Consider the following 110,741-nt stretch of genomic DNA (forward strand, 5'->3'; position numbering starts at 1 on the left):
GGCTCACTGCAACCTCTGACTCCCGAGTTCAGGCAGTTCTCATGCCTCAGCCTCCCCAGTAGCTAGAATTACAGGTATGCGCCACCATGCCTGGCTAATTTTTGTATTTTTAGTAGAGACTGGATTTTGCCATGTTGGCCAGCCTGGTCTCAAACTCCTGGCCTCAATAATCCGCCCATGTTGGCCTCCCAAAGTGCTGAGATTACAGGTGTGAGCCACCATGCCCGGCCCGTGGACATACATTTTCATTTCTTTTTTTTTTTTAAGAGACGGGCTGTCACTTTTTGCCTACGCCGGACTGCAGTGATGCTATCGTAGTTGGCTGTAATCTCGAACTCCTAGGCTCAAGCCATCCTCCTACCTCAGCCTCCAAGTGGCTAGGACTACCGGTATGCTCCATCATGCCTGGCTAATTTTTAAATTTTTTTGGCAGAGACAAGGTCTTACTATAATATGTTGCCCAGGCTGGTCTCAAACTCCTGGGCTCAAGCAGTCCTCCTGCCCCTATCTCCCAAAGTGCTGCGATTACAGGCATGAATTTTAATTTCTTTTAATTTAATTTAATTTCTTTTAAATTAAAATTCACATCTGTAATTTTAATTTCTTTTAATTTAATTTCTTTTAAATGAAAATTCACCCCTGTAATCACAACACTTTGAGGGGTAGGGGCAGGAGGACTGCTTCAGCCCAGAAGACCAGCCTGGGCAACATATTATAGTAAGACCAGTTGTCTACCAAAAAAATTTGAAAATTAGCCAGGCATGATGGCACATAACCTGTAGTCCTAGCTACTTGGAGGCTGAGGTTGGAGGATGTTAAACACTCTTTCATGTGCTCATTAGCTGCTTATGTATCTTTTTGTGAAGTTTCTGTTCAAATCTTTATCAACTTGTAAATTAGATTTTAAAAAATATGTAAGCTGGTGAAGTTCTTACATGTTCTAGACATGAGTTCTTGACCATATTTTCCCTTAGAATGTGGCTTTAACAGTGTCTTTGATGAGCAGAATTTTTTATTTTAGTTATCCAATCTATCAGTTTTTTATTTTATTTTATTTTATTTTTGAGATGGAGTCTTGCTCTGTTGCCCAGGCTGGAGTGCAGTGGCATGATCTCAGCTCACTGCAAGCTCCACTTCCCAGGTTCACCCCATTCTCCTGCCTCAGCCTCCCGAGTAGCTGGGATTACAGGCACCCACCACCACACCTGGCTAATTTTTTGTATTTTTAGTAGAGACCACGTTTCACCATGTTGGACAGGCTGGTCTTGAACCCCTAACCTCAAGTGATCCACGAGCCTTGGCCTCCCAAAGTTTTGGGATTACAGGCGTGAGCCACTGTGCCCAGCCAAGGATATTCTTTTTATAACATTTTCAAAAATTAAGGCATATTGTGTATGCAGGAAAAAAAATGAAGCCTATGATTTATATTTACAATTGCTTTGATTTTATACAAATTAAAATATTACTGTTTATGAGAATGAGATTCTAAATGTAAATGGAATTCACAGAATGCATAATTTTTTTCTCGTTTAAAGAAATAGAGTCTCGCTGTATGCCTAGGCTGGTCTCGAACTCCTGGGCTCCAGCCATCCTCCCATTTCAGCCTCCCAGAGTGTTGGGATTACAGGCGTGAGCCACCACGCCTGGCCTTGTACATGTTATATAGTGATCATTTTGCACAAGATTGTTTGCCAAATGAATAATTTAAAAAAATCCATTTAGTGTACTTTCCTTTAAATATTTTCACACCTGGAGTTAAAACATTGTATTTTATAAAATGTTATTAATGTAAAAATACTTGTAAATAAACTTGTGGCTACGTAGAATGTAGTAGAGGACTTTTGCATCAGCCCAGAGCCTAGTTTCTAAAGGTCTTTACAAATATATAATAGACATAGAGGGGAAAGAGTTGGGGGAAATCAGAGGGAGGTATAATTCTGGTCTCTCGTCGTTCACTTCTTTTTCATTCAGTTCTCTCAGGCACGACTCCAGCCACTTAGTTTTATATTTCAACTGGATGTTGACCCAATTAAAACAATTCACAGCTCCTGAAGATGAAATACTATGAGTCCCTGCTTTGGACACATCTGTAGTAGAGTAGGAAAAGATAAATATAACCCAAGTAATTGTTACAGAATCTTCTGAAATATACAAATGGTAAAAGGTTTTGTAGGGCGTGTACTGGGGAAAAAGATAATTTTTCAACATGAACCTTTTAAGAGCTTGTGAGTCTCAAAGTGTCTTTAATTGATAGGTGATATGGATAATACTCCCCTTTGGGAGGAGGTTTATAATACATAAACAACCTCCCCACCCTTCCCTTGCAGCTTTCTGTCCTGTACTACAAGAACAACAAAACTCCAACTAGTCAGAATTGCAAGTGGTTTATGGCCCCCCATATAGATTGAAAACTTGCTAAGAGACTGCACTGGAGAACCTGAAAGGATGAGCATGGAAAAGATGATTATACTTTTCATTTGCAATAGGGCTTTCATTTGATTCTCACATTAATCCCATGTGGTAGTTAATTAAGGTAGCATTACAAGGTTCAGTGAATTGTCTGAGATCTCACAAATACAACCTAGATAAGAACCCAGGTATTATTATTTTCAGTCTTGCAATATTATTTTCCTACTTGCAATATTATCTTCACTCTTCATTAAGTTTGCACAGCAAAGTAATGGAATAAGTTCTGGGCTTTAATCCTTGAGTAGTTTGGAACTGTAATGTGTTACATTTGAGAGAGAGCCCTTCATTTTGAATAAAACCTTGGTACTGATCCTGATCTTCTAACTTGGGTTAATGCTCTTCCCCTTTTCATGATTTTTTTCTTTTGTGAAATGAAGTAGTTGCACTAGATCATTTTCAATTTTCCTTCCCACTTAAATCAATTTTAATTAAAAAAATTGCAGATGCCTTTTCTCAGATTGGAGTACACTTTTTGCTCCACACAATATCTGGTGTGTAAATTAGTATGTTCCGTGGAGTAAATACCTTTCCTGACTAGCCATTAACTTACTTCTGATTCCTGAATCCACTAATTTAACTATTGTTGAAATTACTAAAGGAAATTTTTCTTTAGCAAATGTAAAAACTCATATCAGTTCTCAGGTTTGATGTTGTAAAGCACTCTGACTCTTAGGAAGACTCTTTTTTTCCCCCAACCTCTCATAAACAAATTATTTCATTCATTATAAAATTTCATTCATTACATTTTCATTCTTCAGACTTGCAGTGTTTCCTCTCTGCTAAGTATAGTGTTAAGCACTGGCAAAAGAACTCTGGACACAACATCATGAACTTGCTCTCTGGGATCTTATAATCTAGTTGCAGAAGCAGATTGGTAAATACATAGTATAGCACAAGTACTATAATGGAGGCCTGAACTGAGTGCTGTGGGGGTACACAGATGAAGGCTTCTGGGAGACATCATGGCATAACTAGACCTGGAGGATGAATAAAACTTTGGCCAAGTAAATACAGAGATACACGAAAAGCATGGATAAATGGCACAAGTAGGTTCAGGGATGATAAAAGTGTTAGTATGTGGAGAGTGTACAACTATATTGGGGAATGGGGAAACAGATTAAATTTGGGGCCAGACCCTGAAGGATGTGGGGATCCCATCAAAGTCTTTTAAGCAGGAGAATGATCAGATGCATTTTTTGGTATACTACCGGGGGATAGGAGGAAGTGGACTACAGAAGGGGAGATCAGTAGAAGGAAGACAAGTTAGGAAGCTTTTCAGTCATTTTCATTAAACATGAAGCTTAATACATATTGTTCTAAGATCAGGAATACAGCAATAAAGAAAAAAACTTGCTGTAATGAAACTTACATTTTCTTGGGAGAGACAGAAAATAAACATGAAAAACAGATGTGTTCAATGGTGATAAAGCAGAAAGGGAGATGGGGAGTCAAGTGCACGTAGGGAGGGTGTTTAGGGAAGCACTTATGAAAGAGTAACATTTGAGCAAGACAACAATCCAGACCCAAGACATTTGAGGAAAGAGCATCCATATAAAGGGAGTGGGAGGTAGAGAAAGCCTGGACCAGGAATGAGCCTGGTATGATTGAGGAAAACACAAGGGATGTGGCCAGAGAATAATAAGAGAATAAATTAGAGGGGTAATAGGCAATTGTACAGGGCCTTGTAAGCCATTGTGCGGACCTTGGATTTCACTCTTGAGTGACCGGGGAGCTAATGGGGGATTAAACAGAGGAGGGAAGGATCCTCTATGGTATGTGGATTAAACAGAGGAGGGAAGGATCCTCTATGGTATGTGGTAAATGAGGTAAATGAATAGTAAAAGGAACTGCTGTGGTAATTTAGGTAACAGATGATGATGGTTTAGGTGAAAATGGTTGGATTGTGGATATGGTTTGATTGGTGTTAGAACCAATAGGATTTAGTGGTGGCTGGATGTGGACAATGAGAGAATAGAATGAACCAAAGCTATTGTAAACATCTAGAAATCAGATGAGGACTTGACCAAAGGCATTGGCAATGAGAAAGTAGACAGGCACCATTCATGAGGTATTTCTTAGCATTGATAGAGTTGGATATAAATATCTGGAATTTTTAGCTGATTGAAATGTTAGTTGAAATGAATGATACCACTCAAGGTATGTGTGTCAAGAGGTATGGAGAAGAGCACAGAAGTTTTTGGAAACCAAGGGAGGAGAAAAGAAGGGATAGTCACAGAGCAGTAAAGAAAAATAAAGGTTAAAAATAGGTCACAGGATGTACATTATCCTAAGTTAAAATATTTTAAGGTTTGAATGAAAGGGTGCTGCAGGGTTTGCAAACTGGTGGGCTTCAGGCCTAAAATCTGCCTATACTGTTGTTTTTGCCTGACAGAATATCTTAAAATATCTGTATTTGAAAGCATTTAAGGCTTGACTTGTGCTCTACACTCCACAGTCTTATCATTCATAGTTTCTTGGCAAACTCACCACTCAAGGTGTGCCTCACTTATTTAGGAGATCTGCCTCACTAGGGTAGACATTTTAGGTTTATGACTCTTAAGTTTTCACCTGGACAGATTGGCTAACAAAAAGAACCTCACAGGTGGGTGACCTTGAATTCACCAGGTCATGCCATCAGTTCAGAGCGGCCGGAGAACTCTGTTCTCTTGTGCATTGATGCCCCCGGAGTTGTGAAACACAGTGGCCCTGCTTCAGTTTTTTAGATTTAGAAACTGATCAGTGTCAGAGCGATCAGACACAGGAATGTTAATTCATGTTCAAAAATAATAACCAGGCTAGCATTTGTTTAGCACTTGCTATGTGACAGGTACTGTTTTAAGTGCTTTACATGAATTGTTTAATCCTCACAACAACCCTGGGAAATAGGTCCTATTATTAGGCGCCCTTTCTACAGATGAGGAAACAGACAACAGATTGGTAAATTTCTCAAGATCACAAAATAAGTCAGTAGGAACTCAAAGTAACCTGACTCCAGAGCCCACACTTTTTTTTTTTTTTTAGCTGGTTCACGTCTCTTTAATGAGATCAAAGGCTCCTGTGTATGTCTTGCGGGGGTAAAGCTAGCACAGTCCCCCAATACTGCCCCTCTCCTCAGGGCTCCAGCCCTTTCAGGCACATTCTAGGTAGGCAGGGAGGGGCCAAAAGGAACGCAAGGAGTTGGGACTAGGGCTGTTTCTGGTGGGCAAGTAACCCATCCACCCTCTCAAAACTACTTATGGGATGTCCCCTTCACTGGAAGACAGCCCCATGGGAAAGACCTGCGGTACAGAATCTGGGGGCAGTGCACACGGGGAGTAGTCCTCCAGATCTGGCAGGGTGGCACTAACCCTCACCTCCTTGACTGGCTCACCCTCACCGGAGGCAGGACAAGGGCAGAGCTCAATACCGGAGTCGCCAGTTAAACGGTGATAGCGGCAGGAGGGGGGTGTGGGGGCAGGGGTCACCCCTGCCCCAGGCTCACCCTGCTGATGAGGGGGGGCACTCTGGTGGGAGGAAACACCTTCCACATTTGTTCCTTCAAAATGGGCAGGGCAGCTGGATGAGGAGGAACAGCAGGTTTGTTCACTGGAAGCAGTCAAGGGGCGGCCTGGGGCGACAGTATAAGGCGCGGGGCGGGGGGGTGTGCCTGGGCGGTGAACCGCATCCTCGTAGGCTGGGGGCTTGAAGGTGCTGAGGAGGCGAAGGTCAAGCAGTGAACCGGTAGGGAAAGGACCAGCCCCATGGCATGCCCCATGATAGGCCAACAAGTTGATTTCACGCTGCCGCTGCTGTTGTTGCAGCCTGAGTTTAGCTCGTCGGTGGCGGAAGGCCCAACAGCAGCTAAAGAGGATGAGGACAGTCCAGAGCAGCCAGAACCACCAGAGCTCATAGTAGTAGGTGCAGCAGCCAGTCTCCCCGCAGCAGTGACCACTCTCACAGAGGTAGGGCTGGTTGTTCACTCCTGGGCACAGCTCTCGAAGCTGCTGTTGCGGCGCCCGAAGTGCCCCCCAGGCCTCCTCGCTGCCGTTCCCGCTGCTGGCCCGAGCCATACCTCCACCTACAGCCCCCTGAGGACCACAGCCTCCTCTACTGCCAGCCGCCCCGCCCCTGCCACCTCTGCTGCCGCTGCCATGGTCCCTGCCCGGCCCATCTTCGCTGAGGCCACCATCACTCCGCGGCCGGAGCTTCCATCCCCAGAGCCCACACTCTTATCTGAGCATATACATCCCCATCACAAGAGAACGCCAGTTTATTCAAGTAAAATAAGGACTAGAAATTTACATCAAGGAATGTATTCTTTCACTGTAGAATGCTGAATGGAAAACCAAATTTCAATAGTTGCCTACTGAACAAGATCATGAGATAACAACAAGGGAGTTGATTATAAATGACTAGAAGTTTTAAATGGCATCGACTCTGATAAAGTGATAATCTCAGCTCCATGATATACTTGTCAAGCAGTTACTTACATCAATCTGCCTTATAGGATATCCTTTCTCCTGGTTAATGCTTATGTGATAGTGTTTTGTACCTTTCCTTTTTCACTGCTTCCATTGCTGACCAAACTACTCACCTCCATATTTCTGGTAGATATATTTCTTTTCATTGCATGTTAGTATCTTAAATTTAGTCCTATCTTTTACTTGATCCTCCGTGCTTGACTTCCTAATCTATGTTCTGGTTTATGTTTTAGTTTTACAGTTGAGCTTTCTGAGGACATTCTTATTCCCAGTATCTTTTTTTGGGTGGTTGGGTTCTGGGAGGTGGTATTTGACTGCTGCTGATGTGTACCAACCAAGACAGTAGTCATTAAGTGACTAACAATAATGATTTCAGCAGATTATTATTACTCTTGGCAAAGAGCAAGCTTTCTCTATTATAAATGATTTTATATTTGTTTTGTTTTTCTTTATTTGTAATTTGAGTTCTAGCTTAACATTATTACTTCAGATAACTGTTAATACATTTTCATAAATCATACTCACATTCTTGAATGGCAAATAAATAAATAATCAAGTTCCAAGTAGTTTCTAAAGAGAGTAAACATTAAAAGTAAACATAAAACTACATAAAAATCGATCACAGTCTATTCATGAAGTTGGTATGAAAATAAAGATCCTAGATTTGGAACCCTCATGATACTCAATATTTTACATATATCAGAGTTTGTAATTTCCATAACTTCATTTGGTAGTTAGACATATAGACAGAGAAGATAATAATATATTCATTATATATATATTTATATATAATATTCATTATATATTTATATATAATATTCATTATATATATTTATATATAATATTCATTATATATATTTATATATAATATTCATTATATATATTTATATATAATATTCATTATATATATTTATATATAATATTCATTATATATATTTATATATAATATTCATTATATATATTTATATATAATATTCATTATATATATATATAATATTCATTATATATATTTATATATAATATTCATTATATATATTTATATATAATATTCATTATATATATTTATATATAATATTCATTATATATATTTATATATAATATTCATTATATATATTTATATATAATATTCATTATATATATTTATATATAATATTCATTATATATATTTATATATAATATTCATTATATATATTTATATATAATATTCATTATATATATTTATATATAATATTCATTATATATATTTATATATAATATTCATTATATATATTTATATATAATATTCATTATATATATTTATATATAATATTCATTATATATATTTATATATAATATTCATTATATATATTTATATATAATATTCATTATATATATTTATATATAATATTCATTATATATATTTATATATAATATTCATTATATATATTTATAATATTCATATTATATATATGTCTATAACATATAGACAGAGAAGATAATAATATATTCATTTTATAGTTTAGGAAACAGACTTGGAAGGGCAAATAACTTGTCTAAGATGACTAAGAAGCTGAGTGAGAACCACAGCCTATCTATAGCATTCAGTTTCAGCCATCTTTCCCTTGCTTCATAAGGATAGTTACTCTGGTATCAGTTGCTGGATTGGGATTTTGGGCATTTATAAAAGTTTTTATTTTGGATATTACTGAATCACAGACAATTTCATCTTAGTTAATTAAAAATTCATCTTATGTGACACTTGTCTAAATCTTAAAATATACCTTTTTCTAAATCTTAAAATATTAAAATTTTAATGTATAAGGATGTTAATAATCTTTATATTTTAAGAGACTATGAAGTCAAGTCTAGCTAACTTAGATCTGTAAGTTTTTAGCTATGGAAAGCAATTCTATTGTGTACAAGTTTCAGCCTGTGAAGGGAATTCATTGAAAATGTATAGAGATCAGAAGAACTAACACCTTTCTTGCATGGATTTTTCTTGATTATTGGCAGTTAACAATAAAATGTTATTAGATCACTGGTGCTTCTGTGTGGGGTTGAGTTTTTTATGATATCTTCTGTTGGACCCATAAGGGAGGCTGTGAGTTGTTTTCTACATCCTTGGAATATATAAGATCCTCTTTTAAAATTATATTTTACATAAGCACATGAAAATGGAATGAAATAATGAATTGACATAGGAATTACCTACATATTTTGGCTGTACATTTAGTGCACAAAATATCCCTTTTTTGAATGCCAAATGGCCAAGTGTGAAAACCAATATTTGTTAAAGCTGGAGCAGAAGTCGGTATCATCATCATAGAGTAAACTTCTGGCATATGTGAAGATATGAAATGTTATCCCTGAAGTTATTATAATTTATTCTCAGAAATATTAGTAATCTTATTTTAAGAGTAGGACATTATAGTGCAGTAATGATAATTTTCTCAGTGCTGCCTGTTGCTAGATTGTTCCTATGATGGCTGTCATGCACATACAGACACTAAATTGAGGGTCACTTTCCACTGAAGTTAGTGGAATACAAAATAGGTGGAGGAGCTTTCTTCCTCTAACGTCTTTATATGTGTCTGTGTTTATATATACGTGTATGTACATCAATATGTATACACATATATAATATCTGGAGCAAAAATGATTATGTTGTAAGAACTTTTGGAGGTTTTCCTCCTCATAAAATTCTGAAGTGGTAGAGTTAACATTCTGCTTTTAATTTATCTACAAAAACATGTGAAGAATCCCCAAATAAGATTTTCTCATAGAAGATTCATGGATTTTGAGTCTCAGAAAAAAAAGGAAGAAAAAAACTTCATGGTATAAAACAACTAAAAATTAAATATAGTCTTTAGAAATGATTTTGTTTACTATAATTAATACTGGTATGACAACTGAATGCAATTGAAATTATGATATAAAATTTCTATTCTGCTTTGTATTTTTCATTAAAGTTTTTATAATTGTCATCTGAAAAAGGATTTAATATTCTTAAATTCATTAGCTAACTCTCTCAATATTATTACACTATTATTTGCCTATTTGAAAATTGTTACTTTCTTTCGTACATAAATAGCATTCATAATCATTGTGACATTTTCTTCTTGCATTAATGTACATTTATACTTCATCTAATTGAGAAAATTTTAACATACAAAGTGACACAAAAAGATTTTCATTCCAAGTTTTATGTAAAACACCTAAAATTGGAAAATGAATATTCAGATACTAAGAGTAAATTTTTTTTTTTTTTTTTTTTGAGACGGCATCTAACTCTGTCACCCAGGCTGGAGTGCAGCGGTGGGATCTTGGCTCACTGTAACCTCTGCCTCCCGGGTTCAAATTATTCCCCTGCCTCAGCCTCCTGAGTAGCTGGGACTACAGGCCCACAACGCCACGCCCGGCTAATTTTTGTATTTTTTGGTAGAGACGGGGTCTCACCATGTTGGCCAGGCTGGTCTCAAACTCCCAATCTCAAGGGATCTGCCGGCCTCAGTCTCCCAAAGTGCTGGAATTACAGGCGTGAGCCACTGCACCTAAATGACATACTTGAAAAAATATTCTCGGGCCGGGTGTGGTGGCTCACGCCTGTAATCTCAGCACTGTGGAAGGTCGAGGGTGGATCACCTGAGGTCAGTAGTTCAAGACCAGCCTGGCTAACATGGTGAAACCCCATCTCTACTAAAAATACAAAAATTAGCTGGGTGTGGTCGCATGCGCCTGTAATCCCAGCTACTCGGCAGGCTGAGGCAGGAGAACTGCTTGAATCCAGGAGGCGGAGGCTGCAGTGAGCAGATTGCACCACTGCACTCCAGCCTGGGAGACAGAGCGAGACTCCGTCTCAAAAAAAAAAAAAAAAAAAAAAAAAAAAAATTCTCACTTTCTGTTGTTGTTGTTTGTTTAATGATTAATAGACGATTTATTTAAGCAAGAATACATAGTCATCATTGCCAGACTTAATATGACAGGTTAAATGTTGGACCCAATTTTCCTTCCCAGATAAGTTTTTCTTTCCTATCCCTGTCAGTTTTGAAAACATAATACCAGAAGAAGAGGGGCCCAATTCCACACAGAGCTCCCAAGAGTGAGTTTTTAGGAGTGGGTCTGAAATTAGGAAAGACACTTGCTGATCTTGCATAGGTCCAAGGAATCAAGGCAGGATTTTCGATGAGCCCTCGGCAGTTAGGGTAAGCAGGTTTCAGCCAGGCTCTTAATGGTCAACCACTTGGCTTGCGCCCGCTGGGTTTCCGAAGACATGTCCTATTCGGCTGGTTTGAGGGCATAGTGGCCAGGGGTGAAGGAGTATACTTTGGGAACGACATCTTGGCGACCCAGTGCACAACTCACTTTTTTTTGGAAACGAGGTTGGCTCTGTCGTCCAGACTGGAGTGCAGTGGCGCAATCTCGGCGCACTGCAACCTCCGCCTCCCGAGTTCGGGCGATTGTCCTGCCTCAGCCTCCCAAGTAGCTGGGACTACGGGCGCACACCACCACGCCCGGCTAAATTTTGCATTTTTGGTAGAGACGGGGTTTTGCCATGTTGCCCAGGCTAGTTTTGAGCTCCTGGGCTCAAGCGATCTGCCCGCTTTGGCCTTCCAAAGTGCTGGGCTTACAGGCATGACACTGTGCCTGGCCAGATTTTTGTTACCCTGTTTAGATATGATGGTAACTGAATGATCATGCAATCTCTGACCATGTGACATTCAGGGATACCAAAAATGACTTGAGATGGGCCAAGGCAGAATTGGAGAAGCATACTTTGGCTGAATACTTAGGCCAAAGTATAATTTGGAACATTTCTTTTAAAAAATCTACTCCCCTATGCCTCCCAGTTGCAGTACCTTACAATTACAGTTAATCTAGTAGCAGATACTTGATTGGGATATTAGGTATTTACAGACCAAATGCCCATTGGGATATTACTCGGTAACAGGCAGTTTCACTCTGGTTCATTGTAGATTCATCCAGTAAGCATTTCTAGAGAACTGCTATATGAAAATATTGTGGAAAGTATCAACTTTTTAAACTTTTGATGTCATGACACCTAGAAGATTATTTTCTGATACTCATATTCTAAGGGAATTTTATTTTCTGAGATTTGTTTCTGTGGAATTTCTAGTTCCCCAGTCTGCACTGAAAGCCTAAATCAAGAGGATAATTTGAAAGGTAATGAAAGTAAATCAATTCTAGCTTAGATACCCAAGAGAGTAAATGAAATATAAAAATAATAACTTTTAAAATGTCTCAAAAAAAAGCTATGGTAAGCTAATTCTGTTTGGTTTATTCATGCGATAGTCTGTCTCTGCTTATGACATAAAGTATAATATATTTTAGGAATAGTGTGGTTTTCTTCATGATGTCAAACATACAAGCTTATGGATATATTTAAAAATTCTTAATTTTCTAGATTAATGTTCAGCACTACTTCTTCCATCTTGCATTGGATGGGGGCAGATAATTAATAATTATCAGATATTTTCTTATCAAAAATAAATTTGTTGGAAAAAAATGTTTTTTTTTTTTGAGATGGAGTCTCGTTCTGTCACCCAGGCTGGAGGTGCAGTGGCGCAATCTCGGCTCACTGCAAGCTCCACCTCCCAGGTTCACGCTGTTGTCCTGCCTCAGCCTCCCACGTAGCTGGGACTACAGGCGCATGCCACCATGCCCAGCTAATTTTTTTGTATTTTTAGTAGAGACGGGGTTTCACTGTGTTAGCCAGGATGCTCTAGATCTCCTGACCTCATGATCTGCCTGCCTTGGCCTCCCAAAGTGCGGGGAGTACAGGCGTGAGCCACCGCCCCCGGCCGTTGGAAACATTTTGAAGGAACTCTTTGTAAATAAAATACATGGCATGCCTTTCTGTTTTACTATACAGTTGCTGATTTATCCTTTACTTGGTTACTTTGAATCATCATTAACATCTGTTGTCACCATAATCCCTGTGATCACTAGATGTCATACTCCATTTTATGTTTTATTGTCGCCTTGGGAAGACTTTGAGAGTATGAGAAGTGTTCATGCAGACTGCTGCTGAGTGTTGCATAGAGATGGAATAAAGTACAAATACCTTCAGGAACAGATTCCAAACTTGGTCTATTCCAGCTTCCTTTCATTTTTTTTTTAAACGTATTCCAGATAATTTTTCATTGTTATTCTCTGAAGGAAAATAGAGAAATTTCCTCTTAGAATCCCTTCTCCTTGGATTTGTAACCTTTCCCAGTTCATTTCTGTGGAAGTACTTGTAGTCCAGCATAGTAATTCTATTCAGATATGTATAGTTCAGTTAAGTCACGAAGGGAAAGGAAGCTTTCGTTGAGGGCTATCTACTAGGTGGTACAGTGCTAGGTAATTAACTTTATCTCAATCCTTAAACAACTCTGCAGTGGTAAGAGTGATTAATTCATCCCATTTTGTAGAGAAGGAAACTGAATGTTAGAGGGATGGCATAATTTGTTCATGTTCATATAGGTAGTACATTGGGAAGCAGAATTTGAACACAGATCTTTCTGATTCTAGAGCTTTGTGTTCTTCTACCTTGCTATGATGTTAAGTAATTAGTTTTAACGTGCCACTTAAGTTTAAAGCCTTAAGTAGTCCTTTTAAGAAATCTTTTGTTGCTGGTTATTCTCATTTAACACTCCTATTTTAATTTCCAGCTTCAGGTGACCTCACTTTGCCAGAACCGTGGGTCTTCATGAAATAAGAGATTTCATTTGGTTTTTGTTTTGGTTTGGATCCTCTCTAACTTTAGATAGAAATTGCTGTTACGGCAATCACCTACCTCACTATATTCCACTCTCTCTTCTGGATATTGGTACTCAGCCCTTTTTTGAACTGCAAACCTTATTAATAAAATAGTTTTCATTCTTTGAGCATTCCTCTTCTCACCTCCCCCCCCACCCCCCAACAGCCTACTGACTTTGATGTGGAGCTGAACTGAACCACTCTTTTTTTTTTCTTTTTTTCTGAGACGGAATCTCGCCCTGTTGCCTAGGCTGGAGTGCAGTGGCACAATATCGGCTCACTGCAACCTCTACCTCCCGGATTCCAGCGATTTCCGGCTAATTTTTGTAGTTTTAGTAGAGACGGGGTTTCACCATGTTGGCCAGGCTGGTCTCGAACTCAAGTGATCTGCCCACCTCAGCCTCCCAAAGTGCTAGGGTTACAGGCGTGAGCCACCGTGCCAGGCCCTGAACACTTTTTTTTTCTTTTTTCTTTTTTTTTGAGATGGAGTCTCTTGCTCTTGTCGCCCAGGCTGGAGTGCAGTGGCGCGATCTCGGCTCACTGTAAGCTCCGCCTCCCGGTTTCATGCCATTCTCCTGCCTCAGCTTCCCAAGTAGCTGGGACTACAGGCGCCCACAACCATGCCCAGCTGATTTATTGTATTTTTTAGTAGAGACGGGGTTTCACCGTGTTAGCCAGGCTGGTCTCGACCTCCTGACCTTGTGATCCGCCTGCCTCGGCCTCCCAAAGTGCTGGGATTACAGGCGTGAGCCACCGCGCCGGCCCTGAACCACTCTTTATCAACTTATCTGGGACCCTGAAATGAAATAGGGTGACCCATTTTCTAGCTTTATATGATTTTCTGGCTTCATATGGTTAAGTCTTTTTACCGTTTTTTGTTTGTTTTGTTTTGTTTTGTTTTTGAGACAAGGTCTCTGTCACCCAGGATGAAATGCAGTGGCCCAATGACAGCTTACTCTAGCCTCAACCTCCCAGGCTCAGGTGATTCTCCCACCCCAGCCTCCAGAGTGGCTGGAGCCACAGCCACGTGCCTAACACCTGGTTCATTTTTGTATTTTTTTATAGAGACGGGGTTTTACCGTGTTGCCCAGGCTGGTCTCACGCTCCTGGACTTGACCAGTTCACCCTCCTTGGCCTTCCAAAGTGCTGGGATTATAGGCATGAACCACCGTGCCCAGCTTTTGAAAAACCTGTATAATAAAAAGTTTGGACTAATGTTCTTTGAGCCCTTAAAAAAATGCTATTCAATTAAAAAAAAAAACCTATAGTGTCTTATAACTCCAAATCCCATACTGTCACCCAACTGGTCTGCCCTGGTGACCACCATTTCCTGACAAACATTCAAATAACTCCTGAGGAATTGAAGAAATTCACATTTATGACCCAGTGACACTGGCCTTGTCTCAGTTCCTATAGTGTGCCGAAGGCCAAGTTTTGAGATAAACAGAAAATCACAAAAACTCATGTCAGGTGGTTCTTCCATGGCCCCAGTGTGAGCAGACAGTATTTTCCTTGAGGAGAAATACTAATTTGGTGGGGGTAAGGTAGGGAGTTAGTTTAAGGATTAATCAAGAGAACTATACATATGCTATTTAGGTTGAGGGAAAAGATCAGAGTAGGCATGGGCAACGCCTAGACTCAATCAAGTTACCTATCAAGCAAGCTGACATATTCAGACAAAGCAAGACTCCATCTCAAAATAAATAAATAAATAAATAAAAAGAATTCCTTCATTATTTTGTCATGCTTTAAGGCCCAGGACAGGCCTAGGCAAAAGTTTTGATGGCCTTTTGTTACATCCCAGCCTTTGTATAAGGGCACTGGCTTTTAGTATTTAACTTCATTCAGTCATTACTGAAACAGTTGTTATGGAAGTCTGCATTAGTGAGACCTGGCCTGCCACAGGAGGTTGCAGTGAGCTGAGATCGTGCCACTGTACTCCAGCCTGGGCGGCAGTGTGAGACTCTGTCTCAAAAAAGAAAAATGATGCAGAAAGATTTGTTTGACACAGAGTGGGCATAAACTTTCAATTTGTCAAAAACATAGTATCTGTGAAGTACAATAAAATGTAGTGCAATAAAATGAGGTATGCTTAGATAGCAAAACATCATGTTGTACCTAGTAAAGGTATACAATTTTTATTTGTGAATTATACCTCAGTAAAGCTGGACAAATGAACTGTATTTGCAACATGGTAGGAATATATGACATTGGACATTAATGCAAATGGAATTTTCAGTGCCATGGTGAAAATGTTATACCACTGAACAAAAAAAAAGCAGTGTAAAATGAAGTAAAATGTGAAAATCCCTAATAAATGCAGAAATATGAACTGCTTATCCAAAAGAGAAAAGTCTTTTGAGTTCCTCAAGAAGATTCTCTCTTTGGATGCTGGGCGCGGTGGATGCCGGGCACCTGTATCCGAGCACTTTGGGAGGCTGAGGAAGATGGATCACTGGAGGCCAGGAGTTCAAGACCAGCCTGTCCAACATGGTGAAACCCCGTCTCTACTAAAAATACAACAATTAGCCGGGTGTGATGGCACGTACCTGTAATCCCAGCTACTCGGGAGGCTGAGGCACAAGAATTGCTTGAACCTGGGAGGCAGAGGTTGCAGTTAGCCGAGATTACGCCACTGGAGTCCAGCCTGGACCACAGAGTGAAACTCCGTCTCAAAAAAAAAAAAAAAAAAAAAGAAAGAAAGAAAAAAAAGAAGGTTCTCTCTTTGGGCACTCCTTTTCAACATATTCAGCATAAATGAATTAATGATACCATTTTTACTAGGTGAGTGTGTTTGGGCAAGTTGCTTCAGTGCTCATTCTCTTGGTTTCCTTTTTTTTTTTTTTTTTTTTTTTGAGACAGGGTCTTTCTCTGTCACCTAAGCTGGAGTGCAGTGGAGTGAACATAGCTCACTGCAGCCTCCAACACCTAGCCTCAAGAGATCCTCCTGCTTCAGTCTCCCAAATAGCTGGGACTACTGGCATGTACCACCATGCCTGGCTAGTTTTTAATTTCTCTTTTTTTGTAAGCACAGGGTGTTGCTATGTTGCCCAGGATGGTCTTGAACTACTGGGCTCAAGTGATCCTCCCACCTCAGCCTCCCAAAGTTTTGGATTACAGGCATGAGCCATGGTACCTGGCTGTCTTTTGCTTTCCTTATCTGTAAAAACTGAGGATAATAACAGTACCCTTACAAAGTTGGTGGAAGAATGATATTAGTTAATACTAATGAAGTGCTAACAAAGAGAGCTTTGGAACACAGCAAGTACTTGTTAGGTATGGCTATTGTCATCAACACACTTTTCAAGGCAAACTTGTGGTTTCACCTATCACCTGAGATATATGACTTCTAAGTCCATCAGATCTTCTCTTTTGGTTTTTATTTTTAAATTAATTAAATATTATTATTATTATTATTTGAGACAGAGTCTGCTCTGTCGCCCAGGCTGGAGTGCACTGGCACGATCCCAGCTCACTGCAACCTCCACCTCCCAGGTTCAAGCAATTCTGGTGCCTCAGCCATCCAAAGAAGCTGGGATTACAGGCGTGCACCACCATACCCAGTTAATTTTTGCATTTTTAGTAGAGATAGGGTTTCACCATGTTGGCCAGGCTGGTCTTGAACTCCTGGCCTCAAGCAATCCACCCATCTGGGCCTCCCAGTGTGCTGGGATTACAGGCGTGAGCCATCGTGCCTGGCCCTCTTTTCATTTTAGAGATAGGAATCTCATTCTCTTCCAGAGGCTGGAGTGCAAAGGCATGAAGATAACTCATTGCAGCCTCCATCTCCTGGGCTAAAGGGATGTTTCCCCCTCTGCCTTTGGAGTAGCTGGGCCTCAGAACTGTGCCACAACTACTGGCTTCCATCAAGATCTCTGTCCTACCATTTCATCTTCCTACTAGGCTATCCCCACATGGATAGATAAATGGTACCTCAAGTGAAAGAAATCAACTACCTAAAATAGTATTTTCCACTCCAAACTAGATTTTCTTTACATGTCATTTCTGTTAATGTGGGTCACACACACTGGTAAGCTCAGAATCATCTTTTTCTTTTCTTTTATTCACATCCAATATGCTTGAAATAAAACAAAATGCTGTTTTTCCTTTTTTAGAAAGGTAATACTTGTTCATTATATCAAAATTTAGAAAATATGGAAAAACAAAAAGGATAAAAAAGTATCCACAACCAAAATAGCCCAAATTTCCAGTTAAAAATATCAACGCATTTGATATTTGTCCACATAATTAAGACTGTAATGTTTACACAAATGTGAGCATTTAAAATCTAAAAGGCTCTCACTATTAAAAATGTTTTGTTAAATTTTGTTTTAAAAGTAAGATTTTAATATCCAAATTCCCAAAATAGACATTTTTGAAGATTTGGAAAATACAGACGGCTGAAAATCTTTACATTATTACTGTTAAATTTTGGTATGTTCTGTTATTCTGCTAGTGAAATATATATAGATTTGGGGGGGGCTATTCCTTTTCCTTTTTTTTTTTTTTTTTTTGAGACAAGTGTCTCACTCTGGTGCCCAGGATGGAATGCAGTGGCGCTATCACAGTTCATTGTAACCTGGAACTCTTGGGATCCTCCCGCCTCGACCTCCCAAAGTGCTGGGGCTACCGGCTTGAGCCACTGTGCCAGGCGAATGGCTATTCCTATATACACAGTTGACCCTTGAATAACATGGGTTTGAACTGCCTGGGTCCACTTATAAGCCGACAGAAAATACAGTATTGGAGGGGCCTGCATATAGAGAGGTCTGACTTTTCCTCTAAGTGTTCCACCCGCAGGACTGACTGCGGGATTTGAGAATGCGCTTTTTTTTTTTTTTTTAGGAAGTCTTACTCTCGCCCAGGCTGGAGTGCAGTGGCGCGATCTCAGCTCACTGCAACCCTCGCCTCTCAGTTTCAAGCGATTCTCGTGCCTCAGCCTCCTGAGTAGCTGGGATTCCAGGGGCCCACCTCCACGCCCGGGTAATTTTTTGTATTTTTAGTAGAGATGGGCTTTCGCCATGTTGGCCAGGCTGGTCTCCAACTCATGACCTCAGGTGATCCGCCCGCCTCAGCCTCCCAAAGTGCCGGGATTACAGGCGTGAGCCACCGCGCCCGGCCCCATTTTAGACATTCTGTACTGGCTATTATGCTCCTCCAAAACTGTCCTCAGACACTTTGCTTTGCCCCTCATTGTTTCAGTACTGTTATTGCAGTTTTTGTTTAAATGAATATTTAACATTTATATAAATATAAGGTAAATATTTTGCATTTGAATTGCCCTTGTTGTGCAGTTTTGTTTTTCCTGGACTGAATAATTGCTTTATTTTTTGGTTTGCTTGTATGTTGTGTTACTACTTGCTTACTTAAACTCAGCAACTTAAACCCTCAAATGTGGTCAAACTGGTCACATAATCCGATCAATTTCAGCTTAAACCATTGATTGATTGATTGATTGATTGATTGTCTGTCTACCTGGAATACCCTTACTAACCGACTTCTCCAACCCAGATTGGTTTTTCTTCCTCTTTGCTACACAGCTGTGCTCTTGGGACTTCCCTTTATCACCAGTTTGAGAATTCCCTTCATCTTTTTTCTGAGTTAGACCCTTTGTTTCTTTTATCTCATGTCGTCTTCATTTACTTTCTTTGTTTTGGTGTAGCATAGTCTCACTTGCTTTGAGGAAAAGTGGATGAGAGGTTTTTTTTGTTTGTTTTTGTTTTGGGACAGAGTCTTGCTCTGTTGCCGAGGCTGGAGTGCAGTGGCATGGTCTCAGCTCACCACAACCTCCGCCTCCCGGGTTCAAGCGATTCTCCTGCCTCAGCCTCCCGAGTAGCGGGATTACAGGTGTGCGCCACCATGCCCGGCTAATTTTTTCTATTTTTAGTAGAGATGGGATTTCACCATACTGTTCAGGCTGGTCTGGAAACTAATGGTATGTCTTTAAAACATCTTTACTTAATTTAGTTGATCACTTGGTTATCGAATTCTGAGTTTGAAATAATTTTTTTCGCAATTTTGAAAGCATTGCTCCATTTTCTAGAAGTTCTGTTGTTAGGAGTCTGATGAGAGTCTTGTTCTTGGTAACAAAGGTTTTCTGGAAGTGTCCTTTCAATTGGGAAACTCATTTCTTTCAGTTCTGTAGCATTTCTTGTATTATTTCTTTGACCATTTCTTACCCTTTTTTTTAATGATGTTTACCTGAAAGCTGGAGTTTCTCTAATTTTTCTCTTATTCTCCTCTTTTGTTTGTTCTGCCTTTTGAGAGATTTCCTTACCCTTATGTTCCAGGGGAAGAAGATTGGGGAACTCATGGTTCAGTATCTAGACTTTTCCTCATTGTCCTGTATAATCACGGCCTTCACCCTTGTTGGGACTCCACAGATTTGGAGCTGATCAGATGGGTTTGTTGAGAACAGCAGCTTTTTTGGAGGATTTTAGGGGGAGGGAAATTCATTTGACCGTGCAAGATGGGTGACAGAGCGAGACTCCGTTTGAATTAAAAAAAAAAAAAAGAGAAATTTAGAACTGCATAATGAAAAAGTAGGCCACAAATGTTAAGTTTTGGACAATTACAAATTACATCTCTATCTTACTGTGCAAGATAGCGATGATGTGGCATCTCTTAGGGTCTTACTGTTCCTGTTTTCAGCCCTGCATCAGTTCTTGATATTTGGCAGCTTAAGTGAATTCAGGTATTTGCTTATAGTGACATCTGCTGTCATGTAAAGAAGTACTGCTTGAATCAGATATTGTCCTGTTTACATAACATGGGCTGTGCTCCTTCCTAGCTGTATATCTTTAAACAAGGCATTTGCCTGCTTGAGCTTCAGTTCCCTTGTAAAGTGAGCAGGTTAGAGGCAAAAGATCATACAGAAGAATAATTTGTAAAGTTGTTTAATTATCTTAAGATTGTCTACTTTAATAACATAGTTGGAAGCAAAGAAGGTAATGGAATTATTTTTCTATTATGTTTTGGCATTGTACCTTGAATCTATTTCTTCATTTTGAAAAGGGGGAACTGGCCGGGCTCGGTGGCTGAGGCCTGTAATCCCAGCACCTTCGGAGGCGGAGGAAGTCAGATTACAAGGTCGAGAGAGCGACACCATCTGGCCAACATGGTGAAACCCCATCTCTACTAAAAATACAAAAATTAGCTGGGCATGGTGGCGTGCGCCTGTAGTCCCAGTTTGTACCCGGGACGCAGAGGTTGCAGTGAGCCGAGATCGAGCCACCGCACTCCAGCCTGGCGACAGAGCAAGACTCCATCTCAAAAAAAAAAAGGAAGCGGGGAACAAGCCTTGTTCCTTTATGTGCTGTCCTGACTGTTGTGTATTATTTTTGTTAAGATTGCTATAGTTCTTTTTTTTTTGAGATGGAGTCTTGCTCTGTCGCCAGTGCTGGGATTGCAGGTGTTAGCCTGGCATTGAGCAACGTTTTGTAATTTAAGCATACAAGTCTCTCACCTCCTTGTTTACATTTATTCCCAGGCATTTTTTTCATTTAGATGCGATTGTAAATGGAATTGCTTTCTTAATTTCCTTTTCTGATTGTTCGTTGCTGGTACAGTAGTCCCTTCTTATCTACAGTATTGCCTTACGTGGTTTTACTTACCTGCGTCACCTGTGGTCCAAAAATATTGAATGGAAGATTATATAAATAAACATTTCATGAGTTTTAAATTGCAAACAGTTCTGAATAACATGATAAAAATCTCATGGCCTCCTGCTCCGTCCTACCCAGGACACGAGTCATCCCTTTGTCCAACATATTCATGCTGTATGTGCTCGCCACCCGCTAGTTACATACTAGCCATCTCAGTTATCAGATCAGTTGTTGGAGTATTGCAGTGCTTGTGTTCAAGTAACCCTTATTTTATTTAAAATGGCACCAAAGAGCAAGAATAGCGATGCTGGCAGTTCACATATGCCAGAGAGAAGCCATATAGTGCTTCCTTTAAGTGAAGAGGTGAGTTTTTGACTTAGGAAAGAAAAAAGATCATATACTGGGGTTGCTAAGATCTACGGTAAGAACAAATCTTTTGTCCATGAAATTGTGAAGAAGGAAAAAGAAATTTGTGCTAGTTTTGTTGTGACACCCCAAACTGCAAAAGTTACAGCCACAGTGTGTGATAAGTGCTTAGTTGAGATGGACAAGACATTAAATTTGTGGGTGGAGGACACAAACAGGAAACATGTTTCGATTGATGGCAACCTGGTTTGATACTATTCATCGTTTTGGACATTCACTGGGGTCTTGGAATTTCAAAAATAAGATGTTTGAGTAGCTGTATACTCTTTATCACATGGATGGAACATACTTTGGTTGTATCAGCTTTTTTTTTTTTTTTTTTTTTTTGAGATGGAATCATTCTGTTGCCCAGGCTGGAGTGCAGTGGTGCGGTCTCGGCCCACTGCTGCCTCCCGGGTTCAGGCGATTCTTTGCCTCAGCCTCCCAAGCAGCGGGGATTACAGGCGTGTGCCACCATGCCCAGCTAATTTTTGTATTTTTAGTAGAAAGGAGGTTTCTGCATGTTGGCCAGGCTGGTCTCGAACTCTTGGCTTCAAGTGATCCACCCGCCTCAGTCTCCGAAAGTGCTGGGATTACAGGTGTGAGCCACCGCACCCAGCCTGGTGTGCATCAGCATTTTGGACTTTGGAGTTTACGTAACCAAGGAGCCAGGCTGTGGACCTTGTTTATTACTTGAAGAATTCAATATTTATTTCTGCCTTTTTGACTCCTTGACTGTAAAATACTGATCTGATCTGTAGAGAGAACAGTACATGTACTATTAAGGCACAGGGAATCCTCAGTGCCTTAATAGATCCTAAGTACTTACTTATTCTTTCCCATAGAGGCTTACACATGGTAGGAGAAGAGATTTCTGGAATACCTTTCCTCCCCAAAGAAAGCTGGTTTCTTTTGTTTGTTAAGTGAGAGAGTGGTACCACAGGGTTTCCAAGATTTCCAAGGCTGATGAAAATTCTTAACTTCTGTTGTCTGCTTGTCTTGCTTTCTTGAATTTATTTTTTGTATGTTATGTATTTATTATTTAGAGACAGGATCTCCCTGTGTCACCCAGGCTGGAGTGCAGTGTCACAGTCATAACTCACGGCAGTGTCAACCTCCTGGGCTCAAGTGATTCTCCTTCCTTGGCCTCCTGAGTAGCTAGGAACACAGGCACGCTCCACTATGCCTGGCTATTTTTTTCCCCCTGGAGACAGGATCTTGTTGTGTTGCACAGGCTGGTTTCAAACTCTTGGCCTCAAAGCTAGCCTCCCACCTTGGTCTCTGAAAGTGCTAGAATTAAATAGAATTAAAGGTGTGACCAACTGCACCCAGCTTATTTATGATGACGATGATGATGATGTTTGGGAGATGGAGTCTCTGTCGCCCAGGCTGGAGTGCGATGGCACGATCTCAGCTGACTGCAACCTCTGGCTCACTGCAACCTCCACCTCCTGGGTTCAACTGATTCTCATGCCTTAGCCTCCCGAGTAGCTGGGATTACAGGCACCCGCCATCATGCCTGGCTAATTTTTCTATTTTTGTAGAGACGGAGTTTCACCATGTTATAACGCCAGGCTGGTCTCAAACGCCTGACCTCAGGTGATCCGCCCACTTCGGCCTCCCAAAGTGCTGGGATTACAGGCATGAGCCACTGCATCCAGCTCTATTTTTTGTTTTGTGATAGGAAATTATAAAACATGGAATTATGCATTTGTCAGGCTTTAAAAAAAACTTCTAAGTGAATGAAAATGGCATATTTGAACATAAACTTAGGGCAGATTTTTACTACTTTTGAAAAAATGTTGGAAAATATTTCTGTATGAAACGTAAAACAACTTTTAATTTTTTTTAGAAGTCAACGAGAGGATTCTATTTTGCAAAGCTGTATTATGAAGCTAAAGAATATGATCTTGCTAAAAAGTAAGTACAAACTGTAACATGTATTCTTTTTTTTAAAATCAATGCCTTTTCTCATTTTCTTCTTTGAAATAGGTAAAAATATGTTCTTAGTAGTTCTTCCTAAGTGTATTCTGGAATAAGGGATTTATCACTCAGACTGATGCTAAGGACCAGCCTAGATTCCATTGAGATTGAAACCGTAATTAGTGTTTTCTGCATGCTGCTGCTTTATACCAAGGGCAAGAAATTGTTTGGCTTAAAACACTTTTTCTAAAAATTGTCTTCTGTTGGAGTAAAAGAGGACCATGCCTATATCTTAATTTGTTTTTGGTTAGATATCTGATACCTTAATCAGATGGAAAATAGCAATGAATAAAAAACTGTAATTGTAAGGCAGGAGAATAGCTTGTATAAAAGATCTTTAATTGACACAATATGTGATGCTCTAAGGCTCTATCCTAGGGATAAGAAGCTTGGTGATTCTGATTTCCTGACTGGGAGTGGATTAAAGCAGGAAATTAAGAGGGAGGCAGACTTTTTTTTTTTTTTTTTTTAGGCAGTATCTGTCTCTCTTGCTCAGGCTGGAGGGCAGCAGCTAGCTCCATCTTTGCTCACTGTAACCTCTGCCTTCTGGGCTCAAGAGATCTTCCCACCTCAGCGCCCCAAGTAGCTGGGGATACAGATGAGCACCACCACACCTGGCTAAGGTTTGCATTTTTTGGTAGAGACAGGTGTCACTATGTTGCCCAGGCTAGTCTTGAACTTCTGAGCACAGCAGTCTGCCTGCCTCGGCCTCCCATACTGTTGGGACTACAGGTGTGTGTTACTGCTCCCAGCTGGGAGGCAGGCTTTTAAAGGCATCCAAAGGAAGATGGAAATGCTGGTAAGAAAGGAAAATGGTGATACATAAATTATGTAACTAGCAGCACTTTGACTGTTAACTCTTGTACCTTTTTACTGTGAGACTTTAATCCCTTAGTTTGGGTCTGGCCTAATTTCTCTGATGGTAATACTGTCAAGGAACCTAGAGGATATTTACTTATTTTAGTTGTTACTTGATTTGAGAAATGGAAATTTCCTGTATTTGGTACCGTAATTAGTAATTTGTCTTCTGTTCGATTTTAGCTGGATATAGTACTGTTAGAAATTACTTTCTTGCTTAAAGGGTAAGTGTATTTCCCTTTGTTGTTTGGGAAATTGTTGCTGTTTGGTATTTTGCATTATGATAACTTTAAAAATGTTTACTATAATCACTTCTAATTTATTTGCAAAACTGTTAGTGCTTTATTAAAATGTGATCAGGAAGAAAAAGCAATTTATATGTTCATTTCTTATGCATGGATAACACTGGAGAAAAATTTGGTAAATGTGACATTTAATGGTAAAATGAGTATGTGGTCAACTCTATGTACGTGTTTTTAAGTATTACCCATTTCTTTCTATGAATACTTCTGAGTTATCTGCATAAATAGTGGTAGTTTTGAGTAACAATATAAATGAGTTTAGTGGTTGCTTTGGTTTAAGATGTATTCTTCGGTTAGCATTTAAAAGTACAGTTCTAAGTTTAATTTACTTTTGTATTACTTTTGAAAAACAGATACATATGTACTTACATTAATGTGCAAGAGAGGGATCCCAGAGCTCACAGATTTCTGGGTCTTCTTTATGAATTGGAAGAAAACACAGAGAAAGCCGTTGAATGTTATAGGGTAAGTTATAGGATTCAAATATAGCCTTTGCATAGGCAAACACATGATGCCCAGAGAAATTTATATAAGTAAGTCAAATATATTTTATGAATATCATAAAACAGGCATTGGTATCATAGTACAATTATGTGACACAGCTTGGAACAGATTTAGAATTGTTTAACACCTATAAATTGTAAGTCTAACACGGTCAGAAATGGTGTTCTTTTGTGTTTTTTGCATTCAAATGACACAAATATAATTTTTATTTGATTCGTTTCCAGAAAATTCCAAGACACTTTTATTTTAACACCTTTGATGTAACATGTTTTCTCTAGAAGTAGAATTTTTTAAGGGTTGGAGTGATAATTTTTAACCTTTATATATAAGTATATAAGTATATATACTCCTACATACATACATACAATTTATTTACTAATCTTTAATTTCTTTTCTGATATTAGTGTTCAGTGGAATTAAACCCAACACAAAAAGATCTTGTGTTGAAGATTGCAGAATTGCTTTGTAAAAATGATGTTACTGATGGAAGAGCAAAATATTGGGTTGAAAGGGCAGCTAAACTTTTCCCAGGAAGTCCTGCAATTTATAAACTAAAGGTAAACATACAAAACATAAAGGGAGAAAACTTAAGACATAACCATTTCTAATATTTGGAGTTTAAATTACTTTTCAATAGCAAACCTTAAGCCCAGGTGTTTGTGTTTCCTTTAACATTTTTCTTTTAAAAAGTGTATTAAAATCTTTCTGAGCATCTGCTGTCTTATTAGGCATTGTTATACTTTATAAGTGACATCTCATTTACCCTTCTGGAATAATTAATATTTTAGGGATTTTACAGTTTAGTAGCTGTAAACTAAGTAGAGCTAAGATTTACATTAAGTTCTGTCTGGTATACAATTTTTGCTTCATTAAGTGAAAATTACCTACAGGATGACAATTTAGGGATATTTTAAAGAAGAGTTTTCTAATAACTATTGTCTGAAAGTAGAAGGGATTGTATTTTGAGATAGTAAAGTTTTCAAGCAAAAGATAAAAGGTGGTTTCTCTAGTATGTAAGACGTAATTACTAAAAATGGTAGGAAGTTCTTGCTAGTGTGTTGACTGGTCCTGATATTCTTTATAGAGCAAAATATAGTTTACTAAGTAACTGTTCTGGAGAAAATCTACACAAATATGTTTGGCAAACATTTAAAATGTATATTGTAATGTTTTATATATTAATGTATACTTTATTGTGTATGTACAATATAGAATTATAAATGTATATTTGCCTTTAGCCTCCTCCTACCCCCGTTATATATGTTTCTGATAGAAATTTAAAAATTTTTAATTTTGAAATAATTATAGATTTTTTGGCACAGGAAGTTGCAAAGATTGCACAGAAAGATCCTATATGCTACTTCATTTTTCCCCAGTGCTTATACAGGTTGAGCATTTAAAATCCGAAATCCTAAATGCTCCAAAATCTGAAATTTTTTGAGCACTGACATAATGCTCAAAGAAATGCTCATTGGAAAATTTTGGATTTCAGATTTTCAGATTTGGGATGCTCTGCCTGCTAAGTATCCTGCAAATATTCCAAAGTCTGAAAAAATTCAAAATCTGAAATACTTCTGGTCTCAAGCATTTTGGATAAGGGATACTCAACCTGTTTAACCCGACCAAAGCACAATATCAAAATCAGGAATTTTGACATTGGTACAATGTGTATGTATAGTTTTCTTTCATTTTATCACGTGTAGATTCATACCACCACTGCTGTCAAGATACAGAACTACTCTATTACCACAGAGATCTTCCTCATGCTGCCCCTTTTGTAGTCATGCTATTTACTTCTCTTCACTATGCCTGACCTCTGGCAACCATTAATCTGTTCTCCATCTTTATACTTCGGTGATTTCAAAATGTTATGTAAATGTCATCATGAAATGTGTGACTTTTTTTTTCTTTTTTCATTGTTTTTGAGACGGAGTCTCGCTCCGTTGCCCAGGTTGGAGTTCACTGGCGCAATCTTGGCTCACTGCCACCTGCGCCTCCCAGGTTCAAGCAATTCTCCTGCCTCAGCCTTCCGGGTAGCTGGGACTACAGGCACATGTTACCGCGTCCCGCTTATTTTTGTATTTTTAGCAGAAATGGGGTTTTGCCATGTTGGCCTGGCTGGTCTCGAACTCCTGACCTCATGTGATCTGCCCACCCCAGCCTCCCAAAGTGCTAGGGTTACAGGCGTGAGCCACTGCGCCCAGCCAAGCATGTGACCTTTTGAGGTTGGCTTGTTCAGTCAGCATAATACCATTTGTGATCCATATTAAGTTTTGTATATCCATAGTTGGTTCCTTTACTTCTGAGTAGTATTTCATGGTCCACAATTTAACCATTCACTTTTTTTATTTTTATGTTTTTGAGACAGAGTCTTGCTCTGTCGCCCATGCTGGAGTGCAGCGGTGCTATCTCGGCTCACTGCAACTTCTGCCTCCCGGGTTCTCAGGTGATCCACCCACTTTGGCCTCCCAAAGTGCTGGGATTACAGGTGTGAGCCACTGTGCCCAGCCTTAACCATTCACTTTTGAGGGGCATTTTGGTTATTTCTAGGTTTTGGCTATTGTTCAACTGCTATGAACAATCATGTCCAGATTTTTGAAGCTGAAAAAGCATTGAAGATGCTTCCAAAGATAAATATTACTGATAAGTTTTTCTCCCCAGTAATAAGCAGCTGGATTTTAAATATTAGACTAAAACGTGAGGTCTAATTGTGCAGATTTCTTTACTCTCTTAGGTGTTATGCCTCAAACATAACTCCCATATTGGGCGTGGCAATCCAGTTAATCTGGTGTCAGTAGTGTTAAAGAACATATGTAATGGCAGGAGATTGTTTTCTTGCAGTGTAACAAGTTAGATACTTTGAAGCACTCTTTAAAGATTTTCTTTAATAACTTGAAGGCACTGTTACACCTTTCCTGTATCAGATTTTTTTTTTTTTGGAATTGAAATCCATGAGATTTATAATTGTCATGCAAAGTAATTCCATTTCTCCTAAAATTTAAGGCTTGCTAAGGTAAACAGTTTCTGACATTTGTTTAATGAATGAGAGTATTACTGTTGAGAAGGCTTTTTCTCTCAAGTATGAGATAGAACTTTTTAAAAGCACTCATAGTGGTTTTTAAAAAAATGTTTAACATAGAGTCAAAGACTAGGGCTTTTGCAATAGGGAGAGACCAGGGTATCATCCATCTCATCCAGAAGAGGAGAAATTGATAAAGGAGAGAGGGGAATGAAATACAGAGTACTAATGGGCGGCTTGGTCTTGAGAGCTGGGGAAAGACGAGTTTAAGTAGGTAAGGTAAAATGGAATTTATATGTGATAGCATCAGGTTTCTCAGTGAAGGATGAATCTAGGTTATAAGTTGAAAGTGAGGGTCAAAGGAAGGTATGGGGAAGTTGAGGAAATAGGAGGAGGTGTGAAGTGTCAGGGAGTGGAGAAAGTGAGTCTGTTAGTACTAAAATGGTATTTTGTTTTAGGCAGCACCAGTTTGATGGTTGAGATAATGCAAATGAAATCAGTTAACTTGGGGTTATGATTTCCCAAGTCTAAGCACACAGAAACCAGTTGGGAGGGTTCTGAGGAAAAGAGGGAATTAGTTGAAGGGATCTGTAAGCAAACAGTAATTATGGATATAAGGGATTATAGCATTTTTTGCCTGACAGAAGAAAGTGTGTGTATTTATATGTGTTTACAGGTGTTTAAAACTTAATGATGTTATTGTCTTGAAGGGAACTTGTCATCTGGTGGAGAAGTATATTTCTGAAAGTAAGGGTATGTAGGCCCTCAGTGAGGTGGAAGAATAAGAAGGATGGTATGGTGGTTTCGGTGGTATGACCAAAATGCAGATTTTGAAGACCTGTGTCAGTGGCAAGGGGATGGTTGAGGTTGGAGTAGAGGATAACATCACTGGAGATGAGGTGATTAAGGAACTGAGTAGTCAGCCTGGGCAACACGGCAAGACCCCATCTCTACAGAACGTTAAAAAAAATTAGCCGGGCATGGTGGTGCATGCCTATGGTCCTAGCTTCTTGAGAGGCTGATGGAAGAGCATCGCAAATGAGAAGCGAGTGGCCACAAACCCTACTTCCTCTCCTTGTATGTAAGTTCAGAGAGAAAAAGCCATCATGGTAGTGGGGGTTATCCTGAGATGATACTGTCTTCATTTAAGGTCAGGAAGTGATGACAGTGCTTTGAGATGATGATGAAAGTAACAGAACAGTGGGAGGAGAGGGGATGTGGGATTGAGTCAGATTTAAGGAGATACAGAGCAGTTTGAGCATAAGGACCTTGTTGCTGAGGATTGACTGGGGAGGTCTAGGCTTCTGGTGGTGACTCAGATGGGCAGGGATGTGTGGCAATAGTCCTGGTAGTCTCTGAAGAGAGTATGAGCTACTGCAGTAATCACAGATGCTTTTCTTCACATATAGTTCTTGAGGCTTAGTTTCTGGGTTGTAAGCAACTCTCAGAAGGGACGAATAAGGTATATAGGATGGTGTTTTTGGTGGCATCATCATAAAACTAGACATAGTGGAATGGTGCTTTTTGGGAGCATGACTTGTTTAAAATTGCACAAGTGTTACTCTAATAATTTTTCTTTTTCCCCTCTAAATAGGAACAGCTTCTAGATTGTGAAGGTGAAGAGGGACGGAATAAACTTTTTGACTTGATTCAGTCAGAACTTTATGTAAGACCTGATGATGTCCATGTGAACATCCGGCTAGTGGAGTTGTATCGCTCAACTAAAAGATTGAAGGATGCTGTGGCCCGCTGCCATGAGGCAGAGAGGAACATAGCTTTGCGTTCAAGTTTAGAGTGGAATTCGTGTGTTGTACAGACCCTTAAGGTAGATAAAAGCTATTGGGTCTTTACATTTCTATGTAGGCAATTAGCATACATCTTTTTGTACTAAAGCAGCAGTGCCCCGCAGGACTTAAATTTCTTTTATTTAGGTAGAACAGTTATAAAATGAAATTTTTACCAGGATCAGTTAAATTTATAATGGGAAAATTGGGGAGATAACTATGATAAATGGATATATTTTTGGTGTTTTCATTTATAAGGTTGATGTAAAAATCAATGTAGTTTCACAAACGTGGTTGGAGTGAGAAAAGGAATTTGTAGGCATAAAATGGTTAATTTCTTAACACTTGATTAAGTTTTGTAACTTACTATTCATTCCACAAAATAGGAATATCTGGAGTCTTTACAGTGTTTGGAGTCTGATAAAAGTGACTGGCGAGCAACCAATACAGACTTACTGCTGGCCTATGCTAATCTTATGCTTCTTACACTTTCTACTAGAGATGTGCAGGAAAGTAGAGAATTACTGGAAAGGTGCGTTGACTTTGAGGAGAATGCTTTAGTATAAATTGTAGTTTTTCTTTTTGCAGTAAGTTCATTGCTCTAAATTTCTTTACTGAATCATTATTTCTGTAATGTACCTAGGAGTTATAGTTAATACAGTGAACCACTAGGAGGCAATCTTATTTTTCTTCTTTTACGGGGAAGTTCTAATTGGTTTTATATGACTTTCCTTTTTAGAGAACTCATAGTTCAAGCTTGATTAAAATTAGCCTTATGGTTAAATACTCAGTTTTGTCATAGTCACGCTTAAAATGAATGTTCTAACTGCTATTTCATATTTTATTTTTTATAATAGTATAATCTTGAGTGAAAATTAAAGTTCATCTGTCATCAGATGGCTAGGTTCACATGTACTAGTATAAGCACTTAGCATCACTGGTATTTCAGAAAATACTGTTTTAGCTAAGAAACAAAATAACTCAACTATGTGATTTACCTTTTTTCCTAAATTTTGATTTTGAAAACCAGTGTCTCCATTTTGAAAATAAATTCCATTGAACAAAAACATCACTTGGATTTGTATAAAGATGTTAGTTTAGAGCAGGGGTTGATTAGAACTTGTGGGCCAAATATGGCCCCTGCCTAATTTTGTTAATATTTATTGGAATACAGCATGCCTCTGTTTATGTATTGTCTGTGGCTGCTTACATACTACAAGGTTGGAGTTGAGTGGTTGCAGCAGAGATTGTATGCCTGTAAAGCCAGATTAGTAATCTCCTCCTTTTTGTAGAAAAAGTTTACTGATTGCTAGTTTAGGCTGTCCATTTGTTTGGAAGTTAATTTATTTCCCCATCTGGTATAAGGAAAGAAGTTCATTTCACTGAGTGCAGGGAGTAGGTAATTTTCTTGAAAAAGTACAAAGTGTCCTAAATTGGTAGGGTAAGAGCAGTGTCTAAAAGAACTAACATAACTTTAAGATTATTTTAGAAAACATGTAGGATGTTTTATTTTGTGTTCTTTGTATACTCAAATTTTTTGGTCACAAGTTCCTTTTACATTTTTCTTAAGGACATCAAAGATCTTTGTATGTGGGTTCCTTTTTTTCTTTCTTTCTTTCTTTTTTGTTTTTTGTTTTTTTTTTTGAGATGGAGTCTTGCTCTGTCACCAGGCTGGAGTGCAGTGGCACGACCTTGACTCACTGTAACCTCCGCCTCCTGGGTTCAGGCGATTCTCCTGCCTCAGCCTCCCGAGTAGCTGGGACCACAGGTGCACACCACCACGGCCAACTAATTTTTGTATTTTTAGTAGAGATGGGGTTCAGGATGGTCTCAATCTCTCTTTTTTTTTTTTGAGACTGAGTCTTGCTCTCGCCAGGTTGGCATGCAGTGGTGCAGTCTCGGCTCACTGCAACCTCTGCCTCCTGGGTTCAAGTGATTCTCTTGTCTCTGCCTCCTGAATAGGTGGGACTACAGGTGCCCGACACAACACCTGGCTAATTTTTTTTTTTTTTTTTTTTTTGAGACAGAGTCTCGCTCTGTCACCCAGCCGGGAGTACAGTGGCACAATCTCGGCTCACTGCAAGCTTCACAATTTCCTCTCAATGCTCTGAATAAGAGCTTATCCTCCTGCCTCAGGTTGTTCCCCACCAGGATGCCCCAGGAGGGCCCTGAGGACAGCCCTTGGCCCTCAGAGGGGGAGGCTCAGGAGGGGAGATGACCATGGGGATGGAGTCACTCAGGGGAGAATCTGGACCATGAGGGGGTGACTTGGGGGCCTGAGGGGAGGACACTGAGGAAGATAAAAAGCTGGTGCCACCCTAGGCAGTTTCACAGTGTGGCTTAGGGCGGTGGGTGACAGATGGTTTGTCAGATCAGTTAATCAGGACTCATGGGCCCTTTGTTACCCCCCTTGTGAACCTCCCAGGTTCACGCCATTCTTCTGCCTCAGCCTCCTGAGTAGCTGGGACTACAGGTGCCCACCACCACACTCGGCTAATTTTTTTGTATTTTTAGTAGAGACGGAGTGTCACCCTGTTAGCCAGGATGGTCTCGATCTCCTGACCTCATGATCTGCCCTCCTCGGCCTCCCAAAGTGTTGGGATTACAGGTGTGAGCCACCGCGCTCAGCCCACACCTGGCTAATTTTTGTATTTTTAGTAGAAACAGGGTTTCATCATGTTGGCCAGGATGGTCTCGATCTTTTTTTTTTGAGACGGAGTCTCGCTCTGTTGCCCAGGCTGGAGTGCAGTGGCGCCATCTCAGCTCACTGCAAGCTCTGTCTCCAGGGTTCACGCCATTCTCCTGCCTCAGCCTCCTGAGTTGCTGGGCCTACAGGTGCCCACCACCACACCCAGCTAATTTTTTATATTTTTAGTAGAGATGGGGTTTCACTGTGTTAGCCAGGATGGTCTTGATATCCTGACCTTGTGATCCGCCTGCCTCAGCCTCCCAAAGTGCTGGGATTACAGGCATGAGCCACCGCGCCTGGCTGGTCTCGATCTCTTGACCTCTTGATCTGTCTACCTTGGCCTCCCAAAGTACTGGAAGGTCTCAATCTCTTGACATTGTGATCCGCCTGCCTTGGCCTTCCAAAGTGCTGGGATTGCAGGTCTGAGCCACTGCACCCGGCCATATGTGGGTTATTTCTGTCAGTGTTTATTACATTAGAAATTAAAACAAATAAAAAATGTAATCCATTAAAAATGTAATAAGCCCTATTGTGTGTTAATAATAATAGCTTTTTTTTTTTTTTTTTTTTTTGAGACGGAGTTTTGCTCTTGTTGCCCAGGCTAGAGTGCAACAGTGTGATCTCGGATCACTGCAACCTCTGCTTCCCAGGTTCAAGTGATTCTCCTGCCTCAGCCTCCCAAGTAGCTGGAATTACAGGTGCCCACCACCACGCCTGGCTAATTTTTTGTATTTTTAGTAGAGATGGGGTTTCACCATGTTGGCTAGGCTGGTCTTGAACTCCTGACCTCAGGTGATCCACCTGCCTCAGCCTCCCAAAGTGCTGGAATTACATGTGTGAGCCACTGCACAGGGCCAACAATAGCATTTTTTATGAAAAATAATTATTTTCCAACAGCAAAAAAGTAGTCAGAAAAGTGTCATTGTTTTTGCATTTTTGTAAATCTTTTTAATGTCTCGCTTAATAGAACATAGCTAGATTCTCATTTACTTCCTCTTTCAGTCTGTAAAACTATTACATGTCATGAAGCCTCTAGAAAACTCAGCTCAGCGGGTCGCGGTGGCTCAGGCCTGTAATCCCAGCACTTTGGGAGGCCGAGGCGGGTGGATCACGAAGTCAGGAGATCGAGACCATCCCAGCTAACAATGGTGAAACCTTGTCTCTACTAAAAATAGAAAAAATTAGCCGGGCATGTTGGTACGCGCCTATAGTCCCAGCTGCTCGGGAGGCTGAGGCAGAAGAATCGCTTGAACCTGGGAGTCAGAGGTTGCATTAAGCCAAGATTGTGCCACTGCACTCCAGCCTTGTGACAGAGGGAGATTCTGTCTCCAAAAACAAAAACAAAAAAACTCAGCTCTACATACATGAGAAAATGAGTATGTAATATATAAATATTTTTTGGTATTATTGTAAAAGTAATTTTAACTTCATGGATCCCCTGAAGGGGTTTTTGAGCACCCTCAGAGATCTTCAGACCTCATTTGCTCTGGTTGCTTTATTGTAAGCCACTTTAAAATCATGCTTCACGTTTAAGTGTTTGCTTTTTGCTTTTACTTTTCTTCCAAAGTGAGGATTTGGAGAAACATTAGGATTTAGAAGAACTAATTTAGAATATAGATTACAAATAATAGGCCAGGCATAGTGGCTCATGCCTGTAATCCTAGCACATTGGTAAGCTGAGGTGGGCGGATCGTGAGGTCAGGAGTTCGAGACCAGCCTGGCCAACATAGTAAAACCCTGTCTCTACTAAAAATATAAAAAAAGTTTAGCGGGGCATCGTGGCAGGTGCCTGTAATCCCAGCTACTCAGGAGGCTGAGTCAGGAGAATCACTTGGACCTGGGAGGTGGAGGTTGCAGTGAGCTTAGATCGTGCCATTACACTCCAGCCCAGGCGATAGTGAGAGACTCCATCTCAAAAAAAAAAAAAAAAAGACAATTTATTTAACGCTGTAATGATCTATATAGTAAAAAGAGCAATTACTGTATTGATACTCAAATACCTGTCAGTTATTTACTTATAATTTGGAAATGGTATGTCTAATTTGAGAAATTACAACTGTTAATTAAATAATGAAATTATATGATCAGGAAGAAACTACAAAATAGTCTCCCAACTTTATCCTGGTTTATTTTGAAATGTGCACCTATAATCACTAATCTTATATTTATCCTGTGATTGGAGGGCTGGAAATAACTGGGAATAAGACATCATTTGAGAGGTTAAGCATGAAGTATAGGAAGTATGCAGGATAAAAGTAAGCATTAGATGATTCATAATTTATAACATGGGGAATAAGAATTATTAGAAGTTGAATGTGGAAGATGAAGCTTGAAATAAAATTTTTATTTTCTTTTGAATTAAATGAACCATGATTATTCACAGTGCAGTAAGTGTGTATCATCTGTTTGATATTTTCATATTACAGTTTTGATAGTGCTCTTCAGTCTGCGAAATCTTCTTTGGGTGGAAATGATGAACTGTCAGCTACTTTCTTAGAAATGAAAGGACATTTCTACATGCATGCTGGTTCTCTGCTCTTGAAGACGGGTCAGCATGGTAATAATGTTCAATGGCGAGCTCTTTCTGAGCTGGCTGCATTGTGCTATGTCATAGCATTTCAGGTAAGTCTTCCACTTGTAGGAGCAATTGACATTTCACGGAGTCTTGATGTGTTTTAAATGAAGGTGTGCTCTGGTATGTAATGACAATATGTGGACAAACCTGTGGAATTAAAGTTAAAATGAATTAGTCAATTTGATACAGTGGAAAATAACTAAGTATACACAATACTGGTGAGGCTGGTGAAACAGGGATGTCGAGTGCACTCTTGTCGAAAGCCTGCATTGCCATGATTTGTTTGTAGACAAATTTGAAGAGTTTGATCTTTTTACTCTGCCATTTTTGGGAACATGATAAAGATGTAATCTCATATTATGGGTAAAGCTTGATTCAAAAAGATGTGTTACTTGGACAAAATCCTAATAAGTAGATGTAGGGCAATGGCTTTATAGCCTATGATAGAAGAATATGATTGCAATTTAACATGTTAATTGAAACACATGTATATAACATTTATGACCGTATTGTGTATATGTAACAGTATATCTATTAATCTTTGAAAACATAAAACCTTTTCTTATTTTTTATTTTTTTATTTTTTTTGAGACCAAGTCTCTCTCTGTCGCCAGGCTGGGGTGCAGTGGCATGATCTCGGCTCACTGCAGCCTCCACCTCCTGGGTTCAAGTGATTCTCCTGCCTCAGCCTCCCGAGTAGCTGGGACTACAGGCCCGTGCTACCAAGCCCAGCTAATTTTTTGTATTTTTAATAGAGATGGGGTTTCACCATGTTGGCCAGGATGGTCACAATCTCTTGACCTCGTGATCTACCTGCCTTGGTCTCCCAAAGTGCTGGGGTTACAGGCGCAAGGCACTGTGCCTGGCGTGCCTGGCCTTTTTTTTTTTTTTTTTTTTTGAGATGGAGTCTCGCTCTGTCGCCCAGGCTGGAGTGCAGTGGCACGATCACGGCTCACTGCAAGCTCCGCGTCCCGAGTTCACACCATTTTCCTGCCTCAGCCTCCTGAGTAGCTGGGACTACAGGCACCCGCCACCACGCCTGGCTAATTTTTTTTTGTACTTTTAGTAGAGACGGGGTTTCACCGTGTTAGCCAGGATGGTGTCAATCTCCTGACCTAGTCATCCACCTCCCTCGGCCTCCCAAAGTGCTGGGATTTACAGGCGTGAGCCACCATGCCCGGCCTTTTTTTTTTTTTTTTTTTTTTTTTTTTTTAATGAGCTTGCATAACTTTTGAAAGGAAAAGAAATAAGCAGTCTTCCAAAAAAGCATTAAACCAGGCTTAGAAAAATGATTAATTTTAGAGAAGGATTTTTTGCTTGGGGAGGGAAAAAAAAGGATTCATTACTTTTAGAGAAGGTCCCTCCTTCTAATATAAATCTTTTTTTCTTTTTGAGACGGAGTTTTGCTCTTGTTGCCCAGGCTGGAGTGCAATGGCGCCATCTGGCTCACTGCAACCTCCGCCTCCCGGGTTCAAGCGATTGTCCTGCTTCAGCCTCCCGAGTAGCTGGGATTACAGGCACACGCCACCACGCCCATCTAATTTTGTATTTTTAGTAGAGACGAGGTTTCTCCATGTTGGTCAGGCTGGTCTTGAGCTCCTGAACTCAGATGATCTGCACGTCTTGCCCTCTCAAAGTGCTGGGATTACAGGCAGTGAGCCAGCATGCCCTGCCTAATATAAATCTTTTTATTTTTATTTGAGACGGAGTCTCGCTCTGTCACCAGGCTGGAGTGCAGTGGCGCAATCTCAGCTCACTGCAACCTGTGTCTCCTGGGTTCAAGTGATTCTCCTGCTTCAGCCTGTCACGTATCTGGGATTACAGGCACACACCACCATGCCTGGCTAATTTTTTGTATTTTTTAATAGAGATGGGGTTTCACCATGTTAGCCAGGATGGTCTCGATCTTCTGACCTCGTGATCCACCCGACTCGGCCTCTCAAAGTGCTGGGATTACAGGTATGAGCCATCGAGCCCGGGCTGTAAATCTTTTAAAAACACCGTTGATAGAGAGTTCACATGTTAAGTGCTAATATTTGCTCAGTAGAAACTTCTGTGTTCATAAGGAGTGGATTAGTGAAAATTAATGGATTTAGTGAGGTTCACTAGGTAATACAAACATTAAAAGGTTCTTATAGAAATTCTCAAGTAACTGATAGTTCTTATTTTTATTTATTTTAATTTTTTTTTGAGACGGAGTCTCTCTCTGTCACCCAGGCTGGAGCACAGTGGCACGACCTCGGCTCACTGCAAGCTCTGCCTCCTGGGTTCACGCCATTCTCCTGCCTCAGCCTCCCGAGTAGCTGGGACTACAGGCACCCACCACCACGCCTGGCTAATTTTTTTGTATTTTCAGTAGAGATGGGGTTTCACCGTGTTAGCCAGGATGGTCTCGATCTCCTGACCTCATGATCCGCCCACCTTGGCCTCCCAAAGTGCTGGCATTACAGGCATGAGCCACCGCGCCCTGCCAATAGTTCTTATTTTTAATGGAAACTTTAAAATTTATCTGTCTGTGTGTCTATTAGAGTCTTGCTGTGTCACCCAGGCTGGAGTGCAGTTGCGTAATCGTAGCTCACCGTAACATTGAACTGGGCTCGAGCTTCCCAGAGTGCTGGGATTATAGGTGTGAGCTACTGCGCACAGCCTAAATTTTTTTGATATGTAGTTTTGGGAGGCAGAGTCTCACTCTTGCTCTGGCTGGAGTGCAGTGGCATGATCATAGCTCACTGCATCATCGAACTCCTGGGCTCAAGTGATCCTCTCCTGCTTCAGCCTCAGCTCAGTAGCTGGGACTACAGGTGCCTGCCACCATGCCTGGCTACATTGTTAAATTTTTTGTAAAGAACAAGGTCTTGCTATGTTTCCCAGGCTGGTTGGTCTTGAACTCCTGGCTTCAAGTGATCCTTCTGCCTTGCCCTCCCAAAGTGCTGAGATTACAGGTATGAGCCACCACACCTGACTGTGAACTTTTAATCATAATAAGTTAGTTTCCCTCTTAATCCATTCACTCAGGTCTCCTTTCCTAGATGACAGCTACTGTTAGGAGTTTCTTGGGTGTTCAGAAATATTTTTTGCATATGCAAATGTGCAATACATTCTTTCTCTGCTTTTAAAAAATATTGTGCCTCAATGTGGGTGTGCTTTACCTATTGCCAGATGCCTTGCTTTTCTAAATGTTTCTTCATTGTTCCACTTCAGCACAGAGACACCTACCTCAGTCTTTATTAACTACCACATATTTGTGTAGAATGAATATATAATAGAAACATCTTAGATGCTTGTATTTTATTTGATCAGTTTATTTTAAAGCTTAATGATCAAATGATTATAAGCATAAAATGTAGGTTATGTGCTGGCATTTGGGTATTTAAGAATTGGCTAACTTTTATGGCAAGATTTTCAGACTCTTAATCAGAGGAATACTGTGGTTCTAGTAAGTACATCTGCATTGCAGCTAGGTAGTTAACAAAGTATCTTGAAACCTTTTAGTTAAGATGAGGAAATAGCCAGGCGTGGTGGCTCATGCCTATAATCTTAGCACTTTGGGAGGCTGAGGCGGGTGGATCACTTGAGGTCAGGAGTTTGAGACCATCCTGACCAACATGGTCAAACCCCATCTCTACTAAAAATACAAAAATTAGCCACGCCTGGTGGCAGGTGCCTGTAGTCCCAGCTACTTGAGAGGCCGAGACAGGAGAATTGCTTGAAACCAGGAGGCGGAGGTTGCAGTGAGCCAAGATCGTGCCACTGCAGCACTGCAGCCTGGCAACAGAGCGAGACTCCATCTCAAAAAAAAAAAAAAAAAAAAAAGGAAATAGTGAATTGAGATGATTTGATTGAGTGGATTCACAACTAATTAACTGGTCACAAATTCAACTGTTGAATAATTTTGTAAAAGAGGCCGGGTTTATGAATTGAGGTCAGTTTGAAAACAAAAAGAATGATGTCAACATTTTGTTTCTTATTTTGTGTGCTCTTTTCAACATATAGATGACAAACTTTGACATGATGTTTAGAAAACTTGTGAGTAAAAGGATAGGTGATACGAATATTTCTAAAATTCAAAATCAGAAGCTTTTAGGTTCATAAATCATATATTTTGAAAAATGAGCATATTTGGAAAGAATTATATATACATGGTTTAAAATTCTGGCGGCTCTTAAGAATATGCTATGAAGACTCCTTTCTGTTCCCTAGTTATTTACTTTCTCCACCCCCAAAGAAACTAATGTTATTGCTTTCTTGTGTGTTCTTCAGGAAATGTTTTATGCATCTCCAAGTAAACACACATATATCCCCTGTCTTTAAAAGAAGGAGGAAAACATTTGAACATTGCATTTACTTTATTTCCATTAACTGTATTTTGGAGATGTTTCCATGTCAGTATATATAAAGGGCATTCTCATTAGTTTGGATGCTTGCATATTATTCCATTGTATGGATGTACTGTAGTTTTGGAGTTTTTAAAACCAGGGTCCTAAAGCCAGGACATTAGCTTGCTTTTACTTTTTTTTTTAATGCTACTTCAAGTAATTTAGCAATGATTAACTTGTGCCATGAATTCCTGAAAGAATTGCAGTATCAAAGTATATCTGTGCATTTATAATTTTTAGAGCTGTTGCCAAATATCTAACCCTAAAGAGGTTGTATCAAATTACATTTCCACCACCAATTAAGAAAGTGGTGATAGAATTAAAAGCCGATGCTCTAGTCACCCATATAGTTACTTTTGGCATGTTTCTAGTAAGCGGGCATTGCCTATGACTGGACGTTTTCAGTGATGGACATTCATTACTTTTCAAGATAGCCCAGTGCATCTTTAGGTGGTTTGGCTCTTGGTACTTCCTTATATAGAATAAAAATATTCTTCAAGCCTTCTACCTGTTGGTCTTGTTTCTTCTTTTGATGATTTCTTTTATAAAATAATTTTAATATGTGAAGGCAGCTGTCACGTCTTCCCTTCGCCATTCTATTCATCATGCTTTTTTTTTTTCATAGGTTATTGCATTAGGATCTCTTTAATTTCCTGGTTGTCCCATTTATTCTAGTGCTATCCCCTATTATCCATACTCTGAAAATGTGTTATCTACAATGTGGCATTTCCAAGTGTCATTTCACCTGTACTTTTTAAAGTAGGGTGTCATATCTACTCAAATAGGACAACATCTGCTGTTGTCCTATTTATGCAGGGTAGAAAAGTAATGTAATTAAATTTTCCATTTCTCTGAATGTAACATGAATGTGCTTTTAGTAGAAACTAATTTCTCAGAGCTGCTCTGTGTATGCTTTTTTTTTTTTTTTCTTTTGTTGGAGATAGGGTCTCACTCTGTCGCCCAAGCTGGAGCACAGTGGCATGATCATGGCTCACTGCAGCCTTGACCTCCTGGATTTAAGTGATCCTCCTGCCTCAGCCTCCTGAGTAGCTGGGACCACAGGTGTGTGCCACCACGCCTGGCTAATTAAAAAAAACTTTTTTTAGAGATAGGGTCTCACCGTGTTGTTCAGGCTGGTCTTGAACTCTGGGCTCAAGTGATCCCCCCACCTTGGCCTCCCAAAGTGCTGGGATTACAGGTGTGAGCCAACATGTCTGGCCCCTCTCTTTTTTTTTTTTTTTTTTGCGATGGAGTCTCACTCTTTCACCCAGGCCAGAGTGCAATGGCGCAGTCTCGGCGCACTACTACCTCTGCCTCCCAGGTTCAAGCTATCCTTGTGCCTCAGCCTCCCGTGTAGCTGGAATTAACAGGTGTGTGCCACCATGCCTGGCTCTTTGTTTTTTTTTTTATTATTTTTAGTAGAGACTGGGTTTCACCATGTTGGCCAGGCTGGTCTCGAACTCCTGACCTCAAGTGATCAGCCCACCTTGGCCTCCCACAGTGTTGGGATTACAGGTGTGAGCCACCACGCCTGTACCTGGCCTATCTTTCATAGGTTATATAAATTCCTTGGTTCCCAGTTTTTGCAGTCTTTTCCAATTCAGTTTAATTAATGGTTAACTGTTCATTCATTATCAAAAAAAGTACAGTGTAATAGATAAGACCATGTTACTATTAGAAGTATGGGTATCATCAAATTAAGATTTTTGATTCTAAAATTATTAGGTTCCAAGACCAAAGATTAAATTAATAAAAGGTGAAGCTGGACAAAATCTGCTGGAAATGATGGCCTGTGACCGACTGAGCCAATCAGGTAATAGTAATATTAAACTAATTTAATTTAAAAAGAAAAAGGAATTTCTGTTAAGGCATATCTTATGATAAAATCTCCATCTGTCCAGGAGATAATTTGTCAAAATTATTTCTTTTTGCCGTATCAGTTAAGAGCAATAGGTATGGAAGAGATGCGAAGAAATAGCACATTCTTTAAAAAAAATGAATATTTGATATTGTTTGTTCCTATGTGGAGAGGATTTCTTAACTCTTTCTTCATCTGGCTGCTAGAGCCTCTATCCTGAATATTTAGTCACTTCCTGAACTAAGTATAATTATTGATTTGCCAACCATTTAACACCAGCTGATTCTAAAAACACTGCTGTGGGGATATAAAGATGAAGAAGATATGGATCTGTCTTAAAGAGCTGAGAGCATAGTGAGGAAGATAGAAGATATATACTTACCTTATATTAGGCTCTTGGAATTTGTGGATTTTTTCCCCCCATTTTTGGCTTGGGATGAATCCTAAAGGTCTGTTGTGTATTACCTCTGATTTTGTTAAGATACAAACTTTAAGGTAGTTAGATGGCCATTGAATCAAGCAGTGAACTGAAGAAACATAATGCTTTCTATAAGGAGCAGTTTTGATATAAAATTGGATGAATTTTGTAAAGAGCAAGATGTAATATTAAATCAAAGTTATTATAAGCTTTGGTGTATAGTTAGGCTGTTGGCCAAAGCTCACATTGCTCTTTTATTCCATAGCCCACTTTTTTTGTGGGAGTTAGGCTTTCAGTCCTTAAAGTGACTTTCTACTTTTTTCCTTTTCTCTTTTCCTTCTACGCTTGCAGGGCTCTCATAAGTGCCTTTGCATGTTGTCACAGTTAGATAAAAATTGCCTGTATTTTTTTTTTATGTCTTTGATCTGGGCATCCCGAGGGTGCCTCTGTAAGTGTGCTGAGACACAACTGTGTAGTGGTAACCAAACCTAATTGCCCAGCAGAATTAACTCGAAGGAGGGTTTTTTTTAAAAGTTCCATTGAAATATAATTTGTATACCATACGCTTCACCCATTTAAAGTGTACAGTTCAGTGGCTTTTACTGTGTTCGTAGAGTATTACCACTGTCACCACAGTCAGTTTTCGAAGATTTTCATCACTCCATGAGGAATTCCATACCTATTAGCAGTTACTTCCCATTTTACCCAAACCTCTCAGCCTTGGCAACCGCTCATCTGTCTCTGTAGGTTTGCCTATTCTGAACATTTTACATAAATGGAATCATATAGTATGTGGTCTTTTGTGACTGGCTTCTTTCATTTAGCAAGGTTTTCAAGGTTCATCTGTGTTATAGCATGTATCAGTACTTTATCCGAGGACTATGATTTTTTGATTGCTTACTGTAAACCTATGGAATAAAAATCTCTGGGAACAAGGCCTGGAAATAATTCTTTTTTTTTTTTTCCTGAGACAGTCTTACTCTGTCGCCCAGGCTGGAGTGCAGTGGCGTGATCTCGGCTCACTGCAAGCTCCGCCTCCTGGGTTCACGCCATTCTCCTCCCTCAGCCTCCCCAGTAGCTGGGACTACAGGCACCTGCCACCAGGGCCGGCTAATTTTTTTTTTTATTTTTTTTTTGTATTTTTAGTAGAGATGGAGTTTCACTGTGTTAGCCAGGATGGTCTTGATCTCCTGACCTCATTATCCACCCAGCTTGGCCTCCCAAAGTGCTGGGATTACAAGCATGAGCCACCGTGCCCAGCTGGAAATAATTCTTAAAAGCTGTTTAAAGGAGGATTCTGATGAGCCAGGTTTAGAAATCAGTGTATCAGATCAGAGAATAAGAGCTTGTCCCTGTTCTCCTATGGCCACTTAAATCCAGACCTTTTCATCTAAAATGCAAATATGTTTGGCATTTTTCATATACATTCCTGTCTTTTTTCCCCCTTCTGCTGTCTTATGTAGATACTGAGAATATTAAACCTTTACTCTTTTCATTTGCTACATAAGCACCCGTTTTGTTGTCCAGCTGTATTTTTGGGGTTGGAGGGTTAGGTCTGCAATAATCATGTTATTTCCCCTTTGGGTATACAAATGAGACAACGTGAGCAAATACAATCTGTATTTATAAAGTGATGGAAATAACTTAAATTTTTTTTTCAGGGCACATGTTGCTAAACTTAAGTCGTGGCAAGCAAGATTTTTTAAAAGAGGTTGTTGAAACTTTTGCCAACAAAAGCGGGCAGTCTGCATTATATGATGCTCTGTTTTCTAGTCAGTCACCTAAGGATACATCTTTTCTTGGTAGTGATGATATTGGAAACATTGATGTACAAGAACCAGAGCTTAAAGATTTGGCTAGATACGATGTTGGTAAGTTATATGTTTCAGAGGAAATGGTCTCCATCTTAATTCTTATAAATTGCCCATAATCTTATTACCCAGAAATAATGACTTAATATTTTCCTGTATTCCTTTTGTGTGTGGGTTGGGCTGGGGGGAGTTTGAATGTGTTGCTGTGGGGGTGGCATGTATTTTTTGTTGTTGTTGTTGTTTTTGAGACCAAGTTTTGCTCTTGTCACCCATGCTGGAGTGCAGTGGTGCGATCTCGGTTCACTGTAACCTCTGCCTCCCGGTTCAAGTAATTCTACTGCCTCAGTCTCCCAAGTAGCGGGATTACAAATGCCCACCACCACGCCCAGCTAATTTTTTGTATTTTTAGTAGAGACGGGATTTCATCATGTTGGTCAGGCTGGTCTCAAACTTCTGACCTCAGGTGATCCACCTGCCTTGGCCTCCCAAAGTGCTGGGATTACAGGTGTGAGCCACCACGACCAGCCTTGTTGTATTTTGAGACAGGGTCTCACTGTGTCACCTGGGCTGGAGTGTAGTGGCATGATCGTAGGTCACTGCTGCCTTGAACTTCTGGGCTCAAGGGATTCTCTTGCCTCAGCCTCCTGAGTAGCTGGTACCATAGGCACATGCCACTCGGCCCAGATAATTTTTTTTTTAATTGGTAGAGACAGGGTCTCCCTTTGTTGCCCGGGCTAGTCTCCAACTCCTAGGCTCAAGTGATCCTCCTGCCTAAGCCCCCCAAAGTGTTGGGATTAGGCCCGACACAGTGGCCCATATCTGTAATCCCAGCACTTTGGGAGGCCGAGGCGGGCAGATCACCTGAGATCAGCAGTTCGAGACCATCCTGGCCAACATGGTGAAACCCCGTCTCTACTAAAAATACAAAAATTACCCGGGGGTGGTGGCATGTGCCTGCAGTCCCTACTCAGGAGGCTGAGGCAGGAGAATTGCTTCAACCCAGGAGGTGGATTTTGCAGTGAGCCAAGATCACACTGCTGCACTACAGCCTGGGCGACAGAGCGAGACTTTGTCTCAAAAACAAAAAGTGTTGGAATTATAGGCATGAGCCACTGCATCTGGCCATATTTTTCATCTAAATGGTTATGTATGATTTATCTTGCTTCCTTCATGAATTCTCTCCCATAGTCTCTGTATTAAAACTATAAATATCACTTTTATTGGCAATATAATCTTTTTTATGAAGTAGTCATAATTTGCTTGCTACTTTCTGTTATTGGGCATCCAAGTTTTCTCAACTTTTCCACTGTTAATAATCATACTCTGATAAAAACTTCAACAAAATGTGTCTTCATTGCAAGTTATTTCCATAGAGATACCTAAAAACAGAATTACTGAGACAAAGGACATGAACATCTTTAAGTCTTGCAAATTGCCAAAATGACAGAAAGATTATACCTCTTCATGCTTCCAGAAGCACATAACCTTTTCTTTTCTTTTTTTTGAGAGAGAGTCTCACTCTGTCACCCAGGCTGGAGCACAGTGGTGCAATCTCGGCTCACTGCAACTTCCGCCTGCCAGGTTCAAGCAATTGTCTTGCCTCAGCCTCCCAAGTAGCTGGGACTATAGGCACGTGACACTGTGCTCGGCTAATTTTTTGTATTTTTAGTAGAGACGGAGTTTCACTATGCTGGCCAGGCTGGTCTCGAACTCCTGACTGCGCATAACTTTTTCAATATTGACTTTCTTGTAGAAAAACAGATTTCTTTACTGTACTGATGGATTAATATAGTGGTGTTCCATTGCTTTAATGACTTAAAGGAAAACCCATTGTTTTGGGGTTTCTTATTAGGTTAGGTGTTCTTTATTTGGCTTTTGTCAGTTGATTTTGGTTTATTGAGTTCTAGTCAGTGTCATTTTTTAAGATGGACTTAAACATTCTTCATCACTACTATTTTTATTAAAATTTCTAGAAATAATCAAGTGAGAATGCATTTAATAAGAACATGAGATTTTGCCTAACATAGAATTCCCTCCAGCTTTGATATAGAAAAGCAGTTATATAATTAAGATATATATAATGTGAATTGTTTATGTTGGCAAAACTAATGGCACAAGGAAAAATTTCAAACCCTTAAGCCAATTTTTTAATTTTATTTCAGGTGCTATTCGAGCACATAATGGTAGTCTTCAGCACCTTACTTGGCTTGGCTTACAGTGGAATTCATTGCCTGCTTTACCTGGAATCTGAAAATGGCTAAAACAGCTTTTCCATCATTTGCCCCAGGAAACCTCAAGTCTTGAAACAAATGCACCTGAATCAATATGTATTTTAGATCTTGAAGTAAGCAAAGATTTTAACAAATTAAATATTCTGAATTTTGTTTAATTTTTTTTTCTAACTTAACTTTTCCTTAAATAAAACAGGTATTTCTCCTTGGAGTAGTATATACCAGCCACTTACAATTAAAGGAGAAATGTAATTCTCACCACAGCTCCTATCAGCCGTTATGCCTGCCCCTTCCTGTATGTAAACAGCTTTGTACAGAAAGACAAAAATCTTGGTGGGATGCGGTTTGTACTCTGATTCACAGAAAATCAGTGTTTAAGTAGTAAAACAAAAATACTGCTTTCACTTAGTAAGTAGGTTTTACCAGGGATTTAATCCTCATGTGAAGATTTAATTTGTCATGTGACCCATTAACATATATGTAAGCGCTGAACTGTGTATTTAGAAAGCAATTTTAGTAAATTGAACTATTTTTTAGACCTAGAAACTCAGCAAAATTGAGACTTCTAGTTCAGCATGAAATAAACACTCTAAGAGCCCAGGAAAAACATGGCCTTCAACCTGCTCTGCTTGTACATTGGGCAAAATGCCTTCAGAAAATGGTGAGTTATAAAGTATAATCATTTTTAAAGAACTTTACCTTAATTTTTTAAAATCATGAACTTTTTATTGAAAGTTTTTTTGTTCTGAAAACAGCAGCTTGGTCATATTATGACAGATGTGTTTTTTATTGCTGCAAAATAGTTAATGTAGTTAAATATAAGCACTTAGAGGAGCAATGCCTGGCACACAGTGAATGTTACATATTAGCTGAGGTGTTACTGTTATTCCTTAGTAATTAAGTTCTGATAATTATTCAGCCTGAAAATTAAAAAAAAAAATTAGCACAAGGCTTTGTAGGTAAGACCATTATAGATCTTTCTAAATATTTAAGGTGTGTTTTGTGTCACCATTAGGTGTAGATGGTCAGCCTTTTGAACAAACTGACACTACAGAAGAGGCAGGTTTCAGCTATCTAAAAATGGCAACTGTTAAAAAGTAGTTGGGATTGCTACGTTAGGGTGGTATCATTAGAAGCATTTAAAAGTTGAGTGTAGAGGCCGGGTGCGGTGGCTCACACCTGTAATCCCAGCACGTTAGGAGGCCAAGGCGGGCAGATCACAAAGTCAGGAGATCGAGATCATTCCTGGCTAACATGGTGAAACCCCGTCTCTACTAAAAATACAAAAAAAAAAAACCTCTACTAAAACTACAAAATTAGTCAGACATGGTGGCAGGTGCCTGTAATCCCAGCTACTTGGGAAGCTGAGGCAGGAGAATTGCTTGAGCCTGCACGGCAGAGGTTGCAGTGAGTTCACTGGTATTAAGGTGGTTTAGTTATTACAGTATTTGGAAGTTGAACAAATGACTATTGAGGTACCATTTGGTTTTGACTTGAAATTTTAGCCAGTTCTTACAACTTGTAAATGAACTTTAGATCTAATCATGCGTGATCCTTAAAGTTGTGTGCTTTTAACTTTCTTTTTTAGGGCAGCGGTCTTAATTCTTTTTATGATCAACAAGAATACATAGGGAGAAGTGTTCATTATTGGAAGAAAGTTTTGCCATTGTTGAAGATAATAAAGAAGAACAGTATTCCTGAACCTATTGATCCTCTGTTTAAACATTTTCATAGTGTAGATATTCAGGTAACAGAGTTCCTTTATGAATTTATTGGAGATGGGAATTTCCAGTTTATAAACAAAGACGTGGAGCTATAAACTGCTTAAATTAGCTGCCTTGTTATTTAACGGTAATCTTGTTTTCTAAATTCACTAGCTCTCACAGATAAGATATGACAGAGAAGAATAATGAGATGTTTGTCTCTTAAGATCATATAAAATCTTTGGAAAATCATTTGGGTTTTATATTCTGAGTATAAACAATTTGACTAAAAACTATTCTGTGTGCTTAGGCATCAGAAATTGTTGAATATGAAGAAGACACACACATAACTTTTGCTATATTGGATGCAGTAAATGGAAATATAGAAGATGCTATGACTGCTTTTGAATCTATAAAAAGTGTTTTCTTATTGGAATCTTGCACTGGTAAGTAGATGCAGTACTTGAGCTAAAAGTTTTATTTATTTATTTATTATATTTTTAAAAGACGGGGTTTCTCTGTTGGCCAGGCTAGAGTGCAGTGGCACAATCTTGGCTCACTGCAACCTCTGCTTCCCAGGCTCAAGCGATTCTTGTGCCTCAGCTCCTGAGTAGCTGGGATTACAGGCATGAGCCACCATGCATGGCCAAGCTGAAAGTTTTTTGTTTTAAAAAGCTAATGATTTCATAAAAGCACTATTTGTATAGATTTTTCACAGGAAGGCAGAAGACATTGCAAATGATGCCCTTTCTCCTGAAGAACAAGAAGAATGCAAAAATTATCTGAGAAAGACCAGGGGTTACCTAATAAAGATTTTAGATGACAGTGATTCAAATCTTTCAGTGGTCAAGAAAGTAAGTATCAGGTTGTTGTATGTATGTTCTTACTGATAACCCACTGGTCAGTGTTTTTGCGTTGGTGTTATATTTTGGTAATTTCAAAAATACTCAGTAATATGTTGTTATTAATGCACAGAAGGGATGTGTGTGTCTAAATGCTTATATTTGCTTGCTTTGTCTTAGGTTTGGTGTGTCTTTTTAAACTTGAGAATCTAGGTATATGCTCTTAAAAAGTACTTCTTGGAGAATTAGAAAAGATTTCTAAGATAAGACATTGATTTTGTTATCTTAGCAGTGTAATCAAAACAAATATTATAACCTCAGGACTAATTCTTAATGAACTTTGCTGAAATTGAAAGTTGTTGCTGACAACTTAAGAGCATTTCTTCTCATCGTCATCAGCCATTATGAACGCCCTTGTTTTCTTGCTGTCAGCTGTTTGAGATTGTCATGATGATGTTGAATTATGTTCAGTCTTCTGAGTGTTTTGTTGGTTAATTTGTGTTACTACTCTTTTATTAGGATTTATGTTGTCTGGTGTATTGTAGCATCTGTATTTCTGTCACCATTGAAAATCAGTTAGAAAACATCAGTAACTTATTTTGTTCACTTGGAAAAGCTTTCCAAGTTAACATTCCTCTACAATTATCATGGTTAACAGAAGTAATAGAGCATGGACTTTAGAATCAGAAGATGTTAGGTTGTACAACACTTTTCTGTGTTCATGAAGAAAAAAATAGAATAAAGACAAAATAATAATACAAAACAGCAGAAAAACAAAGAAAAAAGATAATTAAAAAACACTTTCATGTGTATTATTATTTAAAGTGTAAAGTGCTTATTAAAGTGACAAATGTAAATAAGATAAAATATATCATTTTAGAGTTTTTACTTTTGGAATTTTTTGCAAATGAAAGCCCTTAATTAATGTCTTTTATTTTTAGTTGCCTGTGCCCCTGGAATCTGTAAAAGAGATGCTTAAGTCAGTCAGGCAGGAACTCGAAGACTATAGTGAAGCAGTTCCTCTTTATAAAAATGGTTCTTTGCGAAATGCAGATTCAGAAATAAAACATTCTACACCATCTCCTACCAAATATTCACTATCACCAAGTAAAAGTTACAAGGTAAACAGGAAAGAATGGAATCATTTCATTGTGAAATTGTTTCTGTTCTAAGTGTTTTAAATGCTCTTTATTATTTTTATTTTTTTTTAGTATTCTCCCAAAACACCACCTCGATGGGCAGAAGATCAGAATTTTTTTTTAATTAATTAATTATTTATTTATTTATTTTATTGATCATTCTTGGGTGTTTCTCACAGAGGGGGATTTGGCAGGGTCATAGGACAATAGTGGAGGGAAGGTCAGCAGATAAACAAGTGAACAAAGGTCTCTGGTTTTCCTAGGCAGAGTGTTTGTGTCCCTGGGTACTTGAGATTAGGGAGTGGTGATGACTCTTAACGAGCATGCTGCCTTCAAGCATCTGTTTAACAAAGCACATCTTGCACCACCCTTAATCCATTTAACCCTGAGTGGACACAGCACATGTTTCAGAGAGCACAGGGTTGGGGGTAAGGTCACAGATCAACAGGATCTCAAGGCAGAAGAATTTTTCTTAGTACAGAACAAAATGAAAAGTCTCCCATGTCTACCTCTTTCTACACAGACACGGCAACCATCCGATGTCTCAATCTTTTCCCCACCTTTCCCCCCTTTCTATTCCACAAAACCGCCATTGTCATCATGGCCCGTTCTCAATGAGCTGTTGGGTACACCTCCCAGATGGGGTGGTGGCCGGGCAGAGGGGCTCATCACTTCCCAGTAGGGGCGGCCGGGCAGAGGCGCCCCTCACCTCCCGGACGGGGTGGCTGGCCGGGCGGCGGGCTGACCCCCCCACCTCCCTCCCGGACGGGGCAGCTGGCCGGGCGTGGGGCTGACCCCCCCACCTCCCTCCCGGACGGGGTGGCTGGCCGGGTGGGGGGCTGACCCCCCCACCTCCCTCCCGGATGGGGCGGCTGGCCGGGCGGGGGGCTGACCCCCCCCACCTCCCTCCCGGACGGGGCGGCTGGCCGGGCAGAGGGGCTCATCACTTCCCAGTAGGGGCGGCCGGGCAGAGGCGCCCCTCACCTCCCGGACGGGGTGGCTGGCCAGGCGGCGGGCTGACCCCCCCACCTCCCTCCCGGACGGGGTGGCTGGCCGGGCGGGGGCTGACCCCCCCCACCTCCCTCCCGGACGGGGTGGCTGCCGGGCGGAGACGCTCCTCACTTCCCAGACAGGGTGGCTGCCAGGCGGATGGGCTCCTCACTTCTCAGACGGGGCGGCTGCCGGGCGGAGGGGCTCCTCACTTCTCAGACAGGGCGGTTGCCGGGCAGAGGGTCTCCTCACTTCTCAGATGGGGCGGCTGGGCAGAGACGCTCCTCACCTCCCAGACGGGGTCACGGCTGGGTAGAGGTGCTCCTCACATCCCAGACGGGGTGGCGGGGCAGAGGCGCTCCCCACATCTCAGACGGTGGGTGGCCGGGCAGAGACGCTCCTCACTTCCTAGATGGGATGGCGGCCGGGCAGAGATGCTCCTCACTTTCCAGACTGGGCAGCCAGGCAGAGGGGCTCCTCACGTCCCAGACGATGGGCGGCCAGGCAGAGACACTCCTCACTTCCCAGACAGGGTGGCGGCGGGGCAGAGGCTGCAATCTCGGCACTTTGGGAGGCCAAGGCAGGTGACTGGGAGGTGGAGGTTGTAGCGAGCCGAGATCACGCCACTGCACTCCAGCCTGGGCACCATTGAGCACTGAGTGACCAGAATTCTTTACTGAAAATGATTTGCCAAGAAGTAAAGGCCGTTACGGTAAGTCACTTAATTTCTCTAGCTGTACTTTTTATTCCAAGATTCCTTCCCTGGCCACTCTCTCACTTTTTTTCTGAAGCTGGTCAAAATGTCCCCTTGCCATCCAAATAGTATGGCAAGGGGACATTTTGGTCTTTTTTTTTTTTTTTTTAAGGCAGGATCTTGTTGTGCAGGCTGGAGTACAGTGGTATGATCACAGCTTACTGCAGCTTCGACCTCCTAGCTCAAGAGAGCCTCTTGGCTTAGCCTGCCACGAAGCCAGGACTACAGACAGTCACACGCCACTAGGCCCAGCTAATTGTAATTTTTGTAGAGATGGAATTTTTCCATGTTGCCCAGGGTGGCCTTGAACTCCTGGCTCAAACAGTCCTCCTGCTTCAGTGTCCCAAAGTGCTGGGATTGCAGGTGTGAGCCATGGTGCCCAGCCTACATACCTTGGTCTTGACCCTTTACCATATTTTGTTTTGTTTTGTTTTGAGATGGAGTCTCACTCTGTTGCCCAGTCTGGAGTGCAATGGTGCGATCTTGGCTCACTGCAACCTCCACCTCCCAGGTTCAAGCGACTCTCCTGCCTCAGCCTCCCGAGTAGCTGGGATTACAGGCACCCACCACCAGGCCCAGCTAATTTTTGTATTTTTAGTAGACACAGAGTTTCACCATGTTGGCCAGGCTGGTTTTGAACTTCTGACCTCAGGCGATCTGCCCGCCTTGGCCTCCCAAAGTGCTGGGATTACAGGTGTAAACCACCGCACCCAGCCCTTTACTATATTTTTGAAAGTACTTATGTGTCTCTCTCCTCATCTTTCACAAAATTTGAGACCTTCAAAGGTAGAAACTGTTTTATTTAAAATATAAGAGTTCCTGACACAGAGAAGATTCCCGAGTGATTGAACTGCTACAATGTACTAATCATACTCTGGTCTATGAGTTCATTCCAAGATTAGCTGTGGATTACATGTGCTTCAAATGTATAGCTAAGAATTGAAAAGTGGTCTGAGCTTCAAAAAGTCTTACTATATTTTAATACTTCCATATGAATTTGACTTAATTATGCAAGGAAATAGTTATGTATATATATCTTATTTTAACAATAGGGTTCAAAGGAGCTTGACTTTTTTGGAATTGGAAATAAAAGTAGGTTCTTTCATGTTTATCAGGCAAGAACTAAATTATACTGCTAAAGTTACATCAAGGATATGCTGATGTGTGGCGATTATTACAGTGTGATCAGCAGTATTTGCAAATTAAGAGAATACTATTTGGTGGGGAAGACATTTTTGAATTTGCACAAAAATCTTGAATGTTAATTCTGTGTAGTCATGGCCTATGACAATTACATACAATTTTGACTTAACATACAGGTTTCAGGCTCCCAACATTGTATTCTGTGGAAGTATAGTGGAGCACTAGTCCATGAGCTTGAAAAGCTTGGTACTAGTACTGACTCTGCCATTAATTAATGATCTTGGGCCAGTCACTTCCTTTGTGACTGTTTGGCTTCTTATCTTTAAAATGAGAGAATTATTGAAGCCAGTTCTCATTACACTGAATGTTAAAAATTACAGTTACAGCAGTGATTGCAAATTCAAAGCTCTGGTGCGGATACCAACAGTGACCATAAAGTTTTCTAGGTGATTCCACTAGTTTCTTATTTCTTGGATGTGTATGTGTAGCATCTGGACTAGGCACTGTAGATGGATGAGTGGGGGAAATTTTATTTAGCTTGAAAATTGAGATAGTTTTGGACCTCATGGTTAGGTCTTTCTGGGAAATTTTTATTTGAAACACTTGTAGAAAAAGAAAGCAGACATGCTAGATCTGTCCCTGACCTCACTTGCTAGAACTGGTCGGATTCCTGGGCTGATACAGAGGAGTTTGAAACTTTTCAAAATTTACCTGTTTTCTGATACCACTACAATTTCTTTGGAAAAAGAATTTCCTGTTAAGTGTCTGTTTTGTAAGGGGACATTTTGTAGGTTCTAGGGTTGGGTATGGTGCTGTCATTTAGTTTTCTTCAGCAGAGATCAGGTAGCCACATAGCTACACTAGACGGCATTGTATCTATCTGCCCTCTTGTCAAGGCAGCAGAGTTGTGTTAAGAAAACATTTTTGGAGTCAGATGTGGTTCAAATTCCAGCTGTTATTCCCTGCATCCGTTTCTCTCATTTTAAGATAGGAGGTAATATTGTTTACTTAACAGTGTAGATAGTATAAAAATTAAGAGTTTAAGTGCATTGGATGTATTATTATATACATAATAAATTATCTGCAGCTACTGCTTTTTTCCCTTTCCTGGTGGAGCATTTGAACATCACCTTGAGAATTAGTTGTATTTTGTTTCAGCATGGGGTTAAGTGAAAAGCTAATTTGGGGAGGTGATTTGGAATGTCAGGTAGTCCAGATTGCAGTGTAGAAAGAACACACTGAAAGGATGGTCAGTGTAATGTTAGAGGACTGTGAAAGTTGGGGAAAGAAGTTTAGTTTGTAGGTACTTGTTTTTTTGAGCAGGGAATTGTCTTGGCTGGAGGTGAATGTCAGAAAGGTTAATGTAGGCAAGTGTAGAATGGAAATGAAGGTGTGATCATTTAGGAGGTTATTTGTTTAGGTGAGAGAGTTAATGAATTAGGTTTTGTATTAACGAATGAAAATGGGAGCAGATAAATTTTTAACAAATTGAGAATCATATTTTAAAATCAGCACCAGGTACCTAGAACTCATTGGCAAATAGAAACTTTCAAAAGATATAATCAGGTCTGGGTGTGGTGGGTCACACCTATAATCCCAGCACTTTGGGAGGCTGAGGTGGTGGATCACTTGAGGTCAGGAGTTCAAGACTAGCCTGGCAAACATGGTGAAACCCCATCTCTACTATTATACAAAAAATTAGCCGGGCGTGCTGGCTGATGCCTGTAATTCCAGCTACTCGGGAGGCTGAGGTGGGAGAATTGCTTGAGCCCAGGAGGTGGAGGTTGCGGTGAGCCAAGATTGTTCTATTGCACTCCAGCCTGGACGACAGATCGAGACACCATCTCAAAAAAAAAAAAAAAAAAAAAAATCAGTTATTTAAATTTAAAAGAGTAAGTTTCCCCAGCACTGTTTCTGGCATGATATAATTAAATGTTTAAAATTATTTGATTTTTTTTTCTTCCAATAGAAAGAAATGCAGGAGTTGAAACTAAATAGCAGTAAGTCAGCACCCCGTCATCGTTGGCCCACAGAGAATTATGGACCAGACTCGGTGCCTGATGGATATCAGGGGTCACAGACATTTCATGGGGCTCCACTAACAGGTGAGCTGGCAAGTGGATAATCACATATTTTAGTAAAACTACTTTACTTCCCTCTTTTAAGTAGATAACATGTGAAATCACCTTGTTTATATATGTTTGTTAATACACATGTCAACGTCTGTTTATATGTGACTTCAAAAGCTGTATTTGGTGTTACGGAGATTTTTATAATCCCAAGCAGAAAAAACGAGCCGTATGTGATCACGTGTATATAAAGGCTTAAAGAACACTTAATCCACACCTCAGATGAGCTGAGATGAGATTATTCCTTAAATTGAAAAATGTTATTGAATAGAGTTATGCACTAAGAAATGCTTAATTAAGAACCTACACCTCTGGGGAATTATTTTGATGATAATGATGAGAGGCAGGATGTTATATAGGAAATCTTACTTAATTTGAAATATTATGGTTATATAAAGAAAGAAAAGGAGTTTGGACCTGAATCATACTGGGTTTTTAAGTTCTGCTCTATCACTTACTATAATAGCTGTGTAAGTTAACCTGTCTGAAATGTGGAGATAATACTTGCCTTACATAATTACTATGAGCATTTGTGTATGTGCAGGTGGGCGTGGGTGTGTATCAGACATTTATTAGAGTATACAGTAAACAGTTAATGAACTAAGGTTACTAATAGTGTTTACTGTGGGTTGGCTATGTGCAAAAGTGCTTTGTGAATGTAATTTTATTTAATTACAGTAACTTAGAATGGCCGGTACCATTATTAATCCCTTTTTTATAAATAAGGAAATGGATAAAGAAAGGTTAGGTAACTTACTCATTATTATACAGCTAGTTATTGATAGAGCCGAGATTCACACTCCAGTGGTGTAACTCCAAAGCACTTGCCAGTATAATACATTGCTCCCAGGCAGCCAGAAATAACAAAATTGTTCCTTTTACGTACGACAGACTTCTGAAATGGTAGTAGTAGTGCCCTTTTTTTTTTCTCTTTTTAGCCCAGGAAAGATTTAGAATAAAATCTAGTTTAGATGAGCACATTTGTGTGATGGTTCATATAGTTAAGGCAACCCCACTAGCCTTTTGTGATAGTGTCTTCTCAACACAAGCAAAATAACAGAAAATCTTTGTGAAGTCAAGCTTATTAAATGTCGTAAGTCATAGATAAGTATGTGAAATGTCTAACGTTCAAACCTTGTTTTCTTAAAACCTTACACATCATATAGGTCCTTGTAAGAGGATAAACAAACCGGCTAGCCTTTCCTGGGGCTTTTTTAGTGACGTGTGCAGTCAGTTATTTGGTGCCTTGTGGGTCATGATTTCCATTTCTTCTGTGTACAGGCATAAAAGGTCTTCTGTTCTTATACAAGCATGTAAATCCAACATTCTCATTGTCTCATTTTATTCTTGCAATGACCCTGTGAAATGTGTAGAAGCAGCACATCCTCATTTTACAATTGAGAAACATGGAGACTCCAAATGGATTATTTACAGGTTCACAAAACAGCTTTGTGGCACTGAAAGGGCGAGAGCCAAGATCTCCTGATTTCTGTTCCTGTGTTCATAGATTCTTTTTCCTTAATAAAAGTAAACATATATCAAGATGGTCCTTGTTTTTTTAAAATAAGATGATTAAAATTAAAGATTAATGAGCTCATAGGAGATACTCAGAAGTACTGAACAGGGTGAAGAAAACTAAAAACTAACCACCTTATTAACATTTCTTATATTTGAGAGCATTTCCTTCTGGTTCTTTCTCTATACATATAGTATTTTTTATGAGATTGTTACCATGTTACTATGTTGTGTGTAGATGAGCTAGCCTGTTTTTTAAATGTTACTTTAGTTCTGAGCATTTTTAAACTTAAATGTTTTTTAAATATTAATGAGTTCATGGTATCCCATCACATGGAAGTACTGTAAATTCTGTTCCTTTATTTATGCTGTTTCTGGTTTATGCTATTACAAATTCTAGGACACTGTCCTAGTTTTGTAGGGTATTCAAAATATTCAGTTTATGCTCTTACCACTAGTATCTGATAGTGCCATTTTCGCACTTTTGCTAATGCTGACTTACTAGTTTATAAAATCCTTTGCCAATTTGTAGGAACAAAAGTGATACCAATTTTTAAGTTTTTTTAAATACGAGTCATGCTCAACAATTCATGCAAATGGCAGTTGGTAGTTTTGCCGTCTTCAACGTGGGTACCTTCCAGTTGTTTGGTTTCTTGGTAAAACTCACACAAAACAGATGGAGAAGAGTTTTTGTATATCAACATGAATGTTATGTTAATGTGATTTTTTTAAAGCCAATGAACACATTTGTGTTCCTTGTGAGATCCTGTGCATGAATTTGTCAGGTAATTTTTTTGACCTGAACATTCTCATAATAGCTTCAATTTGTACAATGCAACCTCGTCATTTTGCGGATTTTCATGGCTCACTTCAAAAACATGTTCCTTGAGGCCTATTATATTTCTTTCCTAAATTGTCTATTCATACGGTGCTTTAAAAAATTAGATTACTTTTAGTAGATTTATTAGAGCCACACAGTTTAGAGTCAGTAGTCAATTAAAGTCCCTACTTAAACTTCAGACTAAGATTTTTTTTTTATTTAATATTTTATTTTTTCTTTTTGTTTTCATGCAGACAGACATCTTGCAAGACTTTAAGATTCTTGGGCCATTTCTGTCAGGTTGTTCTGTGTTCTGTGCCTGCTTCCTCCCCATAGTAATTTCAAAATAGCTATCCTCACCTCTGTAAGGTTTCCAAAATCAAACTTGGGCTTCTGGCTAGCCTTTTCTAGGTCTTGATTTTTCAGTGCTTTCCAGAGGCAATTGTTTGGAACCTCTTGGCACAGTTTCTGTTTCTTCTTCCATGTACAGGCATAAAAGGTCTTTTGGTTGTTTTCTGGTAAAACTATCATAAAACAGTTCAAGCAAATGACTATTGGTAGTTTTGTCATTAACATGGGTGTCTTCTAGTCGTTTTGTTTCCTGGTAAAACAGACCAAACAGAGGGAGCAGACGGTTTGTACATCTGCATGAGTGTTGATGTGCTTTTTATTTTAAGCCAGGGAACACATTTTATGTTATTTATGACATCCTTTCCATGAATTTGTCAGGTGATTTTTGAGCTGAACATTCTCAGTAATAGCTTTAGTTTACAAAATACAACCTAGTCTTTCTGCAGATTTTCTAGGCCCACTTCAAATGCATTGACCATCAGATGGCATCTTGGTTCCTTACGTCCTTTCTGTGACTGAATGTCCATAATTCCACATCATACTGATCTTTCTTAGAAAAGGCAACAGTTACTTTCTTCTTTATTCCTTTTTTAATGCTTATGAGGTAGTTCTTGTTGATCACAGCGATGCTATTCTCTTATTCTTCATGTCATATTTAGCAATTTTTTTCTAGTTTGTCATTTGATAATCTTGATTGGTGTATTTTGATGTACAGAAATTTAAAATTTATGTAGTTAAATCTTTCTTTAATTTCTATTGCCTTTGTATTTATAGCTCTTGCCTAGATAGTCTTAACTGTAGTATAGACTTTAACAGTGTTTTCTTTCTTTTCTTTTTTTTTTTCAGTTGCAACTACTGGCCCTTCAGTATATTATAGTCAGTCAGCAGCATATAATTCCCAGTATCTTCTCAGACCAGCAGCTAATGTTACTCCCACAAAGGTAACAAAGAAATAATTTATACATTTATAATTATTTTCTTTTTAAATTGTTTAGGGTTCCTTCAAATAAATTCAAGACAGCAGTTCACTGTTAAAACTTTTATGTCCCTTAAAATGTAGATATTTTAAATTTATCTCCAAATACAGACATTATCCTTCTTAGTCACCTTATTTTTGTGTTAATAAGTGTGAATATTTAGAATATTTTAAAAATGGGAGTGGTGGTGGTGGATCCTTCATCATTCTGTTTTAACAGAAATAGAACTGTAATGCCCTTGCTGACCCACTATGTGGTAAGTACTTTCAGGCCTGATACAGCTGTATATATAACAATTGATTGAAGACTCAATATTACAGTGGTAGTTGAATGTGACAGCTTTGAGGACAGAATGTTGGGGTGCATTTAGACCCTTGTTCTTCTGCTTATTTTGACCACAGGCAAGTTTCTTAACCTCTCAATGCATCAGTTGCCTCATATGTAAAATGAGGATAATAATAATACCTTAATTCATAGGGTTTTTGAGGATATTAAAATGAGATAATAATGTAAAGTGCTTAGAACAGTGCCCAGCTGGCACATTAATAAATGCTCAATAAATGTTATCATCATCATCATTATTGTTAACATCATTTGATAAATTGTTTAGGAATGAAGAAGGTATTTATTTCATGACTATTTTGGGCATGTGGATCAAGAAAATTCACCTTCATTTATGTTTCAGGGTTCTTCTAATACAGAATTTAAGTCAACCAAAGAAGGATTTTCCATCCCTGTGTCTGCTGATGGATTTAAATTTGGCATTTTGGAACCAGGAAATCAAGAAAAGAAAAGTGAAAAGCCTCTTGAAAATGATATTGGCTTCCAGGCTCAGGATATTAGTGGCCAGAAGAATGGCCGTGGTGTGATTTTTGGCCAAACAAATAGCACTTTTACATTTGCAGATGTTGTAAAATCAACTTCAGGAGGAGGATTTCAGTTTGGCAAAAAAGACCCCAATTTCAAGGGATTTTCAGGTGCTGGAGAAAAATTATTCTCATCACAATGCGGTAAAATGGCCAATAAAGCAAACACTTCTGGTGACTTTGAGAAAGATGATGATGCCTATAAGACTGAGGACAGTGATGACATCCATTTTGAACCAGTAGTTCAAATGCCTGAAAAAGTAGAAGTTGTAACAGGAGAAGAAGGTGAAAAAGTTCTGTATTCACAGGGGGTAAAACTATTTAGATTTGATGCTGAGATAAGTCAGTGGAAAGAAAGGGGCTTGGGGAACTTAAAAATTCTCAAAAATGAGGTCAATGGCAAACCAAGAATGCTGATGCGAAGAGACCAAGTACTAAAAGTGTGTGCTAATCATTGGATAACAACTACAATGAACCTGAAGCCCCTCTCTGGATCAGATAGAGCATGGATGTGGTTAGCCAGTGATTTCTCTGATGGTGATGCCAAACTAGAGCAGTTGGCAGCAAAATTTAAAACAGCAGAGCTGGCTGAAGAATTCAAGCAGAAATTTGAGGAATGCCAGAGGCTTCTGTTAGACATACCACTTCAAACTCCCCATAAACTTGTAGATACTGGCAGAGCTGCCAAGTTAATACAGAGAGCTGAAGAAATGAAGAGTGGACTGAAAGATTTCAAAACATTTTTGACAAATGATCAAACAAAAGTCACTGAGGAAGAAAATAAGGGTTCAGGTACAGGTGCAGCCGGTGCCTCAGACACAACAATAAAACCCAATCCTGAAAACACTGGGCCCACATTAGAATGGGATAACTATGATTTAAGGGAAGATGCTTTGGATGATAATGTTAGTAGTAGCTCAGTACATGATTCTCCATTGGCAAGTAGCCCTGTGAGAAAAAATCTTTTCCGCTTTGATGAGTCAACAACAGGATTTAACTTCAGTTTTAAATCTGCTTTGAGTCTATCTAAGTCCCCTGCCAAGTTGAATCAGAGTGGGACTTCAGTTGGCACTGATGAAGAATCTGATGTTACTCAAGAAGAAGAGAGGGATGGACAGTACTTTGAACCTGTTGTTCCTTTACCTGATCTAGTTGAAGTATCCAGTGGTGAGGAAAATGAACAAGTTGTTTTTAGTCACAGGGCAGAACTCTAGAGATATGATAAAGATGTTGGTCAATGGAAAGAAAGGGGCATTGGTGATATAAAGATTTTACAGAATTATGATAATAAGCAAGTTCATATAGTGATGAGAAGGGACCAAGTATTAAAACTTTGTGCCAATCACAGAATAACTCCAGATATGACTTTGCAAAATATGAAAGGGACAGAAAGAGTATGGGTGTGGACTGCATGTGATTTGGCAGATGGAGAAAGAAAAGTAGAGCATTTAGCTGTTCGTTTTAAACTACAGGATGTTGCAGACTTGTTTAAGAAAATTTTTGATGAAGCAAAAACAGCCCAGGAAAAAGATTCTTTGATAACACCTCATGTTTCTCGGTCAAGCACTCCCAGAGAGTCACCATGTGGCAAAATTGCTGTAGCTGTATTAGAAGAAACCACAAGAGAGAGGACAGATGTTATTCAGGATGATGATGTAGCAGATGCAACTTCAGAAGTTGAAGTGTCTAGCACATCTGAAACAACAACAAAAGCAGTGGTTTCTCCTCCAAAGTTTGTATTTGGTTCAGAGTCTGTTAAAAGCATTTTTAGTAGTGAAAAATCAAAACCATTTGCATTTGGCAACAGTTCTGCCACTTGGTCTTTGTTTGGATTTAGTTTTAATGCACCTTTGAAAAGTAACAATAGTGAAACTAGTTCAGTAGCCCAGAGTGGATCTGAAAGCAAAGTGGAACCTAACAAATGTGAACTGTCAAAGAACTCTGATATCGAACAGTCTTCAGATAGCACAGTCAAAAATCTCTCTGCTTCCTTTCCAACAGAAGAATCTTCAATCAAGTACACATTTAAAACACCAGAAAAGGGTAAGTACTTTGTTGTTAAAGTTAAGCACAATTTTTCTTTCTTTTAATGTTTAGCTTGATGCAGACTCTCTGTGGGATACTAATGTTGGGATATAAACGATGCTTTGTGAACACCCCCAAAATATTTGAGCAATTTTTTTCTCCCTTAATAAGTTCACAGTGAGGTTTCAAAGAGCAAGAGAACTTAGTTAAAGACATTTCAGTAACTGGAAGATACTTCTATCATGCTAGGGCAGAGCAAAAGAACTCGGTACAGTATACGGACTCATGCTTGAATCATGCGCATTAACATGAGTCTTTTTTTAAAGTGTTCATTTTCATTTGTTCTGTTTCTTTTGTCACTCAGAAAACATGATATTGAGGCTGGGCACGGTGGCTCACTCCTAGAATGCCAGCACTTTGGGAGGCTGAGGTGGGCAGATCACTTGAGCTCAGGAGTTCGAGACCAGCCTGGCCAACATGGTGAAACCCTGTTTCTACTGAAAATACAAAAATGAGCCGGGCGTGGTGGTGCGTGCCTATAATTAGCAGCTACTCAGGAGGTTGAGGCAGGAGGCTCATGTATTAAATGAGCAAAGAATGAAACTACAGGGATGAATGAATATGTAAGACAGTCAGATTGGTGGTATAAATTGAGGGATTCTGGCTTTTTATGTTTTAAAAGCATATTCATTTTGTTTCCTAAAATGTTAAAAAATGAAATATTCTTTATTTTCTAGGATTTAATTTTAGCCTTTTTAAATCTAATCCCATGGCCTTTTCGACTAGCACCCCTTCCTCACAGCCTGAGAGCAAAAGTATAGAACTAGCATTCTCAGTATGAGATAACAGCAGTTTTTAGCAGCTGGTAGCCCTTAGCAAAGTATTAATAACTGTGGCTGCATGAAATGAAGTACTTACCACTACAACATGCATGTTAAAAAATGCCAGTTTAAGTAAAGTACCTTCTGACTGGTGGCATGACACCCTTGTTCGTTTGTTTTTTAAAATGTACTGGGATGCTGATTTGTAATGTACTTCATTGCTCTGCTATTTCAGGTCTGCTCAATGAAGACCTATGTTTTATCTAATGTTTATCTTTAGTCACTAACGTCTGCCAGTATTCACATGTAGTGGCAACGGCATGTATACAGTGTGGAAGAGTGTCCCTGTAGGGCTGTTCTTTTGTGCATGGTTTAGAAAAATGTTGTATTTGAAAATGGACCCCATTTTTCACAGCCAGCATTCTACAGCTTGCATATTATGTATGTTGCACAGATCATTTTTAGAAGTGTGGCTTCTAGAGTGGAGCGAGAAGTGGGATCTGTTGAAGGCCTTCAAGAGCAGGTTAGGGAAGTGAAATCTCACCCTTAGTGACCAGTAACACATCTTAGCCATGCCAAACAAGTACAATGATAAAGTAACAATCTCTGATTTTTTTTTAAGTATACCAGTTTTATTACCAGCTAAGGTAGCTCTTAATCTTTTATTTTAAAGATACGGTCTTTGAGAAATGTGAAAAGTGTTAACTTAAAAGTGGATGTATACTTGCGTACAGTTTCTGTGAGCTCTAGGTTAGGAATCCCTGACCTAAGAACGAATGTGCCTATACACTACTGTAGAACATAGAGCCTTATTCTGTTTTGAATCTGATAATGTCATTGTCCCAAGGGACCTTAGAAATGAAGACTTTAGACATGAGTAAACTGAGGCCAAGAGAGGCTATCTGATTTACCCAAGGGGTCTTTACTGAGTAATAGCAGAAGTGGAACAAGAATCTGTATCTTATGGTGTACTGTTATTTCTCCTAGCCAGAAAATGATACTAAGTTTTTGTTTATAATGAAGGAGAGGGACAAATTTCACATTGTAAAAGGAAGGGCACTGGTTCTGCAGAGCAGCGTCATCCAATAGAAAGAAAATATAACCTGTGTATGTAATTTCAAATTGTCATTTGGTGCAGTGGCTTGTGCCTGTAATCCCAGTTACTTGGGAGGCTGAGGCAGAGGGATCGCTTGAGCTCACAAGTTCCAGGCTTCAGTGAACTGTGATCACATCACTGCACTCCAGCTCTGGGTGACAAAGCAAGACCGCATCTCAAATAAATACATAAATAAATAAATTTTCTAGTAGCCATATTAAAAAGAATAAAAAGAAACAGTTAAAAAGGGAAACAGATGAAAGTAGCTTTATTGATAGATTTGATTTAACTCATTATGTCCAAAATATCATTTTAACTTCTAATTAATATAAAAATTAATGATATTTTACATTATTGTTTTTCACCAAGTCTTCAAAATCCAGTGTGTGTGTTTACACTTACTGTTAGCATGTCTTGATTTGGACTAGCCACCTTGTGAGGTTTTAATAGAATGTGGCTAGGCTACCATATTGGACACCATAGCTCTCAGAATGTTTCCCTGTCACCAGTTGGTATACATGGCATGCTTCTTGACTGGCTTACTTTATTAAACTCCTTTAGCCAGAAGTTCTTCTTTACATTAATAGATCAGAACAGGTTGCATATAGAAGTTTTTTCTCTTTCTAGTTTTTTGCCCTTTGCCTTGATGGTGGCTGGGGATGGGTTGTTTTCAGCCATATGAATGGTCTTAGATTTTATAGTGTTAGCTACCCATAGAGTAACAGTTTTTATTTAATTTTATCTAGTATCATGCTTGAACACAGGCAAACTAGATGCAACTCTAGTCACCTTCCATTCTTGGCAATTGTTAACTTTCCTTACAGGAACTAATCACAGTTGGCTTTGGATTAGTTTCATATGTATACTAATACTTGCTTATGTTTTAAGATTTTTTTCAATTGCTGCAAATGCATGGATATTTTGGTAAACTATTGTATGCTAAGTATAGTTGGGCAACACTTTAAAATTTTTAACCTTTTTAAATTCTAGAAATCTGTAGTAATTCTTTTCAATGACTATTAAGTAAACACAAGATTTTTTTTGTTTTCTTTGGTTTTAAATAGATTCTGTGTTCACTTAGGGTTTTTGGTAGAACACTAAATCAGGATGCTAATTCTAATTCATGATTGTCGTACATCTCTGCATCAAAGTATATGTGTTTTTTATCAGTATGCTGTTTTAACCTATAGATAGGTTCCATGGTTTTTATTTTCAGGTACAGTATTAACGTCAATACTTAATACCTTATCTTTGTCAATTTTTTTGACTGGTGTTACAGCAAAAGAGAAGAAAAAACCTGAAGATTCTCCCTCAGATAGTCTCGGTCTCCTGACCTCATGATCCACCCGCCTCGGCCTCCCAAAGTGCTGGGATTGCAGGCATGAGCCACTGCGCCTGGCTGACACATGTCTTAATTCTGGTATTCACCAGATTTGTTTCGTGTTCTCCGTTGTTACTCATCAAATTTGTCCACTTTTTAAATAGAAACATGAGCTAGAGCAGGGAACTTAGAAACACTCAAGCGGCACTGAATGTGTAGAATTGCATAACCAATATAGCTTCTTTGCTTTCACATTTACAATTAGTTGGAGTTTTAGTTCAGCCGTACCCAGTATCTTCCATTCTGCTTCCAGGAAGAAATGGAAAAATGTCAGCCATGATGATGCAGTATTTTAGTAGCAAGTTGATGGTGTTTTGGTTTCCCATGGGAAATATTGTCACTGGAGCATTAGCAGCTATCGGTCACTTATTAGGGTAAAAAAGCAACTTCAGAAGAATTTAACATATGCCAAAGAATCAACAAAGGAAGTAATCAGCCAGGGCAAAGGTCGCACAAGAGATTGTAATCTAGCAATCAGCAGTGGAATAAGCAGTCAGCTTACCAGAAACCCAGGAAAATGCTTCAGAAAGGGCAGTCAGGACTAAGGCAATTTAATGAAATGCAAAATAAATGAAATCTGAAGTTTAAAAATCTAGATTACAATTCTGGTTTCTAACTCAGTTATGAGACCTTGGGCAAAGTCATTAAATTTCTCTGAACTTCAGATTTTTGGGAGTCAATAAACCAATACATGTCAAAGGGCCTGATAAACTTTACAGTTTAGACCAGGCGTGGTGTCTCACCCCTGCAATCTCAGCACTTTGGGAGGCCAAGGTGGGTGGATCACATGAGGCCAGGAGTTTGAGACCAGTCTGAATAACATGGTGAAATCCCATCTCTATTAAAAGTACAAAAATTATCTGGGCGGGATGGCATGCACCTGGAAGTCCCAGCTACTTGTGGGGCTGAGGTGGGAGGATGGCTTGAGCCTGGGAGGCAGAGGTTGCTGTGAGCCAAGATCGTGCCACTGCACTCCAACCTGTGTGACAGAGTGAGACCCTGTCTCAGAAAAAATAACACTTTACAGTTTATCAGCAAACAGGAAAGTCTTGCTAGACAATGTAATTGATTAGTTCCGTGCCCTGGATTCTGGGCTCTTAACTGTATGAGCACTGTAGGTGTGAGCAGCAACAATTAAGAAGCTGCAGAGGTAAAGGTATAAGGGCAGTGATTGAGGATGTCTACCAAGCAGATTACAGCAAGTGTGTTTCAAGATGTATGCAGCAATCTGAAATACCTAATCCTGAAAAATTGCTAGAATCTAGTCTTTTAATTTTGGCCAGTATTTAGCAGTAGTTTGGCCCTCTACTCTAAATTAATAAAAAATAAGTAGTACTATATTATGAGCTGTGTTATCTAACAGTTTATCTTAGCTAGTAGCAATTAATTTATAGCTTCTATTAAAATGACTAACGTAGTTAAAAGTTTGATGACTACGTTTTTTTTTTAATTTTTATTTTTTGAGCTGGAGTCTCACTCTGTCACCAGGCTGGAGTGCGGTGGCGTGATCTTGGCTCACTGCAACCTCCGCCTCCTGGTTTCCAGCAATTCTCTGCCTCAGACTCCCCAGCAGCTGGGATTACAGGCACCTGCCACTGTGCCTGGCTAATTTTTGTATTTTTAGTAGAGATAGGGTTTCACCATCTTGGCCAGGCTGGTCTTGAACTTGCTGACCTCGTGATCCACCCACCTTAGCCTCCCAAACTGCTAGGATTACAGATTTGAGCCACCACGCCCGGCCTTGATGGCTAAATTTTAAGAAATGTTTTAGCAATTCTTCATACACCTTTCACTTATCTTATAGTTACTTAATTCCTCTACTCTTATCATTTGATATTTTCATTTTATTGTGTATCTCTGTAAGGCCGAATCAATAGATTTTGAACAATCTCACACTTAATCTTTAAAAAAATCTAATAGGCCCAGTTTCCTCTCTACAATCTTTGAAGAACCTTCAAGAAAGGAGAAACACAGACCTCCCGCTTCTAGACATGCACACTGTAACCCGGGAAGAGGGAGAAGGCACGGAGACAACTGATACGGAGTCTGTGTCTTCCGCCAGCACATACACACAGTCTTTAGAGCAGCTGCTTAATTCTCCCGAAACTAAACTTGGTCTGTTACTCTGTCTAAATATGTTCTTCTTCTTTAATTTCACTGTCTTATTTAATTACTATTACTCTAAGGTACATATGCTTTTTTGGGCTGCTCCAGTAAAATTTCTTTCAATATTCCACTACCTGTTTGTATTAGCGTTCTCTAGAGGGATAGAGCTAATTGGATGGTTGGATGGATGGATGGGATGGATGGATGGATGCTTATTAAGTATTACCTTACACGATCACTAGGCCATCTGCAGACTGAGGAGCAACGAGAGCCAGTCCAAGTTCCAAAACTGAAGAACTAGGAGTCTGATGTTCAAGGGCAGGAAGCATCCAGCACAGGAGAAAGATGTAGGTTGGGAGGCTAGGCCAGTCTCGCCTTTTCAGGTTTTTCGGCCTGCTTTATATTCGCTGGCAGCTGATTAGATGGCACCTACCAGATTAAGGGTGGGTCTGCCTTCCCCAGCCCACTGACTCAAATGTTAATCTCCTTCAGCAACACCCTGACAGACAACACTCAGGATTAATACTTTGCATCCTTTAATCCAATCAAGTTGACCCCCAGTATTAACCATCACACTGTCCAAATGGAAAAATTATTAAACAAATCTTTTTTAAAATAAAATGCTAGCTCTTGCCCTAGGCTTGAACCATAAATAAGTGGTGGGAAGTTTATAGTCACAAATAGGTGGTGGGTATTAGAAAGCAGGATAAACTGTCCTCTCACCCTTCCAAGAAACTGACAGTTTCAGTTTATTCCTCTTGATGAAGTAATGCTAAATTTTTGTAGTGATGTTTTGGTATATTTTATTACCTGTAATTAATATTACTGTACAAAATTTAGGGGGAATCTGTCATCTTCCTGAAACTTCAGAATCACCTGGAGTAAGGGTCATTTGTATTCATGGTCACTGACCACGTGGGGTAGAAACTGCAAGTCATGGTTCCTTCAGGCAAAGTTAATAGTGGTGACATGGAGGCATCATGATAGAGCAGCAGACTCCAGAAGCCAATTTGACTTTGTGATTTCTGAAAAAATTACCTGTCAACTGTGAGCCTGTTTCATCGTCTGTAAAGTTTGAATAATGATACCTACCCCGCTTGATAGAAGATTCTTATGAGGGAACATGATATGTGACCAGTAAATGTTAATGCTTTCCTTATACGTGAAATGACATAAAATCTTGGAATATTAATAGATGGGAAGAAGATGTGTAATAAAACTGTCTATAAACACAATTCTGACAAATTTCAGAACTGGGACTCATAGGGCTTGTATTCAGTTAGATTACATGCTTTACAACAGAGATACTGTTTTATTTGTGTCACCTACAACATATAATCTGTTGATTGAGGTATGCTGAATAGATGAATGGCAAAGAAAGCAGACCTATAAAATATCACATAGTAAGATATTTATATTTAGATTTTTCTTATTTAGAATCTTCATCTGTAATGTATGATTTTGAAAATTAATTCTTGGAACAACATGTTGCAGTGCCTCCATTATGGCATGCTGAATTTACCAAAGAAGAATTGGTTCAGAAGCTCAGTTCCACCACAAAAAGTGCAGATCACTTAAACGGCCTGCTTCGGGAAACAGAGGCAACCAATGCAGTCCTTATGGAGCAAATTAAGGTGAGATCAGAAAACCTGGCCACTGTGAAAACCGCCAGTTTGGTTTTCTGGACCCTCCATACACATGCACCCAAGTTTACAAATTCACATTGCAGATGCATCTATAACATCTTGATCTTTATATTAGATTCCTGATGGTGAGAAATATTGCCTTTTTTTTTTTTTTTTGAGACAATCTTGCTCTGTCACCCAGGCTGGAGTGCAGTGGCACGATCTCGGCTCACTGCAAGCTCCACCTCCCAGGTTCACGCCATTCTCCTGCCTCAGCCTCCCGAGTAGCTGGGACTACAGGTGCCCGCCAACATGCCTGGCTAATTTCTTTGTATTTTTAGTAGAGACAGGGTTTACCATGTTAGCCAGGATGGTCTCAATCTCCTGACCTCGTGATCCACCTGCCTTGGCCTCCCAAAGTGCTGGGATTACAGGCGTGAGCCACCGCATCCAGCCAAAATACTTCTTTTACACCTATTTAAAGATTATTTATTAATTCCTGCTTTTTCTAAGAAAGCGTAATAGATTTAGAAACTAGAGAGATGTTCACAAATCATTGTTCACATATGCTTAAATAAAAAATGGGTGTGAGTCTTTGAATTCTAAAGATAACCAGTGAATTTAAATTATTCAACTGATATTTATAGTACTGAACTACTAAACAGTTTTCAGGTGGAGATGGCAAAGTGGCATGGGAAGTTTTTCCTGTTTAAAGTAGACACCAGAAACATCTAGGAATGTTGCAGAACAGTTGAGGATTACTCAAATGAGGTATTTCCACCCTGGCTCACTGATAAATCACCCCTCAGAATATAGTCATACTGCTCATTGAGGAGTTCTTATGACCCAGGCCCTGGGCTCTACACACATTATTTAATTTCATCACTGGTTGAGAGAAAAATTGAAGCTGGTAAATGGTGGAACAAAATTCAAACTCATAGCTGTCTGAAAAGTACATGCTTTTCCCCTGTACTTTGCTGCTCCTAATAGATCTGTCCTGCCACTGTGCAAGGCCACTAGCTATCCTTGTCAGATTATTTTAAAGCCGAATTCAGTTATTTTCAGTAAATTGTATATATCATGACATGCCACCATTAAATACTTCAGTATGCATCTCTATAAAATAACATTTTCCCACTAATAAAAACATTATCATAGCTAACAAATCACTAACTAGCCCAGTAAACCTAAATGACTTATTTAAATGTTATATTTTCTTTTTTTTTTTTGAGATAGTCTCGCTCTGTCACCAGGTTTGGAGTGCAGTGGTGCAATCTCAGCTCACTGCAATCTCCGCCTCCCAGGTTCAAGCGATTCCCCTGCCTCAGCCTCCCGAGTAGCTGGGACTGCAGGCACGCACCACCATGCCCGGCTAATTTTTTTTATTTTACTAGAGACACGGTTTCACTATGTTGGCCAGGACGGTCTGAATCTCCTGACCTCGTGATCTGCCTGCCTCAGCCTCCCAAAGTGTTGGGATTACAGGCATGAGCCACCACGCCTGGCCAAATGTTATATTTTCATAAATTTATACTCTCTTCATGATTTCTTCATCTTCTTTATTGTCACTTTTTTAAATGGTCCTAGGTTTGAGGACAAAGTTCGCTAACTTTCTTGCCTAACGTAAAATGAAAATATACTAAAAGCTATGGCTTGGTTTCAACCTGGAAATCTTCCTCAAAGACTTGAACATGATATTACCTTTTTTATATCATTCTTTGCCTCATTTCTCTGATAGTGTTTCACATTGTCTTATATTCCTGAATTTTCACTGTGTCTGAACTTTTGTTTTGATTAAGTGCCGTTCACTGTGGACATCTTAACTGCCTGGGACTTTAGGAACAGCGTAGGGGCAGGGGGTTAGTGGAGGCTACCGATGTTCCCCTCAGCCCATTTTCAGAGCCCCATGCCATACTGGCTTAGTTTCTATCAAAAGTAGAAGGCAGAGGGAACATCTTGGTACCAACCCATGGCTCCAGTTAGTTGCTCCTCATGGAGATGTTCCATCAGTTCCCCAGCTTTCAACTCCATTTCCATGATACCCTGTGCTTCTGAGACAAGAACTCCAGTATTTACACAGGATGCATCCTCTCCTCTTGTCAGTGATACTTGGTAAGCTGCTGGACTGACTCATTTCCACCTCTTCATCTGTTTCTCATGAGAATTTCTTGATGTTGTCTCATCTACTTTTTCTCCTCTTGTATTAGCTTGTTGCTTTTCTACTTCACCCCTCTTCCTTCCAACCCCAAATAGCTTAGGACAATGGAGTCATATAGCCCAACACTTGGTTCATATGCAGCAATCCACTTTCTAGGCAAATGCAGCTTTGAAACTATCTCATAGTTGGAGTTCCGGTTTTCATGTCAAATGGATTTTATACGGTGATGTCATAAACTCCTTTGAAATGCTTCACATGCAGCTGCTGTAGTTAACTGAATTCCTTCCTTTATTGCCATATGGAGGGAAGGGGGAAATTTGGGGGGAAGAGAAGAAAATTACATGAGTTCAGTCTGCCATATTTAATCAGAAGCTCCTAAAGCCCATTTTTAACTCATTTCTCTAACACCAGCTTCTCAAAAGTGAAATAAGAAGATTGGAAAGGAATCAAGAGGAGTCTGCAGCTAACGTGGAACACTTGAAGAACGTCTTGCTGCAGTTCATTTTCTTGAAGCCAGGTAGTGAAAGAGAGAGCCTTCTTCCTGTTATAAATACGATGTTGCAGCTCAGCCCTGAAGAAAAGGGAAAACTTGCTGCGGTTGCTCAAGGTGGGTAAAAGGAGAGTCTCAGAACTTCTGACTTCTAACTTAAACTAAACAGCCTGGTGGTTGAGAAGTTGTCTGTATGTGTAACTTTTCAATTTTGCTCATTTGAATTGGGTCTGTCATATGAGTAGGCCGTGACTAGATTTGAAAAGCTGACTTTTTAACATCTTGAGGCAACTGTATACATTTATATAATTTTAACGTTCAGCAAAATACAATAAGTGCTTAGCTTGATCTTCTAGCTCTTTGAAAATTGGATTTTTATCCTGGTGTTGAGTTCTGGTGTTCAGCTGAACGTGGTTTTGTTTTAAATTCTACTTTTTAAAAAACATTTATTAGCTTGTTCCTTTTCTACTTCACCCCTCTTCCTTCCTCCAACCCCAAATAGCCTAAGACAATGGAGTCATATAGCCCAACACTTGGTCTATATACAGCAGTCCACTTTCTAGGCAAATGCAGTTTTAAAACTGTGCCATAGGCCAGGCACCGGTGGTTCATGCCTATAATCCCACCACTTTGGGAGGCCGAGGCAGGCGGATCACAAGATCAAGATACTGAGACCATCCTGGCCAACATGGTGAAATCTCGTCTCTACTAAAAATACAAAAATTAGCTGGACGTGGTGGCATGTGCCTGTAGTCCCAGCTACTCAGGAGGCTGAGGCAGGAGAGTCGCTTGAACTCACGAGGCGGAGGTTGCAGTGATCTGTCACGCCACTGTACTCCTGCCTGACGGCAGAGCGAGACTCCATCTCAAAAAAAAAAAAAAAAACTATGATGTAGTTAGAGTTGGTTTCCATGTCAGATGGATTTAATACTGTGATGTCATTAACTTCTTTGAAATGCTTCATATACAACTGCTATAGTTAACTGAATTCAAGCTGCATCTTAAGAATTATGGTTTCGTTTTTGTTTTAGTTTTAAATTACTTTTATTTTTTGACATTTACAAGCACAAGGAAGACGCTATAATCTCTCTTGAGTTGTCACCCATCTCTAACAGTTTTCAACTCATGGACAATCTTTTGGCGTAAATAGGGGAGAGTTAGAGACTTAAATCCCACACATCATTTCTTTCCCCAGTGAATAATTCAATGTTTATTGGATTTCTCTGTCACCTATACCTAGTTTATGCTCATTTTGCCTGTGTTATTGTGAATGTCTTTTTATAGTATCCTAAATAGGGCGCATATATTGCATTTGGTTGATGTTCCTTAAGCTTTATTTTGTTGTTGTGTTTTTGTTTGTTTGAGACGTAGTGTTGCTCTGTCACCCTGGCTGGAGTGCAGTGGTCCGATCATGGCTCACTGCAACCTCCGCCTCCCGGATTCAAGCAATTCTCCTGCATCAGCCTCCCAAGTAGCTGGGACTACAGATGCATGCCAGCTAATTTTTCTATTTTTAGTAGAGACGAGGTTTCACCATGTTGGCCAGGATGGTCTCAATCTCCTGACCTTGTGATCTGCCCGCCTTGGCCTCCCAAAGTGCTGGGATTACAGGTGTGAACCACCACACCCGGCCATTTTGTTGTTTTTTTATCTATAACAATTATATATATAAATATATTTTTAATGTGCCACTTATTAATTGAAGAAAGTGGTCATTTATGCTATAGCAGTCCTATATTTGGGTTTTAATCATTACAGGGTAACACTGAGCTTGTTCCAATTGCCTATAAATAGGAAGATCCAAGTGCAATTGGGTGGGATGGTGGACAAAAATACATCATAGATGGTATTGTGTGCTTTCTAAGACATCAGGAGGCCCAGAATGTCCAGATATCTTACTTTTGACTGATTGACCTTATCTAGTTGGTGCTCTTTAACATGTTCCCCATCCCCTGTAAATCCTAATAACTAAACTGATAAGAGTCATCCTCAAAATTGAGCAGGCATCTGAATCATCTGGTATACTTACTAAAATTCCAATTGCTGGTCCCCAATTTCTGACCCAAGATTCTGCATTTTTAGCAATTTGTTGCTGATACTTCTGATTTGGGGCCCATACCTTGAGAACCCCTGGTCTAGAGGCCTGATAAGATTCAGGCTTAATTTTTTTTACAGACATACTTCATAAGTAGTATTGATAGTTTCTTTGAATCTGGTTTTTAATAATCTTTCTAATGATGAAGGAGGAATGTTCTCAATACTGACAGTAATCTCAGTTCTTCAAACTATAGGATAGGTTTCTATAGCCACAATAGTATTTTTGTCACAAGGGCCCAAATAAGAATACATCATGTATATTTTTAGTAGTTATTCAAATTACAAATTCACTGTCTTTAATTTATTCTAACAAAAGTAAACCTAATTTTATAGTTATAAAAAAGAAGAAATCTACTTCTGGTCACCTAAGAGTAAAACTGCCCCTATAAAAAACAAGACAGAAATCTCAAAATTATAACTAATTTTATAGTTATAAAATTAACCAGGACTTTAAGAACGTTTGCATTTTAAAATTAAAGTTTTCAATAGTTTTGAATACAACAATGATATTATCTCAAAATACTCAGCATGTCTAACAGCCCTCTTTTAAAAGCTCAGCATGTTTAATGTAGATGTTGATAACATCCAGGTGGCTCCTATAAGTTAAGGGTCCATTGATTTAGAAGTTCTAAAAGAGACTAACCTAAGGGATACCAATAACAGATATTTTTAAAGAATTTCTTAGAGGAGATACACATTAGAAACCCAGAACTCTAAGATGTGCATTTGCTAAGTCCTGTAAACAGACAGGAAAACACATTTACATTAGTTTGCCCTTTAAAGATTGTTTCCTACTTGTCTCTTATCAATGTGAGTACATAAAAGAGACCTAATTACAATTAAAAACAATGATGGTTTAGCAGCAGATTTAGATACCTTACATTCTCTCTTTAAGAGAGAGAATGTAAGGCCTGGCGCGGTGGCTCACACCTGTAATCCAGCACTTTGGCAGGCCGAGGAGGGTAGATCACCTGAGGTCAGGAGTTCGAGACCAGCCTGGCCAACATGGTGAAACCCCATCTCTACTCAGAATACAAAAATTAGCCGGGCGTGGTGGCGCATGCCTGTAGTCCCAGCTACTTGGGAGGCTGAGGTAGGAGAATGGCTTGAACCCAGGAGGCAGAGGTTGCAGTGAGCCGAGATGGTGCCATTGCACTCCAGCCCGAGCAACAAGAGCAAAACTCTTATCTCAAAAAAAAAAAAAAAAAAAAAAACTACAAGATAGTTCAAAAGAAATTACACAGAATTCAGCATGGGAGAAACAAAAAACAACCGTGGGAAAAGACATCAAACATGTTTTTACTAATCGAAGTTCTAAAAGGAGAGAAGAATACAGCACAGACAATATATGAAGAGAATGGCTGGAAATCTTTCAGAACTGTTGAAGGATATCTATCCACAGATTCAAAAACCCAATAAAATCTCAAGCAGTATTAAAAAAAAAGAAGAAATCTACTTCTAGTCACATAAGAGTAAAACTGCCCCTAAAAAAGACAGAGAGAAATCTCAAAAGCAGCCAGAGAAAGAAGACACATTGCCTCACAATAGACTTCTCAACAGCATTGGTGTAATACTATCTCATGTACTAAAAGAAATAACTGCCAACCTTTTATATTTTCCAAGATCTCTTCTGGAAAACAAAAACTTTAAGAATCTGCCTTCACTGAAAATTCTTAATGATGTACTTCAAGCAAAAAGAAAATTTCCTAGGTAAAAGGTCCAAGATGCCAGAAAGAAAGACATGCAAAGGAAACTTACCACCATATTACAGATATGGACTGTCAGTCTGACTGGTCACACTAGGGGCATTTTGTTACCAAGGCCTTGAAAATAATAACCAACACTGCATACATGAGGGATGCCAGAAGAAAGGTCTGAGAGCTACTCTTCCTGGCACTGAAGGAAACAGGGCCCATCAGAGCAAACAAGTACCTTTTGCCTCTCTCATCTCCTTGGAAGCAAATGTTTATAATCTCTGGTTTTGTGTAAAGTTTATAACAGTATTTTTCATTCAGGTTGCCACCTATTAGTGGATGGTGAAATTAATTTGGTGGATCACATTCAGAATTTTTTTTTTAAATCAAAAGAATACAAGCTGGGCTCAGTGACTCACACCTGTAAGCCCAACAGTTTGGGAAGACCAGGCAGGAGGATTGCTTGAGAACAGGAGTTCAGAATCAGCCTGGGCAACATGGCGAGACCCTATGTCTACAAAAATTTTAAAATATGCCAGATCTGGTGGCATGTGCCCATAGTCCTAGCTACTTGGGAGGCTAAGGCAGCAGGATTGTTTGTTATAAGGAGTTCGAGGCTGCAGTCAAACTTCTGGTCAAAATCCTGGTCACGCCACTGTATTTCAGCCTGGGCAACAGAGTAAAATCCCATCTTTAAAAAAAAATTAAGAAATAAAAATAATATGTGAAACATTAGAATATGTTGAATCTGGTAAGGATAAGCAATTATTTCTTGAAACTCTACATATATACATGAGTGTTGGTAAATACCTGACTGTATCATCAGCTCTAGATATAAAATGTTTATGATGCTGGCTGTGAGTTAATGAGGAATAGTTTTCCTTTCTGTGGGTTTGGGTGTATTTGGGAAACATTAGCTTAGGGGGTAAAGTAGGTTACCCAACTCTGAAAAGCAGCATCAAAATCTTTATAATAAACACATATTAGGGGCCCAACTTAAATTTCAAGCAGATGTCATGAGCTGCTCAGAGTAGCGTGTTACAACTCTGCGTTATAAGGTAAAATGACTTAGAGTGTAGCAGTAGTCCCCAAACAATGTCAAATAGACAGTGGTAAGTATAGATTGCTCTTCTCCTTGCATCACAAATGTTAATTCACCCTGCCCCCACACGCATTAAAACTCAGCATATTTCACAAATTGAGTGTTTCATTTCTATTTGAGATAGACTTATGGTAAGTCAGCTTTGCTCCCCAAATAAGTTAGCCATATAGTACTTCTATATGCAAAATTTGAATCTCAATTTTACTTCTCAAGCCGGAAGTAAAAGTCATTTTTCTATATCTTCTTTGCTCCCAGACTGGGTTACAGTTTACAGATCTGAATATTGTCACTTGTACACCATACATACACAGAGGTCTAAAACTCTCTACAAGTAAATAAAGAAAAAAAGCCCAGCAACCCAATAGGGAAATAGGCCACGCCTGTTATAGGCTTTTTGATCATCTCCACACTGGCAGGAAGAGAATGCATACTCACACTGTAAGTGCCTGATTTGATTTGCAGAGGATATAGAACCTTATCAGAAAACAGCCTTCCAAGGCAAGAGCAAATGCACCCTATCTAAGCACAGCTTTTCTCCAATTCTTATTTACCTAAGGAGATGAATAGCTGCCAGGAACATTGTTTGCACAAGGGCAGGAGCCTGCCAGATCTGAGAACACAGCAAAATTTTTATTTTGTCAAAAATCTTATATTCAGCCTACACCATTCATTTCAGGTGAACATACAACAGTCTGCATTTCAGTTTAGGGAAATGTTTACAGTCGTCTGGTTCTCTTTTTTCTTGGGAACAAGGTTACCTCACTTGGAACACATAACAAGTGCCAAGTTATCCATCCCTAAGCAATATCGCTTCCTCCTACTTTCTAGAAGTTCTTCAGATTGTGGAAGACAGACTTTTCAGAATTCTTTGCCCTCATTCCCTCCTCCAGAAATGCATGCCTTTGTATAATCTCTTCCCCTTGAGAGGCAGTAGGCTAACCTAATGAGTTATTTTTAACCAGTAGAATACAGCAAAAATGATAGATTACAAGAGATTGTGGCTTCTATCTTGCTAGTGGACTCTCTCTGTCTTCTCTGCTTGCACACTTTGTTGAAGCAAGCTACCATCCCAGAGGCAAGGAACACAGGCCACCAGTTTAGCAGCCTTGAGGAACTAAATTCTTCCAACTACCACATAAGTTTGGAAGTAGATTCTTCTCCAGTCCAGCCTTCAGATGAGACCCCAGCCATGCCAACATCTTGATTGCAGCCCTGTGAGAGACCTTGAAATAGAACCATTTCTGATCTCCTGACCCACAGAAACTGTGAAATAAATATGTGTTAAGGTACTAAGTTTGTAGTAATTTGTTACACAGCAGATTGTAAATAACACGCAGATAAAACCAGACAGAACAGAAAAATAAAATGGCTTTAACTCTAGAAAGTTTCCCCATGTAAAATTTTGAAAATGCTACTCTGCCTAAGGTCAAACTGTCATACATATATACATATGAAAACACAGAAAGGTGTCTGGAAGGGTAATACCAAATTAAATCTTTATCCAAGAGGAATGAAAACCAGTATTCACACAAAAACCTATGCACAAACCTTGTGAATATATTAAAAACCAGTGACTTATGCACTTTAAAAAGGTGAATTATGTGGCATATGAATTATATCTCCAAAACATTTAATTAAAAACCTGTACACAATTATTCGTAGAAACTTTCTTTAAAATTGCTAAAAATGAGGAAGATCTCAGTTATCCTTCAACTGACAAATGAATAAACAAACTGGTACAGCCATGCAATTGAATACTGCTCAGCAATAAAAAAGAATGCACTGCCAGTACAGCAACATGGATAATTCTCAAATGCATTATGCCAGTTGACAGAGGTCAGACTCAAAATACTGTGTACAGTGTGATTCTACTTATATGACACTCTGAAAAAAGCAGAACTATAAAGACAGAAAACAGGTTACTGGTTGCCAAGGAGTGGGAGAAGCAGCCAGGGAGAACTTTGAGGAGGTGAAAATGTGCCAGGCCTTGGTCGGTGGTGGTACATAACTGTGCATTTGTCAAGACTCAGTGCTATACGCTGAAAAGGGCAGGTTTTACTATAAGTAAGTTGTACCTCAATAAACATGATTTTTAAATGATTAAAACTTTGGTTTTTGTTTGTTTTGGTTCAGTTTTAAGGTTTACCATAAATCTATTGGTTTTAGATTCTAAGTTGTATATAAGCTTCTGTTTTAAAAGAATTTTTTTTTAAATCCTCTTATCATCAACAATATTTAGTTGTGCTGGAAATTTTATTTTGGAATTGTTTAATAGAGAAAGACAATAAATGTTCAAGAACAGACATTGATTCATAACATCAAAGTATATGGTGAGAAGATGGTATTTCAGAATAGAGGAAGAATTTCTTATGTGCTGGTAAGATTGTTTGTAGATAATCATTTCTGCATAATTTTCATAGCTGGATTGCTTTAATAAAGCCATTTAAAGGTTAAGTTCTAAATTGCTTCATGTTGCTTATCAATGTTTTAAAGCTAAAATAGAAAATTAGCTGTTAAGTTGGCTCAACTGGAAATTCAGTATATCCTTTAAAAAGAGAAATTTAGTAAGCAATGTGTCTAAAGAATGACATATGGTTGGGTACAGTGGCTCGTGACTGTAATCCCAACACTGTGAGGCTGAAGTGGGAGGATCACTTGAGCCCAGGAATTTGAGACCAGCCTGGAAAACAGTGAGACCTGCATCTCTACAAAAAAACAAAAAATTACCCAGGCATGGTGGTATACACCTTGTGGTCCCAGTTGCTTGGGAGGCTGAGGTGGGAGAATCACTTGAGCCTGGGAGATCAAGGCTGCATTGAAGTCTCATCACGCCACTGCACTCGAGCCTGGGTGACAGAGCAAGACCCTGTCTCAAAAAAAAAAAAAAAAAAAAAGAACCCCCCCCCCCCCCCACCAAAAAAGGCATGTGATCAGTAAAAAAGACATTATTTGCTTATATTGTAGAGTGGTTCTAAAATATAGATTTTACACTGAGAAATTTTAATACTCTCTTTTTTCTTTTCTTTTTCTTTTTTTTTGTTTTACTTTCCAAAGGTGAGGAAGAAAATGCTTCCCATTCTTCTGGATGGGCATCCTATCTTCGTAGTTGGTTTGGACTTCGATAGGTTGATGGAAGGGATATTTTTATTAACCAAATAGAATCTATTTACAAAAATGGTTCATGTATATTACCATCATTCTTTTGTCAAAAAGTGTGTATATATGTTTGCATTTACATATATTTGTACATCTATATGACAGATGTATTTTAAAAGTTTCAACTTGAAGTAAAAGTACAACAGCTTGAAGTGTTGATACCAGGCCACAGCCCTCTAACTCATATGATCTCCCATGCATGCTGCCAGAATAAAACCACCAGGAATGAATTCCCTCCCCACTTCTCTGGAACCTCAGGACCCGCCCATTTCTCGGCAGTACTGTGAATTTTGAAGTTAAACTAAATTTTGGTACCATACCAACTGGAATTTAGGCTTTAAAAATAATGTTTCAAGGCCAGGTGTGGTGATTCATGCCTGAAATCCCACTACTTTGGGAGGCCGAGGCTGGAGAATCGCTTGAGGCTAGTGAGCTGTGATTGTACCACTGCACTCCAGCTCGGGGAACAGAGCGAGACCTTGTCTCTAAAAATAATAATAGTAATAAAAATAATGTTTTATGACTATTTATTGCAAGGTCAGATTTACAGATTGTTATAAATTGTTGAGAAATTTTTGTGATTAGAATATGAAGGAAAAAGCTTTATTGGTAAAAGTGACATGTTAAGGGGCTATGAAGTAAATATGCTGCAGTTAATTATGCTAAGTTAAAATACAGTTTAGTTATTTGCTTTAAAATAAACTCTTCTTTTTCTTTAAAGTATACTACCTCAAAACTCATTATGTTGTCAGAGCCCTAGAGCTGGCTAGTGTAACACTGACTATGAATAGGTGGGCCCACCACTTGAGTTGAGGTGATTTCATGGTGTCTTTCCAGGCTCTTGATAGGGTGTCACTGCATGCAAGCCATGAATCTGTTTTGAGAATCCTCTCCATTTTCCCAAATAAAAACCTATCCCAACAGTGACTATATCACTCAGCATTGGATCTAAATATAAAACTGGTGCTTTCAGTGTTTTTGGCAGATAGTGTTCCATAAGCTTTCCATCAGAAGGGATTTTAGACACCTTAGAGGTCCGTGCTACATCTTCACAGTTCCTCTGAATAACCTTAGGTGGTAGTGTTACTTGCCTTTGACACCTCTGCATATGTTTTAATGACTAGATCCAAACTGTGTTATTCTTAAATCAAAAATTGGATAATTTTTAATATTTATGTATTAATCACACAGTATGCTCTCTGAAGTTCTCTTAAGCCTTCAGTTTATACTCTTAATTTTCTTTCTGAGCTGGGGAACTGACTTTGCATTTTGGTTACACAGAACATTGGTTTCCAATTTAGTTTAACTGAAATTTACTGCTGATATGTTGAGTTTGTTCTTTAAAAAATATCTCATATATCTCTTCTTTCCTTCTTAGAAGAACAGACCTAACTAGCGAATGTATGAATGAAAATGCATCTATTTCAGAGCCGACATGAAGAGTTCAGTTTTTTTACTTTATAAACTGTGAATATGAGTATGCCAGCTGCATACGATGTAACTAATCATATTTAAATATATTTCACTTTGACTTTAGACCTTCTGAAGTCTGTATAAACTTGTTTTGAAATATAGTCTCCACTTACGAATGTCATAACAAAATACTTTTTTGCATGATAAAAAATTACTTTGATTACAAAAGGCATATTCTTTCATGGTTTCTGCAATGAGAGGAAGCGTAATGATTATTTTAATATTTCTATTAAATATGTTTAACTGTATATTTTTATGGCTGCTCTTTTATGTTACCCACTGTCTCTTTGGGGTTGTTAATTGGTTTCTGAAAGGGAACTTCAAACTCCTTTACTACTGGCCTTCCATGGTTTGTCCCTATTAGGTTGTTGAGAGAACATTGACCAACTCTTTGATACCCACCAGCTAGACCGTAGTACCTGCCATGTCTGACACCCTGCATCCAGCTAAAACCAGAAACAGCGCTGGGCCTCCCTGTGGACAAGACATTGATTTGACCAGAAGCAGATGTCTGGCTAAGGCTGCCAACCAAAGGGTGGCCTTAGATGAAGGGCTTTGTTCAGTTAGGGGCAGAGGTCATTAATTTTTTTTTTTTTTTTTTTGAGACAGAGTCTTGCTTTGTCGCCCAGGCGTGAGTGCAATGGCGCGATCTCGGCTCACTGCAAGCTCTGCTTCCCAGGTTCACACCATTCTCCTGCCTCAGCCTCCTAAGTAGCTGGGACTACAGGCGCCCGCCACCATGCCTGGCTAATTTTTTGTATTTTTAGTAGAGACGGGGTTTCACCGTGTTAGCCTGGATGGTCTCGATCTCCTGGAGGTAATTAATTTCTTTGGATGTTTGGACTAGGAGATGGGGAGAGACAGAGCAGAAAGAGAAACACAGATGCCACAAGGAGGAGGAACAGAGCTAACCCTGGATAGGACTGGACACAGCAGCCAGACCAAGAGAGGCATCTCGTGAGAAGCAGCTCTTCAGCCCTGGGCCTGGTGCACACATCACTCCTTGGTTTCTAAGAACCAAATTTGGCCCAGCACAGTGGCTCATGCCTGTAATCCCAGCACCTTGGGAGGCCAAAGCGGGTAGATCATGAGGTCAAGAGATCAAGACCATCCTGGCCAACATGGTGAAACCCAGTCTCTACTAAAAACACACAAAAAATCAGCTGGGCATGGTGGCGTGCACCTGTAGTCCTAGCTACTTGGGAGGCTGAGGCAGGAGAATCACTTGAACCCAGGTGGCAGAGTCCAGTGAGCTGAGATCACACTACTGCACTCCAGCCTGGTGACAGAGTGAGACTCCGTCAAAAAAATAAAGCCAAATTCATACAGTCCCTGAGGAGTGGGAACTGATGCACATCTCTTGTATACAATAAGCTATGCTTGTGCTCTGAACAGTGTAAGATTGAGAATTGTATTCCTTTAAAGAAAGTTTGGCAGAACTGTAACTGAATTACTAACAAGGCACTGAGAAGGCATACCGTACTTTGTATTCTTTTTAAAGTCCCTGTTAGGTGGTGATGTAGCTGGAAGTGTATAGTATTGAGGATGTAAAGTTTCCCCTAAAAAATTTTTGGTATTTGGCGAATGGCATAACACATCAAAAAATTGGTTGTTTCATATGATTAAATTGCAATGTGATGATTTCAACTTGGTGGAAGACTTCTATTTTGTCTTGGTATGTGAAAATCCCCTTTGCTTCAAACTTAATACACACCAAGGAAAACAACCTGATACCATTTTGCAAGTGTCTTTGAGCTAATGGTTTTTCATGGGTATTAAAAAGCATTGGGTTATTTATGTATAATTATGTAGAAAGAAAATATTTGTTCCATTCAAGATACGGTTACACGAAAAGGCATCTAGTTGTGACCTTCAAATTATTACTTATATACCTATAGAAAATTCCTATAAATAGGCTGGGTGCGATGGCCCACACCTGTAATCCCGGCACTTAGGGAGGCCAGGGTGGGCAGATCACCTGAGGTTAGGAGTCCAAGACCAGCCTGGCCAATATGGTGAAAACTTGTCTCTACAAAAAATACAAAAATTAGCCAGGCATGTTGGCCCATGCCTGTAGTCCCAGCTACTCAGCAGGCTGAGGTAGGAGAATCGCTTGAACTCGGGAGGGGAGGCTGCAGTGAGCCAAGATCACACACCACTGCACTCCAGCCTGGGCAACAAAGTGAGACCCCCATCTCAAATAAGGAAAGAAAATTCCTATGAAGAAACACTATACCTCTGAGTTTCAATAATAGAGATGATTAACCCAGTTTCCCTGCAAGGATGTGCTCACTGTGAACAGATGTAGTGGTTACCACTCCAGATGTCTGCCTAGCATTTGAGACAACAGTCCCTGTCACCCCTGCCTCTCTCTGGGAACTTCTGCCCCACCACCATACAGAGGGGCAGTAGGCCCAGCCATAATCAACTGAAACAGACACAGAGTTATGACCTGAGCCTAGGCAATTAGGTTTTCTCAGGAATATGGATCTGGGACTAAAGAACTCAGCATCTTCCTGTGACTGGAATTGTAGCATGTAAGTACAGAAGCTTTGGAGTGCCCAGAAAGAGCAGAGAAAGCCAGCCAAGAGAGTGCCAGGTTTAAGTTGACAGAAGAGGTCAACAAAATCGTGAAGTGAGTGTTCTGGGGACCTGAGAGTCAAGGGACTGGATTCTGTACAATGTCTCCGCATCATCATAGTAAACTTCCTACACATGCTTTGAAAGTAAATATCAGATAATTTGGAGCACAGTATAATGGTAAAGTATAAACTGTGAACTTCCACAAGGACACCACAATTTCCGCCTCACTGACGAATAACTTGGGGCATGTTCTTGACTGCTCTGAGCCCCCATTTCTTTATCTGTAAAAAGGAAATAAATTACATAGTTGTGAGTTATTGGATGACATAATAAAACCCAGCACAGAGGGCTGGATGCAGTGGCTCACACCTGTAATCCCAGCACTTTGGGAGGCCAAGGTGGGCGTATCACAAGGTCAGGAGATCGGGACCATCCTGGCTAACACGGTGAAACCCCGTCTCTACTAAAAATACAAAAAATCAGCCAGGCATGGTGGCGGGTGCCTGTAGTCCCAGCTACTTGGGAGGCTGAGGCAGAAGAGCAGAAGAATGGCGTGAACCCAGGAGGCGGAGCTTGCAGTGAGCCGAGATTGCGCCACTGCACTCCAGCCTGGGCGACAGAGCAAGACCCCATCTCAAGAAAAAAAAAAAAAAAACCAGCACAGAGTAGGCATGCCAGCATTCTCTCACTTCTCAGCCTGCAAAAAGATTTACAAATTTACCTCATTTTCTTCTGTTCCTTGTTCTGACCTCAGTGCATGACCCATAGCACCAATATTACTGTCGTTTATGAGTGAACAATTGTGTTAATAAGGAAATAAATTGAATGTTTTCCAGCATTTTGACCTTATTTTTTAAAACTTTGTACCTCCCAGAGCTGGGAAGAGATTCCAGATTTCCAGACTTAGTCCAGAGTCATGACTAATGCTGGACTTCATCTATAGCTCTTATTGAAATGTCAGAAAACATTTTTTGCCCCAAAAACTATTAACTGATAAATTTATAGCATCAAATTGCATTTTTTAAAGGAGGCTTTTTGTTTTTTCTTTTTTGAGAGAGAGAGAGAGTCTTGCTCTGTCACCCAGGCTGGAGTGCCTTGGCATAGTCTCAGTTCTCTGCAGTCTCTGCCTCCCGGTCTCAGGTGATTCTCCTGCCTCAGCCTCCCAAGTAGCTGGGACTACAGGTGTGCACCACCACATCCGGCTGATTTTTGTTTGTTTGTTTTTGGTAGAGATGAGGTTTTGCCGTGTTACCTAGGCTGATCTTGAACTCCTGGACTCAAGTGATCCACCCACCTCGGCCTCCCAAAGTGCTGAGATTTCAGGTGTGAGCCACCACACCTGGCCAAAAGAGACTTTTTTTTTTTTTTTTTTTTTGAGACGAGTGTCGCTCTGTCACCAGGCTGGAGTACAGTGGCATGGTCTCAGCTCGCTGCAACCTCCACCTCCTGGGTTCAAGTGATTCTCCTGCCTCAGCCTCCCAAGTAGCTGGGACTACAGGCATGCGCCACCACGCCCGGCTAATTTTTTGTATTTTTAGTAGAGATGGAGTTTCACTGTGTTAGCCAGGATGGTCTCGATCTCCTGACCTCATGATCTGCCCACCTTGGCCTCCCAAAGTGCTGGGATTACAGGCGTGAGCCACCGCACCCAGCCCATGCCTGGCTAATTTTTTTTTTTTTTTTTTTTTTTTTGATTTTAGTAGAGACAAGGTTTCACCATGTTGCCCAGGCTGGTCTTGAACTCCTGAGTGCAGGCAATCTGCCCACCTCGCCCTCCCAAAGTGCTAGGATTACAGGTATTTGGTTTTTTGTTTGGTTTTCAAGCAACCTTTCTAAATTTTGCTATGCTCACTCTTTCTTCACATGTTGGTACTGGCTAGATACAGATTTTGCTTTCCTATTGGAGACTCTTTTGAGAGCTGGCTATCCCCTCTTGCTCCTTTTCTTTTTTCTCTTCCCTACTTTCAAGTTTCTTGCTCTTTTTCTTACCCCATAAGTTACCAGAAATTCATACCCCCTTGAGAGGGCTTTTTGTTTGAACTTCAGTCTTTAGTTTCATCAACTTTTCTAAGGAAATTTATCTGTTAATGAAAGTTGGCTTGCTTGACTTCAGAATATCTGTATTATTCAGTGATGTGTTTTTCTGGTTGTTTTGTTTGAGCATAGTGTAAATATCACCCATTGCATAGCTATGGCAGTGACATAAATCTAGCAGCGTAAGATCGAGAAAAGCTAGAAGTCCCACCACAGATTGTATTTCAGTGAAAGGGATTCATTTTAACTGCTTATAAAACTAAAGAAAACTTATAAACATGGAAAACAATTATTAAACCCACCATATGCTCATACTGATATTAAATGGTGTGCCAGATTCTAGAAAGAGTTACCTTTTGGTAAGGGCACTGCTTGTTAACTATGGTTGGTTGCTTTAGATGTCTAGTGTGTACACAAAAGCATGAATTTTATTCCTTATAACCAAAGTAGAAACCTACTCTGAGCAATTTGACAAAAGGTTTACATTGTTTATTTTAGTGTAGTTTAAGATTACAGTAAGATGCAATTCCCAAAGAGTGAAATATAAGGCTGGGCGTGGTGGATCACACCTGTAATCCTAACACTTTGGGAGGCTGAGGCGGGTGGATTACCTGAGGTCAGGAGTTCGAGACCAGCCTGGCCAACATGACGAAACCCCATCTCTACTAAAAATACAACAATTAGCCAGACGTGGTGGTGCGCACCTGTAATCCCAGCTACTAGGGAGGCTGAGGCAGGAGAATCACTTGAACCTGGGTGGGGGCGGAGGCTGGAGTGAGCCGAGATCATGCCATTGAACTCCAGCCTGGGCACACTCTCAAAAAAAAAAAGTGCAATATAACTTTTCACAAAATATGGAACTGTGGTAGTCTAGAACAATGTCTCAATATACCTCCTACACTAAGTATAATAGTAAATATCTGTATTTGGTGGCATAATATGCTCTTAGTATAAACCAAAAACACATGCTGAGCATTGGACATTGTCCAATGTTTAATTCATATGATTCATTCTGAGTTTCTGACTGAGATGATTCTTTCAGACTATGTGTATTTCTCCTGGGATCCATAAAATATGCAGCCCTAACATGATTTCATTTTTGTTTCCTTTCCTGGAAAAGGAGAAATCATTCAGATCAGCTTTCATATTGCCTTATAGACGATGACTTCAAAATAGTTTGAAAGGGACTCCTTTGTTCTAGAACTGCTCTAACACAGTAGCCACTAGCCACATGTGGCTATTGAAAGATTGAAATGTGGTTATTCCAAATCAGGATGTAAAGTAAATATAAAATACACACTAGATTTCAAAGGCTTACATGAAAAAAGTAATGTGAAATATCTCACTAGTAGTTTTTATAGTGATTACATGTTGAAATTTTAACATTGTGAACATATTAGCTTAAATAAAATATATTGTGAAAATTAATTTCATGTTTCTATTTACTGTTGATAAAAGTACTACTAGAGGCTGGGTGGCTCTAGTAGTGGTGGCTCACTCCTGTAATCCCAGCACTTTGGGAGGCTGAGGTGGGAGGATCACGAGGTCAGGAGACCGAGACCATCCTGGCTAACATGGTGAAACCCCGTCTCTACTAAAAACACAAAAAATTAGCCAGGCGTGATGGCATGTGCCTGTAGTCCCAGCTACTAGGGAGGCTGAGGCACGAGAATGGCGTGAACCCGGGAGGCGGAGCTTGCAGTGAGCTGAGATCGTGCCACTGCACTCCAGCCTGGGCTTCAGAGCGAGACTCTGTCTCAGAAGAAAAAACACTACTAGCACATTTTTAAATTACTTGTAGTGATCTCATTTGTAACACATTACATTTCAATCGTATACTGCTTTTCTAAAGAGTCACTGCTAAGCCCTGAAATTAACTCCAAATACCTCCCTGGGATACAGTGCCAAGGAAGGGGCTTCCTTGAACTTCAACCTCTAAAAGTAAGCAAGAATTGAGAAATATCTTCTGCTTTGAAAAATATTCACTCCCCAACGCTAATACATCAATTACATATTATTCGGGGCTAACTAAGCTCCTATTTTAAAATGTAAATTGAAGAAATTTAGGCCAGAGTCATTCCCATCTTAGTGCCAATCATATAATCAGATAATTAGATTGCTCTTTCCCTAGAGCCTGTTTAGTTTTTTTGTTTGCTGGTTTTGTTGTTGTTGGGTTTTTTAATTTGTTTTTGTTGTTGTTGTTGTTGTTTTGAGATGGATACTCACTGTGTCACCCAGGCTAGAGTGCAGCGGCATGATCTCTGCTCAGTGCAACCTCCAACTCCTGGGTTCAAGCAATTCTCCTGCCTCAGCCTCCTGAGTAGCTGGGACTGTAGGTGCATGCCACCACGCCCGTCTAATTTTTTTGTTTTTTGTTTTTTTTGTTTGTTTTGAGACAGTCTCGCTGTTTCCCAGGCTGGAGTGCAGTGGCACGATCTCGGCTCACTGCAACTTCCACTTCCGAGGTTCAAGCGATTCTCCTGCCTCAGCCTCCCAAGTAGCTGGGACTACAGGTGCATGCCATTATGCCTGGCTAGTTTTTTGTATTTTTAGCAGAGATGGGGTTTCGCCATGTTGGCCAAACTGGTCTCAAACTTCTGGCCTCAGGTGATCCAGCTGTCTCAGATCAAAGTGCTGGCTGGGATTACAGGCATGAGCCACCACTCACAGCTCGCTAAGGCCTTTTGCCAAGACAAATTAGCTCTTAGAGAACCACAGGATTCCTTTTGTAATGTATTACAAACTAAAGTCTTACCTACTCTTGAAGAGTAGAAAACATGAAAAAGTTCTATGTTAGCCCTTAGAATAATTAAAAATTCATAAGCTCTGAAATAAATACAGGTAATAAAATCATTGCATATGACAAAACAAAAGTTTAAATTGGCGTTTGTAAACTCTGCATGAAAGCCAGGTTTCTCACTACTAGAAAAAGAAAAAAAGTTATAAATAAGCCAAGGAGAATTCCAGAATGAATCCTGTGGTGCCAAATATATGTTAACTACAAGGAATAACAGTGACCTTACACTGGAAACACCTTAACCATGGGCCAAGGTTAAAGACATAACAGCTTTCTCACACCCCTTGCACAGCTACTCCCAATGTTAACATAACTGTTAACAAATTATCAAAACTAAGAAATTCGTCTTGGTATAGTATCACTAACTAAACTCCAGACCTCAGTCAGGTGTTCCCAGTCTTTCCTTCAGTGTCCTTCCTCTGTTTCAGGATTCAATCCATGATCCTTGACACTTGGTAGTTTGTCAGATGTCCCGCTGTATGGGTTTGTTTGATGTTTTCCCATGATTAGGGATAGACACTGCAAGACTCAGAGCTACTTTACAAAGAAGCCTCTAGGGAGCTCCCCAGAGAAGACAGGGGAGACAAAACAAGGACACTAGAGGAAATTTTAGCCTCTGACATCCATGACTATATAGCAAAGAGTAAACAAAGCCTAACTCCTAGCCAGAGAAACACAAAATCTCATACTAAAGCCTTATTTAACTCAGTTCCTTTCACCCAGTACATCATATACAGCCTCAAACAAAAAATTACAAAGCATACTAAAAGACAAGAAACCCCACAGTTTGAAGAGACAGAGCAAGCATCAGAACCAGACTCAGATATGAAAGAAATATTGGAAGTATCCAACCAGGAATTTAAAATAACTAAGATTAACATGCTAGCGGCTCTAATGTAAAAACGGCATAACATGCAAGAACAGATGGGTAATGTAAGCAAAGAGATAAAAACACTGAGAAGAAATAAAAATGAAATACTAGAAATAAAAAACACCATAACAGAAATGAAGAATGCCTTTGATGGGTTCATCAAAAGAATGGATATGGCCAATGAAAGAATCAGTGAGCTCGAAGAGATGTCAATAGATACTTCAAAAGCTGACACACAATGAGAAAAAAGAATGAAAAAGAAAAAACAGAACAAGAGTCAAGAACTGTGAGACAATTACAAAAGGTGGAACATGGAGACTTTTTGGAAATACCAGAAAGAGAAGAAAAAGAGAAAGAAAGCCAGGCGTGGTGGCTTACGCCTATAATCCCAGCAATTTGGGAGGCCGAGGCGGGCAGATCACAAGGTCAGGAGATCGAGACCATCCTGGCTAACACGGTGAAACCCTGTCTCTACTAAAAATACAAAAAATTAGCGGGGCGTGGTGGCAGGCGCCTGTAGTCCCAGCTACTCGGGAGACTGAGGCAGGAGAATGGCGTGAACCTGGGAGCAGGAGCTTGCAGTGAGCTGAGATCGTGCCACTGCACTCCAGCCTGGGCAACAGAGCAAGACTCTGTCTCAAAAAAAAAAAAAAAAAGAGAAAGAAACAGAAGAAACATTTGAAGCAACAGTGACTGAAAATTTCCCCAAATTAATGATAGATAAAGCTATGGTCTGAATGTTTGTGTCTCCTCAAAAGTTATATTGAAACTTAATCCTCAATATGATTGTACTGAGGTGGGGCTTTTAGGAGTCAATCAGGTTACGAGGGCTCTATCCTCAGGACAGAGATTAGTGCACTTATGAAAGAAGCCCCAGGGAATTAGCTAGCCCCTGACACCATGTGAGGACAAAGCCAGAATGTGTCATCTATGAGGAAGCAGGGCCTCACCAGACACTGCTAGTGCCTTGGTCTTGGACATCACAGCCCCTAGAACGGTGAGAAATAAATTTCTGTTGTTTATAAACTCTCCAGTTTATGATATTTTTGTCACAGCAGCCCAAATGAACTAAGGTAGACATAAAGGAACGGATCCAGGAAGCTCAAAATACATCATTTCAATAATGATCTTTAAAACTTTGTATGAAATTATACTGATCATTCCGCTGACTGTTGAATGACCTGGCACCGTCTCAGGGTTTTAGTCTGGAGTTTTTGTTTATGCTCATGGCCTCACGGAGAACAATATTCACCTGAAGTGACGGCGCTTCTCTTTTTATGTTGTTGAGAAGCATGATTGGCTCTTTTTCTGCAAAATTATTCACAAACTTAAACTTTGATTCAGAATTATTGAAGTAACATGGTGAGGCAGAGTAATATGTGACTTAAATTTTATGGAGTACTAAGGAAAACGGGCAGACTTAATATAAAAGTGGTGCATTGGTGGTGCTTAAGGGCAAATACCGATAACATGGTGTACAAATAAAGGATCCCGATGATTCAAACAGGTGGAAGTGACGGGAGAACTGAGTTGTCACACAGTACCATATCCACACTGTCACACAAATCTCACCTTTATTTATTCCCTTTTGCACTAATGTAGCCAGAAATGTGAAACGATGACAGTTTTTTCAGTAGGAATTTTTTTTTTAGTTTTTAGCATTGACCTTTGAGGTGCACTATTAAATTGCTCAGTCCATGAAAATAACGGATTGCTGATTTAAAAACTGGTTCCTTGCTTAGCTTCAGCAAAACAGCAAAGTCTACCACATTAAGTGTATATTGTTTATTTGATTTTTATTGACTTTGTTGTTTTATTTTAACTACTTAATTGCAAATCTGTCTTGGGGTTAACACTGTGTAAGAGTTTTAAGCATAAGAAGTTTGTACTTAGGGTTTAGATGTAGTTTTATATTTGTACATGTTGATGTAACATTTTAATAATAATAATTCAGGTCTGCTGGGCATGGTGGCTCATGCCTGTAATCCCAGCAATTTGGGAGGCTGAGGCAGGCGGCTCACCTGAGGTCGAGAGTTCAAGACCAGCCTGACCAACATGGAGAAACCCTGTCTCTACTAAAAATATAAAATTAGCCAGGCATGGTGGCACATGCATGTAATTCCAGCTACTTGGGAGGCTGAGGTAGGAGAATCGCTTGAACCCAGAGGCGGAGGTTGTGGTGAGCTGAGATCGCACCACTGCACTCTAGCCTGGGCAATGAGAGCAAAATTCTGTCTCAGAAAAAAAAAAAAAATCAGGTTAATTCTGGGATCTGAGCAAAGTTTTGCTCCTTTCCAAGAGGTGAACACGTTACACAATTATTAATAATATCTCTGTGGGAAGGGGCTTTACAACAAATTATTTTACAGGTGAAGGGCAGAAATGAAAACATTTTCTAGAGCCACTCCTGCCCTTCACACTCAGGAATGTCGCAGTAGTCATATCTCTGTTCTGGATCAGTAGTATAGCACCAGGGCCCCTGCGCATCGTTGTCTGGATTCCTCCAGTCCCTCTGAGGGGTGTGTAGCAGGTGAGAATCTGGGGAAGATGGAAGAGAAGCACTTAGACTATATTCTAAAAATCAGCTTGATATTAGCAAGGCAGAAGGAGATGCTCTCGATTCCCATCTGAGATTGTCATCCAAATGCATTTCAGCTGGGTGCTGCAGCATTTGTGTGGTCAGATTTTCAATTTCTCTATTGATAGGCTGCTTCTGGCACAGTAGCTAATATTACCATTGCTACTGTGACAGCCAAGTCTTAGACAGAGAGCCAAAATATTTTTATTGCACAGTCAGGAGAAATATAAAGGCCTCAAAAGCCTGCCATGGTCTTAATTCATTCCAAACACCTGCTTTTGTCAGTTACCCTTTTCTCTGTAAAAATTTTCGTAGTTAATACCATTTTGTCCATGTGAACTATGTGCCAGGAATTCCACTAACATCTTTCTACACATTCTCTCTTTTAGTCCTAATAAAAAAACCATTTGAGGAAGGTGTTATTATCCCTATTTTACAGATGAGAAGACTGAGTGGCAATGTAAAACAAAACAAAACAAAACTTGCCTAAGCATAAATAGCTATGAAGGAGCAGATCAAGAATTCAAAGTTGATCTGTCTAATTCCAAAGTCCTAGTTTTCTCTGAAATGTAGCTTGAATTATTGGGGATGGAGGAGGGATTTAAGCTTATTTTCAGTTCTAGAGATGAGCTGCTGTATAGAGACAACCATTTAGATGACAATCACAAGACTTACAGTCTAGAAAGGCAGGTTTTATTTCTGGTTCTTCTGTGAACCTATTTGGGGTAACCCCCACCCCCCAAGACCTCAGTTCCCTCATGAAGATGAGCCTAGACTACCTCATAAAAATGGCCCAGAGTGTCTCCATGGCCCCCGATAGTCTCTGACTTCGCCATTTGGTTGAATCAGTTTTCATTAACTCACGGGGAATATTTGATCTGCTCATCTCATAGGGATATAGCAAAGGCAATTTGTTGAGTGTTGGGGGAATGGATAAAGGTGAGTAACAGGCACTAAGTTCCTATTTGATAAGTGTCATTACTGAGAACTTAATGCCACCTAACACCAAACTGGGAAAAGCACAAAAAAATGCACTAAAATAAATAATAGGCAAGTTGCGACATTTGAATTTCACATATCTTCATTTTCATTTTTATATTTTATTTACTATTTTGCTCCACAATTTGAGTCAAACATGTGATGAGAGTTCTAACTTGATATGTTTACTTCAGTCCCAAACATAGTCATCTTTGGTCTTTTCTCAGATTTGGCCTAAAACTCGTAGTTTCATTGATTTTTTTTTTTTTTTAACTAGGCATTCTTCTATGTTCTAGGTCTTCAAGAAACCTCCATACCCAAGAAAAAATAGAAAGCAACCATGTTCTACTATGGTGCCAAAAATAGTTGAACATCGACATCAAAAAGATTCTTTCTGTCTGCTTATTCACATATTCTGGTTTGAATTAAAAGTGATGAAATTATCCTAAATACAGTTGGCCCTCTGTATCCATGGGTTCCACATCCACAAATTCAACCAATTGTGGATGGAAAAGACTTGAAAAAGATGAGAGAAAATAACAATATGACAATAAAACATAATACAAATAAAAACAATACAGTATAACAACGATTACATAGCATTTACATTATATTAGGGATTGCACAGGAGAAGGTATGTAGGTTATATGCAAATACTGCACCATTTTACATAAGGGACTTGAGAAGCATGGATTTTGGTAGCCACAGGGGTCCTGGAACCAATCCCTCACAGACACAGAGGGACACTTTACAGTAGATGAACACAAAGATGAAAGGGAAAGTCTGACCTAGGTCTGCGGGGAGAAGGAACTCCATTTTTGACAGGTGATGCCATTTTTTGTTTTGGACATCGTCCCTCTCTAGTTCTTTCCATTCCCAGTCTTGCACTCTGAAAGATACACCGAAGGAAAGTCCACACAGTGGTCAAAGTCTTTCACAAGACACCACGTGAAGGTCTGCACAGCATAGTCACATTGAGAAAAAGATCTCATGCACCAGACCCCCTGTTTCTGCTTTCTAAAAGATCATCTTTTGCATCTGCAAAAAGGCTGCAGTAAACTGGGCCATTCCATACTTTGATTCATGTATTCAAATGCTACTTATGAGCTCTCTGTGTATCGAGCCCCACCAGGATGCTGGGGACACACGGGGCACAGTGCAGCCAGAGGCTTGGCCGTCATAGAGCTCACATTCTAGTGGAATCAGGCAGGGGGGTTACAGGAAATATTCAAGGAAACAATACAAAATGAGATCACTTAATGATGATACATGGATACATGTTACATACATGATGAGACAGAGTAAGAGAATGGGGAAAGGGTTTTTAGATGGGGGAATGGCAAGCTTTTCCGAGGCTGAAAGAGATCCAACCCACTTCTATTTCTTCAGGCTCCCAGTGATATGAAAAAGTGCCAAACAGGGCTATAAAATTGTGGTCTACTGTAAATGGTTTGCAGTAAAAGTTCTCAACCAGCTTCCACTCAACCAACTCACCAGTTAGACAATGGGCCCTCTCCTGTGTTTAAAACAGTCCGGTGCCCATCTGGGTCCACATGCAGCTGGCAGGTGTTTGCTAGTGTGCCCACCCATGTCTGTTCCCCCCACGTGAGTTATGTGCTTACAACGAGTCATTTCTTTGCATTTTCCAACTTTCTTACATTTATATTTAATTAAAGATGATCTAAACTGAGAAATAAATGTGAAAATAAACAAAGCTCTTTTTTGTTTGGTTTGTAACTAAATTAAATGTTTTTAACAAGTTGAAACGTGAATCATTTAAAAAATTGCTATCAGATCCACAGAGGGCAATCCACTCATATAGTTGACTATAAAGCTTGAGGAGGAATTCATAAAAATCTAAAGGTTTTACACATGCAGATTGATTAATAAATGTTGAGATATGGTCCACTTCAAAAATAAGGAAAGTAATTATTGCAGATGTTGCACTAGAGCATAGTTTATGCAGGAAATGCACCAGAGACCTTCTACTGGTGACCCCATATTCGAAGAAAAAAAGCCTCTGCTCTACATCAAAAGGTGTCAAGTACACTTGTGTTTTCAATGAAAATATAAAATGTTTAAGGTATATTTGCACCATCATTTAAGGTTACCCACTTTAGCCATTTTTAAATTCACTGATCAATCACATGGGGAAAGTACTCCTAACATACCTACAGCAAACTAATGCTTTTAACCCAATACTACATATTATGATTGCCAGTACATCTTCATTGGGACATAGTATTACAGTAGACATAAGACACTCATCAAAGTGTAAACTCAAGGTACTTTGTGAAAGGGAGGTCTAGGGGTCAAGGAAGATTTGCAAAGGAGGTGATGATTGAGCTGACACCTAGGCGATAAGAAGGAGCTGGCACAGCAGGACAAAGGTGAAGAGGGTCCCAGGCAGGAGGGCGTGTGCTTGGGGTGGTGAAGGAACAGAAGTAAGGCCAGAAACTTTGTAGAAAAGTTTAGCAAGCCAAGCAAACAGCAGCCGGGGGTTACGTAAATAATGCCGGGCCCTGGCACATTTGGGAAGTCTTTGGGTCTTATTTTAAGGGCACTAGGAAGGGCTTTAAACAGGGAAGTTACATTTCTTCGAGATCAGGTGTACAGCTACAAGTAGCCCCAACCAGTGGTGATAGGGTCTTGGACTCGGTGAAGGCAGTGTGGCTGGTGGCAAGTGGCAGAAGTAAATGTGATCTAACACTGACTGTTCCTGGCAAAACCCTGGCAGGTAAGTTAGCAGCAGGTCAATATCCCACAGCAAAGAAACAAGGACCAAAAAATGACTGACTTTTGACTTTTCACTTCTTTTTTGTTTGTATGTACCCACCGGAGTTTATATAACCTTTTGCTCCCTTCTGTCACTTTGAAAACAAGCAAACTAAGCCTTCAAACTTCACACTTCAAACTCAACCTACAGTCATTCCCATGTTCCTTCTGGTTAACAATTTACAAATGACATATTTAAATGTTAGCATTTTGTAAAGAGAATCAGGAGAATCAGGGGTTTTTTGTTTTTTTTTTTAATCTGGTACAATTAGGTGATCCTATTTAGTTTACCGTTTGCTTGCTACTTGTAAGAACTAATAACTTCACCAGATAAAGTTTAGATTTAATCTGTACTTTAATCTCAAGAATTCGAGATAAATAGTGGTAAGGAAGAAAGTACAATGGGTACAGCTAATGAAACCCAGGAAGATGAGTCAATGCATAGAAATAATTCCAACCCAAATAAATACTATTTAAAATGCTACTTGGAGTTTTGCCGTGATACTAGACACAATATGGCAAATCATCCTCAAGAATACAAGAACTAAGGTGTTTCCAGTCCTCTTTAACGCCTGTGATGCAGGATATTTGGAGAGCTAAATTGTTATTATTAACGGTCTTAACACCTGGCCACCAACACAGTAGAGGAAACAGTTTTTAAAGTGTCATACATCTCTTCAAATATTCATACGCTTAATGAAACATTCGCACATCTAAAAAGGCATGCAATTTCTATTGAAATCCTGTGTGCCTCTTATTCTAAGCAGTGGGACTATTGACCCACATTTTAAAATAAACTATAGAAAAGGAACTGTAACTTTTACGCATTTTAAAAAGACAACATATCAGAAATCTGAGAAAAATAGAGACCATGTCCCCCAACATGTGAAAAAATTAAGAGTAAAAAATAAGATTTGTGTCCCAATCTAAATGTTTCTGAGGATTAAAACACCTCAGTATTTCTGTTTTACAAGGCTTTGTCCAGATGTTAGGGCCCGAGGACCATGGTCACCCTGCAGAATAAGAAGCCAAGACCAAAAGGAATGCTTAGACTTCCCATCTCCTTGTTAAATATAAAATAATATTTTAAAAATCTTATTTTCAGGGTCATAGAGGTAGAAGTGATTTTGTAAATCTAATCCTTTCATTTTTTGAACAACAAAAAAATTAAATCTAGGAGGTGAAGTAATATACTCAAGCTGACATGGTTAGTTAGTAATCAAATCCTGTCCTAACTCAGAATTCAATTTTACAACACCATAGCGCCTTCCTCCTCTGGTCTCATAAATTAAAGATAGAATAGAGAAAGAGGAAGAGTGGGAGGATGGGGAGGACAGTAGGAGGAGGAGGAAGAAAATGTACTCACTTTACTTTTCAAATAAAACTACATCTCTCATCCTAATGATTATGGAGGACTTCCTGTTTTCAGCCATTATCACACATTGTTGCTCTTTACTGTGATATTGGAATGCCCTGCAGAACGAAGCAGGAAATCCAATAAGTATTTTTCTTTATTTAAAGAAAACAAATGTTTATTAATAAATGAGAAATGCTAAAGATCATTGAATATCTTGAGGGACCAGAGAGCTCAGAATTGCTGCCTCTTTCAGTTATTTGGGCATGGCATCGATGAAGTACTGAACAAAATACACCAACGTGGCAGTAAATCTTATCTGCCCTTACCTTCCCTCCCTCATAATTTTCTCTTTCTTTCTGTTTCAACTGCTTTACTTCTTCTTCACTCATCTTCTTAATTTTTGTTTTTGGGTCAGAAAGAAGCCACTCTGGTTGCTTTGAACCCATTCCCCAAGATAGTCCATCTCCATGACCTCCCAACTCTGATCAGTTCCCCTGAACCTCTGCTCCACATTCCACCCTGCCCTGGCCCCCGACCCCTCCCATCTCCATCCCGTGGTCCTGCTATGGGTGCTCAGTCTGGCATCCATAGCTACTTTCCCAGGCTCATCACCTACACAAAGTCTCTGCTTTAGTCAACTTGATCTCTTAATGGTCCCCCTCAGAAAGTGCAGGGCCGCATCTTCCCCTGCCTTCCTGGTGCTTTTCAAGAGCTCTCTCAACTCCAAACCCAGCTCGGTTCCCACCTCCTCCCTGAGCCTTCTCTAGCTGCCTCAACCTTAGGCACTGTTCTTTCTTCTGGATCTGGGTAGAGCATGCATTGATTATGCCTGTACCTCACTCAGGATGTCTTTTTTTTTTTTTTTTTAACATTATATCCGGTCACCTTAAATACTGAAGGGCAGGCACTGGATCTTGTAGCTATAAGTCATGGCTCAGATCTATCTAGGACACTTTCATTCATATGATCCTCAACAAACATTTACTGATGATGATGTTAAAAACTGGAGCTCAGAACAATAACTGCTAATGTTTATGTCCGGTGTAAAAACAACTAACTTCCTTTTAGGGTATTTTTCTAACGACGACTCCAGTAAACCTTAACAAGAAGCTGTTAGTATGGCTTCACATACTATGAGCAAATATAGTTCCAAACTCTGGCTCCATAAATTTCTCTTTCCTCTTAAATCGTTAATAAATTTGTGAGTAAATTACTTGCCATCTGAATTACAGATTTCTGGGTAGGTGCAACAACGATGAAAATACCTGCAGGTGAATTCTTTGTCCTCCTCACATTTTGCTGCACATTCTTCTCTGCTTCCTGCCCCCAGCTGCTTCTTAGTGACACTGAACAGTGAAGCCCCCTGGGTATTCACATAGTCATCCAGAGGCTCTCCTTGACCTAGAGGTGGGAGATCCAAGTGGAATAAATGGTCAGTAAATCAATGCCGATGTCTAATTGTCATGACTTCCTTTTAATCTATTTGGTTTGCATTAACCAAATAAAACTTGCTGTTTACTGGAAGTAGAATGGGTAGCTATCAATCAAAATGTTTAGTTAAGAACACACAGTTGGGCATGTGGACATAAATAAAGATGGCAACTAAAGACACTGGGGACTACCAGAGAAGGGAGAGAGGGAGCGAGGCAAGGGCTGAAAAACTACCTATTTAGTAGGTATTTAGCTCACTACCTGGGTGATGGGAATCATTTGTACCCCAAAGCTCAGTGTCACGCAATTTAGTGATGTAACAAACCTGTACATGTACCCCTGACTCTAAAAGTTGAAATTATAAAACAAAGAAAAACAGTTTCATTAACAGATTGCAAGATAGTAAAAGATTAACTGGATTGATAAACAGGTTAGAACTATGGAACCACTACTATGTTACCATATTAGTGGATATAAATCCTTAAACAAGAACAAATTTTATGTTTGCTATCAATTGTGCCATGTCATGAGAGAAGAGTAAGGCACCATCAGTGGCAGTTGTGTTACCAAAATTGATGTTGATTTGTTCATCCCTGGGTAGAAATGGAACTTGGAGGCCATTGTTTGATTTCCTACAATATGCGCTTTGGTTCTGACACTGTCACTTGAACTGGTGGGAAGCATCCTCTGAATGGTCCCTCCTTGAGACACATAAATTTTGGTGCATAGATGATGGTGGAAATAAACAAGAACTGAACTAAATTATGTTGCTACCTTGGACAAAAATTGGGCAAAACACTGGAGGGTAAGAAGCTCCCCAACAAAGAAGGCCATTTTTGTACTGGGCTGATGACAGTCACACAACACTACTAACTGGGGAGAAATCCGTTTTTCCAAGGTGTTGACAGGTATCTGGATTTCGGAGGAAATTGTAAAAAAGCAGAACCTGGGACAAATACTGGTCTTGGTTTTTCTTTGAGATCAAATCTGAGACAACTAATCTGTCCGAAAGCTGCTTTCTGCCTGGTCGTGGCAGAGGGTGGCCAAGGGGGCCTCAGCTGTGCTCCCACCACAAGGCTACAGGGTGTTCCCTTGTCCTGAGGCTCTTCCAGACATCTGGCTGAGCTTTGGTAGGTCTATTCCAAGCCTGGAGATGCCAGCTCCATCCTTCGCACAGAATGCTAGTGATTTTCACAGGGGTAAGAGGCCAAAAGAGGCTAATAAAATGAAGATAGCCAAGCTCCATGGAATTAGACAACAGGACAACCTTGACCACTTTGGGGGGCGTGGTGGGGGCTGCAGGCAGAGGGAGTGGGTTATAGAGTGACTAGGAGAGCAGTGGAGGTGGCAGCAGGAGACAAGCCTGGCTCTGAAGACAGCGAGCCCTCCAGGGAACATGCGGTCAGGGGAGGTTCTGAAAGATGACACACTGCAGAGCGCATTGGTTTGTATGCTGATGACAAATATCCAGTAGGAAGGCAAATGAACAGATTCTCATTCTCAGAAAGGCCCGTCCTGACCTCCTGAGGGTACACAGAGCACAAGGGGCAGGACAGGGAGGAGGATGCATGCTCATCGATTCATGCAAAGTCCTCGGCCAAAGTCCCCCTGCTCCCCGCGTCTGGGACTTTGTCCTTCCTCAATTTAAGACATTCCGGGCTGGAAAAATGGATTATTGAGCAGGAGTTGGCTGATGCATTCTAAACCTAATCCACTAAAAAGCACTTGAGAGATGTATCAAAAGATCACAAAGAAATAGATGCTTTAGGCCCACATCCATGTCTTTACCCCGCACTTTCTGCCAACTTGAACTCTCATTTCCAAGAAGAGTTGTGTTTTGGTTAATTCTATAGCTCACAGTGTGACTTCAAAACACACAATAAATCCACAAAGTGTGTCCTACGGTGAGTTCAGTTAAACTTTCTGAAGAGTTTTTTTGAAGTATAGCAGAGCAGGCTACAATTGATATTCAAAAAAAGAAAACTTCCATTTATTTCCCCCTTCAATTAAGTTCTCTGTGTCATGTTATTATGCTTCATAGCGCATCGCTGCTGAGATCCCCTCCCCAGCTCCTGTCCCTAGGAAATATCCCAAAACAGAATCAAACTTTTTTCTTTTTAATTTGAAATAATTTTCCCCCATTTTTTTTTTCTTATTCACCTCTAGGACTCATATGGCAATAGGATTTGATAGGGCTTATTTGCTGGCAAGGAAACATCAAACAAATCTTTTAGTGGAAAAATACATGTATATTATAGGCAAAATGCAGATGTATATTGCTACTGATGCAAATGTATTTTATTAATGGTGTGAGAATTTCTTCCTCACTGTGGTGTGTGAATGTGTATGCATATTTGCATGTGTAAAAGACTTAATTTGTGAAATGGAAGATGTTTCTCCACTTCCCACTAAGCATGGCTGTAAGAGAAACTTTTTCCTCTCCCCGGGCATTGCAGCACACTGGAAGGATGATACATCCACAGAAAGCCTGGCTTTCCAAAAGAGCTTATGAGAGAATGTTCCCCCCAGGTTGGTTAAAACATATGTTAATCCTGTGGCAGAGAAGTTTGTTCTAGCCTTTGGGTGTAGCCCACTGAATAAGTTCACAGTGATCTATGTCATAGTTTCCATGCATTGAAATATAATATTCATACCCCCAACATACACCAATTTCTTACAAAAATTTCTTTAATTTTCTCCTGCTCTGTATTTTGTTTGATAGCTCCTTGAATGGCTTCCACTAAATTCAAATGTATTTGACTCTAAAGTGCAACTTGTAAAATTTTATCTGGTAATTTATAGATTGAATTTCAAGTATACATTATTTACATGAAGAACTACTAGCAAATCATATGATTCCGTTTGTATGAAATGTTCAAAATGGCAAAGATATAAATACAGAAAGTAGATTAGTGGTTGCCAGAAGCTGCAGATCGGGGGTAACAGCTAAGGAGAGTGGAGTGCGTTTTTGGGGGTATGAATAGTTTTAAAATTTATTCTGATGGTGGCTGCACAACTCTCAATATATTGAAATCCATTGGATTGTATGCCTAAATGGGTGAATTCTATACATTAATTATGTCTCAATAAAGCTTTTTTTTTAAAAAAAAAAAAGAAAAAGAACTACTAGGACATGTTTAGAATATTATCTCAAAGGCTTAAACAAAGCTGAAAAGTGAGAAGAGCCCTAGATTCCTTCTGGGAAACCTGGCTTAAATCCAGTTTTCTTTATTTCCCAGATTTGAGAATTTGGTCACTGAGCAAATAACATGATTTTCCTAAGTCTAGATTTCTTTGTTTATAAAATGAGGATGAATATGCTACCCTACCTATACCGTGAGCTAAATAAGCTAGTATTTGTAAAGGACACACACTCACACTCACATTCACACACAGGTATGTATGTATGTGTAAAAATGTAGCGACCTAACCCAAGCACTAAGTGAGTATTTGTTGAATCACTGTCTGCACACAGCATCTGGCAAATGGATGCATGTGATTTTTCCGGGGATTAGAGGCAAACGTATACTGACGGAAAGCCTTCCTCAGGCCATAACAAAGGGAGAAATGCTGAGTCCCTGACCCTGCCGCCACCATGAACTGGTGAGAGAACAGAATATATTCAAAGAGAAATTTCATTGTTTTAACTTGCAAGTGAGGGGAGCATGACACCGTAACAGAGATTATATAAATTAGTCAAAGTGAGAACCAGGCGAAGAGCTTAGCCATCCTTTGCATAGTTAGCTACATTGGCTCTTTTTCAATTAGACTGGCCATTATGTGGGTGCACTCATTTAGATTTGAAAAAACACCCATTATTTTCTCTGCGCATTCATTCCAGCACACTGACAATCTTCACAGGAAAACTAAACTTATTTCTTGAAGAATTCCTCAATCTTATACAAGATTTTCAACTGGGAGTTTCATGAATCAAAAATTAAATGAATTGCACATAAAGCCATGGCATATATATTTGTACTGCATTGTGGGAGAAAAAATAATTATTATAATTTTAAAAAACTATGTCTTACCTGATTTCAGAAATAAAAGAAGTAGAAGAACCACTTCCTTATGTTCCATTTTGGGACTGGCCAGCAGTGCCCAGAAAGTGTGTCCCAATCCCAGGATGTTGTTGACTTACATGAGAGTAAACGCATCCACAAACCAGATAGTCAAATTAAGTTAATGATTCTCTCAGAGACCCATGCCACTGGCTCAGCAGGGTTCAAACATGACCTTGAATAAAGGGTCCTTACAAAATGATTGAGGGTGGAATCTGCAATAGATGCTGGGAAGTGGTGAAAGCAATCTCCCCCCTCAGCTGCTCCACGCTGCCTTCATGTCTCCTTACTCCTTCCCTCACCCTTGTACTTTATCTCTCACAATTAGTCTTATTTCCTCCCCTCTTCCTTTATTCCCTTTCTTTTGGAGAAAATGAAATCAGAAAAGTATCTCACATTTGCTGGAACCTTCCATGACGGGACCCTCTGCCAAGCGCTGCACGTCCATAGCCTCCCTCAAGCTTCCCAACAGGCAGTGCTGTTCTCATTCCTGCTGTACCAGGGATGGGGCTGAGGCCTTCCCCAAGGTTGTGTCGCTACCCAGGGGTGCAGCTGATAGACAAAACCCTTTCAGGTCTTGGATGACAAACTTAAGTTAGGTGTAAATGTTAATATCTCCACATCCTACACCAAATGACATAGAAATTATGACATAAGTGAAAGTATCTTATTATCTTCAAAATTTCTTTATTCCCAGTGAACTCACATGTTTTCTGTAATTATCAATTATAAGACATCAATCTTTCCCCCAAATGAACGTATGGCATATTATTATATTCTCATTCTCATGAAATAAAGCAAGACTGGTAGCACTAAGTGGAAAGCGTCTATCTCAATTTTAAATGTTGAATCTGTACTTTTCCCTGGCTTAAGTCTAGAGCAACCAGGTAGTATATATGTTGTAAAACTTCTATTTTAGTGTTCAAAGATATTTAGCAATAAATCAATTGACCTCTCTATTTTAGATGTGAAATAAGGACCAGAAAGCATTGTTCTTCTTTCCAGGCAGTGAAATTCCTGCCTGTTCATTAACTGACAAAAGAGTAGAGGTGGGAGCCCAATGGTCTTGGGTGGAACGTCCTGTGGAATTCCCTGGGATTGAGGAATCATGCAGAACCCTCAAGAAGAAACCACACTGGGCAACAAGAGGGTGGCCCCATGTGAGGAACAGGGGGACCGAATCGCATTTCCTAATTTCCTATTTTAGCCTCACTCTCTTCTCTCCTCAAATTCTTACCACTCCCTTTATCCTCTCTGACTCACCTCGTGGCCCAGTTCATTAAAGGGGACAGAAGGTGGAGGCAAATTGAGAAACCAGCAGTGGGCAGACATTTTATTTTTAATGTGAAATGTCTCTTAGGGGGCTTATGTTGATGTGCTTGAGAAAGTACTTTAGGGAAAAAAAAAACAAATTCTACTAATATATAATGCTTCCAGCATGTATTTATTTCCACTTAAAATATTATTGTAGCAGTTCCTCTTGGATAAGGCACCTTGGGAATGATGTTATCAGAAATTCTACATCCACATAATTTTCTTTTCCTGTTGTTTTGGTTTTGACTTGGGTGGTGTTGGTATAGCTTTTGCCCACCTTTCCCCTGGTAGTTGTTGGATGCATTAAATTCTACAAATGTGATTTTATAAAATAGTTGCCCTCCTAATGGCCTCCTGGCTGTACATTCTTCCCTACCTTCATAATCCATCAGCATTGTGAAAGCACAGAGGGACATTGAGCAGAGTTCTGTGCTGGCGCCACCGCACTCTGTAGCCTGTAAAAGAGCAGCAAAGAGGAATGAGTTGCTCAGGTATAGACAGGGGTGGATGCATAGAGACTTCCGCTGTGGCACGGCCCTTCATGTCCAGGGTAGGCATGAAGCAATGGACTATTCCAGATTGTGCATAGGAAACCACACTGCACTCTTAGATGGATTTTTGCTCTAAAGACAACTAATTCAAAATAAGGTGCTTTCTACCTGAAATAATGGCATGAACTGAGAAAAGAGATATATAGAGAGATCTCTGTGTACTACGATCAGGTTGCACATATTCTGAGATTTATGTATTCTTATTTAGTTCAATTCCTTATTTACTGACCACTTACTGTGTACAATATTGTATTAGATTCTTTTAGGATTACAGTTGACCCTTGAACAACTTGGGGGCTTGGCACACTGACCATACACAGTAGAAAATCCAGGTATAACTCTGATTCCCCCAAACTTAACTACTGATAGCCTGCTGTTGACCAGCAACAGTTAATAACATGTATTTTGTATGTTATATGTATTATATACTGTATTCTTACAATAAAGTAAGCTAGAGAAAACGAAACGTTTCTAAGGAGAAAATACATCTATGGTACTGTTATGTATTTATCCATACAGTAAGTTTACACCGCCTGTTTACAAGATGAATCATCTGTCTGAAATGGAAGCAACCCCAGCTACAGACCTCAGTCTCTGTTACATATCAAGCAAATCAAGTTTTTCTTGTAATGTCAAATGTCATGACTTTTCTCTGCTTCTTGGGAGCACTTCCAGCATCACTAGTGCCACTTCATGTGGATCCCATGGTGTTATTCAAGGTTTACAGTACAGCACGAAACAGGACGAAAAATACATGTGAACAGGAAGAGGGCACTTTTTACTGTGATGCGCAATTCACTGGGGATGAACTGCTCATGATGGAATGTTGAGTATCACAGAACGTTTTAAGTGGATACTTGCAACACCTGAGCTCATTGCAACAGCAACAGGAGGAGGCTATGAAATTATTATTAGTACTGTGGTATGCACTACGGTTAAATTTATGCAGTTACAATTTAATACTGCATCTTGATGTTTGTATACACTTCTCTCAACTGAGAATAGCACCATAAACGATCTGTGAGTGTGTACATAAGTTTTACTAAATTTTAACTTTTGCAATAGTTTTGTTATATTTTATGGTAGTAAATAATAAAATAGACTAGGTATCTACATACATTTTATGCACTCATGACATACTTAACTTTTTCTATTTTTGTTGATATTTCTAGCTGCATGGTTTGTCTTTGAGTTTTTTCAAATTGTTGCAAAACTCCAAAACATTTTCTAACACAGTTATTGAAAAAAATCTGTGTGTAACAGTTCAGACGTGTGTTCTTCAATGATCAACTATATGTCTAAAGAGTACAAATCAGTCTGTAACCTTCCCCAGCCTCTCCATGCTAAAGGAACTACAGGAAACTTTCGCACGCAAGATGTGTGGAGATCCTGCTGCTGCACTTGTAGCAGGCATAAGAACGTTCAAATAGGCTGGGCGCGGTGGCTAATGCCCGTAATCCCAGCATTTTGAGAGGCCAAGGCGGGTGGATCACGAGGTCAGGAGTTCGAGACCAGCCTGGCCAGCATGGTGAAACCCCATCTCTACTAAAAATACAAAAAATTAGCCGGGCATGGTGGCATGCTCCTGTAGTCCCAGATACTGGGGAGGCTGAGGCAGGAGAATTGCTTGAACCCAGCAGGCAGAGGTTGCAGTGAGCCGAGATCGTGCCATTGCACTCCAGCCTGGGTGAGAGAGCAAGACTCTGTCTCAAAAAAAAAAAAAAAAAAAAAAAAAGAACATTCAAATAAGATTGGAGACAAATTGAATTTCCTTAGCTCTGCCCAGCATAAGGCCTGCAATCAAGATCCACTCAGGTCCTCTTATGAAGGAATAGACGTCTCTTCCAGCATTAAAATGGTAAATTCCTTGCAAGTATTTACAAAGAAAGTTATAAACACCAGGAAACATCAACCTCACCAGGAGGTGAGGTAGAGTTCACCCTTCCATCTCACCTGAAGTGGAAAATGCAGCCAAGTCACAACTTCCTAGGTGATGCACGTCCATGCAAGCTGGACTGCATTGCTGGCCTGACATTTGCACCTGGCAGCTCCTCGCCACCCCCTCTTTCCACCTTCCTTGAGCCCAGGCTCTGCTGCCCGGGAACTGCCATTCTAGGACAGCTCATTTCATCAAGATGAACTTCTCTGAATAGCCCTAAGAGGACAGTATCATTTCCAACTGGAAATAGCAAGAACTTAATTAATCTACTAAGGATTCATATAAAGCATCCCTCTGTCGTGGTAAGGGTCCTCAGCAAGTTTATCTGTGCCCTCGATGCCAATGTGCAGATTGTTTTTACTGCTGTTTTAGTGTATTAGGGCATATCAGCGAGGAGACTTGTACTAATTAACCTGGAGGTGGCTCTTCTTTCTTTAGTTGCTCTTTTCCACATGTTAGCCTTTGTTCATCAGTCCCCAGGACCATGCAATGAGGTGCTTATCAGCCCTCATGTCCCGTAAAGAGATAGCAGGCTATCTCTCAAGTTAGCACAGTGGTTAAAATGTAATCCACTCAAGGGCATTTTCCTTTCCTTTCTTTCTTTCTTTCTTTTTTTTTTTTTTTTTTTTGGAAACAGAGGCTGGCTCTGTCACCCAGGCTGGAGTGCGGTGGTACAAACACAGCTCACTGTAGCCTTAACCTCCTGGATTCAAGCGATTCTCCCACCTCAGACTCCAGAGTAGCTGGGACCACAGGTGCACGCCACCGTGCACAGCTATTTTTTTTTTTTTTTTTTTTTTTGTATTTTCTGTAGGGACAGGTTTTTGCCATGTTACCCAGGCTGGTCTTGAACTCCTGGGCTCATGAGATCCTCCTATCTCAGTCTCCAGAAGTGCTGGGATTACAAATATGAGGCACTTTGCCTGGCACTAGGAGACACTTTCTCAGTGAGACCTAACTCATTTGGGGCTCAGTGAGGTGATATTTTCTTAATTGAGTTGTGCTTGAAAAAATCTAGATATCTATTCATCTTTGAAAAAATTAATTTTCATTGGCTGTCTCCTCATCATTAATAAGCATGGCTGTGTTACATGCTTAAGACAAATATTAGCAGAGAAGAAGAAAGTCAGACCCGGATAACTTAGCAGCCTGCACTGAGGTGGCACCAGGACTCCCCAGAGGAGAGACGAGGGTCCTTCTGCTCTGAGGTCCAGACTCACCATGGATAAAACAGAGATGCACCAAATCATCCTTCCCATCTCTCACATTCATTGTTCTCTAAGCTCATTCAGAGAAAAAAAAAATCTTATCTCACAGTATGTCAGGGAGATAAGTCATGTAGAAAAACATTAAAATATTTTCAGGAAAGCAAACGAGTGCACAAAAAACCTGGTGAAATCTGACCAAGGTCTGCAGACTAGTTTCTGATATTGTGCCAATGGCAACTTTCCGGTTGTAATCATGAACTATAGTTATGTAAGATACTGCCTGAGGGAGGCGGGGCCATAGGCACAAGGACCTCTCAGTACTATATTTGTAACTTGTTGTGTTTATACTTATTTCAAAACAAAAATTATATGTGTATATTTATATATATGTATACATGTTATGTTTGCAATACATGTGCCTATATTTGGATACATGTGTCTATTTTAGGAGGACCTAGGATGATGTAACTGCTTTCATACTAGTTAAGAGAATTCCCAAATTTCAGGGAAAGTCTAAAGTTATAGAGTTCCTAACTCAGGGTGCAGAACTCAGACTTTGGCTGATTCTCGTGAGCTCCTGGGATGAGTGGGTGGGACAGAGAGGCTTCTCCACCACCACACTCCTTCCCTGGCTGGAGACCAGATGGTTAAGGACTGATGGGTGCCAGAGAGCAGCAGCCCCCCATGTGGGTCCAGAAGCCAGAGGTTGGAGTAGTTCATGCCTGCTCCTGCCTCCCAGGTATTCAAGGGAAACCCACCATCTCCACACACCAGCAAAACACCAGCAAAACAGAGGCCCCAAGTAATGACTTCTCCTTTCTCATCTTATCTTGCCACCTGACCAGCTCCTGGGCTCCTCAATCCAAAGTTGGGGAAGAGAGAAGGGAATGTCAGTGGAAACCACTTTTGCTATAAACTCTCATCCTTCAGATGTTCTTTCAGTGGGTACAGTGTTTAGTGCTGTGCTAGGTGCTGGGGAATCAAGAGTAAATAAGAGGCCATCTTTGCCCTCAGGGAGTTTTTGGTCTCATGGGTTTGGGGCAATGCAGGTCTGTAAACTGCAATTGTAAAAGTGAAGTGGCCCAGGTCCCATTTGCTGTAGTGGTGCACAGAGAGACAGTCTTGAGAGGTGAGGAGACATTTCCCAGAGGAAGTAACATCCAAGTTGAGACTTAGAAGACAGCTGGAAGCATGAGAAAGGAGAATAATTCTGTGGAGTCCTAATTAGGCAAAAGGAATCAGGCTGGTGACACTGAGGAAAAAAGAAAGAGAAAGCAGATAAGCTATAAGTTTGCCTTTCTTCATGGTCCAGGACCATAGCCCTCCTGCACAAATAGCTCACAATCTTCCTGTGCCCAGCTATCACCAGGCCCTCAGCTGATGGAAAAATGCAGGTTATCCCACTGCAACCTTGGTGTTATCAGTACTGCACAAAGCCCTCTTCAGCACGTAGCAAAAGCAACATCCTATAAAACCCCCAGCAAGCCTTTGTCTCTTGGCATTCAGTTCCTCTCTTGCTGGCCTGCCTGTTGCTGACTTGCAACATATTTTCATACTTTCTTCAATAAATCTGCCTTTATCTACAACTGTCTTGGTAAATTCTTCTTACTGCCCATGGTATACTGGCCTCAGATAGTTGCTTCACCTGCTACACATTCTTTAAGCAGAAGAAATATATGTGCAGGGTCCCAGAGGCAGGAGGAGCAGACAGATGAGAGGAATTTGGCTAACATGGGGAAATGGTCCAATTGTGCAGGCTTCTCACTCTGTTTCAAGAAGTTTAGACTTCAGCCAAAGAAAGGCAGGGACTACTGTTACTGAAGGCTTTTAAAATCCAAGGGTGGCTTGATCCCTCTGATTGCAGCACAGTGAGGAGGTCATAGGAGGTGAGAGATGAGAGGGGGTGAAAGAAAGCAGCGGAGAAAGAGAAAAAAGAATGGATTAGGGGGATGTTGAGAAAGTGGAATTGACATGATTTTGTGACTCATTGAATGTGGGGAATGAAATCAAGTATGCTGCCTGAATTTCTGACTTGGACATCTGGTGGACAGTGGATCATTCATTAAGAAGGAATGCATAGGAGGGAATAAGATGAAATTGCCTGGGGACAATGTTATGTTTAGGAACTTGAGAAAACCCAAGTGGAAATTTCCAGAAGGGAGTTGAATATTCTGGTTTAGAACAGGAGTTGGCAAACTATAGCCCATGAAGCAGGCTTATTTTTATAAATCAAGTTTTATTGGAACATGGCCACACCCATTCTTTTACTATTTTCTGTGGCTATATTTGCACCACCTTAGCAGAGGTGAGCAGATGTGACAGAGACAGTACAATGACCAGCAAGCCGATAAAATATTTGTTATCATCGCTTTACAGAAAAAGTTTGCCAATTCCTGGTGTAGAGCCTAGGAAAGAGGTCTGAGCTGGAGATGTGGAATCAGCAGTTGTCAGCAGATAGGTGGGACTGAAGCAATGGGGGTGGACAAGCTTTCTCAGAGAGAGAAAAAGAAGCCCTAGGATAAAGCCCTCAACAACACAAGGACCCAGAAGAAGAGAATTCTGTAGAGATGATTGAGAACAGTTAGCCAGAGGGGAAAATTGACAGTGTGAGTCCAGAGAAGCCAGCAAAAGTGAAAATTGTAAAAAGGTGGGAGTGGTCATGGGTACCAAAGACTTGTGAGAAATCAAGTGAGATGTATCCTGTGTATGCCAGAAGGTAAGAGCAAATGAGGCCAACATAACCTTAATAATACCAATCTCAATGGCCCAGACTCCAGCAAAGTCTACTCTGGCTACCGCTACCACTAAACATATGTAAAACTCAGTAAAATAGCAATTTTAATTAAACAAATTCCTGACCTATCTCTGTAATATTCCTTTCCCAACATTTTTGCCTGCGTATTCTTTGATTGCCTCTTCAATAATGTTGTAATATCATAGTCTATGAGAGAAGAGAATAATCAACTATTTTGGCTCTAGTATTTTATTATTGATAGATGTAAATTTTTCTTCTGGCTTCATAGCTCAGGATCGATAATGGAAGATAAGTTTTCAGGATTCTTGGCACACTTAGGAAAATCTTTATCAAACTATTTTTATGTATGAACTGTAAGATTTGGAATAATTCCCAGATGGGATGAGCTACACTCTTTTCTAGCTTTGTACATTTCTATTTTTCTTATTCAACTTTTATTTTAAGTTCAGGGATAAAAGTGCAGGGTTGTTACATAGGTAAACATGTGTCATGGGTGTTTGTTGTGCAGATTATTTCATCACCCAGGTATTAAGCCTAGTACTCATTAGTTATTTTTCCTGATGCTGTCTCTCTTCCCATCCTCCAACCCTGATAGGCCCCAGTGTGTGTTGTTCCCCTCGATGTGTCCATGTGTTCTCATCATTTAGCTCCCACTTATAAGTGAGAACATGCGATATTTGGTTTTCTGTTCCTGTGTTAGTTTGCTAAGAATAATGGCCTCCAGCTCCATCCATGTTCCTGCAAATGCACATGTCATGTGACACAATCGTGATGTAATCTATGGTCTTGCATATTTACATTACACCACCAGGTAAGTCAGCACAAGGGAGGTGAGGACTATTCTGAATCTGTTTTACACAGGGACAGCTAGCAATAACATACACAGAAATGACTCCATACCACATAAATAAATCCCATGGAACCCAAACTCAATGACTCAACTCAATTCTTCTTTTGCTGGATCCTCAAAAT

At 39.8% G+C, this 110,741-nt stretch overlaps 2 protein-coding genes and 2 pseudogenes across 2 annotated transcripts; 1 reads left to right on the forward strand and 3 right to left on the reverse strand.

Moving 5' to 3' along the window:
• Nucleotides 1-5,301: 5,301 nt before the first annotated feature.
• Nucleotides 5,302-6,656, reverse strand: LOC100984819 (WW domain-binding protein 1-like). The gene has a single exon (XM_034953509.3). The coding sequence runs from the start codon at nucleotides 6,516-6,518 to the stop codon at nucleotides 5,703-5,705; it is 816 nt and encodes a 271-aa protein (XP_034809400.1). The 5' UTR covers nucleotides 6,519-6,656; the 3' UTR covers nucleotides 5,302-5,702.
• Nucleotides 6,657-10,143: 3,487 nt separating this feature from the next.
• Nucleotides 10,144-11,245, reverse strand: LOC117978997 (NADH dehydrogenase [ubiquinone] 1 beta subcomplex subunit 4-like; annotated as a pseudogene).
• Nucleotides 11,246-29,936: 18,691 nt separating this feature from the next.
• On the forward strand, nucleotides 29,937-80,785 carry LOC117977777 (RANBP2-like and GRIP domain-containing protein 1; annotated as a pseudogene).
• Nucleotides 80,786-93,166: 12,381 nt separating this feature from the next.
• On the reverse strand, nucleotides 93,167-102,021 carry LOC129397146 (plasminogen-like protein A). Its single transcript, XM_055107706.2, is given in 4 exon segments — nucleotides 93,167-93,283; nucleotides 96,524-96,626; nucleotides 97,776-97,911; nucleotides 101,973-102,021. Coding segments are annotated over 4 exon segments (405 nt in total).
• Between the last annotated feature and the right edge of the window lie 8,720 nt (nucleotides 102,022-110,741).

The sequence above is a fragment of the Pan paniscus genome, chromosome 12 (genome assembly GCF_029289425.2).
Source record: "Pan paniscus chromosome 12, NHGRI_mPanPan1-v2.0_pri, whole genome shotgun sequence".
In the NCBI taxonomy this organism is placed as follows: Eukaryota; Metazoa; Chordata; class Mammalia; order Primates; family Hominidae; genus Pan; species Pan paniscus.

Bases quoted from the DNA above. Each gene is read 5' to 3' on its own strand.
- LOC100984819 (XM_034953509.3), bottom strand. From the start codon at position 6,518: ATGGCTCGGGCCAGCAGCGGGAACGGCAGCGAGGAGGCCTGGGGGGCA.